At 36.9% G+C, this 144,179-nt stretch overlaps 1 protein-coding gene across 1 annotated transcript; it reads left to right on the plus strand.

Moving 5' to 3' along the window:
- Positions 1-37,573: 37,573 nt before the first annotated feature.
- LOC119787765 (BMP/retinoic acid-inducible neural-specific protein 3-like) lies at positions 37,574-103,469 on the plus strand. Its single transcript, XM_038291802.1, has 8 exons — positions 37,574-38,204; positions 38,408-38,715; positions 63,006-63,196; positions 66,666-66,850; positions 89,344-89,449; positions 89,827-90,063; positions 96,218-96,440; positions 101,617-103,469. The coding sequence occupies exons 2-8, from the start codon at positions 38,462-38,464 to the stop codon at positions 102,731-102,733; spliced, it is 2,313 nt and encodes a 770-aa protein (XP_038147730.1). The 5' UTR covers positions 37,574-38,204; positions 38,408-38,461; the 3' UTR covers positions 102,734-103,469.
- Positions 103,470-144,179: the final 40,710 nt, after the last annotated feature.

A 144,179-nucleotide genomic window follows, 5' to 3' on the forward strand; every position in this document is an offset into this window, starting at 1 on the left:
GAGCCACCTAGCAGGCTAACTTTGTAGTCTGCTCACACTCACACATGCCCCTCCTTTAGACAAACACAGCAGTCTTCTTTGTGATGAATGTGGAGTCTAAGTGCCACCACTTTTTTTAGCCTTCTAAATATTTCTGTTCTTGCACAAATACTTCCATGTGCTTGACACTGGCTTCTCTGTATTGCCTCTTCATTGGCAGTATTTGCACCGAGTCCATCCATCTCTTTTCCTAACTTGCTTGTTTTTTTGTTTTTGTTTTTTTTTTCTCTGTTTTGAAATTTAGGGTAGTTTGTTTGCTTTTTTTCCTTCTTATATGTCCTATGTGTCTCAGGAAAACCTCCAGAACTAATATATCCCCACTTATAGAAGGAATTCAGTTACCACCATACATATGCTACTTTAGACGACATATATTCATTTTGTGAATTACTTCAGAGTCTCACTACTATTTATATGCATTCTGTATGCTGATCTAGCGTCAGCAAAGTTAAAGTTTGCTGCGAAGAAAACGATGCTGCATTATTATAAGTGCTTTAAACTTGCATTTGAATTTAGGGAGCTCCAGTAGCTCTTGTCTCTAAGGAATAATGACTCATCTGCAAGAGAGGGCAAGTGCCTATCACTCATATTCATATCTCTACGGTTATGTAAAATGATATAACTAGAACACTGAAAGTTGTTTAACTACAATTTCAACCATTCCCTGTGTCCTCATATATATTTTCAGGTTCATTATTGATGGTTTACATCAAATATTTACATAGTGTGCTCATTATCATTATGTATTTTACAGTAATTTTGGCGTTTATTAATTTATTTAACCATTTCTTTCCTAGGTGGACTAATATTGCAGAATTAAATGTTAACCCTTGTTAACTATAACATTATATAGTTCTTAAGTTTTAACTTTTATGAACTAGTGTCAATCATCATCGCAATTTGTTAGCCATTACAAAGTTACATTATAACCTATGAGGGGCTGGACAAGCTTTTAATCATACTGATAGTCTCATGTACATACATGTTAACACTTATATCTGTATATTTTATCTCTCACCTGCATACATTCTGCATATATATATATATAGTATATATATATATATATATATATATATATATATATATATATGCTGTATATATAGTTGGCTTGGCTAACTGCATGCAGTGAGGCTAACGCTTTACTCTGCTGCCTTGACTCCCTGCCTCCTTTTTCAAATGTCAGGATCTCAACCAAAATGGAAAACAAAAGTTAGGACTGATTTAAAGCACTTTTTAGAAAACGCAAAGAAGAACAAACAATCTGGGATTGACATGGAAAATAATATAATATATTGTACTTTTTCTAGTATTTTTTAAATTTACATAGTTGTTCTTAAACACATTCTCATAAAATACATAGTTTTTATACATTTAAAAAATATAAAGCTGACTACCGTATTTTCACGACTATAAGGCGCACTTAAACGTCTTTTTTTCCCCTCAAAATGTGCGGTGCGCCCTATGGTGCGGTGCGCCCTATGTGTGTTGTAACTGCGACTTTTGAGACCACCTCATTGAGGAGATGATGAAAGAGTGGCTGAATGTAAGGAGACCAGGTGTTTTTTTCCACTCATCACCATCGCTGTTAATATGTAACTCCATTCGTGCCCATCTCACAGCTGATGTGAAAAACATGGGGAAACAAATTAACCCAGTGCTCGCTGTTCAACCGCTGGACATCGGTGTGAACCGGACCCAGCAGGTGCAGCAGAAGCAGCGAGTTTACATGCAAAGCCAATGGTTGACGCGCGTATAGGTGCAGCAAAAGGTCCTGCAGCGCGTTTTGAGCTGCAGGTGCAGCGCGTCGGGAGCGCGCCGCCAACGCGCTGCTGCTGCTCGAGATGGAAAATTTGAAGTTTTGCTGCTGGACGCGCCGCATCAACCAATCAGAGAAGCTGATCTGGGAGCTGACAGCGAGACAGACACAGCGCTCTGATGACATATGATATTAACGCAAATGAAACGGGCTGGGGAGATGATGAAAGGCAGGTGTATGTGAGGAGACCAGGTGCTTTTTTCCACGCATCACCATCGCTGCGTGCCCATCTCACAGCCGATGTGAAAAAAAAAGATGAATCAAATGAACGCTGTGCTCGCCGTTATCCCGGGGGTCTGACAAAGGAACTTCAACCGCTCGACATCGGTGTGAAAGCGGCCGTTCAAAGTAAGGCTGTGAGCGGCGTGGGAGCGATGGATGACAGACGGAGACCACAGTTTCAGGATAAGTGGAAGGCAGCGCCGGGCAAGTTACACCACCGTTTGCGAATGGATTGTTGATGCTTGGACTAACGTGTCTGCTGGCTCTGTTGTTCAAGCTTTCGCAAAAGCCGGCATTATTTCTGAGGAGCCGCGCTGCACGGAAAGTGACTCTGACAGCGAAGAATGGGAAATTGGCATGTCTGATTTAGCGCAGCTGTTTAATTCAGAAACAGAGGATGATGACTTTGATGGGTTTGATTAATACTTTGTAATAAATACATGAATAAAGCACAAACATACTCAGTTTTGCTCCCGCTCTATTTTTCTACCTGAAAACTTAATTCAACAGCAGCCTCTGGGCGCGTCTCCTCCTCTTCAGCGCGGTGGCTGGCAGGTGTTTTTTCATCTAAATAATCTAAATCTTGCAGCTATATTTGCTGTGATCAGTGGGAATAAAGTAGTTTTAATATGTTTTTAAGTGAGAAAGGCCACCTGAAAACTTAATTGCAGTCAGTTCATCCAGATTATCTATTTCTGTCGGAGGCGCTCAGACCCCCACATACCAGCGGTACACCGACAGTAAATCCCTTCAACAGCAGCCTCACACGGCGGCTGGCAGGTGTTTTTCATCTAAATAATTTACAGTGCAGGCACCAGGATACCGGCAATAAAAGCGAACATATTCCATCGGCAGGTTTCAGGATTTTAAGTTAATTTAGGAGTAATCACAGCGCTGTGTCATCTGCGATGTGTCTGTCTCATGGCCAGCACGCAGGTTTGATTAATTTGTAATAAATACATGAATAAAGCACAGTCATACTCAGTTTTGGGCCCGCTGTATTTTTAAAATACGCAGTAGAGCTATTTAAAGGTAGTAGAGGACATGTACCTGTATATAAAAAATGCGCCCTATAGTCCGGTGCGCCTTATGTGTGTGTTAAATACAGAAATGGGACACATAACTGAGACTGCGCCTTTTAGTATGGTGCGCCTTATGGTCGTGAAAATACGGTAATAGCTTCTCCATTTTTAAACTGGTAATTTTTTTTAGGTTTGTGACATCATACTGGAACATGCAAAACACTGATGTGCATTCACAAAGCCTCAGAAGGGCACAATTGATACAAAAAATAAACTTGTAAATGAAATCATGTTTGTTGATGCACACATATACACAATGCCAAATACAGGGTTCCATTTACTCTCTTTTTAATTTAGGTTCTGGGGAAAGAAGCAACTATTTTCAAGTCAAAAGCCTTAAGTCCAAATAAAGTGATGAGTTGGTGATGTGACATTTGAGGTTGTGTTGCAAGTTGTGTTGCTTTTTACATTTTGTCCAGTCGAGTGTAAAGACATCAAATTCATGACTTGACTCTGACTCAAGACTCTGCACCTCTCGTCCATTCCTCCACCATTTATTAAAAGAAAATTGTCTTTATAACCTGCACTCTAAAAGGATCCCAAGCCACAAAGATGCCCCAAAGGTATAACTTATGATATAAATGTTTTTGTTGTGCTTGCTGGATCACTAAAGCAACAGACCAAGGGTACTGTATTAGCCCAGTAAACTATTCCTACCCGCCATTTTTGCCTGCGAGTGGGTCTAGCCTCGTACAATGACCCAGGCCCAAGAACTGGCTGGCCAATCACAACACAGAGATGTGTTTTGAATTTTTGGATGCAAAGCGGGCAGGGTTTTGAGGGTGTGACGACAAAGCTGCACGACGACTTTGTTAGAAAATTAAACAGATAGATTTGCTGTTCGTAGTTATATACTGATAATGTCAACTTACCTCAGCTATATTCCGCAGAAGAGTGACAGATATCCTTGGCTTGTCTGTGTTGTGGCGGAGCTTCTTTAAGTCTCTCTGGGTTTTCGAGAATGTAGGCTCCCGAGCTCTCTGTTCAGCAGCTGTTTGTTCTGAAGGGAACCCTGCTTCAACCTAGTTTTCAATCCACCTCCAATAAATTGGCAAAATCTCTTTCCAGTCTATTCAACACCATTGTACAAGCTAGACAGACTCGATCAGATTTCCCCGGTGTAATCGAAACATTTACTCCAACTTTCTCTAATCTTTCTGCCACTGACAACGGTTGATTTAAACTTCGGAAAAGTGCTGTACAGTGTGTAATACACTGACATGTCTGTTTTGCATAAACGACAGCAATAGTCCAACTCCATGATCTCAACAAATTATCCACTGCTCACATCACATGCTGTTTGTTTACACTACCCCACCAGCTCTCTGTCGCGCTTACTACGTCACAATCAGTTGCACTCATTGGCCAGAGCGTTGGCCAATAGGCACAGACATGGTTTGAAAGACAACAGGTTTATCTCATCAACAATCTTCTCATGTCTCATTCATAAGGGCCAGACTAAATGACACATTTAATCTCACATTTAGTCTGGTTTATCAGGCTAGTACTATGTGACTAATCCAAGAATGCTGCCAAATCTTAGTCAGTTCCTTGCAGCAATCTCTCAGTTAAAATAGAAGCTTAATACAACAGCTATAATCCAACAATGATGGAAAGACAAGAGTGCTGGGTTGTCTCCTGTCTCTTTGGTGGTGGAAAAGAGCAATGCCAGGAGATTGGCTTAGAGTCAGGAATGCACTGAAGGGTGTCAGGAGAGTACAAAATTGAATTAAAGTGTAATTAGGGAAATCATTACCTGACACTTCTGCAGTTTAGGGATTTGGTTAATATACTGAACAATCCTTCGGTGAATGGACTGTGTCTTTTCAAAGATTTTTATGTCAAGGGTGAATGAGTGCCTGTAAGTGATGTAGTGGCATGAATTCATAATGCACTCTGCCATCTTGAACCAGAGTTTCAATCAATCCTGCTTTAAAAGTAAATAATCTAACCCTATCCCATTCATGCTTTTTCAAAAGCATTTAGAAATTGAAGATGAAACAATAAATATGTTTGAAAGCCTTTCCAAAAAAACATGAAAAATCATACCAAAATTATTTGTTTTTTCTGAAGTAGTACAAGTCAAGAACAATTATTTTCAGTATGCAAATAAATAGGTTGAGAATTTCCATTTTTGTATCACAGTGCATCAATCTATATTTAGAAAATGACATTTCATTTCCTTTTAAAAGGGTTTCTGTTCATTCACTATGAACTGAAAACCTAAATTTTAAGTATCAAATGAAAAATGGAATGCACAAGGTTGTTCAAAATTAGCTTTTACAAATTGCTTATGATTTATGCTTAGAAACATTATTCCAAACAGCAAGAATACAGTAGAAAGCAAAAAAAAAAAAAGGTACACTAATAGCTAACTAACCTAGTGGTGCCTTGAGGGAAGGAGAGAGAGAGAGTGAGAGAGAGAGAGCGATGCCACTGGCCCACAGATGCTGCAGGGGCAAGTACCTGTAAAGGTGGGCCAGTTGCGATATCCCTCATCGTATTTTGCATATAATACATGCATATTAATAATAAGATCACAGCAAAAATTGTCAAGCATAATTGTATAGAAATAAATAAATATTATCATTTTTTTTTTAAACACATAAAGACTCAGAGTCTTTGTTTAAAAGGCAGTGTAAAATATGTCTATGTAACAAATGAATTAGCCCTTAGATAAAACTTGCACATTTTACAGGCTTTGCATAAACATCTACTTTTGGATATAAATCAAGTAGCATCGTTACTGACATTGTTGCAAGTTATGTACTAATCTTTTTTAGGCTAAACAACACAGCTACACACAAGTTTCATGGCCGCAATTAGAAACAGTAGATCCCTTGGGGGGAGAGATTTATGAGCAGGTATGTTTGTGAGGTTGTGTGAATGTGATTCTAAAAGTGTTGCACTTAGTAAAGTAGTATAATATGTGTTACTGCAGTGTTGTCCAAGCAAATCTTCGTTTGTTGGTCTTTCTTAAATGATTAATTTATTCTTGCCACAGTTAAAAACAAAAGCAGGGGAACCTTGTAAAAAAAAAATCCAGAAGTAGCAGAAGGAAATGGAGTGTCAAAACAAAAGTATTCAGTAGTTATCCAAAAAAAATTAATTAAACGATTTAATTAAAATATATAAAACTTCATATAAAAATTCTGTGCATTCCTGCTTTTCAAGCTTACTTTCTAAAAGAAGATTTGCATATTTTCCACTATGCCAGACTCCTTAGCAGGACGAGCACAAAGGACGGCCTTACGTAAACATCATCAATCGGGAGGACCACTTATTTTAATAATCCGCCCCGAAAAAGTCAGGAGTGGCGGCCTACAGTAGTGGTTAGGGCATTGCACTTGGAATGCACAGGTTCTGAGTTCAAGCCCCACACCCACAGTCTGCCACTCTGGCTCCCTGAGCAAGACCCTTGACCCCACACTGCTCCCCTGGTACCGCACATTGACAGCCCACTGCTCCCCAAGAGAATGGGTCAAATACAGAGGTGAACTTCTTCAATGTGAGATTAATAAAGCTTTAAATAAATCATATTATTCAGTAAAGGTTTAATATGTTGGCTTTTCTTCAAACTCTGTAAAAATCTGTTGCTCAAATAAATACAGAGGATTATAACGATGAAGATGCTTTCAGAAATAACAAAATTTGTCAAATATAGCAACATCAGTCGAAGACACCTTTGGTTTAGACTTTTGGTAATGATCAAATCCAAACCATGTCCCTGTTAGTGCATTTTCTGTTTTGCATGTTAAAGGAAAAGTCCTTTCATATTCAGAATTCACCCGTGAGTACTATAATTATGAAATTATTATACTGTTCAACAAATGATACATCTTTTCTAAATTAAGAGTAATTTTTATTTTGTGCTTTACTGGAGACATCCATGTTTCTCAAAGAGCACTACTGCCACCCACCGGTTTGTGACGGCACTGTGTGGTATCTGCTGTTGAGTAAGTCCCCATGCTGTATCTGGTGTTTGTCCCAACACGCTATTAACCAAGTCATCTTGAAAACATTCTTCTTCAAAATGTTGGCTACATATTACTTGTTTTTTTTCTCTCACCAGAAGTTTAATGACAAATCCTCTTTCTTCAAGATGGAAATCCAATGACAAACCCGTTCATTGAGGATCATGAATCGGAAAGGTGAAATAACTACATTTATTTTTTTACTTTTACCCAATTTATTACAGCATCCAGCTGCTATGAACATGAGCATGTCAGTTTAGTTATTGCTCTCGTAAATTTCAATGGTGAAGTCCTCTTAATCCTCAACAAATAATTGCTGTTTATTGCAGATGTATCTAGTTGTTCCCATTGATATTGCTTGTAAAGCAAGGAAAACTGCCTTTGGCTTACCGCACAGTGAAGTCACTGCCTGAAGATGTCAGGAGTGAGGTGTTACTATCTTTGGGCATAAATAGCCAGTCTAGGACTCAGTAATTGTGACGAAAAATATTAGTTTTTTTTTTTTACTGATTAACGCTAAATTCATTAAATCAACGCAGAGTTCATAATGTCTGATAGTGGGCTTACAGTAAATCATTGATTATGAGCTCATGCCTCCGAAGAGGTGGACGGGAAGGCAACATTTGAAAGATGTTTGTGTCGGGGCAGTGCCTTGGCAATGGAGGAAGTTTTATGAGAAGATTTAAAAGTAATTTTTAGTCCAGTTCTATATGCCTCATGTTATAAGTGAGATAGAGTAGAGGAGGGATGAGTGGATGGAGATGGTCAAGATAGTGGAACATTAGGTCCAGTCTTGGTTGAGGTCTCTGAGAGGAGAGGTCCAAGGCCATTTGCTGGGGTAACGGAGGGGTCCTCTCTTTGTCCTGTGGGATTTGGTGTTGAGATGAACTAGTATAAGGTTAAGGGAATCTTTCTGGCTTCTTTATATTTGCTGGAACAGGCTGTACTGGGATAATCATTTGTTTACGGTATGTTTTGTTCAAAGGCAGAGCTCCTGTAGCATGATTCACAGAGACTAACAGATTAGATGTGAAAAGTTTTTTTTCTTTAGAAACCATCATTGTTGAAAAGATTAAGGGTTTTTATCAATAAAGGTCAGATTTAGTTGCACATACACATACAGTCTTTTAACCATTTATTATCACCATAGGTCTCAAAGACATCCCATCTCTGCTTTGAAGAGATGCAACTGGTCGACTGAGAGACACAATGTCAATAAGATCTTTAACTTCACAAGCAGATTAATGGAATCACTTCTTCAGCACTTCTGATTTACTCTTCTGAAAGTCAGTATTACCTTCAAAGTGTATGGTGATATTTTCCAAGGTCAGGGACTTTTTTGATTGCCAAAGTATTCTATGAAATACCATACACAATTTTATGCATACAAACAATTACTTGTTGTTGTTGTGTGTTGTTGCCGAAGTTCATAATCCATTACACTGCCGGCCGGCTGGCTATCAGAAGTTTTGGCCCAGTGGTTCTAAATATACATTTACAATTGGAATAGTGAACAAATCTACTAATATTATGAATTCATTTTTCTGGACAGTAATTTGGCTTGAATTGATTTTATTTGATTTTTATTTAAGTATTTAGTAGAGGTCTTGTCTGTGCTTTCACCTTTCTCTAAAAGCAGCTGGAAAAAAATATGCAAATCCAACATTGTAGACCCATAAGGTTTGGCATAATTTCAGTAGCTGTTGCTTGTGGCAGACTTTGGGGTGGATTAAGCAAAAGTTTTATTTTTATTTTCTCAGTTTGTTTAAGATATATTTATACAGATACCAGTTGTACTACTGTACTATTCTTTCGAATAATAATTTTTGTGTCCAGAGTCATAATATTTCCAACATCTAGACCTCTGACCATTCTTGATGAGCCAAAGCTAATAATTCCTTTGCAAATTATATTCCCCTGTTAAAGGACAGGTCTCTTTTGCTCCATCTACAACAACATACATTTAAAGAACAGTAAAAACACCTTCCGATCACACCATTCCATTTATTTCTTAAGTCTTTGTAATCTCATGTAATATTTTTTCCTCCATTGTCCCACTGTTGATGGCAGCTGATGAGGTCTTATAGTGCCAAGGCTTTCATTCCCTTGAGGTCAGGTCCCAAAACGGTATTTGGCCATGCCTCGCAGCTGGACTCAAAATAAGTCTGCCTTACAGGCAACCACACACACAAAGTGAACTATATTTAACCAGTTTAGTTTACAGCTGCATTAGTTCTAAACATGTGTCCATCTGCTCTCTTTATCCTACCATCCTTCATTCTGCTTGTGTGTGATTTCAAGCTCTTTTATATTTAGTTAAAAAACAAAAGTGTGCAGTTAAGGAAGGAACACTCCAAAATAAAGATCTATTATTGAAATAAATTTGCCTGTCCAATCAAAGGCAAATAGTTTAACAAAATTAAGACTGGGAATAAGAAACAATGGAGCAATATGCATTAAATATTTTGTTTTTCTCTTATTCTTTATTTCTTCTTGTCAATTATTTAATGTTTCTACTCGAAAACCATCACATTACCAAGTGGTCAACTCGTTAAGCACTTCATCATCAGGGCATCCCTGTGCCTTTAAGATTTAAGATTGTTTTTTTTTACTGTAGAAGGAGAATTTTAAATTCTATTCAGAATTTAGCCAATTAAGGAAGCAAAAACAGAAGAAATATGAACTCCATTTTAATAATAGTAAAGAATTACAATGGTCAAGCTTTAATGAAATGTAAATCCTTTATTGTCTCACAATGGGGAAATTTACTCTATGCATTTGCACCATCCCCTGGAAAAGAATCTAACCGCATACTTACATCCTTCTCAGAGCACAAGTGCACTGCTCTAACGACTAGGCCAACACCCTCTTTGTAAAAAGTAATATTTATATAGTGCTTTTTCAGGCCACGGGACTTCAAATTGGTTTACACTACAGTATATTCAGTTATTCACCTACTTGTGCATAAATTCACACGCTGATGGTGGCAAGCAACATTGTCCCCACAGTTCCCCTGGGGCAGACTGACAGAAGCAAGGCTTCGATTCAATCGGCACCTCTGGGCCCTCTGACCACCAACAACATGCAAGGCTAATGAAGTTTCTTGTCCAAGGACACAATGATAGCTGGGATCGAAGAAAATGCATGCAATTGATGGTATATCTGGCACTCTCCTTTAAGGAAGAGAAGATAAGTAAAGAGAACATAAAATAAAAGAAGTGAATAAAACCAAGCCAACGTAGTACAGAAATGAAAGGAACAAAACAGAACAGAAAATTCCAAGACCTCTACTTAGGTAGAGTGTGCATGTCATTATAGCATAATAAGCTGGTGCAGCCTCTGGGGTAAAACAATGGTGACCTCAACAAGGTTATTCATAATGTGGGCAAACAATGACCATAAAATTACTGCAAACATCTTGTGCAGCACAGTCCCACATTTGAAAAGTCCAATATTTATCTCATTATATCCCAATTTTTTTGTAGTGCACTTAATCTGAGAATCTCACACTACTTCTCATTTTATGACAAGTTTTCCCTACCATTTAAAAATGTTAAGGATAAATCAAGCATAAAAGAAAAACAAACAAAAAAAAAGCTATGCCCAAAATTGTGAGTTATAGGTCACTAACGTACATGTTTGTGACAAATTGACATCATAAAGATGTGACCTACAGTAAGAATTAAATTGCAGATACAGGTGATTACAGCTCTTGATAAGGAGACACACACATGCAATTTGTATCACTTGTTAAGAATAGGAACAAGAAATAATCAGGCTCATATCTGAAGCAGTTCAAGCCAAATTAAAAAAATCAGGGCTTACTATGATGACACTGGAAAGACTGAAGATCAGTGTCCTTGTTTTATAGTCATTCAGGGTGCAATGTGGATGATAACCTAATAAAAGAAATATGGTGTATTTATAGCATTATATTTGTCAAATTGTTTTTGACAAATATATATTTCATTAAAGTACATTATCACCAAATAAAGTTTAGCAAAAGCCAAATACATTGTAGCCAAGTGTAACCACTGATATCAGAATCAGAAATACTTTAATAATCCCAGAGGGAAATTACTTAATTTACTTACTGATATAGAGTGCTGCATAGTTTTGAAACTATCAGAACCAAAAAGGTGACCTAAAAAACCCCACAAAATCATGTTTTAGATGTATCATGGTAATCCTATTGAGAATCAATGAAGCCTTGGTCATTTATTCTTTTGATGATCAAAGCTTTAATCAAAAGGGTCAAATCACTTTTTTGTGTAAAAAAGTGCAGAATTTAGTATTGGTCACAATGTTTGGGTAGATCAGTATATTATTTAAATATACTATTTAAATATTTAAATTTAAATATACTATATATATTTATTTCTGCAGAAGTTGTATCCTTTTCTATAGACCTGTCTGACCTAATGATTTGAAATGATGAATGAATCATTTGTATTTTTTAAACAATACTTCATTTTTATTTGATTTTTAGCATTCTGTCCACAAAGATATTGTGATATCAAATATACACCGACCCTGAAGGATTCCAGAACGGAGCATTTTAAAATACATAAATTAATAAAGTAAATGACTATGGCAGCATTACAGTAGTACATTAAATATTGGTGCAATTGCTATATAATCATTGTTGTTCCTTACTATGGAGGAATATATTTTGAGGAATTAACTTTTTAGAAAAATCTATCTAGATCAGTATCACAGTGCCTTAGACACATTACATGAAGTAATTATTTTTTAAATGTATCTAACATTCGTATCCTATAAAAGCACTTATTATACTTTGGTTTCATATTCAAAGAAAACAGTGCTCATTCATAATTCAATGAGCACTGTTGTGCTCTTTTGCCAGACAATGCTGGTCTTTTGATATCTGTAGCGTGGAGAAATATTTTGAGGAACTCTTTATCTGTCGACAATATAATGTGGTCTTCAAGACCAAATTTAATCAAAATTTATTTTGAGGGGGCACGTGAGTGTGTGTGGAAATTATTACATTTTACTGTAGATCACTCTTTTAATTAAGAAACAATGCCACTAGTCTTGGCTGAAAAATTGTTTCCAGCATGCACATATGGTTATGACACAATGGGAAAATTACTATAATGCTGTAAGAGCACTTGTTTTTTGGTTAAAATGTAATAGAAAATCACTTAAGGATTCTCAAGGCCAAAACCATTTACCCTAAGCTATAGGGCAGCTTTCATACTTCAATCACTGCTTCAGTAAATGGGCAATCATCATACAATACCCACAGCATGCCGATGATCATTGCAGAGCTATTGTATTTCTGTTGGACACTGCAATCAGAACACTCTTGCTGAGGCCATTCAAAAGAGATAAAGCAGGACAGGCCGATAGATAATTTAGTAAATGAAGACATTGCTGGCAATGCAGTGTTGGTTGGGTAGGAAGTTCTTTCCTTTTTAAAAATTATCTTACTCATTAACACCTAGTTGAACTTGTATTTAGGGTCAAAGCTAACCAAGAAAATATACTGTACATACAGTATATATTTTTTCTCATTTCTTTATGTCACACCTCCAAATAAATGTTTTATATATTTTTTCCATTTTATTAGTCTTTGTTAATCATTTTACCCAACTTTTTCCCTTATATAAAATAAGATCATTATTTTTTCAGCACTTTGTTGCCACTCCATCTTTTCCTACTTCTGTTTGAAGATGTATAAATACATATGAACAAACCATAACTCTTTATGGCTTACAGTTAGTATATAATGCATAGTAATCTTATAACAATATTTTGATAACTGCGAAATATGGTTAGGCTATTGAAAATTACTATATATAAAGTATCACCTTAGCATTGACAAACTGATGCATGTCTGGAAGGAGAGGGTCTTAGGTCAAATAGGGCCATACTTTGACTGTGAATTGTTCTGTTCCATTTTTGGCTCTTTCAGGAATGTAAACAGAAAAGACAAAAAAAAAATAGTAAAGTGATAAAGTGACCAGTACCCAGTTTGATAAGTTAACATTAGGAATTGTAAAAGTGTAAATTGTCCGCTTTTAGTATTCTTATATTGCACTCATAAAGGCAAGGCAAGCTTATTAATACTGCCCTTTTCAGTGGAAAGACAATTTAAAGTGCTATATATCATAATATTCATAATATTGATCATAATATTCTTTTAGAAAGACTTGAATATTTTGTAGGAATTAAAGGAACAGCACTAGACTGGCTTTAATCTTATCTATCTGATCGATTTCAGTTTGTCCACGTTAATGACAAATCTTCCTCATGCTCAAGGATTACCTGTGGAGTACCACAGGTGATGCAGTTGTCACAGATAACTTCCTAGTTGCCAAGATCAATGAAGCCGCGAGTTTAGACTGGGAGAGACAGCAAGTTTTCAGGAAGATCAGTGAGGAACAAAGAATAAGAAAAATAAGAGAAGAACCACAATCACAACAGGAAGCAGAGATTGGTGCAGTGGATGGGAGTGAACACACTATCTCTGTATCTCCAAAGGTGAGGACACAATCTAGAATCAATCGCAGGAAATCAGAACTTCTTGACATCACAAATCAACTGAAAGTTTATATAGTGGAAATTATAGGAGTTATTCATGAGTCACAAAGATATTCTCCACAGAGCAATCTAAACTGAAAATGGGGCTGTAGGAACTGTCAAGAGTGCAATCAGGAAGGACAGTGTGCCCATTGTTTTAAATGTGGGCAGGGTGGTCACTCATCAAGAGGTTGTTAGGCCTAAATGAGACCCATGGTCCAAATTGAATAAGTAAATGTGTAAGCCAGTAGGGTAAAAGCACTCCCACCACCACTGCTTCCTAAATGTAACAAAGCATCCAGCAAAAAAAATATTATGAACTCATAACAGACAGCATCCATTATCTTAAAAACAAAGCAGCAGGAAAGTCGACAGTAGCAGTTACTGTAATGTCAATCTACTGTCACCAAGACAAATGCAAATACAAATATAAATAAACTGCTGAATCTAATCTGTAAGAAACACATGGCTTTTTTGCAGGTTTGATGGGTTACAGACAAGGGCAGTTTGGGAAACACGATCACAAGTCTACCATCTCCAGAAGTTTGTGATGACTCGGCCATTATAGGCTGTGTTTCTGAGGGGAACGAGCTGGAGTATCGATCAGTCATCATGAACTTTGTGGACTGGTGTGAGGAAAAACCACCTGTGTCTTAACACCAGTAAGACCAAGGAGATGGTGATCGACTTCAAGAGAAAATCCCCACCTCACTGTCCCCGTAAATATCCAGGGGCAGGACATAGAAACTGTGGAAGTTTCAAATACCTGGATGTTCACATCAATAATAAGCTTGTGCAATATCTAATGTGCAACTACAATTTACACGCTGTGCAGTAACCTGTTTTTTACATTTGATACCCAGTGCATTAGCTATATATATATATATATATATATATATATATATATATATATATATATATATATATATATATATATATATATATATATATATACTGTGTTCGGTATATATATATATACTGAACACTTTGAAAACACATCAGATCTCAATGGGGAAAAAATTCTGCTGGGTGATTTGTTAGGAACAAAAAGATGCCACATGATTTGATGGAAATAAAAATGTTTAACCTACAGAGGGCTGAATTCAAAGACACCCCAAAAATTAGAGTGAAAAAATTATGCGCCAGGCTAGTCCATTTTGGTGAAATTTCATTGCAGCAACTCTCGCCACATGAGGACAGGTATTGTTGTGCACCAGAAGGGAACCCAGGACCCAATGAACCAGCATTGGGTCTGACAATGGGTGCAAGGATTTCATTCTGATACCTAATGGCAGTCAGGGTGCCGTTGTCTAGCCTGTACAGGTCTGTGCGTCCCTCCATGGATATGCCTCGCCAGACCATCACTGAACCACCACCAAACCGGTCATGCTGAACGATGTTACAGGCAGCATAACGTTCTCCACGGCTCCTCCAGACCCTTTCACGTCTCTCACATGTACTCAGGGTGAACATGCTCTCATCTGTGAAAAGCACAGGGCGCCGGTGGCAGATTGCCAATTCCGGTGTTCTGTGGCAAATGCCAATCGAGCTCCACAGTGCCGAACAGTGAGCACAGGGCTCACTAGAGGACGTTGGGCCCTCAAGCCACCCTCGTGAAGTCTGTTTCTGATTGTTTGGTCAGAAAAATTCACAACAGTGGCCAGCTGGAGGTCATTTTGTAGGGCTCTGGAAATGCTCCTCCTTACACAAAGGAGCAGATACCAGTCCTGCTGATGGGTTGTAGACCTTCTATGGCCCTGTCCAGCTCTCCTGGAGTAACTGCCTGTCTCCAGGAATCTCCTCCATGCTCTTGAGATTGTGCTGGGAGACACAGCAAACCTTCTGGCAATGGCACATATTTATATGCCATCCTGGAGGAGTTTAACTGCCTGTGCAACCTCTGTAAGGTCCAGGTAGCGTCTCATGCTAACAGTAGTGACAGCGACCCTAGCCAAATGAAAAACTGGTGAAAAAGTCTGAAAAGATGAGGAGGGGAAAAAATATCAGTGGCCTCTACCTGTAAAACCATTCCTGTTTTGACGGTTGTCTAGTTTTTGTTGCTCTAGTGCACCTGTTTTTAAATTCATTAACACCAAAGCAGCTGAAACTGATTAAAAACCCCCTCTGCTACTTCCTGACCAAAGCAATATCCCAGAAGTTTAATTAATTTGATGCTATACTCTGATTACATAATTTTCCTTAATTTTTTTTTTTTTGAGTATTGTGAATACCCATCTATATAAATACCCATGTTAATACCCTATGCAAAAACCCTGTATAATATCCCTGCTAAATATATATGGGCCGCACTGAATATACTGTATATCCCCATGCACATTTTTCTCCTTTTGGCACCTTCTTTTCTTTTTGACTATTGAGCTGATGTAAGGAGTAAATTTCTCCACTATGAGATCAGTAAAGTCAATCAATCAATCAGGTCTGCCTAATAAGTGAACAGTAGTTGCAGCAGAATATTCCACATATGACAGCAACAGATTTTAGGCCTCAATACATTAGTGGGAAGGACAGTGACTCAAACCCCTATTCCATTCAGCGGAAGGATTGAAGTCAAGTTTGAGCTTGGTGCAGCTGATGAATCAATATTTGGGTTCAATATAATTGAGCACCTAGTAGACAGAGGCATAGACCCACCATGTGCAGTGACAGATGTGGTGAGTACTGCAGAAAAAAAAAAAAACTGAAGCTGTTTTTAAAAGTCATGAGGAATAGAGAGGATGGACTAAGTGAGGGCACAGCGATGGGGAGAGAGCTAATCAACCAACAAAATTGTTCAAAAATAACATTAGACAAGGTCTGCTCCCTGAACACCAAGATGCTTCCTGAACACCATTCCTCAACTGCGCTTACCAGAGGAGTGAAAATTTCAAGAGAATGTGACCCCGACAAGAGTTCTACCAATCACAAACTGTGCCTCCTGTTAGATTCTTTGACTCCCACAAATGAAACTGGGACAAACTAAACCAGGTAAAACTAAATATGATGCAGACACATGGGCAATGGATATCAGAGTGAGATATTTAACACCAAACACTTAAGAAGTCCTGCAACCAACAGAAAGTTTGACAGCTGAGCAGGGAGACGGAACAATAAAAGATGGTGATGCTGCATGGGATCCCCCAGTGCCCCTTGAACATGTTTTCCCATCCCGTTAATTACAAGTAAAGCAACTACTGAAAGAGATGAGCAATGTCTTTCCGCGGGATGAACAAGATGTATAAAGTATAAACTTGAAACTCCTCTCCTAAACTCAAAATCCATCTTAGTGACCCTACAGAACACCAGTACAACAGACTTACACATATCTACCAAATCCACTCCATAAAGCTGTCAAAGAATATTTAGATGACCGTTTGATCAGAGGATGAATACCTAAATCCAAACTCCCCTTATTCCAGCCCACTTGTATGTATAAGGAAAAAGGATGGTGGCCTCTGTCTTTGCTGTGATGACAGGGAATTAAACAGGAAGTCTATTACTGACCGTCATCCAATCCCACACATACAGGATATGCTCAACACCCTAAAAGGAAGTTCCTGGTTTTCAGTGCTTGAGCAAGGAAAAGCCTTTCACCAGGGCTTTCTAGAGGAGTCCAGCTGCCATCTGACAGCATTATTCACACTATGGGGAATTTTATGAATGGTTGAGGATCTCCTTCAGACTGTCATCCACTCGGATAGAGGGTTATATAATACATCCTGTAGACATCGCTCCCGTCCAAGCGTTAAAAGAGAGGAACCCACTGAAATCTGAAATGTTAGAAAATTATTGGGATTTATCTCCTATTATCAAAGCTACGTTCCATACTTTTTCAGGCATTGGTCCTGGAAAGCTGAGATTGTTTGGGGAGAACAAGTATAAAGTATATTGTTACACAAAGTAAACATGAAGACAACCCAGTATATGAGATAAAAACAGAAAATGGAAAGGACCAGACCTGTATCATGCACTGAAACCCTTGTGAACTCCTGCCAATGGAAGAATAGGATCTACCTTTACAAAGCAGAAGACAAAATGTTACCAAACAAGCACAAGAGCACAACTCAGATAATGGGAAAGACACACATCATTGGATTACACCAAAGGAGAGGAGACAAGAGGAGCAGTGAGGAGATTCAGAGGGGCCAGTAAACCTTGTAGAAGATGGAGAAGCAGATAATAGGGACTCAAGAGCTGAGGAGGAAAACTCCAACAAATCCACCACAAGGTAATGGATGCCCCTTGCGGACAAAATGGAGAGGATTTTCAGTCCCCTGAGTCTGCAGACAGTGACCTAGAAGATGCTGCTTCTTCTGTCCAGCTGAAAAAGTATATTTTAAGATTAATAAAACTAAAATTGTTGTTCACTTACAACAAGTTGGGATAGCCTTCACTGTCAAATTGAATATTTTAGTTTACTGTTGAGTGAACACAGGTTCACTATTTCTGTTAAGTTAAATGTTCACTTGTTTGTTAAAAACATCCATCCATCCATCCACTATCTGACATGCTTGTCCCGAGTGGGGTCGCGAGGGGTGCTGGTGCCTATCTCCAGCATTCAATGGGCGAGAGGCGAGGTACACCCTGGACAGGACGCCAGTCCATCGCAGGGCATTGTTAAAAACAGTTATTTATATTTTTTTTATGTCAGTAGTGAAAACTTGCTAAATGAGGTTTAAGCGCCAAAACAGTTAAGTTGTTGAAGTTATGGTAAGAAAACCACACATCATTATCATTTACAGTGTTAATCTAATGATGGAATTTTGTACTTTTGCAAATTGGATAAGATTATTGAACTTTGTCCCTCAGTGTTCATACTTTGGTTTGTTCATGGCAATAATAATATATACTGTAAGTTATTTGTTCCTTCATTAAGGTAGAAGAGGAGCAATTTATTCTGATGAAGCAAGGGATTCAATACAAATGCATGGTGGCACCTAACACTTCAAATATAATTTAACGCCACAACTTAGCTAAAAAAAACACATCCCACAGGACAGTGCTTTGAGTCATTAAGTAGAACAGTACTAACCTCTGTTGCAGTCTACCACAGGAAACCAATGTGCACTGAAGGAAGTTTGAAATATATCCGATTGCTATAAAAGATCATTCATCATCTAGCCCAAGTCACATTGTGGATTTTTATGTAAAATGTATACACTTGCTGACTGGACTGCTAGCTGATGCCGGTATTTTTCTGTATTTATTTATTCATATACTTTCATTTTTCATTCCCATATTCAAGCCAGCATCATAAATCTTTCTGTCCTCAGTCCCTTGAACTTGTTTCCATTACAATATTACTAAAATATGCAACATTATTTCAACAAGTTGTGTAAAACCTTTTTGTATATTATATTCAGAGATGTTGACAAAAGGGGAGAAAGTATTAGAATGAATTTATGTTTAGACTGCAGTACATTACAGGTGCTGGTCATAAAATTAGAATATCATGAAAAAGTTGATTGATTTCAGTAATTCCATTTAAAAAGTGAAACTTGTATATTATATTCATACATTACATACAAACTCATATATTTCAGATGTTTATTTTGTTTAATTTTGATGATTACAAATGACAACAAATGAAAATCTCAAATTCATCATATCAGAAAATTAGAATATTGTGAAAAGGTTCAAAATTGATGGCCCCTGGTGCCACACTCTAATCAGCTAATTAACTCAAACCACCTGCAAAAGCCTTTAAATGGTCTTTCAGTCTAGTTCTATAGGCTACACAATCATGGGGAAGACTGCTGACTTGACAGTTGTCCAAAAGACGACCATCGACACCTTGCACAAGGAGGGCAAGACACAAAAGGTCATCGCTAAAGAGGCTGGCTGTTCACAGAGCTCAGTGTCCAAGCACATTAATAGAGAGGCGAAGGGAAGGAAAAGATGTGGTCGAAAAAAGTGTACAAGCAAGAGAGATAACCGCACCCTGGAGAGGATTGTGAAACAAAACCCATTCAAAAATGTGGGGGAGATTCACAAAGAGTGGACTGCAGCTGGAGTGAGTGCTTCAAGAACCACCATGTTAGTTTGCGGCCACGGAGGAAGGAGGCTGGAGTCTGCAGTTGTCGAGCACTCGGTAGCTTTTATCTTTTCTTTTCAGTTTCATACATTACATTTCAGTTTTACAGCACCACATGTTTGTCAAAGCCAGAGGGAGACTCCCTTATCATCCCAACCACCTGGTTTTTTAAAGGCTGGGCTCCCATCCGAACTAATTAGAGGGGCGGAGTCATTTTCAGCTAGAAACAAACAAACATACTCTAAACTATACCTAAAAAGTGTCTATAAATTTACCATTAACTTAAACACAACCAAAACAAAACTAGAAACAAACAATCTGGAATCCAGTCAAAATAGAAATGCATTTCTCCCTCTCCAAAAATGGATTTTCCCAATGAGGCTGATTGGAAACACCAGGTCCTCGTCAGCGTTGCTCATGGGCGCGCTTCCACGGCAACACAGGACCAGGTGACCTCAAAGAGATGAGAAAGATGATTAAAACAAATCAAACCACCTCCCAAATAACCCAGAGTATACAAAGAACATGAAAAACAGCACCTCTTAGGGAGGGGGTAAATCCCTCACACTTCCCTTCCCTTCAGGAGACTCGCTGTGTCCACAGCGAGACAAAAAGTCTGCAACTTTGTTCTCTTTTCCTGGAATGTAACTTATCTTGAACCGGTAAGGTTGAAGAGACAGGAACCATCGTGTGATGCGACTGTTTGTGTCTTTCATGGCCTCCAACCATTTCAATGCACGATGGTCAGTCTCAAGGGTGAAATCTCGCCCCAGCAGGTAATATCTGAGAGAGTCGATCGTCCATTTGATAGCCAGACACTCCAGTTCCACCGCTGAATATCTGGTCTCTCGCGGAAACAACTTCCTACTAATGTAGGCGACTGGTTTCTTCTCCGCTCCTTCTCCCTGCAAAAGAACCCCACCAATTCCCCTGGCAGATGCATCAGTCTGTACTGTGAAGGGTAAAGAGAAGTTTGGGCTCTGGAGTACAGGTTCTTGACACAGTGCCTGCTTAAGATCCTGGAAGGCCCTCTCCTGTGCTTCTCCCCAAAACTGTCTTTGATGTCCCAGTGAGGTCAGAAAGAGGAGCTGCTCTAGCAGAAAAGTCCCTGATAAATCGACGATACCAACCGACCAGGCCCAAAAAGGACCTGACTTGTCTTCTGGTTGTTGGTCTCTCTGTCGCTTGGATTGCCTCCATCTTGTCTTTCACTGGCTTTATGACTCCTCCACCCAGGATGTGACCTAAATATTGGAGTTCCCTCTTGGCCAATGCACATTTCCTGGGATGAATAGTCAGGCCAGCCTGCTTGATGGCCTGTAGCACCCGACCCAGATGAATTAGGTGTTCTTGCCACGAGTTGCTGTAAATGACAATATCGTCAAGGTAAGCTGCAGTAAATGATTCCATACCTGACAGTACCTTATTCATCAGTCTTTGAAAAGTGGCGGGTGCTCCATGAAGTCCAAAAGGCATCTTTGTAAACTGCCATAATCCCTGCGGGGTCCTGAAGGCAGTGAGAGGCTTAGCAGCATCCGTTAGAGGGACCTGCCAATATCCCTTGCACAGATCTAAAGTACTTATATATTTAGCCTGGCCAACACATTCAATGAGGTCATCCAGCCTGGGTAATGGATAAGCATCAAAGTCTGATTGAGCATTTACCTTTCTAAAGTCAATGCAAAAACGGATACTCCCATCTTTCTTGATCACCAAAACCACCGGGTTGCTCCATTCGCTGGTGGATGGTTCAATCACGCCCAGCTTCAACATGACCTCAATTTCTTCCTTTAATACAGGAGACATCCTCTCTGGGATCCGATACATTCGTTGTCGAATGGGAACACCGGATTTCAGACGAATATCGTGTTCCACCAAGTTTGTTGAACCTGGATGTTCTTTGAAAAGATCTGAAGGAATAATGGCCTCCAACTCCTGTTGCTGGGTGAGAGAGAGATGAGAGAGATCAAGTGAAATAACAGAGTCTTTTACAGATGGCAGCTCACCCTCATCATCATCTTCCTCTTGCACTGCACGCACAAAACACTGCTGACTAAGGGGCGGAGCCCGGGATTTCCACTCCTTAAGCAGATTGATATGAAAGGTTTGCTTTGAATTCCTTCTCTCAGGCATCTCAATCTCATAGGTGGTAGCACTTAGCTTCTTCACAACAGTATATGGCCCCTGCCATTTTGCTAAAAGTTTATTGTCAGATGTTGGAAGTAGTAAAAGAACCTTCTGACCTGGTTTGAAGGATCTGCATCTGGCCGTTTTGTCATACCAGGTCTGTTGCTGCTGTTGAACCTTCTCCAGGTGCTTTCTGACGAGGTTGGTTGTCTCCTCCATCTTCTGTCTCATATTTAGAACGTAGTTGATGACATTGGTTGACTGATCCTTCTTGCCCACCCAGGACTCTTGAAGAACCTCCAGAGGGCCCCTCAGCTGCCTGCCATAAAGAAGTTCAAATGGCGAAAAGCCAGTGGAAGCTTGCGGAACTTCCCGATAAGCAAACAGAAGATAGGGTAGCCACCTATCCCAGTCTTTACCATTGACAGAGATAAACTTCTTCAACATACTCTTTAATGTCCGGTTGTACCTTTCTACCAACCCATCAGTCTGTGGGTGGTAGGGGGTGGTCCGAATACCCTTTATGCCCAATAATCTGTAGACCTGCTTAAGATTGTTTGACAAAAAGTTAGTACCCTGATCAGTAAGTACTTCTGATGGGATCCCCACCCTAGAGAACAACTGGAGTAAAGCATAGGCTATCTGTTTAGCTGTTATGTCCCTAAGGGGGAAAGCCTCTGGATAGCGAGTGCTATAATCGCACACCACCAGAATGAACCGATTTCCTGCTTGAGTCCGTTCCAGTGGTCCCACAACGTCCATACCTATTCTCCTGAAAGGAACATCAATAATAGGTAATGTCTGTAATGGGTACTTTGGGACATTCTTTCCCCCTGATAGCTGACACACTGTACATGATTGACAGTACTCTTTTACATGATTATAAAGACCTGGCCAATAAAACCTGGCATAAATCCTGTCATAGGTTTTTTTAAAACCCAGATGTCCAGCCCAGGGTACCCCATGACCCAAATTTAACACCTGTTCCCTTAGACTCTGTGGAACCACCAGTTTTTCACATCCTGTTTTTCCACCCTGAAGATAAAGCAACCCGTCTCTAAGGATATAATACCCCCCCACAGACTGTTTATCAATTTCTCCCGCAGTAATGGGGGTTGCTTGATCAAAAAGACCCTTCAGCGATTCATCAGACTGTTGTAATCTCTTGAAGTCAACTTGTGAACCCACAATGTCCCCATCAAGATCTGGCAATCCCAAAGATGTTTGTCTAACTGTGCCTGCCATTTTCTGAAGCCGCCTTTGTTGTTTGCTTTTCCTCACTTTAACCACCCTCTCAGAAGGAATATCAAAATTAAAGAAGGGCAGTTCTTGCAGGGAATTCAGTTTACCAGCAGTCTCAGTGTTCATCTGCTGGCCTGACTTCACAGTCTCTGGTAGAGGTTCTGAATCATCTCCCCCAGCTAATTGTTTAGCTTGTGCTTGTGATCGGGTTACAACATACACTGGCTTACAGGTCTGGATCAGATCTGGCAAGACTGGAATATCCTGACCCAAGATAACCTTATGGGGAAGACCTTCCACTACACCTACACTTAAGAGATAAGTTTGGTTTGCCACTTCTAGATAGATTGCAGCAGTAGGGTAAGTTTTATGATCACCATGCACACAGGAAATATCAAGACCTGGACCCTGTAGATAGCATTGATCTTTCAAAATAGAAGGGTGAACTAAGGTCTGTGCACTTCCTGTATCTAATAGAGCAATGGCCGACTTTCCATTTACTCTAACCTCCATAACTTGTTTTTTTCCCTGAAATTGGTCTTCTGCAGACAATGACCTTGGTACAGTGCAAAAATATGCTGATTTGGCTTTTCTCAATGGACATTCTGGTTTTATATGACCCTCTTGACCACAGAAATAGCAGACAACAGGTTTTATTTCCGATTTAGGCTTAGATGAAAACGTTTTCCCCCTTTGCTTCTCTACCCCTGCCATCTGACCTGGACCACCACCCAAACCAAACCCCACAGACTTACCCTGCATATAGCTGGACTTCTGTTGAGGGTTGTATCGGAAGGTTTTTGGTCCCCATCGTGCAGCTAGGAAGTTTTCAACAAGTTCTGCCGCTTCTTGTGCTGATGCTGGGCTCCTCTCTTTGACCCATACTCTGAGCTCCAGTGACAGAGAACTGTAGAACTGCTCCAGGATGAGGATCTCTCCAATCTCATCCTTTCTCCTGTTCTGTGGCTGTATCCACTTCAGGTAAAGATCTTTCAGACGATTGTAGAACTCTCGGGGGGTTTCATTCACACGGACATCTGGCTCTCTAAAACGTTGTCGGTACACTTCTTCATTAATTTCATACTTTGTCAAGATGGCTGCCTTTACTTCACCATAGTCACATGAATCCTCTGCAGCCATGGCCACATACGCTGCTCGGGCTCTGCCGGTGAGATGAGGTACCAACCTTACTGCCCAGTCCCTCTCAGGCCACTGGTATGCTGTTGCTAACCTTTCAAAGGTTGTCAGGTACTGTTCAATGTCCTCTCCTTCCTCAAACTTTGGAATATCAGATTGAGTCCAGGCTCTTTGTTTTGGCTCACCTCTAGATTTATGCCGAGAAGCCGGTTCTAAATCATCTTCCGAAGAGGGGCCTGAATGAAGACAAGCTTCCGTTTGATGCTTCTTCTCCAAGTCATCTCTCAGATTTTTAACTTCAGCCTGTATCTGATGCCATCTCCTTTCTTGCTTACACTCTTCTTTGTCCCATCTGTCAACAAAGTCACTCTGGAACTGAAGACACTTTTCCAGCATGGCAGAAATATTTTTCATGTCCACAGATGCTGCTTCATCACTGAACTGCGAAGTCTGCTGACCTGTAGCTCCATCCTGGTCTGCTTCCTCCACTGAATCCGATTCTGCAGCTTTGAGGCCTCTTGTCTGCGGCTTTGGACCCATAATCAACACCTATCTGAAATCAGCGTCGCATCCCACTTCTGACACCAAATGTTAGTTTGCGGCCACGGAGGAAGGAGGCTGGAGTCTGCAGTTGTCGAGCACTCGGTAGCTTTTATCTTTTCTTTTCAGTTTCATACATTACATTTCAGTTTTACAGCACCACATGTTTGTCAAAGCCAGAGGGAGACTCCCTTATCATCCCAACCACCTGGTTTTTTAAAGGCTGGGCTCCCATCCGAACTAATTAGAGGGGCGGAGTCATTTTCAGCTAGAAACAAACAAACATACTCTAAACTATACCTAAAAAGTGTCTATAAATTTACCATTAACTTAAACACAACCAAAACAAAACTAGAAACAAACAATCTGGAATCCAGTCAAAATAGAAATGCATTTCTCCCTCTCCAAAAATGGATTTTCCCAATGAGGCTGATTGGAAACACCAGGTCCTCGTCAGCGTTGCTCATGGGCGCGCTTCCACGGCAACACAGGACCAGGTGACCTCAAAGAGATGAGAAAGATGATTAAAACAAATCAAACCACCTCCCAAAACAATACATTCACCCAAATAACCCAGAGTATACAAAGAACATGAAAAACAGCACCTCTTAGGGAGGGGGTAAATCCCTCACACACCACACACAGACGTATGAAAGACATGGGTTTCTGCTGTCGCATTCCTTGTGTCAAGCCACTCTTGAACCACAGACAGCGTCAGAAGCGTCTTGCCTGGGCTAAAGAGAAACAGGACTGGACTGCTGGTGAGTGGTCCAAAGTCATGTTCTCTGATGAAAGTAAATTTTGCATTTCCTTTGGAAATCAAGGTCCCAGAGTCTGGAGGAAAAGAAGAGAGGCACTTCATCCACGTTGCTTGAAGTCCAGTGTAAAGTTTCCACAGTCAGTGATGGTTTGGGGTGCCATGTCATCTGCTGGTGTTGGTCCATTGTGTTTTCTGAGGTCCAGGGTCAACGCAGCCACATACCAGGAAGTTTTAGAGCACTTCATGCTTCCTGCAGCTGACCAACTTTTTGGAGATGCAGATTTCATTTTCCAACAGGACTTGGCACCTGCACACAGTGCCAAAGCTACCAGTACCTGGTTGAAGGACCATGGTATCCCTGTTCTTAATTGGCCAGCAAACTCTCCTGACCTTAACCCCATAGAAAATCTATGGGGTATTGTGAAGAAGAAGATGCAATACACCAGACCCAACAATTCAGAAGAGCTAAAAGCCACTATTAGAGCAACCTGGGCTATCATAACACCTGAGCAGTGCCACAGACTGATCGACTCCATGCCACGCCGCATTGCTGCAGTAATACAGGCCAAAGGAGGCCCAACTAAATACTGAGTGCTGTACATGCTCATACTTTTCATGTTCATACTTTTCAGTTGGCCAACATTTCTATAAATCCTTTGTTTTTATTGGTCTTCAGTAATATTCTAATTTTCTGATATGATGAATTTGAGATTTTCATTTGTTGTCATTTGTAATCATCAAAATTAAACAAAATAAACATCTGAAATATATGAGTTTGTATGTAATGTATGAATATAATATACAAGTTTCACTTTTTAAATGGAATTACTGAAATCAATCTACTTTTTCATGATATTCTAATTTTATGACCAGCACCTGTATACTCATCAGCAGAATTGTTGGTACCCCTTGTTTAATGAAAGAAAAACCCACAATGGTCACAAAAAGAACATGAATATGACAAAAGTAATAATTAATAAAAATCCTATTAAAATTAGAAGATGAAAATCAGACAATGGCATTCTTCAAAATAATGATTTTAAACTAGAAAAGCCCCCAGAGACTGCAGACCGCCAAGCAGCACATTTGTCTGAAGTTGTGACTTACTGCTCTAGCTAAAACTTGAATGTGATCTGGATCATTATGAAAATTTAAGGAGTTTCCTAAAAAATCTGTTTTTAAGTTTTCCGTTGATTCTTTAAACAAACTAACAACACTCCTTTTTCTTTTGTTTTTGTCTTCAGTATAATACCTCCAGACTTTTTTTAGTCCAAAGCTGGTGCTGTCAATAGTCAATGAAGCCGCCCTCTCGTTTAGGGGGAACTTCTTGTTTTGCCATATATCCCTATCTCACAATGTTAGGGAATCGTTTAATTCCTTTATCCAGATTCTGATCTGGATCATCACCGAAATGTAATGGATTTTTTATCATCCTGAGATGCATCTGGTAAAAATTTCATTAAAATCCTTCCATAAATTTTTAGTTACTTTGGAAACAGACAGACAAACCATCACCAATGAAATCATATCCTTTCTGGTGGGGTGAAACAAAACTGATACAACAGGAGCGGACAAAAATAATGGCATCTTAAACTTAATGTTTTGTTGTGCAAACAGCAGGTATTTTGGCCCACTCCTCATGAGCAAACTGCTGAAGGTAAAAGCTTGCCTTTTCCAAACATGTTTCACCTCCTTCCAAAGATGCTCTATAGGATTTAAGTAGGATTCCATACACCAACTGAAATTATTGGGTTAACAGTAAAAAAAAAAAACATCAGCTGACCCGCTAACAATCAGCATTTGCCTCCCTTCTCATTGGCAAAAAAAAAGCTGGGCCTGTTCACCTACTGGCAAGCAGTGATACCATAACACCGAGTTAGAGATAATAATGTCACCAGTGCAATAGAAATGAGGACACTAAACAAATGAGAGTAAATGGAAGGGAGCCAGGCCATACTAAGTGTGCTTTATTGTTTGGCTCTGTTATCCATTCGAATCCCTCTTTCCAGTCCTGCACCATATTTATCATGTGCAAGTTGTTTTGGCTTATTGGATCAGACGCAACTGGTGCAATGTTGTGATATATGTTTGTTTTGCTCAATGGTATCACGTAAATTAACGGGTCTATCCTGGTCAGATGTTCCAACTTTATGCAGGTCAGAGCCAGGTAGGTGATTTCTACCTGGATCACTTGAAAAGTCATTTGATGCAGGTCGACATGGATCGAAGCAGGACAGTGAGCCCTTAGGACTGCCTCTGTTAGTCGATTGTTAGCGGGTTTAAACAGCTCTTTTGTCCAGTTGGAAACGGGTTGGTGGTCACTTCAGAATGGACCAATGTTTTCCTCTTGGTCATTCTTCAGTGTTTTTAGCTGTGAGGTTCGGGTTATTGACCTGTTGCAAGACCCATGACATCTAACTGAGACCAAGTTTTCATACACTGGGCAGCCTATTTCTTTGTAGAGTCCCTTGGCAGCCTTGAGATTTACCCGTACCCTGCAGAGGTTAAAGACACTCTGTTCCAGATGGAGCATAGCAGCCCCAGAACATAATGGAGTCTCTATGTTTTATAGTAGGACAGTGATCTTTTCTTTCTACAGTATGTTTAAAAATAGAGCTAATGTGCCCTGGCAAATAGTTCAGTTTTTGTCTCTTCTATCCATAGGATGTTATCCAAGAAGATTTGTGGCTTCTCGACATGTAGTCGCAGAAATTCCAGTTTTTATAAGATTTGTTTTTATCAATAGTGTCCCGAGTTATTTCGAAATAAGTGCCCTTTGGCTCAAACAACCATATCAAGCTGCCTGGAGATCATCTTATAGCCTTTACTTTTAAAATACTTAACTATATTGTTTTCTTATTTCCTGATGTAGGTCAAGTGTAGTACACACTATGGGCCGGATTTATCAAGATCCAATTTTGCGTGCAGTAATTTGCGCTCGCAAACTGGAATTTTGCGCGAGGGGCTGAACCATGGTTTGCGGGTGATTTAACAAGAGTATTTGCGTAACTGGTGGCAGGTGCAAAACTGTTGGAGACGCCCTATTTAAATGATGGTTTTGCGCGTTTTGTGGTTTGCGGCAAAGTAGTTTGTAGTCTGTATAAACAAGTGCATTAGGAAATTTAAATCTTACAGTGACCCCCAACAAAAAAAAAAAAAAAAAAAAAAAAATAAGTAAATAAATATATATATATATATATATATATATATATATATATATATATATATATATATATATATATAAATTGGCAACCTTTATTCCCTAAGGTGGTATGTGCTGCAGTAAAAAAAACAAAAAAAAAACAGGTGTTTTGTATTGGCCTGTGACTGTGGATGAGATCCCCGCAGCATTTGGCACGTTGCTCCACAGGCGCAGGGGGAGAACCCCGACCCGGTCGGACAGCACTTCTTAAAAAACGAGATTGGGAGATCCCGGCTCTTGCTGCAACCGTACGCTGGAATGACCCAGATGCAAAAAAAGTGCAATGTTGCAAGAAGTTTTGTGATATCTGGTATTGCGTGGGTCCTCCTTGTGGCTGGCTCCAAATCCATTCTGAGTTCCCCCAACAGCTCCAAAATGGCAATGCTGGATAAACGATATGTTTTGATGATCGTTTCCTCGTTCATTGCAAAAATATTCACACGGAGTGAAAAAATGCGTTCTCTGCGTCTCCTTGCTTCATTTCGATGTCTCCTTCTTGCGACAATAACCGCTGCCATGTGTGCGCAATTACGCATACAGACCATTTGCATCTTCTTTTGAAACGTGTTAAATATAGAGTCAGATACCGTTAGCAAAATTGCGTTCAGGTTTGATAAATCACTTTGCGAGTGCTAAATTAATATATTTACATGTTCTCCTCCCACAAGACGCACTTTAGCGTGTAAACGCCCCATATTGCATATTCATTGCAGAAAAAGTACTAAATGGATAAGAGGCGCTATTTAGCACGTTTTAAAGACCAAATCCTTTTAGCACGCTGTTGATGGATGAGTTTGTACATTTTTTAGCGTGCGCAGTGAAATAGCTCACGTTTTAATACACGCAAACCTTTGATAGATCCGGCCCTTTGTCACCAACCAAAACAAAGACTTCGTATAGCCATATACTTAAAGGTCCACTGACTGATTTCAAGTTTCAAGAGACATGTGATGCCAATTAGGCGACACACCTTTGTTTAAAATGTCCCTTTGGTCACATTATTTTTAGTCTTTTCTAAGGTTACTACAATTTTTGCCAAGGCTTGTTTTATGAATTTATATTTTAAAATAACTCTGTTTAACCATGGTTGAAAAACAAATCTGACTTTGAATTGTTCATTTTTTATAGTTTTTTTTTTTTTATTCGTATTACTTTTGTCAGCTTTTAGTTATTTCTGTGATGATTGTGAGTTTTTTTCTTTTGCCAAACAAGGGGCACAAACAATTTGGCCCATGTGTGTAAAGGTTTCATGTACTGAAGTTTGCAATATTCTTGTTAGGAATATGTTTTCCCACTCAATAAAAACCCAGTATCTTTTACTATTTATTATGCAGCACAGTATATAGTTCAATCTTTGGCGCTAATGGTTTCCCAACTGAAGTGGCCACACTTGCAAATAACAATTTTGCTTGCACAAATGAGCTCAACTCCCTGATGAGGTGAAAAGTCTACCAGCCTTGACAGTGGTGAATGATTTCACACAGGCTCCATACGATATGATCTTCACACACTTACTAGCAGATGTAAACAGGCCCACTGTTGCTCCAGTCATAACAGAAAATATAAATGTCAGAACCATTCAATTTTCAGAACCATCAATAGGGAGATGCCAGGCATCAAGGGACTCTCTCAGGGCTGTTGTCAACTGATAAACATCAGATTTTGTATGCGGGTTCTAATGTAGAAAACTTAAAGTTTATCTACAAAAATTAAGATTAGAGCATGTTGCTGTTATATAAAGTATAGTAATAAGATATGACGTCTGTTGAATCCACTGCAAAAATAAGACCAGACAGGTTTTTTTTTTTTGTTTACTTAAGATTTGAGATGTAAGTTTGGACAAATTTTTTTTTCTTTGCCTAAGTGTATTTTTTATAGCAAATTGAAAAGGTAACAAAACCCCCTAAACTTGTTTTCATCTTAATTACTGATCTGACATCAGATAGTTAATAAGTAAATGCAGTCCACTTGTGAAAATGTTTCCCAGTATTTCAACATTTGAGTTGTCTATCTATCTATCTATCTATCTATCTATCTATCTATCTATCTATCTATCTATCTATCTATCTATCTATCTATCTATCTATCTATCTATCTATCTATCTATCTATCTATCTATCTATCTATCTATCTACATATGTATATGTGTGTGTAAGAATCTCAGTAAGGGTCGGGGTCGGTGCCGGTGCCTTCGCTACGATGCCGGTTCCTGGGCGGTGTTTCTTTCCTATGCCGGTTCTGTGATATCGGTTCGGGGGGGGGGAGCTGCGCGGCATGGTGGGGTGCGGGTCTTGGGTCCTGTTTTGGGCTCCGGTTTTTCCGCTCGCACTTCTCCTCTTGCCTATTTATTTTAATTGTAATTATTAATTTATTAATTTATTTACCTATTTATTTTATTTAAAATTTTTTTTTTTTTTTTTTTTTATTTTATTTTTTTTTTCTCTTCCTCTGTGAGGGGGAGCGGTTGCGGGCGGGTCGGTGTCTATTGTCCGCTGTCGCATTGTGGGGGCTCCTTTTTTTTTTTTTTTTTTTTTTTTTTTTTTTTAGGGAGGTTTGGCATGTCAGCCGGTCTGGGCGGGCTGGCTGCGCTGGCTGGGTATTCGGGTGGGTTTTCCCTCCTGGAGGCATGGCGGGGCTGCTCTGTTCCCGATCAGCGGGGGGCTGCGGGGCGGGTGGGGGCCTGGAGTGGCTATGGCCGGCGCGTGTTGGGGGGCCGGGGCGGCGGAGCTGCTCTGGCCGCGTGTCAGGGCCTGGTGCGGGCGGCGGGGGGGGGGCGGCGGACGTGGCTGAGCTGCTTTGGCTTCGTCCGGTGGGGGGGCGGCGTGGTTCGCTCCGCTCTGGCTTTGTGCTGCCCCTCGGGCTGCTGGGGGGGGTGGTTGCGCTGGCTGCGGTCTGCTCTTCTTGCGGTTTTGCGCCGGGCGGCTTTTCTGCTCTCGGGCTGATTCTGTGCGCGGTGTGTTTCGTTGCGCGCTGTTGGCATCGGTCTTGGTGGGGTGGGGCTGCGCTTTTGGCCGGGGGGGCGTTTTGGGGGGTCCCGCGGCGCTCGCGGCCGGTTCGCGGTGGATGCGCGTGGGCCCCGGCCGGGGGCGGGGCCGCCTGAGTGTTTTTCCTGGGTGGTGCGGTCGCGGTGGGTGTTGCGGCCGGTCGCCGGGGCTTGGTGCCGGGGGGCGGGGCGTGTTTCGGTGCTCTGTGGGGCTGGGGCGTTTCGGTCGGCGCCGTGGGGGGGCTGGTGTTCGGTGCCCGGCCCTACTTCGGGGTGGCCGGCTGCCGGCGGGGCCCGCTGACTCGTCCCCGCAGCTCCCCGGGGCGCCGGCATGGCGGTGGCTGGGGGGCTTCTTCATGGCTGTCTCTCCTCCTGCCTTGGTGGGGGTCTGATTTCCAGGGCTGGCCCCGCCTTGGTGCCTTCGCTTCTGGGGTCCCTTTGGGCGCCTGGGGCTTTGGGTCTCCCGGCGCTGGACTCAGTGCTCTGGGGGGTGTGCATCTCCGGCTCTCCACAACCACTATTGAGCATTTTTCTATGGTTAAAACTTTACATGCACAAGTTCACCCTCACAAACAACTACAGGTGCTAGGCTTCAGGTACTTAGAGATTCACTTCCAAACAGAAACGCCACATTCATATCTTCAGGTAACACAGAGTACATGTCAGACTTAATAATATTACTTTAGCGATAGTTTCAAGGTGTTTGCTTTATTGTATATCTCGTACCGTGTCTTTTGGTTGTGCTGTTCTTTTTTTTTTCATCTCATTACAGGTGATGAAGCAGACTGAAAATGTTTTGTCATTGTCTCCTTCCTATCTCCTCTTTCTTTCATCTTTTGTCCTTTTTTTTTCTTTTTCTTTTTCCTTCTTCTTCTTCTGTTTTTCTGCTCTACTTACATTGCAGTGTCCATATGAACTGTAAAACTCCCTGCATAATTATAATAAAGCAATTTATATACATGAAACAAGTGGAGCAGTATGGCAATTGCGATACCGCTACACTTGTGAAAGTAAAATCTGTTGGGCTCCTTTTGGCATCAAGACAATTATTCTTATTGCCACCTTGCCAGACAGGACACTGTAAAAAAAAAAAAAAAAAAAAAAAAAAGAATCAGTAAGAAAATTTTGTAGTATATATAAGTATATACTTGTACTGTATATATGCAGCGAGAAGGTTCCAGGTTTGATTTCTGCATGGAGTTTGCATGTTCTTCCTGTGCATGTGTGGGTTCTCTCCGGGTACTCAAACTTCTTCCTAAAGTCCAAAAACATGACTGTTAGGCAAATTGGCTTCTTTAAATTTTCTTTAGGTGTGAGTGTGTGAATGGTTGTTTGTCCTGTTTGTCTAGGTGTTACCCTATGATAGACTTGTGACCTGTCCAGGGTGTACCCCACCTTTCGCCCGTTGACAGCTGGAGATAGGCACCCCTCACGATCCCAGTTGGGATAAGTGTGAAGAAAAATTAATGGATGCATATATATATATATATATATATATATATATATATATATATATATATATATATATATATATATATATATATATATATATATATAAAAATATATATATATATACTTTGACCAGTCCTCGCGAGTTATTCTGTCAATGGCTACATTTAGAGATGTGTGCCTTTAGTCATGTGGGGAGAAAGAAAAAAACTTCTAAATTAAATTTCAATGTTAGTATTCAAGGCTGTAGCCCTAATTCAAAGCTGTGAAAAGTTTGTAAGAAGTTTAACCATTATTTGATTTTACAACTATTTGTTATCGTTCTAACTGATTTTCAAAAGTTCCAAACTAATTTAAACCTACAAAGTGTCAAGTTTGTACCTCATCAGTTTTATGTCTTTATATCCCATATTTCTTTAGAGTTGCTTGTTTAGAGTTGTGTTGCTTTTTAAAAATGATTCTTACCAATGACAATTTGTTAGAGAGTTTAGTTTAGTTCTAGGTTTCTTGATTATACAAGCCTGGCAATGCCTTGTGAAAGTTGTCACTAAATAATTGGTTATTTCAAGATACATTTTAAAAAAGGGACAAACTTCTTTGGACTTATTTGTTTTGAAATTACATTTTACATTTGAAAAAGTTATTTAGGTCTAAAAATACAGTTTTAGAAATGATGTAAATCATTTAACAAGCAAAAAAAAACAAAAAACAAAAACAAAACAAAAACAAATGGCATGCACTTTTTCACCAGCTATAAACCTGGTAAAGTCCTTCTACTATTATGCAACACAATCATTTGTTATCTGTGGATTTTAATTTCGCAAATTCTAATTACATAAGTGAAGAAGGATGTGATTCCTAATTTGCACATACTTTCATGATAGGCTCATTAAAGAACTAGTTTATTTAAGTAGCTAAATATTTATACATAAAAAATAGGGATACTACCAAATATTGATCAATTTACATATTTTGCCAATCAGTAAAATTTGTAAATAAAATTAATATATCTTACAGAGTAAAAAAAAAAACAACTTTCAGCAATTATTTTGTCTCAGTGCTTGCATTACAAGAAATAAGGTAAGTGAATTATAAAAATTACAAGATATGAAAACAAGGGTTTCCTGAATTGAGTAATGGGGAGTCTGAAAACATAAATAAGCAATAACTAATCTGTGAGTTTTTATTAAAGTTTATTCAGGCATTTCTCCTTTTATCATTGTTTTATATCTGCTTTTGACACTAATAAGATTATTTTCAGGTTACTGTAAGAGATTAATACTTCACAAAACACATTATTAAATGTAGTGCATGCTGTTGTCATCTGATCTGATGGAACAAATGTTAAACGGTCATTTTTTTGAGCATATTTTTATTTATTTGGGTTAAGTTTGCAGATTGGGAAAAAGCTAAAGCGGTTTTCTCCATTGTGCTTTTCTCACATAAAAAAATCAGGTGAAGCCCATAGTGCTGTGACAATGCATTGTTATAGCCTGACAGGTTCTCCAGCTAATTAAAACCTCTGACTCATTCTGTTCCCTGATCACTCCTTACAAATTCTCTTGAGTGGCTTCAGTAAGCACGCACAGGCTTAAGTGAATGTTTACCTCCCCTAATGACTATCTGTCTCAACACTGAGCAAATGGAAGTGCTTTGGTCCTTCGCATAACTCACTGGGGCTACAAAGACTCACAGTTGACTCCCCAGAAGAAAGTTTTTGGCTCAGCTTTATGACTACAAAGGCCCATTTACAGGTTGTCATGACTGTTGATAAGAGTAATAATTGCCGAACATCATTGCAATTTGCTAATGCACTAACACAAAGAAAGATGTCCTCACTTCTTCTCCGCTGGAAGATGTATATCACTGAAAAGGAGAAAAAAAACATACCAAAATGAATGTAGGAATATCAATAATTCCATGTGAGAATCTAAGATTAAAGTTTGTAAATTTATTTTTGTACGCCCCCATACACCTTTGAGTTAATGAGTTCTTAGAAAATCAATGGTTGTTGATAAACTTCCCTAATTTGCACTCTGATTATGTACCCATATTCCATTTTCGTCTCTTTTACATTTAGTTTTGCTTTCACAAAAAACAGAACAACACGTTTACATTTACAGTAAAACCTCATTTAGGGCATTTAGGGTTTGAAATATTTTACTCTACTTAATGTTTTTTCAAGGTGAAAGGATATAGGTACAGTATGGGTAACTTTTAAATGATTTACTTTCATCAAGCTGCACATTAATTATCAAATTCTCAACCCTAACCCTGACTTTTAGTAACACGGTAACATACTTCTAATTGTATGAGCGGCTTTATAAATATTTCAACATGTGTTTGATCATTTCTCTTTGTTGCTGAATTCAAAGTATTTACAGTAACAGTGCAAGGCCTTCTTCCCATAAGCCTCATTTACTAAATCTGCATCAGCAATTTTAATATTATGCAAGAAAAACCATGGATGGATGGATGAATGCTAAAACAAAAACAAACAGACATAAACTTTCTTATTTAAAGTTATGGTTACTCATCAAAAAACAGGTCCAGTGTTCCCTTCTATTTTTTTTTACTAATTCCTAACCTCGTAGTACATGTATGACCTCTGAGATAGAGACGTTTTGTCATAACAATACTGTATGTTGAATTCAGTTCAATTCTGTTTATTTCCATAGTGCCAATTCACAACACACATCATCTCAAGGAATTTTACAGAGACAATTCAATCAGTTCGCATAGTCAGGGTGGTTTTTATATAATTTAATTAATGTTTCTTTCACTCTAGTATTTACCTTGGGGTTTTTTTTTGTATGTTTTAATTGTGTGTATGCAGGTCTGTAAGGACTTAATTATGCTTCCTAGTGGAGTTCACAGATTTGCTGCTGCATCCTCCATCTCACAGACTTAAAAATAAAACTCCTCTCCAGTATTTTTAAATCCAAAGCCCTGCTGGAAAAGTTATGTTCAAACAGAGTTGATTCCGCCTTTGTGATATTTGGATACTAGGGCTTTAAAAGAGCACAGGACCATTCCTGATTGCAGTTCACAGCTCAGCTGCTATGACCTGCACATTTTGCACACCTTCCTAGAGCCTTAATGAGCAGTTTTCTGTGACATTGTCTTTGATCTCTCTCCCTCTTTGCACTTGGTTTATATCCACACAGGCCAGACAGACAGCCTTATGTTGCATCAATTGGCAATCAATTCTCCAGCCCTGCCCGTCTCTGCCTGAAAAAAGAAATAAGCGACGACACTTAGTACACACTCCGGTCTTCATATAAGAAATCACATTCTTTTCTTATGCACTGGCACTCTCAAACAGATGAATGATTTCAAAATTGTAAATAGAAGGGTTTACTTCCCATCTTCTCATATGGATTTTGGTCCTCAATAAGCCACTGCACACATTTCATTTAAAAATTTGAGACAAAATTGAAATTAGGCAAATAAATAATAGGTTTTTTGTTTGGAGACTAAAAAACTGATCAAGTGCAGGTGCAATGTAAAAACAGGGAGGAAAAAAATTCCCTTTATTCAGAAAGAACACGATATACCACAAACTGTCTGTTCCTATTAGGAAGTTGTCCTTCACAAGTCCTCATTGCTGCAAGGCAGGGTCAGAGGAAAAAGGCACCCAATCCCTGGACATGATGATGAAACCATGACAAATCAACTCATTCTTTCACTTCAGATTTTGCAAGTCTCTGCGCCATGGGATTTCAGCCTCTCTTTGAGAATAGGAGCTGGAGAATCTGGAGACTCAATAGTGTTCATTTTCTCTAATCCAATCCCTGTATAAAACCTCCCTTTGAACGTCTGCGGAGAAGCTGAAAGGCACCACATATTCTTCCCTCAGTTCGTCCGCTCTCTGATCCAAGCTCGGTGTCCGACGCACAGGCGCTCGAATAGAGCAGATCTAATTAAGTTTGCTGATGGTGAAAGTGATGATTACTGTGGAGCACACAGAGAGGAGGGAGGACCAGGGCAAAAAAAAAGATAACGAGTATGTAGGGTGGGGTGTGTGGGGGATGTACTGTGGTCATCCTTTCTGATTCTTCTCGTGAAATGAAGCTTATCGCCTTTATTAATGACGTTATAACTTCCGCCGGATTCATATATGAGATAACATAAGATTTTACAACCAGCACTTTATAGACTCCTCTTTTCACTGTTTAATAAATCATTTTTTTTTTACTACAATAACCAAATCTTTCCTTGTATCTACACCATTTTAAAATAGGTTTTCAATTCAGGGCTTGAAGTATAAAGTATGTGAAATGTTCAAATTTGCTTTTCTCATTTTCGTTTTAATCCAGGTAGACGCACATATATTTCCCTCCTGTATCCTGTTAGTATTAATACCGAGTGCAGGTGTTCTCCATCCTTTCTAAAACCAAGCGCCCACTCTCACTATCAACTGACCATCCAGTCTGCCACCTTTCACCATCCACTGAACGCCTCCTACTCTCACTTCCTCCGGTTGCGTCCTAGCCAACCGGGAGTATTCTAGCCGCTGGAATACATTAAATTGCATGTTGTAGGAGGGAGGAAGAGCGCGCCCTGAATGCCATTCACACATCCCACTAGCTGGGGAGCGCAGTCACCGTCAGGATCGTCAGCAGCTCTAAGTGCGCTCTGCGTGCGCCCTGAGCGCACTGGCAATATGAGTTAGAGGACGGCTGCTTGCCACACGTCGGTGGACTCTGCTTGGCGTTAAAATAAGTAGTTCACGCGGAAAAAGATGAGTGTCTACAGATGCGCTGCGACTCACTTGGAGAATACTTAGAGAAACCTTCCTGCTGAGCATCTTCGGAGTTCTCCGCTGGAAAAAAAACAACAAAAAAACCCCGCTTTTTCTTTAAGCAAGGGGTGATTTAATCATCTGTTCCGTTCACGTTGCACACTCCTTTTGCGCGCAGCCTCTCTAAAAACACCTCCGATGCCCTTCGTTGTAGTCGCTAAACCGACCAGAACTTTGCCGTCCTATGACTGGATTTTATGGATATTTTTTTCCGACCTGTCACGGACCCAAATACTTGCCCAATAAGGTAAGGGCACAATAATTAAAATATAAAAAGTGATTCTAGATGTGGATTATAGTTCCAGTTGAAATCGGTTATTTGCCAAGTATTTATTTTTGTAGCCTCTGTATCCTAAGCAAAATTCCAATTATACACCTAATTATTTACTACCTTTCTGCTACCTCTACTACTTGTAATCTCTTATTTCCGTCCTTTCATACTTCACACAGGACTTATTAGGATTGCAAGAAGAATGAAGAGTCACCGGGGCCGGGGGAAGCACCATGAGTGGCCCGTGCACCGCCACTAGATTGACGGCCCTCATGTTTTTATGGAAGTGGTTGACATTAAGCCTGCTCGTGAGCTGGGTGTCAGTGGGGGCCAGTGCCGCGGACTCCACCGGCGCTGGTTTCAGCGGCTCAAATGGACCCCTGGGCTGGCTGCTCTCCGAGAAGGGTCCCTTTCACAACTCACATGGGTTTGTTGATTTCACAGAGCGCTACCAGCAAGGATTCACCACCAAATACAAAATATACAGGTGAGAAGGCGAGTAATATGAACTATAATTATTTAAAAGAAAAAAATTAAACTGTGAAATCTAATTCTGAAGTCAGGAAGGAACAAATATATAAAGGGACTGCAGTTGCTTTGGCTCATTTTTGCAGCTTTGCCCTAGGAAGAAAAAAAAAGGTATGTTCAAAAAATCAGGCTAGAAATCACATAAGACTTTCCTTTTCACCACAAAGGATGCAGATTTAGTAGGTGGCAAACAGAGGGATGAGGGACTGAGAAGATTACCCCGTGGAGTTTTGCATACAAATGACAGCTCTGCGTGCATTCTGCACAGATCTAAGCTTCTTTTGGTGTGCTTATGCACCTCCTCTTTTTTAGTAGGTAGCAGATACATGGATGGAGTATGATACAAACTCTAAATGGTGCATATCAGTGGAAACTCAAAGTGGAGATACCACAGGAGGGCATGAGCAAAGCAGTGGGATGTTACAGATATCTGACTGAGCCTGTTGATGTGTGACAGTGGGTAGATCAAGTGGCTTTAGAAGTGTGTGGTGGTTATGTGTGAAGACACAGTGGGGTGTAGTTTGAAAGCTTTATTCCTTGTATTAGGGCATTTTTTGGTTTAGACCAGAGCAAGGGTAAGCACAAAACATAGCTTATTCAAGTGTTAACATAGAAGATATGAAATATTATACAGTTAACTATTTTGATTAAGTAAATTATGCTAAACAGTTTTCAAAAATAGTGCATTTTATACATAAAATATCAAATGTAGATTAATGTAATGGGCATAAAAAATAGATACTTTACAATCTTAGGCCTTGCCTAACCTCTGTTATTATTTTACTGTAAAGGATAGTTTATGGCTTATGGCTTTGTCTTTATGTATAATATTAAAACTACCCCCGAAACACCAGATGTCATTTAGACATTGGTTTTTAGGCTAAATGCGATCAGTCCGTCAACGTATTGATTTAGTCCAGAAATAATTGTTGAAATTGGGCTGTGTTTTTTCAGTCTGATTATGTCTGCCTTTAGTCCAAATATAGATGTTAAAAAGATGTTACAAACCTAGTTTTCAACGCTTGAAATGATCTGAAAATTACAGCTTTTAACTTTGACTTTTCAACCAAATATAGACCATGTTTGGACGTAACCCTTTTCAACCAAATTTGCTCATTGGGGGCTTTTTTTTCCTTGGTTGATGCTATTTGGTGATTAGCAGTTCAGATATTTGAAAAAAAATATTATTCTAATGAATAAATAATGGAAAACTAACAACACCCACTATTGTTGGTTTATAACCACATGAAATAACAGTATTATCCTTTGGTCCTTTTTTATATGTACGTTTCATATAATCAGGTCAGGGTTAAGGACTATGATTATCTTGAAATCTTTTCTTCTTGTAGGAATTTGAATTTCTACCGCTTTTGAAAAACCTCCACAACAGTTTCTCTTTTGCATGCTTTAGGTATTAGAAAAGAAATGGAAACCAGAGATCACGGTGCAGAGAAAACCTGAAAATTAGTATTGCACAGTAAAAAGCCTTGACTGTGTAAATGTTCTTATACTTCTGCTTGTTTAAATAATGTTATAACAATGGTTTTGTTTCCTTCATGTAAAGAAACAAAGACATAACAAGCATTTTTAACATCAACACTAAAACTCTGAGTGATTAAGTCCTTTTAGGCTGGTTGTTCAATAAATATCTGTTTCAGCGAGTGTGACCTACACATACTGCTTACGGCAAAAACCAAAAAATGTGTTGGCGTTTGCATATTTATTTTTGGGGGGGGAGGGGAGTGCTAAAACATTTAATTAAGAAATCACTATACCATTGCAATTATTTTTTCGTGTATGTGTGTCCGATCAATGGTAACAAATTCCTCTGACCACATGAAACTTCGCTCCCTGCAAAATGCTTGTCATTTAGAGTTAGCCCAAACCACATGATTGTTTTTTTATTATACTACAGTTTCAGTGTGTCATTTACCCACAACCAATTTTCATCAGTGGTTGCTGTGCTGGTTGATTGAGCGTTACTTACTTGGTATACTGAGAGTGTTTGTACTTGTGGCTGGAAATGCAAGGTAAGTCTTTTGATGATCTGTGATGAGGGTGTCGGCCACTGTACAGTAGGAGGACCACTGCCAACTGAACAGAGGTTTGACTGACACTGGCATTTAGCAGCTGACAGGGCAACAATGCCATGAAAAGAAAGGGAATGTTGCTCCGTTTGCTTCCCTACATCCATCATTTCCTCCCTTCTTCCGTCTCTGTGGGTGTCCTCTTTTAATTTTTTTGAATAACTTAATAGCTTGTTTACTTCTCACTACATTCTTATTTTAAACCTTTTTATAGACATGAAAGCTGACACATATTAACATATATTAGTTAAATTGATGCACAAGAGTAACTGATTTACATAACAGAATTTATTCTGGTTTGGAAAGCCAAGCTTAAAACCTTCCTAAATATGCTGTATTGCTTTTATTGATCTCCACCTTTAACACAATTATCTATCAGAAAACATTCAAGGACGTTGATAAATAAACGGAGAACATTTTCTTTATTATTGGTGTATTGAAGCAAAATACTCAAGATTTTAGGTAGAAAAGGCAATGTTGGAAAACTAATTTATTTTGCTCTGGGCCTGTACAGGACAGCAATTGCTAGTGCTGTTGCCTTACAGCAAGAAGGCCTTGGCTTAGAATTCCAACAAGGAGTAAAGCATAGGGTGAATTTTCTCCTGCCACTGTCCAATAGTCTGTATTTTAGGTTGACTGGCTGAGCTAAATTGCCATTGGGTGTGCATGCTTTTCCTGTGGGCCTCTGTGTTGTGCTGTGATAGTCTGTCTTGGGTGTACGCTGCATCCTGGCCAATGTGACAAATGGAGATGGACAAGAATCCTACTCTGATCCTGCAAGGTCTTAACTGGTTGTAGCAGGAAGACAAATGGTATTGATCTTCACTAATATTGTGCGTATACATTTTTCAAGCAAAGTTAATTTCATGGCTATACAGTTAAACTTCTGAATCTAAACCTGACTTTATTTAGAACTTCAGAGCATATGAAATATTCTGAATTGAGATGCATATTTTATCTGTTAGAACAGTACTGAGAACAGTACTGACACATACAAAGCATCAATCAGAAAAAAAAAAAAGATTTTTAACCCAGGTTAAAAGAAGGTTGATTAAATAAATAAATAAAAACAAGGCTGTCATTGGTGGACGCATTGTATATACTGTATATATATCCCATGCACCTTTTTATTCCTTAGTAACTGATGTAACGAGTACATTTCTCCACCGTGAAAATAAAGTCCTTCAATCAATTAACAGAAAATAAACAATAAATTCTAGCCTCTTCTCCATTATTTCCATGTCTTTTCGCATTTTCTCTCTCTGTTTTCCTCCACTCCTTTCTTCTCCCACCTTTCATCTTTCGCCAAATGATTTCAAACCAATTTTTCTCTGCCACTCATAAATATTCTCCAGAGCTGTGTTGGCCTTTAGAGTCAGGCGGCAGGGAAGTTGTAGTTGTACTCGAGTGTTATAGAGAGAACTAGAGGAGTGGGGAGAGTATATCCCCACCTGCTGATCAGTTATTTTATCAGAAGAGTCCCAAGAAAGTTATTATCGTATTAATAAAATTTTTCAAACAAATTCTAGATCTTCTAGGGCTTGTACTCAGGGGAGGAATGATGACATTTTGACTTTTACATTAACACTTGGTCGTTTTGCGGCATAGCATTAAGTGCAGATTTAAAAAGCTTGCAAATTTTTGGCTTTCAGTTGCAGCCTGCAATATAAAACAATACAAATCTAATTGGAGGATTGTTTTTTTTTTTTATTAATTATTCTTTTGAAGGTCTGATTAGGTTAAATATTGGTTCATGTAGATAGATAATTTAGTTTAATCATGGAAAAAAAAAGTGTAGACACACTTATCAGTCTTTCTTTCTCTGGGATTGCAAAAAAATCCACCTGAATGTCAAGGATAATAGGTTTAAAAAAAAAAAAAATTCTTCCATTCTTCTTTTTCTCTGAACTGCAAGTTACAATCCTCTACACTGCTTTGTCACTTTTATTTTCTATTAAAAGCCGCCGACAGGCTCTAGGTATTCTTGTCAAGCAGAAGCATGTTGCTACATTGTATAAAACAAATAAAAAACAATATCCCAACATTTAAAGCCGTTCTTGCAAATTTCTAATTGATCATATTTTCTGTATTGACAGACACATTAGGCTGAACTGGATACATTTTCTTGAACCTGAAGTTAATTGAACAGAAAACTAGGCGTTTAGCAAAAGAAAGATGTGTTTGATTTAATAATATAGAAGCTTATGAAATCATCTCCGCTCGTGGGAAGTTCTTGTCCTATAATATTTTGGGTGCACTGAAGCCATATCGGGACAAAGTAGCATATTAGTCATAATGTCAGCACCTCCTTTCTTCTTTTTCATGCGCCATAACTTTTACATCACGCCTCATCTCCTTTGTTTTCTCCTTTCGTCTTCCCTGTTAGCCCACTGGCGTTCACATTGACTTCATTTGATGTAAGGAGACGTCTCTTGTAATTATGGTCTGATTAGTGTTTCAATTATATACAGGCATGTTTGTGGAGAGGTTGGGCTGCCGAGGCATGATTTCAGAACACCTGTCATTTTGCGTTGCCTGGTGTACTTTATCTATCTTGTGTTTATTACTTTGTCATTGAATTGTGAATGCTTTCGATGAGAAAGCACATTTAAAACAGATTACAAATGACCAAACAGCTGCAATGAAAAAGCAATGAAGAGAACAGAGAGGAGAGAGGTATACTGGAGAGAAGCGATTAAGGAAGGCAATACCATAATGCACTGCAATGCAGCTTAAAAAAACATTTACAGTATAGATCCGCATGAATTCATATTTCATATTTAGGCTTGAAAGATAAAATATTAGTCTTAAATTATGTGTAATCAACATAACGCATGATACTTTGTACATTTACATGTTTAATTTTGCTGTGTTATATGAGATACTTATGCTGAAAGCTTTAACACAACTCTTAAAAGTACCTTATAAAGACTGGGGAGTGCATCACAAGACATTTTTGTACTTGGTGCAGCAACACTGTAAAGACCCTTTTGGCTGCTATCTCAGAGACTAGTCACAATAATGCTATAACAACTACTGTGTAGTAAACGGTCTTTATTTAACACAGTTGGCATTTTAAATGAAGTTAAAATACATCTCAAGGTAAACAGCTTTGCGTCTAATCTAAAAGACTGAACACGCTTACATTTGCCTGTGACAATAATGAATACGGAGACTTACTTAATGCATATCAAATAAATGTGTCAACATTGATTTTATGAATTAATTAGTTACATTAGACTAAAAGTTTCTAAAGCTGCATTTTCTCACTTCTGTCATTTGTCAAGCACACATAAAAGTGCTAAAACATGTAATCGAATTAATCATGATTAATTGATTGTTAAACTAATTGCCAACTAATTATGAATTGAATAATCATCAGCTGGAGTACCCTCTAGAATATTCTGTTTGCTAGTGCAACCCACAGAGGAGCAGGTAAGCTAAAACTGTGAAAAAATAAATAAATAATACATTAAGCTCTAAAGATAAAACAGCATTTTTTCTGTAAAATATGCTCTATATGCCAAACTCCACAATGAACATTTCTGAATATTTTAGTTATTTTACATGCACAGTATATTTAAAATGTGCAATAAATATTTATTTTTAATTGGTTCATACACTTGTTTATTGACAAATTTTAATTGAACAAGAGTATGTTTTTGAATTCATTGACTAATCAAAAACTTAAACATGCGATAGAAAAATTCCAAAAATAACTGATTGCTGCAGCCCTATTTATTTTATTTACCTTTTGTTTGTCAAAAACATACAAAGTAGTGCAAATTGTAAAGTGAAAAGAAAATGACACATTTAAATTTTTCTTTCTGTTCAGACAGAAATCTGGAAAAGGTTTGGGCACATTTGTATTTAATCTGTCAAAGTTTAGGCATTGTAGAACAGTTTTCAATCAGAGTACAGCTGACTGTCTTTTGGGGTGTGCCTCTACCAGCCTTCCAGCTATAATCTAGGAACCAATGTTAAATCAATAACAGCAAACTGCTAACATTGCTAATGTTACACCCACATGAACGCACATACACAAGTCAACTTCTAATGCAAGAAAAAAAAGGAAACATTTGTTTGAATGAGCTCTATTTAAATTTATTTTTTCTCCAAAATACAATTAAACATGTATTTAAGGACAATTTTAGAAGGACCGTATTTATAAAATACCAGGTTATTACTCTTTTAAGCAATGGTATGTCTTTCTCTAATGAGAGGATATTCCCTTTGATGTTTAATGTAATAATAGTTAGATTCCAATATATGGGCTGAGATTCTCCGAGATAATCCATCTTTGTCCCTAATCCAAAAACATCACTGTTTAATTTATTTATAATTCTAACTTATCATTTGGAATAAATATTATTTTGTGTCCTGTGTGCTTGTGCCTTAACTTGTAATAGACTGCCGATCATTCCAAGGTGTACACTCCTCTCTCCCAATGATGATGCCTATCTCTGCTGGAGATCGAAATCAGCTCTCCTATCTCCCTGCACGAAAAAAGCAGTTACAAACAATTGATTGATTCATGGATGTTTCACATGTGATAAAGCTTCATTTTGGAACAACAAACAGTGTGTCAAAATCCTATGATCCATTTAAATGCTACCCAGCATGACATATTCAATGGAGAGGCTGTCTAGTGCTACTAAAGCTAAAGTCGATGTGGCATTTGTTGTGCTTTCAGTCTGTTGCAACTGATTTGGTGCAGCTCCAGTTGACAAGAGGTTCAATAACACACTGTCAACTGACTTATTGTTATAAAGCAATTATTTAGAGTCCAGTTTCAAAATTGGCAGCAGTGAAAATGCCAGTGTCTCTGGATATTCCAGCTTCCTGTCAGACGAAAAGTATGTATGTTAAGGTAATTACACATTCTACACTGACAGTAAGGAGTCTGCATGACTGACTGTCTTGTCATCTAAGGTTAACTCCACCCATGTGGTATTTCTGCAAAAGACAATGGGATAAAAAAAAAGGACAACAAATTAAAGTATATAATCCTTCTGTCACATCAACACTTCATTGTGTGGAGCAATTTTTTTTTCTTCAAAATATCACCAAGTGACCCAGTAATGTAGTTCTTCCGTTTGACCTTTGTTCTTGAACTGTTGACTGAAATTCCAGCTCTTCTTCTGGCGAGATAAAATAGCCCGAGGCTTATAGGATTGAACAAACCAAATCAGATATACAGAAATGCATTAGGAATTGATGTTAAAATTATTGGTAGTATAACGAAATATTTATTTTCAAAAGATTGTAAAATAAACACACTTTAAATATGTATTTTAAAACACTTCATGTTGCATGCATATGGTATTCATGGGGTTTATAAAATAAGTAATCTTGCATGTCTAATGAAAAAATAAAATAAAACAGCATAGCTTTTTTTATATTCTTTATGTATGCATTGATCCCTGCCTGGCCTTTTTATTCCAATAACAATTGAAAAGTTGTTTTTTCATAATTTTCTTGTAGGTTTGAGCTGTCTTTAGGAAAAGCCAGACAAGATTGTTTTCTCTAGATCACCAGCAGCAATGGCAATGAGAGGGAATTCACTCCATGCAGAGCTTATGGTATCTGACAAGAGGGTGACAAGGGAGTTATCGGGGTCAGAGTTCTATGGAAGAAGCTTTTATGAAAGATAGATTCACTGTAAATGAACACTAGAATGAGATTCCAGAGTTACACAGGTCTGCGAGGGATGATGGTATCTATTTATTTCTATCATTTTTTTGTTTTATTGTTACCTTTTTCCATTTCCTAGATTTTTCCTTATTTAAAATCTGATAGAATTAGAGAAGATATGATCTGCACATTCAGAAATTATTAGGCCAGCAGTGCTGCATTTTGGAAATTATTTTCCAAAGCACATTCGCTGGGAGTCAGGCAGCCAAAAGGCAAATAAAGTAACACAAAAGAAAACCAAAAGTCCTTATGTGTTGTTCATGAAGTGAAGTTTTACAGTGGTTCCAGTGAAAGTGGCACCTAAGTGGCTCTACTGGGCTGTTGTGGCTGATCGCAGCAATGCTTGGCTTTCAGAGTGTGTCACCGCATGGGCCGGTCTGTAGTCAGTCTTAATTTCACAGGAGTAATCAGACATTGTAATTAGTATTATTAATTAGTGTAACCAAATTACAACTTTTGTCATGTAATTGAGCTTGATGAATTTAAATGTAGTATTTTCAGCTTCAAAGATTGCTGCACAAATGTGAAGATTTGCAAACCAGTTTGGTTCCACCCATTAAATATAGAAAAATGCATGTTCTATTAATAGTTTGAGTTGCTGTAAATAAGAAAAAAAAAAAGTGATTTTAAGTTTGAACCTGGAGAAATAGAGATATTTACTGAAAGGAAACAAAAAATGATGATAGTAAATAACATTTATAGGCCGAGTCATAGTATTTATTAGCGCTATGAACAAATGTAAAAATAAAATAAAATAGGCAATTGAATTTCTGATTTGGAATATAGCCTTGCAAATGATATATATATATTTGCATTTTCATATCCTCCACCCTTGAATATCCATATTTTGGTCTAAAGTATATGATCTGTATATTGATGAATGAAACATGCAAAAAATTACTTGCATGAATTGCAAATGCAAATTACTTTGCACCTTCTATGGAAATTTGCTTGGTGTATATGGACACATTTGCAGTTGTTTTAAGACATGCAAACCGGAAAAATAAGTGGGGAAAATTGGCTTATTGCTCCTTTGAGCAAAAAATCTGGATAATCTGAGCTTTATAGTTGAGGGTCAGGTTCAGGCAATCTCTTTACAAGAAAGTGACAAACTGCTTAAAAAAGGGATGCAACATTTTTATGTAAAAAAAAGAAAAATGGGTTTTTAATTAATTTGAATGAATGAATAGCTTTATTTATGACTATTTGAATCTATGATTACAGTTCACAATAGCAGATTTTAATTCAAGGATAAACTATTACCCTGCACATAACAGCAAACTGTTAAACAAAATGGTTTATTAAGTTATCAGTTTGCCTCTCTCTCAAATTCTGCCTCAGAATTTGCAGGTTACAATGTTTTAATCATGTATCATTCAAGAAGAAAGAGGTTCCTAACAGAATTGTTTTGTTTTTTGTTTGCTTGAAATAAACTTGTCAGAGCTTGAGGGTAAAACCCATCATTTCTGAAAGCAAACATCTCTTGCCTGTTGGTTATAGAAACAAACATGAAGTCTTGAAAAGAGGGATTCATGCATAAGTCTGTATGCATACTGTACATGTGCCATCATGAATATTATCTTTCAAGCATCTCATGTTTTATGAAAATGATCAGTCTGTTGTAAACAGCATTATGACAAATCACAGAATGAAAGAAACGGAGATAATCTTGCTGCTTTAAACGAGCACTTGTTTTGAAAAATCTGTGATATTAATGCAACCTACGAATTCAACATGACTATCCTAAATGGCTCACATAAAAAGAACATCTGTTTTTCTTCTTAGAAAAACTCAAAAGATAGTTTTTTAAGGTGTACTGGCAAAAACAAGCCAGTTGTATTTGTCGTTTGAAAATGTCAATCTGCAATAATTCATTAGTAAAGAGAAAAGTGAGGATCTTTTCTTTTCTTCAAAAAAAATATTTCTGAATGTACGCAGGGAAAACAAAGCATAACTTAAATGTATGAAACTGGTTTCCTGCTAAACACAAAAACTTATGGAAATGAAATTGAAGGACAAATGTGAGAATTTTGAATCAAGTAACTGCAGAGTACAAAAAAATGAATTCTTAGAACTAATATTTCATGTTTAAGTATTTCTAACTCACTGAAAGCAAGACTATTATTGGCTCAAATATAATTTGCCCATGAACAAATCTTTCATTTCATCCAAAAGAAAATATTTGAATATTAACTCCAATCTTTGGTTTGTGGCCTTTCAGTTTTTCAAGCACACCAACCATGAATTTTGTTCTCCTGACAAATGACCACTTCTATATATCATATAGTAGTGACGCAGTGGTAAAAAATAAAAAGTATGATCAAAATAATGCACTTCTAAAGCAGTCTCCTCTCCTTCCATCTTCCTCTACCTGTCACTGTCATGATTTGATCACATCGAGCTTGTACATTGTGTTATGTTTAAATTCCTGTATGAATCCACTGAGGGTGCTGTTCATGAATGGAGGTAGGATGGAGTGGGAGATGAAAAGATTTTGAGTTCTCTCTTACATTAATGCAAGTGCTGCTGCAGTCGGCTAGATGAAGAAAGAGCTGAGCCAAAGACAAAGCTCCTGATTTATTGGTCTGCTTTCATTCAATTGTTCACCTATGATTCTCAGATATGGACCAGCTGACCGCAATTCAATCTTTGAAAGGACTCGTTGAACATTTCAGCAATTATGTTATTGAGAGCTCTAACTCGGCAGGTATAGTGGTTGTCCTTCAGCTCAAATGCCAGCAATTTGTTCAACAAGTTAAAGAGCCTTTGGGAAAAGCAGTGAACCCAAACGTTGTTCCTGACATTCTAATTAGTGCCTAATTGCAGGGTAGAAGCTCTGACTGTGCAGACTTTAATGCATATTGTGCAGAATGTATATGAGTTAGTAGCTCAGTGGATAAGCGAATAATGTAGAACTTCTTTTAATACCGTTTTACTTCACCAAACTTTGTTTTATTGTATTATTGTATTTGAAGCAAAGAAACCTAAACCTTCCAGAGATAAAAACGTTTAATTTCCTGTCATTTGATCCCAACCTAGAAGCGACTGAACCCGTTTGTTCAGTCCTAGTGTTAAGGCCTGAACACACAGGTTGCATGCGACTTTTTAATCTCTGATCCGATTTTTTTCCATGTCACACCGACTGCGTATAGAACGGCTCCAACTGCGCAGAGTGGGCATATCTGTGCAGATTTTTTTTTTATTTTGTCTCTGTGTCACACAAATTAAAACAATTTCCCAAATTTGACTTGGACAGATTCTGAAAAGTTATAAAAAAAAAAATTGTAATCAGCATTATATAAAGCAAAGCCCCACTTAACGAGTCTGTTCAGCATCTCAAACCAGAAAAGATAAAGAATGTTAAAAGCCCTATATTAAACACACAATGAGATCTACGTCTAAAGAAAAGAAAAACGCAGCAATAAATGCTGTGGGACGGTTTATATGAGGAAGTGGAGGTGATTCTCAGAGAGATCTGTGAAGTTTATCGAAGTTTTTTCATTGTTCTTTTCATAAAAGAGAGAAATACCGTGCTTACCTGCTCTGTCTGCCTCTCGTCATTTTGTTTTTTCTTGTGAGGCTCAGAGAGGATCACTCTTTTACTATATCCGTTTTTTTCTCCTCCTAAAGTAATGTTTTTTTCAAGGAGATTGATAAACTGCGTTTTCTGTCCATGGTTGTTTTTGCGAGTGTGAAAGAGGATAATTACTTTATCAGTTTTCTGTCCTCCTGAAATCCCATTGAATATTCTTTTTTAATATTTCATTAATTCTTTTTGCCCAAGTCTGTCCCGCTTACTATATACACAATGTGCAACTCCAAAACTGACTCCTTCCCGGTGCGATTAACAGATTTCTTTTTATATTTTCAACCAAAGCCGATGTGTTTTACTTTGTAACTGCGTCTCTTTTATTGTCAGATCCATGAAATTTCTGCTGAATTTCTGTGTAGTCCGACTAAAATAGACCTCTGACTGAGATAGACCCGAGCCCCTTGCAGAAAATTGTGTTGGGTGTGATCATCCCCATTGACTTTCAATGAGCGCTGTAACTATCCGATCCATGCCGGAAGCACAATCCGTTCTATGCATGCGTTAATAGATATATCCGGGTGTCCATAAATAACGCAAATAATAATTATGGTACTAAAACTACTTATTTCTATCCTTTACTCACTAAAGAATACTAATACACATCTATAAAAAATGTTTTAAGACTTTTGTGAGACAATGTTTATGCTTTTTACATTTTATTCGTTTAACTGCTTATCTGACGTCATCATCAGACATGCTCAGAGCAGTCCTGGAAAATATGATTAAACCATGTTTATCTACATTATAGTTGTTTCTTTCTTTATATTATGCACTATATAGCATAACGTTAAAACGAAACGAAAACATAAAACTCAAAAGACTAGATTTATGTTTAAATCCAAAGCCGAAAAAGTTACCGACCGGAAGTAGCTTAGGGTCCTATTTCCGGTGCAGGTCGGGAAGATACGAGTGATAAAACAGAAAGAATTTTAAGGCATCTTTTTAGTCAGGAATTACATCATTAACCTTTAACACATTATTTTAGTATGCTTACTGTTTTTGGGGAGGGAAAACGTCATTTAGGTATTTTAAAAAAAATAAAATCGAGGACTACGTGGATGTATATCTGGATGCGCATGCACAAATGAGCTGATGCCGCATGCGCAGAACGAAACGTGCTTCTGGGACGGATTGGGTAGTGACAAGCGCAGCGACGATTTTCTGTCAGATCGGATGCAAAATTGTATTCAATGTGTTCTGGCCTTTATACTGAAGACGAAAACACACTAAAGGTTAGCCATGCCTCACTAGAATCCTCTATCTGTCGATTGCATAAGAAAGCAGAACGCAGAATAAATGCAGAAGGTGAGAGCAGGAAAGACAACAGAAGCTCCAGACACATGTTGTGCCTTATTTATAAACTTATGAAAGGATTTTAAGGATTTTTTTTTTTTTTTTTTACCAAAAGTGCACCTAATGCCAAGGAACAATCCTTTGTATTTGGTAGTGATCCAGATCATGTGGGAGCTTTAGCTATAGGTGTAAATCACAATATAGGGAACATTTTGCTGCTGGGTAGAGGTCTGCCCTCTCCGAGTGGTTTTCTAGTTCTTCAGTATATTTAGATTGTTGCATAACGTGTTGAAATTTGAAAGCTATTTGCTTTTGATCTCTTCTGGTCTGGCAATCAGGTGTTGCTGTCGGGATGGAATTACATTTTACTTTTCAAAGTAGGATTTGTTTTTTTCTCCTTTAGTTAATGAAATCATAGTTTTAAAATAGTTAAAGTTGTATTTACTCACATTTTATTTGTATGATATTCAAAAATATATTTTTATTATTTCGAAACATTAAAGTGTGCCAAAAAAACTATGAAGAGAGGAGATATTCGTAAAAAATGATATACTTTTCCCCAGCATCAATAAAATCCCCTCTGTCATCACCACAGTTATTTTCACTTAAATAAAAGAAATTTGCCATGTTGGACAGTGTTTACTGGAAGTTGATGGTTCAAAAGCTTTTGGGCCTTTGAGCATAACGTAAGGCTTTTATTCTCTGTTTGCATGTTTTGGTTTACCCTACGCATTCCAGTTTCTTTATGGTCAGCAAATATGTCTGCTTACTTAATTGGAATATATTGCTGTGCATGTGCAACATTGTTTGATTAATTTATTTTTGTCTTTTACAGTAATTTATGTCTGTATTGAGCCTGACTGATTAGCTCATTAGTGTTTGGATCACCACTTCTCAGTTGTCAAACGGAGAAAGGTAGTGGCTCCTCAATGCCAATCTACATACCTATAAAGTGCCCATGAATATTTTTGGGCAATTTAAATCTAATGGAATGGTATGCTATGGTATGATATATTAATATATTCTGAACCTATTAGGGGTGTAAATCACATCCATCATGGCGATTCGATTCAGTATCGATTTCCTGACCCAACGATTCGATTATTTTCGATACTTAAGAATACACCACGATTCGATTCGATTAATCGATTAATCGGTTAATTTTTTTTTAATTATTATTATTTTTTTTTTTTTTACACCTTACAGGCTAAACAAAGTTTCAAGTTTGAAATAAATCAATGAAAGCTGTAATATCGTTATGCATTTTCTTTAGAAACAACAGCAAATAACAGAAGTAGAAAAGTTGCATCAAAAAATACTGCAAAAATACTGCACAATATCAGTGTAATGAGTTCAATGCAATACCTCGGCTCCAAAGAAACTGTCCAACATATTTTTTTAGAATTTAATAAATATACTCAGGAAAGAGAGATGTTGTGTAGAGAGTTAGACAGGAATAAAAGTAAACTAGATATAAGGGAATTGTTTCAAAGGTCATCTGGGGATGTAGTTTTTGGTAGTATTTTTAATTTTCTAAGAAGAACGGGTATTTTAGGGAGAATATAATAGTTTGTCTGGTCCATACTCCATTCTGGAAAGTGGCGGTAATGCACCTATAAGTTGTTTGCCAACCGCCATTAAAAAAAAGAAGAAGAAGAAGGCTCCAGCGTGTTGACGTCACCGCCCCTTGAGAGACGCTCGCTGCTCCTCTCCCAGATTGTAGCTGACCGCAAACAGTGCACCAGACAGGAGGCCGGCTTGTTTTGTTTTTATGACCGAAATTGCGGAAAACAACTCGTGAAGTTTGACCCGCTAGAAGAGCGAGGTGCGCGAGAACGCTGGGAGCCTTTTTCCAGTTGAATCTCCGCTCTTTTTTCCCTCCGTCGTCGGACTAAACTCGCCCCCACTTCCTCACCGCCTCGGCCGTATCTAGACCCACAGCGTGTAGCTCAGACCACGCTTCAATATTGAGCATAATTTAAAAATGTCTGTGTGAAGCTTGCTGCAACAAACTGCTGTAAGAGTATAACCAGGAAACGCGGTAGAAGGGCAAAATAAGTTTAGCGGCACCGCAGGGAGGGAGGAGAGTTACGCCCAGGAGCAAATGGATAAAAATAGACCGGAGGGAAAAAAAAAAAACATTAATCGATTATCTTGCGGACGTGTCGATGCATCGGATCGTCGGCTTTTGGATCGATGCATCGATACAAAACGATTATTATTTACACCCCTAGAACCTATTACTGTAAAGTATCTATAGTGTGGTACTAAGCTTCTTTATAGGACCTCTCAGCAGGCTTTAACAATTTATCACAAATTAACGATCTGCAACTTGTTTGAAGTTGTTTTGATAAACTCCTAGTGGTAATCTGTAAAACATTCACAGCCAATGGCTCTTTCCTGCATCATTACACATTTAGCTTTCCTCAGTCATGATCTTGCATCCTTTTCCACTGTAGTTTGTCTCTGCGGTGGGTTGATGACTAAAAGAGGCAGACAGAGACATTATCCTTTTTTCTTCCATCTCAGCCTCTTTCTCATTTATTTCTCTCCTAAACTCTCTCTAGCCGAGAGACAATCATCAGTAGTTCATTTGAAAAGTTTGTAGCTGCTACCTTGAAAGTACCTTTCAGGAAATGAATGTTAGGATTTCCTTTTGATCTCAGTAAGAAGAAAAGCTCTTTGCATTTTTATTTTCCTAATGTTTTGCAAAGCGGGTTGTTTTTTTATGTTGTGATGAGTATCCAGCTATAAAATAGAACAAACTGTATTTATTTAGTTTAGCTTTTGTTCATTAGAAACCATTTTTGTACATAGTATCTATGAGTAATTCCCTGAATTACTTGGTCAGTAGTGTTCCAAGATTACTAAAGGTTTCACAGAGTTTTTCTTTTGACTGAATATTAGATTCTTACAATATGAGAAATTTATAGGTAAAGTTAATTATTTCTTAGCAATCCACAGGGCTAAGCCCGCTGACCAGTATTGTCAACAGATGTGGAAAGAAAAGTGCAACTTGCTTCCATGCTCTACGTCTACAGACAAGATTGTTTGCTGAGGCAGTTTATCTGGTGTATATTTTCAAAACTTTTTGAATTGTATTGAATTGCAATTCAAATAGTTTCGGAAATGTACAATTTGTAGGACTAATATTTTTTTCTAATGATTGATAAAGGTTAAGGACAGAGCTTAGGAAACATAAATTTAGCATGCAAAATTGGGTTCATTACTTGGATTTTATAAGCAAACTATAATTACACTCTAAGCTCTCCTTTGCATAAATACTGCATTTAAATTTGGGATGACAATGTGCTTTAAATTACTGTGTTACCCAAGTTCCAACCAGTAAGGGATTGCCCTTCTTACTCTCCAGAAAATCTATTTTACATCTTTCAAAGGGATGCTTCTATTGATTATCAAATCTCTAATTTAGTAGTAACAGTGTGTTATTCATTCTCACTGTGGAACAGTGGATCATATCTTTAAATAAACTTGGGTGCTTGCTGAAATACTCATGGGAATTTGATTCTGTATTTGGTTGTGGATCTGGCTATGGATTATAGAAATGTTTCTTGACATATTTGTGTAAGGTGGCGCAGAACTACAGGTTGCCAGGGATGCTTTAAAGGGCTATCAGTCCTTGTATGAACGAATCACAAATAATTAAGTTACTGCAATTACTGCAATTCTTCATAAGTGAGGGTGGAATTTAGTTGGAGATAGACAGTTGTGTTGAAGCTTCATCTGTACTAAGGTTGGTTCTGCTCTGATCTGTAGATCAGACAAATCTCAGTATAGACAAATCTCAAGCAAAAGCAAAGTAACTGCTCCATCTCCCACCCTCACCAGTATTGATTAGAAATGTGTTATGCCTGTAAAAACTTAGATCTGGAATAAAAGGAGTTTAGCTTCCTTATTTCTTTATTCCAGCGGAAACTCCAAGAACAAGGCTGCCATCGAACAAAAACAGTTGAGGTGCCTCTTGGATGAGACCCTGGATCATATGCTAATTGTAATAGTATGATAGTTACTGGTTTGTGGACACCTTGGGATCCCCTGTGTTGCATTGTGGGAAATCTGGGCATCCTACCTGGAACTGGTTAAAACACAATTATGGATAGCCAGAGAATGACGGACAGATGGCTGGATATTTTGATGGATATTTCTTTTATCCCTGAAATGGCTGTGAAAAAAAAGGTAAATCTTTTAAGTTTTTGCACAATTCCTCTGTTGCTTTCCATGATTTCCATCTTTCATAATAATGATTTTACATTCCAGTGTTTCATATCAAGATCATTGATGTAAACCTAATTGCTGAAAATTTACTGCACACCATCTGTGTGAAGCACTGAAGAAATGAGCAATGGAAGAAAGCCCTCTGATGATAATCAGCTCCCTGTTGGAGACAGTACATCAATTTGAATAGTCAAAACACCTGCAAAGATAAGTCAAGCTTTTTAGCTTTGCTTCTGCCTTTACTCTCAGTAACAGTTTAATATTTTTAAGTAAGGGAAAAAAGAGAATGTAATCTCATTTATGATTTTTAGCAATCAATGGGCACAGAACAATATACAACACTTTATATAGTCAATACAATTATTTAATTATCCTGCACAGTATAAAGATAAGAAATAGTTTTTATATATAAAGACACATACAAAAAAACTCCCTTGGGGTTGTTTTAAGAAATGCAAGCAAATATCTACTGTTGCCACATTCTGGACCTGCAGATACAGTATATTGTGAATTGATCCTTTATAAATACACTGGATTGAGTTCAAGCCAGTGCCCTATCATTGCTCATGTTTGAAATGAATACATACAAACATGCAGGTGATGTTTGAAACTTCTTTCTGGAATATTTTATGTTTTACAAAAAAGAAACAAAGATTATTATGATTTTTTTCCACTTACGTTTTTTTCAGCCTGTTCAGAAAAGTACGTTTGCTTCCTATACCCTCACAGCTTGCTTTTAAGAAACCTAAATTATGTTTAATTAGATCAATATTCGATGAAACTGGTGATCATTTGTTGATATAATATTTTGTGTAGACTAACAATTGTTGCCTATATTATAAATCTAATCAATAAATGAATGAATAAATGTAAATTTCAGACAAACCAGGTAAAAATCACAAATGTTACACATGCAAATATTACTTATAATTTTGACACATACACCTGCAAGAATCCCTTCTACATCTTCATTGTGCAATTATTACCCATGGCCCACACGACCAAAATCATTGCAAAATGATTTACAACGCCATCTATAGTGGCTAAGAGTACCCATTGATCTTCATCACCTCTTCTTTGATTTTATATCTTTTTATATCTCATGATTGAAAATTTATTTAAACCAATTCTGAGTTTCTTCCATACGTTTTACATGATTTATTGAAATGTGGATTATTTTCCTGTTTGTTCAAGCAACTCAGATTTTGAAATTTAGATTGTCCCTCTACTTATACACTCTCTCTCTTTGCTAAAAAGAAAAAATGTATGCTGTATGACTGCTGTTTATTTCTTGATTCACACCTTAATTGTGAGGTTTGAAATGCCGCCTAATCATATAATTTCAGCAAGGAGGAATGAAGAGTAGTCATTGTAAAAAGCCTTATGAATTATGCTGATGGGTCTTTCTGCTGCATGATAGCATCCATCCATCCATCCATCCATCCATCCATCCATCCATCCATCCATCCATCCATCCATCCATCCATCCATCCATCCATCCATCCATCATCCATCCATCCATCCATCCATCCATCCATCCATCCATCCATCCATCCATCCATCCATCCATCCATCCATCATCCATCCATCCATCCATCCATCCATCCATCCATCCATCCATCCATCCATCCATCCATCCATCCATCCATCCAGAAATTCAGTAAAATTTGGTAATGATCCAAATCATGTGCAAGTTTAATCTATATATGTAAATCACAGTATGGGGCAAAAGCTGCTGCTTGGTGGAGGTCTGCACTCTCTGAATGCTTTTCTAGTATGTTTCTGTGACTAGTTGAAATGAGCTGATTTATTTATTTTTTCAAAATGGAACCCATTGTTGTATTGCTTTAATATGAAAGCAAAGTGTTATTTCATCACTATGATAGTTGTCTAAACCAGTAATTATGTGTAATAACAAATGGGTCCACTCAAAACTTAAGAAACTGGTAGACTGGATTTGTATTATTTTTTTTTTTTTATCTCAGTCACTTATTTGATTTTCTTAGTCTTTTGAACACACTTTGGGTTAAGCTTTCATAGAACAAATGAACGAAAACACTCCCTTTTGTTCCCCTAGCAGATACTAAACTGAGCATAGCCTTCACAGTAGTGCTCAGATGCATGTTTTATCTGCATCAGTTGGGTATTCAGTGTGTTGATTCCCTGATTTGTTACATTGGGTACTGAGAAGAGCCCTAAGGCAGCTTGTGCTTAGTGATGGATCTGAGACAGCTGTGCTATGATGAACAGAAAGAAAGGTACAACTGCTCTTCTCTGATCAGAGCCCCTGTAAGTCTGGCATCTCTTCTATAACTCTTTTGTTATCTAGCTCTGCATTGGCTTTCTCAGAGGAGGGCTGTCAGTCACAAATCGAGGGTTGGGAGCTGACCACATTGACCTGGTTGTATGAGATGAATTTGCATGCGTATGTACTGTCAATCAGTATCTATCTGAAAGAAGCGAAAAATGAAATAAATATTTACTTTTCCTAAAATGCAGACCCTTTTTGACATTTGTGTTCATGCAGACAGTAAGGTGTACTGAAATGTACAAAAGTCTGTGGGTGTGTTCTATTGTGTGTACTTGTTTGTGTTACCTGCTTATGACCGTTTTTGGTATATTTAGTAACCGTCTGAGGACCAACAGGCCTTGATGGGACCAAAGGCTGATCCTAATGTGGTTGAGCCTCATTCTGAATGTGAGAGAGTCAGTTTGAAGGTATGATGTGTTAAGGTTAGGTTTAGGAACATACTGGTAGTGGATAGGTTTAGGGTAAATGTTAAGGTTAGGCATAAACGCAATAACTGAAATGTATGTAAGTCACTGTAAAATCCTATTATGGATAGAAATGCAAACTAGTGTGGGTGTTATTGTATGTGTGAGTGTGATGCTAAGCTGTGAAACCGTTCATAAATGTCCATCATAGTGAGCCAGTGTGCTGATCAGCTCAGCTTAGCACACTCAGCTCTGCATCTTTATCTTAGCACTGCTTCTCTCTTTAGCTGGCCCCAGTGGATGGACACAAACACTAATGGCTGCTCGTTAAAGAGAAACACCGACATGAAAAAGGCTTTAATGAGCTGTTTTCTGTTTGTAGTTTGCTTTGGGGGAGGCAATGCTATTGGTGGGGGATTGATTGGCAGCAGTCCCACACCCATGGGGGTTATCAAGTTCTGGGAAAGAGCCAATGTTTTCTGCTGCATTGCTGTTTGTATATGTCCGTATGTGTTCTGTTTTGTTTTATTTTTGTTTGGTTGTTTTTTGGGTGTTTTGGGGTTTTTCGGTGGAATTTGGAGAAGAAAGAGCCAAGTACAATTAAATGTTTCAATTTGTTTATTTGATGAAAATATTTTCAAGAGTATGCAGCTTACACACAAAAAACAGCTTGCTTTTATACATTCAGGGAATGCAGTTTGAGGACATGTAAAGGCTTTAGTCTAGAACAGATACTTTATGTTTTGAACCAATGAAAAGCAGGGGCCTTTATGATATCAACCAGAAATGGCAGGCTGAACCTAAACAAACATGGTTGCACAGAAGGACATACCTGCAGATTCAGTCTGTTTTCGCGGGACTAACCATCATTTTTATATCAAGCCTTTTAGCTTTTAGCTAGGAATATTTAATAGATTGTACATCTTGGTGTATCACATCTTTACGGCGGGTCCAGATGTATTCAGGTGATCCTCCCCCGGAAAATTTAGAAATTTAGTTACTGTAACTTTATTTCCTGCATTTTGAGGTGGAATGCATCTACCATTTTGTCTTTAATAAACATTGCTTTTCTCCTCATTATGGGGAGTATGTGTGCTTGACTAGAGGTAGACATGAAAACATTTTTAGGTACAATTTTATGTTTCATAGGTTAATCAAACAATCAGAAAGCGTAATGCTACATTCACACCACACTCGCTTTGAGCATTCAAAAAAGTGCCTACTGCTTAATTCTGATGCTTGCACACAGGTCAGAGATGCTCCTGAGGCGCATTAAGTAAAGTGTTTACAGATGCATCTATTGCTTGTGCTGCTTCTGTGTTCAATGGCAGAGTCTCTTTGCTATATTTGCTGTGATAAGTGACAAAAAAATGGGTTTAATATATTTTTATGCAAGAAAGTCCACCTCAAAACATCGTTTTTTTAGTCAGTTCATGAAAATTACAATTCTGCCTTAAAATATTATTTCTCTGTCAGAGCCGCTCCGACCCCCAAATGCACCGTCACTGGGAATAAGGAACCAGCTGCCTCAGGCCTGGTCGCTTCTTAGGTTTTTTTTTTTCCCTACTCTTCGTGGTGGCTGGAGATGGCATTTTTCAGGTATATGGCACAAACTGCAGGCACCAGAATAATAAAAGTGAACATATTTTAATGCAAGGTTTCGTCAGTTTAGGTTAATTTAGGCATTAATATACTGTTTCAGTGGCGTGATCATAAGCGCCCTGCATCATCAGTGCTGTGTCTGTCTCCCTGCCAGCTCCCATATGAGCTTCTCTGATTGGTTGATATGGCACGTCAAGCAACAGCACTCAATTTTTCCCACTTCATTAGCTGCTCCTTGTTAAATTAAGATTTGAGCGACATTTGCGGGGCAAAATTAGGGCATGCCAAAGCAGTAAATCCCCAAAACAAGGGCGTGCAATTTGTCTTTTTTTTTAGTAAAGGAAGTACAATTTACGCCTGTATGCATTGCTAGTTAAAAGCCTGGTGGACAGGAAAGATGTTTGCGCATTTCTTTCAACCAGATTTGACAAGAGTTTGATTTAACTGTTAACTTTGCAATTGTGAAACAAATCAAGAATGTGATGTGTCACAACTGCTACTGCTGCTGTGATTGGCCGACATGTGCCACTTGGTGATTTACACATTCAGCTTTATGAATTGTTCCAAATGTCCCTCCCTTTTGCAAATCCTTACCACAGGAGCCTTTCTATATGGATGTTGTGTAGAATTCAGATTGAACTACAGATAATAACCTGGTTTGTACCAGATTAGATATTTGGTAGGTTAAGATAAATGAATTAAAGAATTTTTGGGATATTTATAAGAAGTGGATTGAGGCTGGAGCCTGTATTTTTTTTTTTTTTTTTTTTTTTTTTTTTTTTTTTTTTTTACAGTGTCCTGTCTGGCAAGGTGGCAATAAGAATAATTGTCTTGATGCCAAAAGGAGCCCAACAGATTTTACTTTCACAAGTGTAGCGGTATCGCAATTGCCATACCGCTCCACTTGTTTCATGTATATAAATTGCTTTATTATAATTATGCAGGGAGTTTTACAGTTCATATGGACACTGCAATGTAAGTAGAGCAGAAAAACAGAAGAAGAAGAAGGAAAAAGAAAAAGAAAAAAACAGGACAAAAGATGAAAGAAAGAGGAGATAGGAAGGAGACAATGACAAAACATTTTCAGTCTGCTTCAACACCTGTAATGAGATGGAGAAAAAAAAAAAAAAAGAAAAAAGAACAGCACAACCAAAAAACATGGTACGAGATATACAATAAAGCAAACACCTTGAAACTATCACTAAAGTAATATTATTAAGTCTGACATGTACTCTGTGTTACCTGAAGATATGAGCCTGTATTTTAAAGACCTCTATGCATAAATAATTGCTGCACTTGGCCTACAAAACCCTTAACTGGGCTAAGAAGAAAGAAAAGAAGCATTTGCTCAGTGGCCCAAAGTAATATTTTTAGATGAAAGTAATGTTAGCATTTTATTTAGAAATGTAGACTCCAGATCCTGGAGGAAAAGTTAGAAGGCACAGAATCCATGTGGCTTTAAGTCCACATGTGATTCTTCCACATATAGTGAAGATACGGGGTTCCATTTGCTTCTGCTCTTTCACTTTGTTTATGAAGCCAGCAATTTACATTGCCATCTATTAGGAATTCTTTTATCTGACCATGATACCAAAGGTGGTTCAATGACCATTTTTGAAATATTTCTATGTACATGTCTGCTTAACATGTGAATTTCAGGTCCTGAAATATACATTTCGTTGCTCTCTATTTGTGACAGTGTAATGACAATAAAGTTAAATTCTATTCTGTTCTATTCTATTCTATCTATTCTATTCAATGAAACAAGTGAGAAAATATTAGGAGTTTTTCATATTTTAATTTCCAGATTGTACCAGAATTTTAGTTGTGTTTTGATTGTCAACAACAACAACATACAACGGACAATAAATCCCCAAATTATCCATACATTAGATGAAAGTGCCTCTAATGTAAAACTCTTTAGGTAGTCAGTTTGACTAAAAGATGCTTAAAAAAAGTCACTCCAGTTATGATTTTTTACATGCAACCTTTTAGATAAAAAGCAACATCAATTTTTGATTGACTTTTGAAAGATGCCTGTTTCATATCCTGTTAAAAAATCAATACAATGAAAACTATTTTAAGATGAATTTTTCATGGTTATAAACTAGTTTAGAGTTAAGTTGTGTGCGGGTCTACAACATGGTTTCTATTTCCATAAAATTCAACCTATGTACATTTTGCAAAGAGAGACCACTTAAAAAAAAATGTGATATGCTATTTGCACCTCTTTGATCAAAAAGCCAGGTCCTCTGCCCAGAATCAATTCAGAGGTCTTACATTTTTCTCCTTGAAGGCGGAAAGAAGTATGTTTGCTAGCAGCTGTATTTGAATAGTGCTAATCTACGCATCAAGCAACAGTATTCAGTCTGCACTCAGATGATAAAGACAGCTGGCATTCTCCAAGGCCAGGCTGAATATCAATAAACCACATATTAAGCCAACTCAATCCGAAAGAGGCACCAAAAAGCAGCAAGACATCCATGATTGCTGCCCTTTTTGGACACAGTGCCTCAAAAGCTGGCTCAAGATGAGAAAAAAAACTATAGAACGATCATTTAAAATTGGTTCAAACACAACACTTTTTCCACTATGGTGAAAACCAATTACTTTAGCTGCAGCTTGAAACTGCATGAGATTGCTCTTAAAATGGTATCACATAATATTCATTTAGAAGTCATCATATTTTAAGTCTGTCTTGGTGGGAATATGAACGCAGTTTTCGGTGTGATTAGCATTTACCTGCTCACTTCAAAAGGAAAACAATAACAATATTTTAAAAAATGAAGGGAAAATATTTTCTAGACTATAGCCTCGTTGTATTTTAGGAAAACTGTCTAAAAGCAGATTAGCTTTTTTGGCTAAGTTTTACCAAAAATCTGACCTATATTGTGTAAGTCAATATGAAACATCTGCTTTTTTTCTGTAATCTCTCTCATATGAGTCTCATTGCATCATTATATTTTAGCACCATTGTATTTCTTCTGTGTCTTTATCTCACATAGAGCATGTTTTTATGTGATATTTCAGGGAATTTGGCCGTTGGAAGGTGAACAGCTTGGCCCTAGAGAGACAAGAAAACAATGGCTTTTCATTGCCGCTGGACCCAGAGTTCCTCCAGACCATTCGGCATCTGGGCAGGAGGCCCACTCTCAGAGCCATCACTGACAACATCATAAGGAAATACGGAACTCACTTCCTGCTTTCTGCAACACTTGGAGGTACAGCAAATCACATGTAGTGTTTCTTTTTGGTGTTACTACCCTAAATGAATACAAACTGAAAAAATAAAAAGATAAAGGCCACATACTGTATGGGGATTTTAAAGGTCAAGGCTCAGAACATCTGTTGCATTTTACACATGGTGTTGTTTTTTTCAAAATATATACTGATCATTTTACAAATTTGATCATTTCTAAAATGAATAAGAAATCACACACAATAGCACAATGCAAAGTTGATGGAAATTGTCCAAAGAGTTAGTTAAAAAACAGAAATTAAAACCAAACAAATAGCATTGTCAACTTCCACCCAGCAGGGTAAAACCGACAATCTAGAATAGAATAGAAAATCCCTTTATTATTTCACAATGGAAGAAATTGTGGATTTATTTAGTGAATAATTTAGTTAATTACAAATAATCAGTGAATTTACAAATAATAATAATTTTGATTTTTTTTTTCTTTAGATAACCATGTCATTGACACCCTGAAACAGCTTTCATGATGACCAAAAATGAGACACTGACTCTACTGACTGTCTGAAATTATTTGTAGTTGTTTGGGCTCACATTCCCTTGTTTAGCATGCAAAAAATGTCTTTGAAGTTCCTGTTGACAAAAGAAATGCCACTGGATCCTTTCCAGAACAATAGATCTAAGTTACCCAGAAAGCAACGTGCGGCATAGCTTCTATGGCCATTGTGTGCACAATCTCCTCCCTTTTGCTCCTTTTCAGACTTCTTTCATCTTTTATATTTGTGTGGAACCTCTCAAATGATGAAAACCAGCAGTGTTAAAAAATAAAATCGCAGTGTTGCCCATTATCTGCTGGAAACTAACAGAGAAACATGACTTTTGCAGCATGTCAGACAGCTCAAGGCACTGCCACTATCCTGTTTTACTCATGCCCTATGGAGGTTTGTTAATATTTCAAGCGACTTGCCAAAAAACATGATGTGTATTCTAAAATGATGTTAACTCTATCTTCATTAAATATGTACAATGCTAAACCCAATACATAATACAGTAGTCCCATCCCTGTTTTAATGTCAGTTTTAAACTTCTTTGAAGTGCTTCTTTTTATGTGAATTAGGTTCATTTTGATCATCTGTGGGTAAATATTAGAGCTGAGGCTTTGTTGCATGAGTTTGATTTAAGGGTTAGGGTTTAAAAAATGTGACTTTAATAGCGCTGTGGTATGTTATCCCATGTTACTTGTGAAATATAATACAAATAAGTTAATATAACTGTATGTAATTGCAGTGATAATGATCTGTGAGCTGCATATGCTCCCCTTTATCTTTTAGCCATATACTGTAGGAGAGGGCAGTGTACTATGCTGTCCAGTTATGTGATTAAGCTGCAGAGGATAAAAGGAGTGTGAGCAAAATTAAACACTGTTTTTGAGGGGAAATTTCACATATAAATTTACTTTTTCAGTGAATTTTATAAGGTTTAGTTTATTGCCTTTTGGTGAATTATGCATCATTCATACAGGTGGGGAGTTGTTAAGACAAAATTTGCATTTGTACAATAATCAATTGACTGATATGAGATATAAGAGTGACACAGGGTGAGGACTTCTTCGTAGTGAATACAAAATTCCTGTGCTTTTAAATGTCGAAGTATCTAGCTTTTTTAAGCATAGTAGCATTTTTTCCTAGCACTGCATACAACATCTGCATTGTGTGGGTTAAATTGTTTATCTGTATTCTTAAATAAACAAAAAAATATATATTTATCCCAGCAGCGTCTTATTCAGGTATTATCATAACACTGTGTCTGTAATGGAAATAATTTTGGTTTTATATTCCATAATTTTTTTTAAAAAGTGTTTGAAGATTCTTATGCACAGTTAAGTATCTAGTGATCTTAATTTTTGAGATATTGAGCTATTTCCATTGACCCGGAGGGACAAATCAAACAAGCAGCTAAAGAAACCAAGCTGTTTTACTGAATTTGCAGGATTTAAAGAGAAGAAAATCTTAGATTCAGTCCCTTCTCGATATAACTTTCTCAGTAACTTGTGGAACTTTTGCATTTACCAGTCAGTATCTGTGAAAACTCCTTTATGGGGTTTGTTTGTGCATTTACTGTAATAGTACAACATCTGGTGTGTCAAAGCAGCCCAATAGCTTTGACAAAACAGCCCTTCCTGACACCCAGAGAATAAAATAGATCAAGTGTTACAAATCCAGCATTTTCATCCGTAACTGCCAGCCTAAAGTCTTCTTTTTCTCCTTCTGCTGCTTCATTTTTGGCAAAGTACCAACACTTGTAGATCAGTGGAACAGCATGAAGCTGTGAACTTCAGTGTACAGTTGTGTTTTTGCTTCACAAACAGGATAATCTAGTTCTCTGAAACAAAATTATAAAACAGCAGACTGAGCACAAAACTTAACACTGCCTACGAGAAACAAAAAGAAAGAACATAAACAGCAATACATAACATTTTCTCAAAGTTAGATTAACATACATACTTTAAGATACACAAAGGTACTTCAAAATTCTCATAGGCTTAAAAACTGATTTGCAATATCTTCTTGAAATAATCTACAAATCAGCCAGATATAAAATTTGAATTGTTTTTCCCTTAATTAACTCTGATTTATAGCAAGCAGGTTACATACAGGAAAGTCTTTTTTTCTATACTTAAAGCATGTTAAAAAAAAGTCCTGCAGTTTTTTCTCTACAAATCCATCGACCAACAGCGTGTTTTTTATACTGTGTTTGATATTATTTTACAAGTTGAGTTACACTAAACTAAATATTTACCACGTTTACTATCATTCATAACTAGGGAAAAAATATTGTAATTTTTTCCTTTGGTAGCATCTAAAACTTCTACGTCAGTCAAAGAAAAAAAAAACGCTAAATTTAACGTGGACCATAAAAATCTTTTATGATAGATGCATGTATAAAGGAATACATGCTATAAGAGGAAAACATAACAAACCCCGTCTCATGAGTAAAATCATATTTCCTAACTCTGCCCTAAAATACGTTCCAATCGCTTATTTCAAGTTAGAAGAGCTGTTTTTCTTTAAATGTGTTAACTTGCAACCAAACACTGATAATCCATTGTCTTCTGCAAAGGAAAACCGCCATAAAACCTAATCCCATTAGAACTGATTCCTTTTCATCGATCTTTCACTCCTTACACAATCTGTCAAGAAGCTGTCCTCTGAGAGCTTTTGCTCATTTTTATTGAAAGATATGTTCTATGAAGTATCTGGAGTTATGCTTTTTAGCACCACTTATCACATCAAGATTTAAGCTGAAATAAAATGAACAAATTTGGGTTTTCAGCCCCTATCTCACCCCGTTGTTTCTGTTTTTATGTGATGGTCACCTACATGGGGTCAGCTTAGCTCATCTAAATTAAAAATATTATGTGTTCATAGGAGTATGAATCATTAAGAAAGAAGCTACTGTATTGTATCTGTCCCTGTCTGTCTCTATACCTGCAGGGGAAGAGTCCTTAATGATCTTTGTGGACAAGCGGAAGTTGAGTCGGACATCTGAAGCGGGTGAATCCAATGGCACAGCTGTGACGCTGGAAGCTCTGCACCAGCTGGCTGCCTCCTACTTCATCGACAGAGAGAGCACCTTGCACAAGCTGCACCACATCCAGATTGCCTCTACTGCCATTAAGGTAAAAGCATTCTTCCCACCAGGCTTCTGATGAAGACAAAAACACTATTGTTGGATCTTATTTGAATAGTGATTAAAGCCCTTGCATTGAAACTTTTAAATGGATAACATTTGTTTTAATTGTATAAACTTTATAGTTGTATTCTAATCTATTTTATCTTAATACTTTATTCATTTGCTAAGCAGCAAGGGAAATCAAGGCTACCACGAGGGCATCTGACATCATATCAGTAACTGCACAATTAGCAGATAAGGCTGATTTTAACAAATGCATCCGAACAATTGAGCAGAATACAGTTTTTGTTGTCTTTTTTTTAAGTAAAATGTTTTTTAATTGAGTGGACAAATTTTTGTCCTCTTAATTAGCAAACAATTTTTTATAATATATTAACTAATTCAAGTATCTAATGCTGACTAAATGAAGTGGAATACTTGTGTGCATCTCTTGGGGAAGAATCCTAAACAAGTTAAATAAACCCCAAACTCAAACAGTAAATCTAGTATTCTACCTAGTTTAACACAACAATGGAAGGTAAACTTACACGAGCTCCAAATATCTAACACAACTTCTTAAACAGACTTGGTTAACTGCACTCAAAAGCTACAATGTATGCACAGACTAATAAACTAAAGTTACTTTCTTGCTGCATTTAATTAATGAGCCATTAAAAATGCATGCACTTTCAGACCTCCTAATGTTCTAGCTAGAAATGAGAGACACTACCTTTAATGGGGCAATCAATTAATTGCTGAATAAATTTGCCAAGAAAATTATGTACAGCTGCAAGTTTTGTTTTCTACATTTCATACATTTATCTTACAAAACGTAACATTAAAGCAAAGATAAATCAATTGCTGACATTTCTCAAGTATTGTGTTATATTTCTCATCACAATTGTTGATTTATAAAAATTTTTAAAACCTTTAATGCTCTACTGTACAATAGTAGTTATTAATAATATTAATAATATTAATAATAATAATAATATGATGGTGATCATGAATATAATAATTATTATGTTACAAAAGCAAAAGAATAGAATATTGACAGTATTAACAATTAAATTTGGATATACTATACATAACAGACATACATTTATTTATTTTTATTAGGTGCTAACCACAACCTTCAACCTTTAAGGAATTAAAAAAAAAACATAGTCTCTTGGATCCTCCCTAAAGCATACATGAAAAGGCTAATTTTGGCAACAATTGACTTGTTAAAATAAGATATAAAGTACAACCTAAGTACATATGAGGCTATAATTTGACGAACAAAATATGTTAAAAAAACTTATGTCATCTTATGAAGTGTATGCTTCTTGCTTGGTGTCAAACAGGAGGTAGAACATTTTTAAAGTTATTAGAAAGTTATTGAGAAGAAGTTGACCTAAAGTGAACTTTGGTAAGTCTGGGGACTTAGTACAGTTGAAAAGTGAGAAAGGAAATTAGATGTGCAGCACCCCAGACCTAGAAAACGCACAAGTTCCCTTTGGATTGCGGACACAGGGTACTGCATAAAAGTAGAAACTTCAGCTTAAACTGGGCTCACACATCCACGCACAACGACCTTCTCTAAGTAGGCAACAGTTTCCTCTTCAAACTCCCACTTTGCCTTTTTAATTGTCCAATGTATGTCTCTTAGATGGCCAAACAGTGTTGGTCAGACCACCCCTACTAAAGGAATGTTGAAATGGTTGAACATTGTCCTACCCAAATCTCATGACATGAGTACAAACTAAAATGTACAACGAACTAATAATTGTTTACGTAATGATTCTGAATCCATCTGCCTAGTATTTTAGGTGTAATATATTTTTGTAAAATTGAATCTTTCTGCCTTAAAGTATTCTCTGCCTACAGAAAGATATCCCAATGTTTAACAACTGAAAAGAAAACTCTTAAGTCATCAATCCCTATTTTTTATAATAAGTTCAACAGCCAGAAAGATATCTAAATTTATTAACATTTTGTTTATTTAAAAGTAACTGCATGGTCAATTTACATAGTAACTAGTAACTGCCTAGTAACGAACTTGTACCTTTGACTAGAGAATGGAATAAGTACCAAAATTACTTTTTGGGAAAAGTAGCTACTTTTTTTAATTTTTGTTTTGTTTTAAATATGCAATATAAGATCTTGTCAATCTTGTCATCTTTCTAATTCATATAAAAACACATCAGCTATGCAATCATTAAGCATGTATATTATATCACCCTCAGTTTTTTTCTGCAGAAATATTTGATGTTTTTTTGTATTTAGATGATTATATTAGCTTTGCTTTGCTAATTTTGTTGCAAACATTGCGTATTGTGAAATTCAAAAATATATGCATGCTCAACTAGCTTAAAATAGTTGAACCAGGAGGGGACATAAGGCAGAATATTTTTTTATTGCTCTTTCATGTGTATATTCATAAGCTCACATATGGGGCAGCATGCTCTGCATGTAAAGATATGCTTATGATCCAAATATCACTCTGCATCTTCTACTGCTTAATAACTTAGTGGTGTGTTCATTCATCACTGTGTCAGTTGTTATCAGAGCACATGAACTGAATAAGCTGAGTCTGTCGTTCTCACAAACATCTCTTGGTTTTCTGAGGAAATGTTTCTTTGTCACAGGACTATATTGTGCTGTCACCTGCTTGTGGCAAACAACAGATTAATGCCACAGAAAACAAATAATAATAGTAAACCTTTGCAGCATCAGTTGGAGGAACTATTTGCTCCCATTGCAGGTTTCTTTTCTATGCCTATCTACTATTGCTTTGACAGTTTTTAGACTGGATGTGCGTCCGCAGTATGCACTTACCTTACTGAATTAGCCATATTTATTGTTTTAAGACCCTTCCTGTAAATATGCAGTTAATGGGTTTGATTGGTAGTTAGTGCTATGGTTATGCATGGTGGAGGATTGTTAAGTTTGTAAGGGCTAATGTGCTAGGAACAAATATTTTAATCATATGAAAATACATGATATCAAATCAATATGTATGAGATCGTTCAGCAAACAAAGAATGTCTTATTCCTGTAGAATAGTATTTTAAATTCAATAGAAAAAAAACAATAAATAAATGAGTAAAACATTTTTTAGAAGATTTTTTTTTTTTTTTTTTAAGATTCCTTTAAAGATCCCTTTACCACAGGTAAATTACTTATGGAAGTTGCAGTAGAAATAAAAGCACAATTGCAGCTTATGGTCTAAGGTTTTTTTCCCCTTTGTGGAAGTTCATATATGGACCTAATTGTTTATGGCTAACAAATTAAGGTTGAAGGAACTAATTGTGTTCTGTTCTGTGTTTAAATTAGATGCATTTTAAGGACAATGGTTCATGACATCATACACTAAATAACATATCAGTCATGTTGTAACTCATTTGCATCATGTCCTTTTTACTTCTTTTTGTGATATACCGCATTATCTTCCAATCTGTTTGTAAACATTACAAAATTTATTATTGTCAAATTATCAATACAATTATACTCCATATTTTTCTCTCTTCAGGTCAAAATGAATATGAAATTTGTCAAAGTGTGAAAGGCGAAAAAATTTCTGCAATAGTAACAGGCTACAGCAAAAGTAATTTCTATTACAGTGCAAAATGAGATGTTTCCAAAAAATAAATAGATAAATAAATAAATATACATAATTTAGTTTAAAGAGAATTTGGAAGCTTTCTTTGTGAGGTTTCACGCCAAAATGTACCGCTGTTTATTTGTTCTAGTAGTTCAGGAAAAACTTGCTACTTCAAATAATCACTTTCCTGAAATTAAGAAGCATGATTATATAAAGCAAGCTAATAGTCACCTGCATCTTTTATTTTGGATACTGAACAACAGGTACATTTGTTTACTCATGCTAATATAATTTCATTCAATCAATGTTTGATATGATCCGAGTCAGTATCTGTGGCATTCATCTTAAAAATAATGGGGAATGTTATATTGTCACATCTTTACCCCATTGTCAACCAAAAATATTACAACCTAATACCTAATATTGTTTTTTTGTATTTGTAAACTTCTGCTATCACTGTTTAAAGACTGAGGTCAGGTAGACCAGGTTATATTTCACCTGATATGTGAGGATTCAAACTTCCGTGTGTTATTTTATAAGAAAATAGGAGTCTCTCAGAAAATTAAAAAGTAAACATATATGGAGCATATAACATATTAATTTTGAGTCCTATACTGTATGCTGGAATATAGCTGCTCTTAACATTATCAACATTATGAGGCTGCTGATTCTGCTAAACCCAGGTTATTTGAAAGCACACTGAGATGGCATCTCCGTCTCTCAGTGTAAGGAATAACACAAAGGGCAGTTCCTTATTAAAGCAAATTTAGCACCCACAAATCTGAGATTAATCTCCTCTAAACTGGTTTTAGGCTTAAGTAACCCTGGTGATCTGCCCATGTTGAAGGAGCTGCATTTGTGACACTAAAAACTTTAGCCTCTGCATGCTGTAGTAACCCATTTAGCTTGCTCTGTAGTAACCCATTCATGTTATTATATTTGATACTTTCACATTTCACTTAGACCTAAAATATAGGGGAAGTGGTGAAAATCATAATGCCAGAAAGCACATAAAGGGTATTTATAAACTTTTTTTTTCTTTCTTTTTTTAACCTTGTTTCCAAAATGTGTTTAGTACCAAAACCTTTTTCTATTTTTCTAAATTCTTTTATTAAAGTGCCAGCATAATTGTTTTATATATCCTGTAAATGTATTCTTTAAATGCATTAATGAGTAATATTCATTAATACAGACAATTTTGTTATTGTTTATAGACTTAATCAAATCCCAAAAAAATTCTAATAAAGAAAAATTAATCCACAGAAAGTAAGTATATTATGTCTTCAGTACGAATATAACACTGAAATATCTTGCCAATACGCATGCACCTCTGAATACAATTCAGTTTTCTATTATCCTTAGCCAGCATTTTCTATTACACATGATGGTCACATTGTTAGAACATAATGTTGTGAGTGGGTGGAAACATACATTAGGATCTCTTAGCTCTCTGTTTGCACGGTAGACATGTAACTATTCTCCTCTTTCAGTCTTTGCTATATTGAGCTTGAAAAACGAGATTGTCTGTCTTTTTACTAGCTGCAACCCATTTTTCATTGACCTATCCTTTGTGATGCTCCACTATAGAGTCCATCAGAGATAAAACTGTGGTTTCTCTAAAGTGACTTGGCAGGGGGATGGGGAGCCAATTTGGCTTCCACCCCTGAACCAGTGCTGCTAAAACCCCCTCTGATTGAGATGGATAGAGGGAAAAGCCCTTAGCAATACATTTATTTTACTGCATTTCAGGTGACTAGTATTAAATATTCACAGAATCAGCTGCAACTATTATTCCAAAAAAGGCTTGCTTATGTTTCCTAAATCAAGATAGATGCCAAAACAAAGCAGCCTTAGAGGAGAGTGTTACTCCCCTGGTTGTTGGAGATAACATTTTTAAATAGCGGGAAAGCCTGCCCTCAAAGCCTGCAGGACCAAGCACAGCAACAGAAAAAATAATCAAAGAAAAGAAAAGAATGAGATAGGAGGTTAAAAAATGGCACTGCTGTTACACAGTGGGATGAATCAGTTCTTCCATTTCAGTAATTTCCTTTGAGAGCCACCATCATTTGTCAAACACTGTGTGGTATGATTTAGGGTGTTATATGCAACTGAACAGACAATATGAGACATAGACATAAAAAGACTTTATCTAGAGGGCAGTTTTGGAAAAGTTTAAAGAAGCAGTGAGTTCACAGGAAAAAAAAAATGTTTTGAGAACGGTACCTTGTGCATAGAAAGATGAATTAAATGGAAAAGTTTAAGACAAAAAAATTTAAATCAAAGTTTTGGGAAAGGGAATCTCAGTTCTAATATGAAGTGTCACTCTTGAGTGTTTAGTCAGTCATGTGGTATCACACCTCATTTGCCTCAATCAAAGTAAGACTAAAAATATTTGAGGCACTGTGAGGGATCTTAAAATGGCCCCCCTTTTAAAAATAATGAATCCCCTGGTATTAGATATCATATTCAGGAATTCAAGTGTATTTTCAGTTTAAGTTTAAGTTCGTCCTGTCCTTTCCCTTTATTTCTGTTGCAGCAGAAAGAAGTAAAACATTGAAAGCAACAACAAAATAAATACTGTTAAATTTTGTCTCCATGGCACGTTCTCACTGTTACGTTCTGAAAAATTTAGTTTTTAGCTTTAACCCAGCTTAATTTCGCAGGATAATGAGTTCATCCTGCAGAGGTTGATGAATAAATAAACTTTCTGCTTTTATCATTGATTTTTGTTTTTAATCACAGGTTCAGCCTGTTGACTAGCATTTGGATATTCGAATAAACCAACATGATTGTGAACTGAAAACCCTGCTGGTTAGTGTTTTTTATCAGTTATATAACTGGATTTTATTACCATTCACCCTCCTGTTGAACTTTCATATTTGACCCTGTGTATAAGCTGTGGGATTATGACACCACATACAAAATTAAATTCCAATGTGTGCTGCCATTTCTTAAATATATTTATAAGACAACTGCCAACTTCCTTCTGCCTGCTGTTTTCCTTCTGTTACCATTTTCCTTGTTTTCTGCTTTTATGCTTTGCGTCTAGCATAAGCACGGCAACTAAGTAGGTTTACAGCTTCAAAATCCTAAAATAAAGAAAAGAACAACAAAAACGTATCATTAATGCAAATGTGGATTTACACACTTCCCAGTTCTGCCGTGATTAAACTAAGAACTATTCTTCAAGGTGCAGCAAATGAGGCAATTTTGAGATGAGGGATGATTACCATGGAATATTAATGCTGTCTTGTACATTATTTTCCTCCAGCAGGCAGAAAATGCAGCAATTTCAAATCCTTTGTTGCTTGAACAGAAACCACAACATGCTTCCTCTCTAACCATGTGTTCTGTATAGTGGGATTATTCATATGAGGATTTTGGCACTGGTGCTGAATCTTAGTTAATGCAATGTTATCTAACTGTTCTTATGATAATATCGAGGCCCTTAGATTATGAAATAATACGTGGCCATCTGAACCATCTTTGCACATTGTTAAACTACCATCCATTTAATGGGAATTTTGATAGAAACAGTCTGGTTTACTGAGATTTATACACATTATTATGAACTTGTGGGATAATTATTTTTTTAATCAAGTACATTTTACTAAATTTGTTAGACTTTTACTTTACTTTAATTTTAACTCAATTAAATTTAACATCTTAGATATACACTGCATTCTCTTATGCAGAAGTACTTCAACAAATAGCAGTAAACTAATCTATTTCAGTCAGCTAGCATTATTTTATTTTCTTGATGCATAACCAACACTTATGTTTGAACTTAGTAACTGTTTTTTTGGCATAAAACGAGAAACTGATCTCAGAACAGAATTTTTTTCTATGTGCACAAACCTTTTAATGAAAAAACTGCAAGACACCATCATATTTGCATCAGCATCAAACATTACAACACTTTAACTTTTGTATCAAATATTAGCTTAATTGAGATATGTAAAGGAAAGCTTGGTGTTTACACCTTTAAGCTTTCTCTCCCCTAATCTTTACTGTAAAGAAATCACTCAGAGCAAATATTTTAAATAACACTTCATAATAGGTATTAAATTACTATGACACTTGACAACAGTTTTTTGCAGAAATAGTAATCTTACTTAGACCAGAGAAATGGCTCGTTTTACAGATGGCAGCACTTACCACCAGGCTCACTTGTTCAACAAGTCAGCCCCGAATACTAGTTAAAGAAGCATTTTATACACACAGCCTGCCACATCATCACATCGTTACTTCATACACGTTGGTAAATGAGCATACATCCCTGGCTCCAGTCATATCAAAATATTACACAGTGTTTTTAGATCAAGGCCACAGTGGTACAATGAGAGATATTTTGCAATCAAGAATTATCCACTCTGTTTGTGCTCTCATTACATTCCCAAATCTTGTTCTAATAAGAGAAACTACTTGGAAAAACATGAGTCTTTGTCATAAAACTGTAAGATGGACCCAGTATTCTGACGAGTTGGACAGTGGGAAGTTTTAAAACATTTAATGACAGAAATTAAAACAAAACTGAACAAAAAATAAACACGGGCTGTTGTGGATAAAGCTTGGCATGCACGCAGCTACAGCTTATAATGTACAATGAAACCGAAGGGTTTCGTCGTACCACCAAGTAGCCAGGATTACGGCACTACAACTGACCTCCCCCACATTCAGAGCAAAAACCCTGAGGGCTATGCGGAGAAGTGCCAGAAACCGAGCTCCCCCCCTGCACACCGAGCCCAAACCCTGGGGGCCGAGTGGCGAAGAGCCGGGACATTACAAGAAGACAGGAGACAAACAACATGTTATTTAACTGACTAAGACAGAAACTGTGCAAAAATCAGCATAATTATAATGACTTATTAAGGTTGTTGGGAACAGTGATGATTATAAAGTCTTACAGCTGCTGGGAGGAAGGATCTATGATAAAGCTTTTTGGTGCATTTAGGGTGCATCACCCTGTCCCTAAAGGAGCTTTCCAGTTCGGCAACAGCTTGATGCATGGGGTGGGATACATTATCCAACAGAAATGTTAATTTAGTTAGGATCCTTTTGTTTCCCACCTCCTGTACTGAGTCCAGAGGGCATCCACTTACAGAGCTGGCCTTCCTGATCAACTTATCCAGCCACTTTCTCTCAGCTACAGATAAGCCACTGCTCCAATAGGCAGCTCCATAGAAGATGGCTGATGCCACAACAGAGTCATAGAAGGTTTTTAGGAGCGACCCCCACACCCCAAAGGGCGTCAGTCTCATCAGCAGAATGTGCCTTCTTTTAGAGTGCCTCAGTTTTGTGAGTCCAGTCCAGTTTGTTTTCCAGGTGAACAAAGACCAGGTACTTATAAGAGTCCACTACCTCAATGTCAATTTCCTGGATGTTCACCGGTGTCGGTAGGGTGGATCTGCTTCTGCAAAAGTAGACCACAATCTCCTTTGTTTTCCCTGCATCAATCAGAAGGTGGTTTTCTGTCACCAAACCAGAAAGTTCTGGGTCCACTGTCTGTACTCTGAGTCATCCCCACCTGTGATGATGCCAACTATGGCAGAATCATCAGAGAATTGTGGGCACTGCACAGAAAGAAAAAAGAATGAAAAACAGAGCTTTCCAGAAAAACCTGAGCTCCATTATGTTAGAAAGAGTATGATACAAAGTCAAAACAAACATGAAAATAATAAAAAAAATATTGATGAAACTAAACTCAGGAAAATAAAGGGTGCTGCTAAAACAGACGGCCTGCTCTTTGCTGACCGGAAGAAATATGTTTGTTCCCAAAATTCTTCCTGCATCTCGATCACTTCTTAAACTAATTGTTCAATTCAGAGTCTTGTATGGTCTCCTCTACAGTCTCTGTGGATCTCCATGTTGTCCAATGACGCTGAAACCACATGGTGATCCCCATGGTGTGCTCACATCACAGTCCAGCAATCCGTTCCTCCAGGATAGCCCGGAAAATATAGAAAAACATTTTAGATGTCAATATACAGAATTAGCACATATTAATTATCCATGCTGACTGCTCCTCTACAGAAGCTCAACTTGGTAGGTTGAAAGGGTTGGATTCATCACTGCACCAAAGCCTTAGCTTTCCATTAACACAAGAGCTAACTATTCTAAAAGGTGCTAGGCAAAAGAGATATCACACTTACATAATCAGACATATTTTTGATTATCTGATTTAATTTAGTAGGGTAAATATGGTACTTTATTTACAACTAATTCCAAGATCTCTTTGTCCCCTGGTCCAAGGGGATCTGCTATGAAATTCCAAAGAACAAAGGGAAACTGTTAGATTTTGCAACATTGCAATGTTGCCATTTGCTCTAAAACTGGAAATTATAGGGGTAGTGCACATAGTGGCTAAAAGCTATGGAGTCTTGCTTTAAGTTTTAAAAACAGCTGTGCACTGTTCAGTATTTTTAGTTTTTGAAGTGAGAATCACATCAAGGTTTGCAGTGCAGTGCTCCCTTACTGAGAAATAATCAAAAAAGTGAGGAAAGTGTCACACTGCAGCTCCATACGCATTCCACTTAATTTAATCAATGTTTCAGCCCTCAGGCCATCTTCATCTTGATTCAGAGCTTGATCAGTGTGATTAAACACAACCAGCAGAGGGAGGCCTGAGGGCTACATCAGAATAAAAGTGATGTTTAATACACTTTAGTGCTTGAAACTTTGCAGGCCTCTTCAAAAGGCAATATTTCCCTGGCAAGTTTGAAAGACGGTAGAGATGAGAGGATTTTAAGGGTTAATCTCTGTGGTAAAAAAAAAAAATAACAAAGCTTGCGTTTGAAAATAAATCAAGAGAAGTAGTTAAGAAAACTGTTACATATAAAAATTTTTTTCATAAATACACAAGTTGGGAGATGTACAGTAAAACATAAATTTAAAGAGCTTTTTTTTTAAGCAATGAATTCGCAAGAGAAGGGAAGCAACTCAGAACAAAATGTCTAATTACTAGAGCAAAGAATAACACTCTAGCTTTGGTTGGTAAAATACTTCTCAGAAACGTGTTTTAAAAATGTTATACTCATTACAATTGCATGTTTCAGGAATAAATCTAGCTTGTAAAAATGACTATATTGATATTCACAGTTCCTGATTGCAACTGTAATTATTGGATTATTGGAAAGCCAATAGGTTCAGCACAGGAGAAATTATCTGAAAGGTCATGTTCACAGTTTAATAGCACATTGACACAGACATGTGAGGTGCCTTCTGAAAGGATTCACAGCTGTACTCACTTTTTCCATGTTTTATTAGGGTTGCAGACTTCCGTTTATGTCATTTCGGTTTTAAACATAGGCAACATTATTATTAAATGAAAGATAGAGGATACATGGTTTTGAATATGTCATAATATATATGTTATATAATACTATTTGGAAACTGTGGTAGCATTGTGGGTCAGAAGTGTTTGCTTTTCTTACTAGCATAATATCTCAAGTTCAATTAGGTCATTGTTAAGAATATCATCCCTGGGAGTCATATTCAAATCATGCCATGGATTTGATTTAAATATGGACCATTGCTGGGACAGGAATTAGCTTTGATCTTAACCATTCCTTGGGAACTGTAGCTCTTGCTGTACTGTTTGAAAGTCGTCTTTTTGAGACAGACAGTCTCGATGCTGTCAAACTCTTGTAGGTGTTCTTCCAGAATTGCTTGTATATTAAGCTCTATTCATCTTTCTATATTACTTAGAGTAGCTTCATTGTGGAGCTCTGCCAGGTTAACATATTTTTTTTCTAGCTCCTTAGTAAAACCCTATGTCATTGAATATTGATTAATTCTAATTTAGGTTCCCTGATGGGATATTAGTCTTCATAATATTAGTGCTAAAGCAGTGAGACACAGATTGATTTGAAAATATGCTGGGAAGTTAAAATTGTAATTTCAAGAGTCATATTTAGATTGTAAACAGACATCAAACAGCAGACCCTGAGGACAAACTGACATACTTAACAAGTCACATCCATTTTATGAACATTACAACCACTTCCTTTAGGAATGTGCAATGAATACTAAATTAAATGCAGCGTTTCCAACAAAGTTAGTACAAGTATGTTGTGCTGCATTCTGGTAAATAAATGATTTTCTTACAATCTAATCCATGTCATTTGTTCTTCATTGGGAATGAAAAAATGTAATTTAATAACCAATAAATTTTTAAGGAAGTTACAGAGACCCAACCCATTTGATTAGCTGAAAAAAGCAACCTACTTAGAGCAGTTACTACTGTATGTAAAATTGTAAAAATTGTATTACATGTCTGTAATAACACTCTGTCTAAAATCCCTTAAGTCATCATCATCATCATCATCATCATCATCATCATCATCATCATCTTTATTTGTTTAGCGCTTTAAAGCAGCTACATGTGAAGAAAAAAAGTTCTGAACATAGCTAAAAATAATAATAATAAAACACAATAAATTGATAAAATACAGAATGGAATATAAAATAAGGCAATAATACAAATGTGTTTAAGCTAAATACACAAGGTCACAGAAAATAAGTCCTGCCAGTGTTAAAAAAACAGGGAGTAAAATTAGGTTTTGAGCAGTGTTTTAAACATTGTCAGTGAAGGAGACTCCCTAATGTGCAGTAGGAGGCTATTCCATAAAAGAGGAGCAGCTATAGAGAAGGCTCTCACCCCTCTGAGCTTCCTCTTAAATCTCTATAAAAAATTGAATAGTTTAACTTTACTTAGTTAAAATGTCTTATAAAATCCTTTTTAAGGTGCCTTTTGCTATGTGATTATCAATCGTTGATTAATTAATTAACAAAATAATTGTTAGTCACAGCCCTTATTTAGATAACCACAGCGATAATCCGTTTCAAATTTACAAATTTATTTGTATAGCACAATTCAGTACAAGGACAATGCAAAGTTCTTTACATGATTAAAATATAGGAAAATAAAACTGAATTGAATCAAGTAGGAAAAAAATAAAATAAAAATAATTAAAAAAATGCAGAAACAAAAAAGAACATAAAAATTTTTTTTCAGAGAAGTATTAAAAAAAATTCTAAATTAAACATTAAGGATTTCATTTATTTATTAATTTTAGGGATGTTTTCAAATGGAGAAGGCTGACTGTGCACAGATGCTCTGCTCCATTGGGTTCTTTTTTACAGACGGTCGTATTGCTTTGCTTAAAGGACCACTCATTACATTTGCATTTGGACGATTTCCTCTTTAAGTCTAACATCTGTCTGCAGTTGAATTTAAATTGATGGTCCCCATTGAGGCTGAATGGATATTAATATTTTTTCTAAAGTGCTAGATAATGAAAAAAAGAAAAAAGTAGAACTCTATATGAAACCGATTTTGTTGAAATGTAAGTAGAAAAATTATAGTGCCAAGAAAGACATATAATATAAAAAAAAAAATTAATGGTTCATTTAAATCAAAACTTATATACCACCTTGCATCTTACAGTATTTCTCTTATCCTTGGGCTGTCTGTAGTTTTAGCATTGACCTTGTAGCTCTTAGAAGAAGATGTGAAGTAAAAATTATCTTTTCTGCCTGCAGTGGAACAAGTCTCACCTTTCCTTCTAACTGGATGCGGCTGGATGCTTTTTGGCAATAGCTGAGCAAGAAGGCCTTGTTCCTTTTAATTGATGTTTGGAAAAATATTTTAAACAATTTACTAGTGACAATGACAAAGATAAATTTACCTGCAGGGTTGCAATTTATCTTAGCCATACAGTGCAACCTGGATGTATGGATTCTTAAGATCAAGTTGTTTGACCTAAAGTGATTGAGCTAAGTGAAAAATAATTATGGTAAAGAATAGCTGTTTTATTCAATGGGTTATTGTCAGTAAGTATCATATGGCTTCTCTGAAGCTTAATTTTTCTGTAGATTCACTGCTTAAGAGTTGGTCAGGTTAGATTTTTCTTTAAATATGGAGTAAAAAGAAAAAGATTTTTACACAACCTGTCTTAACTCAAGTGTGTTTTGCCATATCTTATATTTTAGAAGAAAAATAATATTTTGAGTGCTTAAGATATACTATTGAAAACTCTTTTTAAAATTAAACATTTATGTTTCGTTTCTTTTTTGAGTTTCAGTATATTTTGAAAAGGGACTTTAACAGAAAATAGTTCTTGATAAAATTTTGTTATTTGGGTTTTGCAGGCAATAGTTTTTAACAGTAAGAGAAAAAAATAGCTTTACCTACAGTTAAGCTAGAAGCTAAGTTATTTTAATCAGTCACTAATTCTCTTTTTTTGTGTATTTTCATAAAAGTCGCAGATCTGTTTTGTTTTTCATTTTCTGAACAGTTTAGATTATCTTACCTGGTTAAACACTCATTGGATGGATCTGGGTTAATCTCATTTACTGTCTAAAATGATGGTTTTCACTTTAGTCTCTTGAGTCCACTTTGTTGCTCTCAAAAAATGATGTAGCTGTGCTGTTAGACATTTGCTGACAGTAAGCCAGATTTTTTCAGTTCCTGTTTTGGATGCTGCAGATCTGCATTACGTGGTAAACAGATACTCTCCGTTTGAGCTTCAAGCCCAAGCCACACTTGTTGCATTCAAATTTTATTCTCTGATGTGATTGTTTTCCATGACACACTCATTACAGTGGATATAGAAAGGCTATTTCCACTCAAGGTGAGCAGATCATGATCTGTGCAGATTTTTTTCTTCATTTCTGTCTCTGTACTCCATCAACTGAAACAATGTCCCACATTTGACTGGTCAGACTGATTGGTGAAATAAAAAAGGCAGCCAGTGACCATGACCAGAAAGTGCAACGTTGACTTAAACCAGAACAAATATCAGTATCAGTAAATCAGAGTATTAATTATTATTATTAATATATAAACAAAATACAGCATTTTGGGGGGTTGTCATAAGATGTGCTTTCCTCTATTGGTCCCCATAGTTTTTTTAGAGACTCAAAGAGGATCACTATTTTACTTCATCTGTTTTTGCCCTTCTAAACTCCTATAATGAGTCACTTCGGTCAGTCAGTTTTGCAGCTGAGACTGCAGTTAAGCTTGCCACCATCAGTGTGTGAATGCATGTGTGAATGTGTGAATAACACTATAGTGTATAGTGTATAAAGCTATTTGGAGTCCTTTGATTTAAAAATGCACCATATAGGTGCACTTTACTCAAAGGTTAGATTATTTTGATACTACAAATTTAAAAACCTTTAGCCGATCCAAAACACTGCAGCCATTCTTCTGATATGCAAGAAAATTGATACTTCTCATATTATTGCTTTCCTGCATTAGCTTCCTGATAAATCTAGGATACATTTTAAATTTCCCCTCTCACATGTTAGACCCTAAATAACAATACTCTATCTTATATCTAAGATCTTATATATTTAACAAAGCACTTTGCTCCTGCAGGTTTAGGGCTCGTATAATTACTCATTTTAGAGTGGGAGGCAGATATTTAAGTTAACAGGCTCTGCTCCAGTGGAACTAGCTACCAGTTTAACAGGGTGTCTGACTTAGGTTAGGCTTAAAACCGTTTGATAAAGCTTAGAGTTGAAGTGGCTCATGTTTTCCTGAGGTATCCCTATGGAGTAGTTATGCTGCTAGATAATTAAGCTGCTGGACATTTTGGGACCACCTTTTCTTATTCTACTTCATTCTACCTTATTTGTTAGTTGAGCCCCTAACTTTACACTCTCTTTGCTTTTTCCTATCACTGTAGCTTTGTTTGGCATGATGTTGTGTCAACATCCTGGTGAGGGCAGCAGTTGGGCTGCTGCCATTAACAACTTCCATTATAATTGATAGATTTGGACCTGGTTTCTAGTGCTTAGTCCTGTTTCTATCCTACACATAGAGCTTGTACTCGTCAAGAAACCTTACCCAGGGCTAATCTGCACATCTTTCATTCCTAGACAGAGCTTGATCATTCACCTCATTAATATCCACCTCATTTCTGGGAAATGAGGTGGATATTAAGAGGTTAAAAGGAATTGTTGGTGACCAGCCACCACCAGGTGTGGTGCAGATGAAGGATTTTGTATGATGAAAACTTTGGATTGCCAATGGTGCATCGCCAAACTGGAAGGACTATGAACAGCAGCCTTTTGGGGAAAATCCACCTGCTGTAGTTGTGTCTCTAGGTGGTTCTCTGCTCTGTGACTTGTCAAAGGAGGAAGCATAAAGTTTGGCAGCAGTAGCTAAACAGATCGTCTGGCAAGATGAAAGTTCTATGAAAAAAAATCTAAAAGAGAGAAAAGATACATTTAAAAGTCACAGTTATAGCAAATAGTAATAGTCACTATGTCCCCCAGCACCCCAAGCCTATAGCAGCATAACTAAGCAAATTATTCATGAGCTATCTCTGTAGTTGTGCTGCTGCTAAATTATCAAAAGCCATTTAACTTTAATTAGGTTGACATCTTCAGATACATTTACACCTATATGTTTTCAATACATTTTGAGGCATTCATGCGTGTGTAATACTAACTGTACAGAATGAGCTACTGCCCACTTCCGATAAAACATTTTGCCGGAAATATTTTTCGTTACATTTTAACTAAATCACAGCATCATAATTTTAAGTCTTACAACTTAATCCAGAATAAGCAGTTTCTCATCAATTAACTTACTCTTAATATAAACGTTTCCAGCTTGAGTGGAATACTGGAGTCATTTATCTATTTCAATAGCTTCAAAATGTTGATTTTTTTTCCCCAGATAATCATTTCTTGTTGCTACAGCAGGGCGTAATTAAAAAATATGTATGCAAAGATAAAGGACAAAGAATGTCTGCAAATTCATGGGTGAATACGGAGAAGGAACAGATGTTACACAAAAACATTATCTAATCGTCTTCTTTGTTAGATTTGCTGTCACTTACTTCTTGTTTTCCAAAATGTTACATTAGCATTGGACACTCTTCAGAAATGCCACATCTGTTTCAAGGCTGCCATGATTCTTTTGTCTATTCTTCAGCCCTCTCTGTTGTTAAGGTTTATTGTCATTTTGGGCTCTGTAACAGATGAGCTGCAAAGCTCTTAGTACAAATCACAGGTGGTGTGAATTTCTGAAGCACTTACTTTATTGCTGCTTTATCACAAACACAAAGATGATTACACAGAGTGCCTCTCTGAAGACTGCTTGTCACAATGATCTGAGCATTCTTTGAACAGATAAGTGACTGCTTGTAACTGTTCAGTTTATCCACAAATTTCTACCACTACCACATCATTCATAAATACAAACTAAAAAAGCCAAAGCAATAGCATTATGTATACTTTTTAACTCCTACCTACTCCTACATATTTAAACCCCCTCTTAGCAAATTAACCTAACTACAGTAGGAATAGCAAGTAAACCAAAAGACACTCACCACTTCCAGAAAAAGCTCCTCACTCCTACGCATAAAAAAAAACATTCTAATTTTTACGGATTTTCCATGAATGTCAATTGTGAAGCTACAACATGCATTAAAGGCCTGAGGGCTAGGTCACAAAAATATTTCAAGGAAATCATATTAATATGAATGAGAAAAAAAAAAGTGTACAGGTGGTTTGTATATTTAAATGTATATTTAATGTATATTGCGGGCAGCCGGTATTCCATTTTTCCAAAAAATAAAAAAACAAAACTTGAATGATCAGAAATAAAAGTTAAATGTTTTTGCAATATGTGTTTTGTTGCAGAGGTTTATAGCTGTAGAAAAGATTGATTTTTTGTAGCGCTCTCTCTTGAACTTAACTGAGAACTGATAACTGTCGTTTAACAGTGTAAAAGCAATAGTCATAATAGTCCATACTTTTCTTAATTTTATAAAGAAATCTTTGTAAAATCATCTCAAGAAGTTCAAGAGAATTTTATAGAACAGAGCCAGTCTTCTTTTTCACCTCATTAAGCTTTTTAAGTCATTTGCTCTGATGCTGTTACCCCAGCAGATGATGGCAGAAGAGATCCCACTCTCCACAACAGACAAATCGAAGACAAGCATATTTTTTCTGCAAACACTCAAGGATCAAAGCTTCTTAACAAGCACAGTCTGCTCTGTCTCTTCTTGTAGACAGCTGCAAAGTGTCTCCAGCCACGTCTGTTGTCCAGGTGAACAGTGGGATAAATATACTCCTCCACCATCTTGACTTCTTGAGCAATGTTTATTACTGAGTCGTATCCTTTTACCTTCATTGTTTCTATGATATAATGATAGCTTAGAGATCTACCATCAGGATGCCATGTTTTTTTAAGTAAATGGTAAATTCTGACAGAGTTACCACTGGGCTTCAAAATGTGTCAAAGAAAAGGGAGTCAAGGTCCTGGTTTGCAAGGTTGGATAAGCTTATTAGCAGGGTCAGTTGTGCCCTAGGATGCCACAGGGAAAAGCTGCAGGTGGAGGTAAACAGAAGGACTGTGAAAAAAATAACATCATTGTTGAACAATGTCTCCCATCCCATGCACAATGCTGTTACAGAGCTGGACAGTTCATTCAGTGACAGGCTATTGCATAATTGATGCACAAACGAGCGCTTTTACAGATCCTTCCTTCCCCCTGCTGTTACTCTATAACCTTCACTGCTCCCTGCAATCCCATGCATGTTCACATATGTGCTACTGGTTGTTATACATCTGTTAACCTGTGCAATAAGAATTCATTTGTACTATTTAAATGAATATGTGTCTTAAAAGTATTACTGAACACTCCCCATGTTAAATACTGTTTGCACAGTATTTTGTACAAAAAAAATGTATTTTTACTGGTTTTTTGCACTTTTTTTTTACATCTGTTTTGTGACTTCTATTTTCCTATTTTTCTTTTTCTTTACCTGAACATGCCTTTTCTTACTTTCTTCTTTTCTTACTCATAAATTGACTTTTTCCCCATTGTTAGATATGTTACTCATTCTTCTACTGTAAAGTTTAACTTTAAAATAATTGGGTCCCATGCAAGAAGCTCTTGTACAAACAATTTTGTTCTTAAATTGTTCATACAAATAATCAAGTAGAAAATGTCTTGGTCTTTTTTTTTTCTCCTATTTCCAATCTTCTCTCAGGTACGAACAATTTATTAGTGCTTCAGATTTAATGTAGGAGTCTTGTAAGCTGTTATTCAAACCTAGATTTTTTTACTAAATACTAAGTCTGTTAGTTAGAAGCAGTTGTCCATTTTTTTTAGGCTGCATCATTATATATTATGCAGCTCTGGAATTATAAATTGCATTTTTATTTGCTTATGACAGAACTATCGGTCCTGACAACTGCAGCATGGATCTGGGTATTCAGTGGTTTAATTTGTCGTCATTTCATCAAAAGAAAGAACAGTGAGTGTGCTCTATGTGGGATCAAGCTACTATTGAAATACTATATCTGGAACAGAAAATGGATAGAAAGTTTAATAACAAATTTCAGCAACATGTTTCTGCTTCAAACTCTTCTAAAGTTAAGATGAATTCAGTTCACTTGATGGGGCTCCCTGGCTTTGTTATTACACAAAATGTAAAAGGTTTGGGTCTGTCTGAATTCTTTAAATTGGAGTTAAAAATTACACGGTTTTATGTTGATTGAGAGAGATGGAGGGCAATAAAGGGGTGATAGATGTGGTCTGGAGATGTACCGTAAACGTGTGTGTGTGTTAAAGGGAGATTTTGCTAAATGTTGTGTCCTGTAGGCTGACGGCAAACTCATATCAAGCATTTACATCATATATTTTTCCTCTTGCCTCCATCAGCATTTTTATTGACTGTCTGGCTTTTGCTAGACATGATTTTGACACCAATTGATAACATCATCATTTTCTTTTTACTTGAGTAAAAGTTCAACCACATCATTTACAGCTTGTGTGATTTATTTCTCACCACTAAGCTTTTACTGGTCATTTAATTCTGATGTTCACCTCTCAGTCAGCAAAACCTCAATCTCCAAACTGATAAAGTCTCTTCTTTGACTTCAATGCTGTTTCTATAATTGAGCACTGTCTGACAATCCGGATAGTAGGGATGGTAATTATGCAGATTTGCAATTCTCATGAATGGGCGACTAACGCAGCGGTGGACTGCTTTACGTTTCCAAAATGTAATTTCTCATTAATACTGATGTAGAGAAAAGTTTATGAATATCATGTGGCACATTCATAGTAGCACACGGTAGAAGAAAAACTGAGAAATTTAAGAAAAGAATAAGAAAATTTTTGGGATAATTTTTGGGATAATGCCCATTGTTTTTTTTCTTCTATTACCTTGTTTTTGCCATTGTTAAATCCATTATCCACACAGTGGGACAATAAAATAATTTCTTATCATTAAGGAAGGCCAAGTTCAAAATGTGATGTTTAAAGCCTCTCTTTCAGTTTCAATCTATATCAGCCTTTTATAACACTATGTTCCAACAAAAGTCAGATTTGAGAAAAGTAAGGTCACTGTCAACCGATTTCTTCCGATTATCTCTTCACTGTTCGCATGGACCGTGCAGCACACAGAGGTTCCCTCATTTACAGGTGAATCTACTAAAGCACTTTCCCACTTAATTTATAAAAACCATAAGGTCTTTAAGGTCACAAGACTATGTCAAGAAATCCTTTGAATTGTCAAATTTCGATTAGCAGCAATGCCTGTAAATATCAGTCCTTAACAGATATATATTTAAGTCTTTACTGAATCATTGGAGATTCAGACTTCCACCATTTCTTTTATCTGCATAACAAAAAATTATTTGAGATCCAGTCTAGACATTGGACATATAATAAAAGTGTAGGTGCCCTAGCTGCTCTGATGAAGATGCACTCCCTTAGATGATCAATGATCCAGATCCAGAATGTAACGACCTCACATAGTTTTTCTTCATCTGTTTCACCTAAACAGGTGAGTAATGTAGTAGTCGTCTGTACAGGGAAGCTGGAAATGCAAATACTGAGAACTAATTATTGTGCTTGCTTTTTACTTTCTGGACCTGGATTGTCCACCTCCCCTAAGCACGGCAGAAGAATATGAGCTTGATTTCATTCTATTTCACAAAAAACATATTTTACTTTCAGGCAATCATAGAACGTGTATAGGTAAAAAAAAAAATTACATTTCAAGCTCATCAGGTGATTAAGTATGGCAGTTAATATTTAAATGCGACTGTGAACACACAGTAACATAAAGTAACTCACTTTGTCCTGATATATGAATTATATGATACTGGGGAACATTGATTACACCAATACTTCAAACATTCATGCAATAGTACTTCATGTTCCAAAAATTATGCTTTAGTTCAGTTTTTTCTAAAGCCAACCGAAAAAAATATATAGAAGAAGATACAGATTATCACAAATAACTGGTGTAATTGCTCTAAAGTTCTTTCATTTAAAACGTTTATATTTATGTTAGACTGATGCGCTTTTTTAGCAACATATATACATAATTTAAACCAGTGCTGATTCAGATTTTTTTGCAGACTGGAGCATGGACACATCTATCATAAGAGAGAGGGAGAACATTTTATTTATTTTATTTAGAGTACAACCACATCAACCACTTAAGACTGGGCAAGAACAGATGCTTTATCCTTCATGCTTGCTTTCCTGCTCCCTTCTCTGCTCCCCTGCTTTTGTGCTATTTACTTTACCTTGTTGCTATTTAATTAACCTTGGTCATGATATTGGTACTGCTGTGAGACAGCACCTAAACATTTATTCAAGCTCCAATGGATAAAAAGTATTTATAACAACAAAAAAAAACTCTACTCAAACAAAAATTAGAGCCAGACTGTCACCAAAATTAAACTTACTTATTTTGATATATTTAAATATGTTCTTTTACAACATATTAACATTTTACAGTACACATAAATATGAGAATATTGTAGTTACTTTCCTATAATAATTTCTTCAGACTAGATGTCTTAAAATAAGTAGTTTTATAGTATTTTGTAGTGTATTAGGAGTCTCTAAGGGTGCAAAAAATAAATAAATTCAGTATTTCCAGGTGTAAATATCTTTATATTCTATTTGGGTCATATTTTTAAATGCACTTAGTTATCTCTAGTTCCTATTATGATTTTTTTTTCACAATAACATCAGAATATTTGCTGCAGACCTTCTCAATAAGGTCATGGACTTCCGACTTACTAATTTTGAGAATCTGCCATTTTAATTTCTCACAGTGAAACTTAAGGGTGCCAAAGGTACTTTTTGATAAGTCAAAATGTTCAGTTTATTATGCCATCTCTCAATTTCTGCCCTGTTAGACAACCATATTTTTCTATTAACCCCCCCAAAAATAGTGGAGCTGAACACTCTGTAATGTGAAGGGGGCAGGGTGTGAAGTTTCTTATTTGAATTTAAAGTGATGCATCAAATCTAGTTAACTGCAGATGAGCAGCTCCTCAAAAAAGTTAGAAGAGTGGTTTATTGAGTGAAAATTATGAGGAACTCATAAGTCTGACTGTGGCACCTTCTCAGACTGTGTCAGACAGATTGATCTTTTCATTTTTACTATTTTCCTCTTTTAAAATTTTTTATTCCTTTGTTTGTAGGGATCTAAGATATTTAAATGTAAAGTGTACTAATATCTATAGAATTTATTTGTCTTATTGTCTATTATAATTCTTATCACTGTTACCTCCAACACCATGGCTTAGAACCTTAGAGGCATTTCCAAACTGCCAGTGCCACATGCAGTTCCCAGATATAAAAAGGGATGGACCACATGGTTTTGAGCCTGTTTTCCAGAGCACTTATCAACTTTTATTGAATGTGCATTTTATGTATAAGCAAAATAGCAACCCATAATAAAAATCCCAGATGGCTTGTGATATTGTTTTTTCTTTAAAATGCAATTTTGTTGCTTAGAAACTGAATTTAGATTGTCTTCCATTCTTAATTCTTTCAGGGTTTTTTCCCCTTTGAATTGCCAAAAGTGAACTTCTTCCTTAGCATGAATTATTATCTGGCTCTACTTTTCTCCCTTTAGGTGACCGAAACAAGGACAGGCCCTCTTGGATGCAGTAACTATGACAACCTCGACTCTGTCAGCTCTGTTTTGGTTCAGAGCCCTGAAAACAAGATTCATTTGCAAGGTTGGCCATCCATAATTGAACTCCCCCCAATTTCTGATGGAATTGTCACAGTGTCTGTTCTCTGGCAAGTTTATAACTACAGTGTGAGGGTGTCAGAACAAATTTAGCTTCAATCACTCTGTTTTTCCCTGGTGCATGCTTGGAAAATTTGGAAGTAAATTTTGAGGAACTATAATCCAGAACAAAACTAGAACATTTGGAGTGAAAAAAAGAAATTGAGTCAGTCTATTTGTACACATCTTAGTCACACATTACAAGTCTCAACTGAAATATTTTAAAGAATAGTAATCTATACTTACACTGCAATGCTGAAAGACTTTGGTGCAGCTCTTATTTAATTCATTCAAATGTTTCTCTTGTTTATGTCTTTGCCTCAGGCCTCCAGGCCATACTGCCAGAGTATCTGAGAGCCAGGTTTGTGCAGGCCGCTCTAAGTTATATTGGCTGTAATGAAGAGGGACTGTTTGTGTGCCGGGACAACGACTGCTGGTGCCAGTGTGCTGTTGACTATCCAAAATGTAATTGTCCTGAGGAGGATCTAAGGGCAATGGAAAGCAGTTTACTTCAAATCAGAGATTCGTGGAACATGGCCAATCAAGACTTTGAAGCATCAGGTCAGTGTTATTCTCCAGTCACTTCCTGATTAGTGGTAGCCCTTTCTGTGAGGAAAAAATGCTGTAAAGTGATGTGGTGCCAACTGTAAGATTAGAGATGCACAGATCAGGACTTCGGGAGCCGATCGCCAAAATCATTATCGCCAGATCCCAATATTGCTGATCACAGCATCCAGTCCATAAATTCTTAAATACTGTTGTCTCATACTGTATACATTAGCACTATACTATTTATAGAAATTAAATGAAAAAGTATCATGAATTGACCGATGTTTTCGTGTAAGAAGCAGTGGAGACAAGCTTTTTTAGATCCAAATGCAAGACGGGGAAAATAATGTTTACAAGTCTTCTAATCAGCATGCTTTGGGCTATTTTTAGAACCCAGATCAATACCGTTAAGGACACTATCGGCCGATTGCAATCGGTTGCCGATCGTCCGTTTATCACTATTTTAGATCACTCTACCCATACAGTAATACAAGCCAGTGTAAACAAACACTTTACCTGATCAGTGAATGTTAAGGCAAATCTGACAAAACATATATATATATATTTTTTTTTTTTCAATTCAGTAAACTTATTTCAAACCAGCAATGGGCAAATCAATGTTAAAGCTCCGGTATTGCACAGACAGAGGAATAATAATAAGACAGAGATGCATGTTGATTGTAAATTAAATGGCCTTTTGCAGTTACAAAAGCCGGATAAGTGAATATAGTATGCAAATGAGATGGTAAAAATTTTACGCTTGTTTTAATCACATACGTTATCAGGCTATGTATGAATATTTTTTGCTCATGCCAGCACATTGCCTTGAAAACAGTATATAACCACATTTGTTAGTAATTTACAAAGCAAGCTTTTTCAAGTTAAGTACAAGAAATCAATGTAATCATGACAAAATTATTACAAACAACCAGCAGTTCCTATTTAGTACTTTTGTGTACTGTGTTCCCTCTAAATACTTAGGGAAAGCATTACTTAATAGCACATTTCCCAATGTTTATATTTAGCCATTAAATGTCTTTTTATACAAAATTCTAACTCCAGTGTTTGCTACTCCAATTTTAGTTTCATTAGAGCAAAGCTTCAAAAATTCAAAAGTTAAGGGTTTCTTGCAAAAGAACATTAGCAAGCTATACTAGATTTTTTTTATGCTTTTGTGGTAATGGCTTCTTTCTTATTATTTTCACAGTGAATAATGACTTTTCTAAATCCTCTTCATCCACTTTTTCGCTTTTTTTCTGCAGGTCTTTTCATATTTTATACCTAAACCGTGGGACACAGAACCAATCTTTCTTTAATATAATGATATTACCACTTTACATGGTATTTATACATGTGTATAATGTTTTGAACAAGGAGTGTATAAGAAAGACTGCCATTTTTGTAAAGGGCTGGACTCCTATGGTTTAGGTGAAGAAAAAGGTTTGTGGTTTTGCTGCCTTTGATTATGATAGTCTTGAGGCAAACGTTATAGTGTGGAGTCTCCTGCTCTGCGTCTGTCACAGTAAACACACACCAGTTCCAAACATTACAGGATTTTATTCCATTCTTGGAACAAAAAATATAAATTAATCGATTCAATGCATTTTGTGCCAAGGTATAATTTCCACATCTGAAATGAGGTTGGGCGATTGGACGAATCTATCGACCATTGGCAATAGACTTAGCCCTTCCACTGTAATTTTTAAGAACATTTTTTTTATTTTGGACATACAATATGAGGCGAGGCGCATGAAAAAAAAAGGAAAAAAACAAACAAAAAAAACTTATGCTGGTTTTAATGGTACACAAAATTCCTTCCAGATGGAGCTTTTTTCATTAGTGATTTATCTACTTACACTTCGTACAGAAAGAAAGAAGAGATCCAAACTAGAGACTAGCTGTTTTTTGTTGTTTATTTTTATTTATTTATTTATTTTTTTTATACAGTTGAACCAGAACCAGAGAGAGGGAGTTTTTTTGTGTGTGTTTACAGCCCACCCCACTGTTACCGATTAGATTTTCACACAAAAAATAAAAGATTTCACAAAAAAAAAAAAAAAACAATAAAGGAAAATTCTCTCCTTCAGTAAAGCTATGTACTTTCAATAAAAAAAAAAGAAATAAAAAATCTCTGCTCCAGTTTTCAGGCTCTTCAGATAAACAAATTATAATGTCTCATAACATATTTAGAACAACTTGAAAAGAGGAAACTATTACTGCTGAACACAACATATACATATTTGACAAGAAAACAAGCATGTTTACCTTATTGGGGTTGTAGCAGTATTTGCAGGTGGTCTTTGCCCATAAGGTCACCTGCGCGATTATATCATCCATCGCCATTTGTTGGACTGAGGAATATCAGTTGGAAAATTGTTTCATATCACCCAACCCTAACCTCAAATAAAAACAGATATATTGGACCCCAAAACAAAAAAGAAAATCCTCTAAACTTTTACTTAAACACACCAATCCAAATCCTGACCAGTCATACAACTGTTCTTGGAGATGGTTCAAGAAAGATACTGCACTTTAACATTGTACTGAGACAAGGCGATGAGAACCCTCAAGACAGGACTGTGCGAACAAAATGTCATCATTTTGTTATTATGTCAATGAGAGCGAGACAAAATTGTTGCTTCTCGTAAATAAGACGCCTTTAGAACATATTTAAAGGTGTGACTATTTAACTCAAACGTTAAGCTTACAAGTGTAAAAGTAATAGATAATTGCCATAAAATTATTTCCCTCTTTTTTCATGTCATACAGCTATTGAGAAAAATTATTTGACCCCCTTGTTTTTTTAGTATACTTTAACAACAACAACAACAACAAAAATAAGACAATACAGCTCTAATATTTTTATGCTTTTATGTAATTAAGAAGGAGATGACTACTGGAGTTAAACACTTTGACTTCTACTGCTGTTAAACATAAATAACAAGACTTCTGTCTAAACTTAGACCTGGCCCCTGTAGTCTTAGCTACAGATCTATAATATTGACCACATGCATTGAACACTTCCAGCACACTTTTTCAGTCAAGCTACCTGCAACACTATAAGAAAATTTCTATGTGAACAAATTAAAAAGAAAGAACTTTCTGTCAGTTCATCAATTTAACAATAATTTGCTAATAGCACTTTGGTGTGTTCAGTAGGTTGTTAACCATACTTACAGGTGCTGTTCCTGAATCTGCACAGTTGGGATCATGAGCAAGGAGAACAGTTTAGTTTGAACTGTGCTCCCCACCCCTAACCTTCTCCAATTGAGAACTCCCAAAATAATGGAAAGGAGGTCTAGGAGGACTACAGTCAGTTTCAGATTCAGGTTGAGGTGGCTCTACAAAGCTCTCCACCACGAGTAGGCTGGTTTGCAATTAACATGAGCTTTGTTCCTCTTTGTTCTCTTCCTCTGTTTTTACCCTTTAGGTTGTTTTTGATTGATTGATTGATTGATTGATTGATTGATTGATTGATTGATTGATTGATTGATTGATTGATTGATTGATTGATTGATTGATTGATTGATTGATTGACTTTATTGATCTCACAGTGAAGAAATTCACTTTACATCAGCTCAAATAGTCAAAGGATAAGAAGAAGGTGCCAAAGGAAGGAAAAGGTGCATGGGATATATACAGCATGTACACTATGAATATATGCAGTATATGCTGTATATGCAGTGACAGCCAAAAGTGGTATCACACCTTTTCCTTCGTTGGCCACCATGCTTCTCTGTTTACAAAACTTGCCATGCACACGTTTGAAGAAAACACTCCTTGCTCCTACTAGCTGATAGAAACTGAAGCTCAACAGAAACACCCCATTGAAAAAACCCTCATGACAAAGTTAGAAGCGTACACTAAAAATTCCTAGACTACTGCAAACATGTAATAATCAGTAATTTATTTAAATAGAATAAAGAAATAAAGATACAAAAAAATCTGGAAAAAAGTATTTGACTTGGACAAGGAAAAAAGACTTCTGTATATCTAATGTTTGTGTATAATTTGTGTATAATGTATTTGTGTGTATATGTGTATGTATGTATGTAGGTAGGTAGGTAGGTAGGTATGTATGTATATTTGGATGCATATATGTATATATATATATATACATGTCACATTTCATAGCAAAACACGTTTCTTATGAATGCATAGCAATTTTATTTTGTGAAATGCTTACAAAAGGCCTTTCCTCAAAACATAGTTCTGTAAAGGGCAGAACAAAAACCTATCAACGTAAAGAACAAATAATTATGAAATTCTATAGATCTAATACTCAGTTTCATGTAGCATTATTTGTTAATCCTACAGCAGTGCAACATGGTCTATGAAGCCTGAGATATCTATGGGATAACTGATTCAGTCTAAACAGGATAGGAAAGTAAGACATTTTTGAAACAAATCACCCTAATTCTAAACATCCATACAGCTATCTCATGGTGGCATATTTGCCTCTGTGTTTGTATTTTGCTAATCTGGTCAAGAAAACATAACATATATCAAATGATTTGACCTGATAGAGTGAATTATTTAAATAAAAGCCCCTCAGTAGCCCGAGGAGAATTTGTCGTGCCCTAGAAATGAACTACAGTTGCTGTAATCCTTTAGGAGCAAATGATGTAACCTCTAATATAATACTTCACGGCTCAGTTGTTGCCATGTTATCTGTTAGCCTTATTTTATGTTTCTTAATAAACATGACAAAAAAGAGCACATCAAATGATTTCAGATGAGCATTCCTAATTTAACTTAAAGTTTTGATCTGTCAAACTGTCTTGTGTTTCATTTCATTGTTTATTTTAGTGCATATATATATATATATTATATGTAACTCTCCATTTATTTGTCATTTTGAAACTTAGCCACATTCACGAGCACATCACATCTGAGTATCACCGTCATTTCCAGGTTTGCCTTGAGTTGCTTTCAGTGCACTTTGGTGGTTGAGACATTGCCACTGGTACATGTTCAATGAGTAGACTGGATCAGCACATTTATAAGCACCAAAAGCTGTTGATGTGTCAAAAATCAGCATCAACCCCCTGTGGATCTAGTTGCACATTTGATTATATCTAGTGAAGAACATATACCCTTACAAAGAAGACTTACAATCATATTTTTGATTATTAAATGAGTTTTCTACTGTCAGCTCATGGTAGATGTGATTTGCATTGATCTCTTACTGAGAGTAACATGGTTTATTGAAGACATGTTTTTTCAGCTAGTATGCCAACTTGCACTGAAGGACATAATTTATATTCCTCTTTCTTCTCCCAATCCCCGACAGCACAATACAAAAAATATTGTCTTATTATGCTCAACACATATCTAAATGCAACAAGATGTTTGTTTTAAAAGTGATCCAAGATGCCATAATTCTAAACTTTAGACACAGAGCCATATTTTCAGAGATTCCTAATAAGGAGTGCAGCAAAGTTTGAATCTGCCGGAAGAGCTGACCTTTTTTTTTTTCAAGCCAGTTGTGCCCCACCCCCTACTGAAGCACAGGAGCATAACTAGGGAAACACTAATTAATTCAGTCCATTTACCATTTATATGCACCCAAATACTGATTTATACATGGGCTATATTTCTTTACAACCTTGTTCAATCAATGTGTTAATTTCACAGCAAACAAAGCACACCTTCCACAATCATTGGGGACGCTATTGACACCTAATTGGTTTTCTAATCAGATGCTTCATCATCACAATAACCTGAAGTAATTAAAAATGGTACCACTGTTATTTTCTAATCAGTCTTGAACAAGTTTAATTTTCAGTACATCCAGTCATCATGATGACAATGGTGATGTTGTTATGGAATGCCTCGAAATCTACGTACTATACCTCTTTACGATGCATTCATAAAATTGTTGCTCTGAATTGCTGTCACATATTATCCTCTGATCTGCTTGTCCATCTTTCTTGTCTTCCAGACTAATTTGTACCCAGGGCATGAAAAAACTTCTTGACTGTTAATATTGATTTGACTTAACCCATCATCATTTGGATCTCATTGTACTTTAATAGAAATGTTCTCATTATCATTGATTGAACTAGCTAAATATGATGGAAACAATACTAAAAAGTAGACATCTTAGCCTGAGTGTGACAGGACAAGTTAATGTTTAACATTTTACATTCCTTTTACTTTCCAGAGGAGTTTCAAGCCTTTGTACGAAGGCTTCCCACATCCTACGCCCTGAACGTGTCTGCTATCCATTATTTCTGGAAGATGGAGCCATCCATTCTCCAACGCTACAAACAGCTGGAGATTAGCACACAGCAGCTTATAAACAAAGCTCGGCGCATCATCAACAAGATATTCACCCTCAGCAAGCGATGTCAAACTCAGCCCAAAATTATTATGCTGCGGGAAAGGTGAGGAACTGGGTCTTTTTATGATTAACTTTTTTTGAATAAAGATTGATGTATAGGTTGGTATATTTTTGGGAAAGCAGTTCTCCTTGTACTATCCTCATTCTGCAGTGCTTTGTTACAAGGAGGACTAGTCATCCTATAACTTGGACACACAATAAATGTATTCTTTGACATTAAGCTTAGCCCTGGTGAAATAAGTTACAGTGTCACATCCCATCTGATTCCTATCCATATAATCTTCACAACAATATAAACTATCCCTTTGTAAAATCAAAGTTTGCAATGATATATACAATTTTACTGAGCATAAAATATAAATGTATACATCAGTGAAAACATAGTATTAAGATAATCCATCTTCATATCATCCAACATTTGGTCCCAATCAGTATAAGCTCTTATTTTTATATTGCAGTAAAAAAAGAAAAAACTAAACAAATATATATATTTTTTTTTTTTTGCTCCATCATATATATGAGACCAATTTTCTCATCATTCAGACCATAAATGTTAGAAGTCTATACTTTTCTCCTTGTAGCTTTGGTTGAGTTTTAAATGTTTTGCTTAGACAGAGTTTTTCAGTCCATATTTATTTGGTTAAGTTTTAGCCTTAGGCATAAAAGTCTGAAATATAGAGCTGTTGCACACTTTGCAGTTTTATGAGGATAAATCACTCCTATTCTTTTCTATATTAGCTTTTTTGCTTCTTAGCATACACTCACAATTTTTTTTCCATTACTTCTCTGCAAAGCTGGCAGTGTTTTTTTTTGCTCTGTCATACATCTTGTTTCTTTACACATACATACATTTATTGTGGTGGTGGGACTTAACTTTTTCAAATTAGATCGTTTTTGGAAGTATGTGGAACATTTTACCTAGAAAAAAGGACTACTTACCCCTAAATCATTTTTGGGGGGCTGTTAAACAGCCGCTTCAGATGTTAAAATCTCATTAAATGGTCTTTATTAGGAATTATTAGTCCCATAGAATAGCTTCAGATAGTGCCTCCTACCTATCAGTAGGCTCAGTCGGTTGTTATTACTGAATTTATCCTAATCCTAACCCTAAAGTAATTACTTGTTTACATGCAGAATTAATTCATGTATTTTCATGTAATCTGAATATAATTTTAATAGTTCTTCATCTATTATAAAAGAAAAGTTGACTGGCATGTCGCTGATATGGAACAACCCCTCCCAAAAACATCTCATATCCTGTGAACTGAGTTGTTTTTTAACACCACATTAAATATGTGAGACTGAAAGATGTGAAATTCACTCGGAGTGAAGCTTTAAAAACTCTTTTTTTTTTTTAAGAAGTTAAGTAAGTGTAAACAAAGTAGATCAAAAGTATAAAGTAGGTATGCAGAAAGTGAAACTTAACGTTTTTAGATGTGGCCGAAACAGCTTTTATAAAAGATAAGCTGCATATTATAAGTCATAAGAAACATAGTAGAAGATGAAACTTGATCAGAACCTTACAACTCCGGGCCAAGCATGTCCATACTAAAACAGAAGGGAAGCACAAAGAACAGAAACACCTAAAAGATTCTCTTCAAACCTGTGGAAACCCAAACTGGGCATTTGTCAAATCAGCAATGAAATCCAAAAGACACGCAGCAGAATATGACGGTAAGAAGATTAAATGCAAAAACATTGCCATCCCATATGTTGCTGGAGTCTCTGAAAAACTCAAGAGGATTTTCTCCAAACACAAAATCCTAGTACATTTTGAACCAAACAAGACCCTTAAACAACATTTTTGTAGAACACACCTTCAGAAATCAAGGCTGCATCATCTGGGAAACGCTTTCCTTTCAAAAACAACTTCATGGCTGGGAAGAGACGAAAGTCAGAGGGTGCAAGGTCAGGAGAGTAAGGGGGATGATTTCATAGTCACACTCCAATGCTTCTGATCTGGCAACATGCAAGTTGTGGACCGGAGTGTTATCCTGCAGGAGGAGGATGCCTTTGCTGATCTCTATCCGCCTCTTGATTTTTATAGCTTTTCTTAATTTCATCAAAAGTGAAGCGTAATAGGCTCCTGTAATTGTGGTACCCTTTGCCAGGAAATCTGTCATCACTACTCCGTCCTGGTCCCAGAAGACTCTAAACATGACCTTGCCAGCGGAGGGCTGGACCCTAGCTTTCTTTGGAGGTGGTGAGTCAAAGGACTTCCACTGCATTGACTGGACTTTGGTCTCTGGACCATAGTGATGAACCCAAGTTCTATCCTGTGTAATCAGTCTTTTGAAAAACTGACTCATCTTCTTTGCACATCTCCTCGAGCACTCAACGCATTCTTGCTTCTGGAAAGCTGTGAGCCACTTGGGAATCCATCTGGCAGACACCTTATGCATATGCAAATGGTCATGAATGATAGTTTCCACAGACCCTGTACTAATCTTGACCTCTCTGTCTATTTGGTGAACAATAATCCCTTGATCTTCCAAAATGGCTGCCTCAACATGAAGGACAGATGCCTCATCAATGGCAGAAGAGGGATGACCAGGTCTGGGAGCTGTTTCCACAGACTTCCAGCCATGTTTGAATTCACAATGCCAGCGTTTTACAAGGTCATATGATGGGGCATCATCACCATAAATTTCTTTCATTTCAAAAGTCTCCTTTGGTGTGTGTCCTTTCAAATACAAAAACCGGATCACTGCGCGACACTCAACTGGCTCCATTTCATACCTGACTCAGTTCAAACACCTTTAAATCAGAAACCACAATTAGTTCAGACCTTTTTTTGCAACATAACCCATAGAGATGTAAATAATTACACATGCAAAATTTCATCTAGATCAGACAACTGGAAGTGGGTCAGGGGCATTACTTAAATGGGTGTCTTGTCTTGTCTACCAGGCATTATTTTAACAATTTCTCACATAGTTGTTGCAATCCTGCTTTTGTGTCGGAAGCTGCCGGTTTGGTATCCTCCTTACAGTAGGTTAAAAAGGAGGTTACTTCATCTTTTATCTTCCAATGGCTGAGTTGATGAGAGTAGCTCTACTGTGGGCAGCAACAGTTAGCATGAGCAATGACAATAAATGAAATAATTTTGTAATAATGAAAAATGAAAATATATCATAATTATCTCCATTATAATGTTAATATAAATAGAAAATAAATAAAAATTTATAAGACTGGTCTACATCATCTGACCAGTCTAGTGTAATAGTATGACATCAGTTTTGTGCCAGTCACTGGCATAACTTAAAAGCTTGAAGAAAAATTTTTTTTTACTGTTACTGTTACAATTAATGAAAAAAAGAGAGAAAACAAAAATACATGTTCTTTCTAGTCTAAAACCATCATTTAGGATCAATTTTGTGTCAATGGGTCAAAAGACACAAGTTTTTTTTTTTTTTTTTTTTTTTTCAAGAGCATTTGGTTTGAATATTTAGGGATGGCTCCCATGAGAACTCCCATATAAAGGAGAACGGAGTAGTAACACAGACTCTCTGAAACAGTGGCTGCTGGCCTTCTCCATAGGAGCTTCCTCTCTTCCCTCCATTTCCTCTTTCTCATGAACACTCCATCACAAAATGATTGCTGGGATTGCTCTGCTCTTCGTGTTTTTGTTTTCACGTAAGCGACAGTGTGCCACTGTCAATCACAGCCTTAACCATGCCCAGTCCTCAAACCCCACTGCATGTTCCGTGTTCCATTGTGCACTAGCGCTAAACGGTCTTTGAAATAATCTAATTGAAATGTTTCAATCTTAATGTGATTGTGATTTAATGCAATTTTTACAGTTTAATTTAAAATGTCTTTTTAAACAAATAAAAACACTAAATCAATCTGTTTCATAAAACTCATTAGATTTATTTAAAACACAGTTTGAATTAAATTTAATTGAAAATTCAGGAAAATAAAATAATTTTTTTAAAAGGAAATAAATTTGGCTTTACCTCATTAACAGTTACAGTTACACTTTCAAACGGTTCGGTCAGTGCTCCCTGTCAGCTGGTACTTTGCTTACTTGACGCTGAGGCACTGGTAGTTTGCATTCTAGCCATGCAACTATAATACATGGCTTTGTGATATTTCCTTTTAGTTTTGATAAAGGTTTGTTGTGTTACCTCATGAGGTAGCAAGAGAAGCAAGGCGTGTCCTGCAAAAACCTGATTTTGTGCAGCGTCTTCTTTTTTAAAATAATTCCATACAAGTGACATACTGCTCCTCTTTGGTACCAGACCTTCAGTTGTGTCAGTTTTTTTCCAGCCTAAGGTTGTTGTTCAACAGGTTACGCAGGTTACAAAATTAGGATATAAAGAGCTAACTCGAACTAAAATGCTTGGTATTTTCATATTTTCTTTGTTACTAAAAATACATTCCTATAATGCTATATCATCTGACCTTCTGTAGATCCATTTATTCCATATAACTAGTTCAACATCCTGGAACCCCTTTTTTATTATTATAATTTTTTGCATTATCATTGAATTTTTTTTTGCAAAGAACTTCATGGATATGTATAATTGATTTAGAGCATGCTCATCAATATGTAACTCTATCATATCTATATGAATAAAATGCAATGTATTCTACCTGATCTAAAACTGTTTTTCAATGTAAATATGACATCTATAGAAAACATGGATACCAGTTGACAAATGTTTGCATTTGTTGCTTTTGTCAGTAAGGTGTTTGACAGAAGACAGTGTGCTGTATCCTATCTGAGTTTTGTACATTTCCAGTTACATGTAACCTGTTGTTATCTTGTTGGTTTGATGAGTTTCTTATAAGCCCATGTGGGCTTGGCACCTGCCGAAATTGGTGCGTAACACTTTAATAGTGATAAATCCGGCCAAAGTAAATGTCAGTATTCCTATATTATCATAGACAACATAAATGCATTGTATATTTTACAGGATGGGAATCTCTTTTTTTTATAATAACATAATGCCTTGAAAGATTAGAAATATTACTCTGATGGGATAAACATATATGTGAAACTGGTTTCACATTGTTAATATGAGAAATTCTGTTATTTTTTTCAAATACTTCATTTTCATTACAGAAAAACAACAAATTAATTGGTTAAGAACAACTACTCAGCACAAGAAAGCGAGGACATTTTCTCTTAATTTTGTTTCTGATCAAAATACTTAGCTAGGATACATAATTTTCTACTCTAAACCTTACCTACTATTCTTGCTCTGTTGCAGGCCCTTTGGGTATTGGGTCAACTACATCCTGTCCATCATGTACTGCAGTGAAAACAACCACCTTGGTTCCTACATGGAGGAGACACGGAGCTGTTCCTGCCCTTATGAACATCCCCCCTGCCAGAGTGTTATTCCATGCACTGTAGGGGAAGGTTCCTCCTGTGCGTCCTGCTCTTATGAAAATCGCTCCCGCTGTGCCACATGCAATCAGGGCTATATGCTGAGCCAGGGTGTGTGCCGCAACGAAGTGCCAGACTCCACTGACCATTACATTGGCTTTGAAACTGACCTAGAGGACACAGAGCTGCGCTACCTGCTACAGAAAAGAGACAACAGAATCAGCATTCATGGGATCTTTGTCAGCAATGATGTCAGGCTTAATAACTGGTTTGACCCATCATGGAGAAAGAGGATGCTGCTGACTCTAAAAAGTAATAAATACAAATCAAATCATGTCCACATGCTCCTGGGGATGTCTCTGCAGATTTGCCTTACCAAGAACACCACACTTGACCCCACACTCTCTGTGTACATCAATCCATTTGGGGGAAGTCACTCAGAGAGCTGGATCATGCCCATTGACCAGAGCAACTACCCAGACTGGGAAAGGACAAAATTAGACCTTCCCCATGACTGTTATAATTGGACTTTGACTTTAGGCAATAAATGGAAAACATTTTTTGAGACTGTCCACTTCTATCTACGGAGCCGCATCAGGGGCCCCTCCGGCACTGGAAATGGAAGTGTATATTTTGAACCAATAGAATACCTTGAACCGGACCAAAACCTGGGCTACATGAAGATCAACAACATCCAGATGTATGGCTACAGCATGCACTTTGACCCAGAAGCAATCCAGGACTTAATTTTACAGTTAGACTACCCATATACTCAGGGATCACAAGATTCAGCCTTGCTACAGCTGCTAGAGATCCGGGATCGAGTCAACAGGCTTTCACCACCTGGATCTCAGCCTCTGGATCTCTTTTCTTGTCTGCTGAGGCACAGACTCAAACTATCAACTACAGATGTTGCCAGAATCCAGGCAGCATTGCAGACTTTCAGTGCCAAGCAGCCAAACTCAATTGAATATGAAACAACCAAATTATGTAGCTAGTAATCTGGCTGGTGTCCAGGTGCACAGATGGAGCAGTTATCACACAGGCCTAATACTTGTGAGGAGCAATTCTAAAACAGTGCAATGGACATTTTTGGGGACCTTGGTATTGTCGTTAAACTCAGCTTCTAGGCATGAGTTTCTCACGTCAATTTTTTCCTATAAATTTGTATAACACATGATAACTGAACAGGTTTTCAGCCTACATGCCTCATTCATTATTTTTTCTATTCATGGAATCAAATTTTACAATTCATAATACAAATTTAAAGCCCTGCTGTAACTCATATTTTACCGATGTTTTGACATTTATAGATTTCAGAAATATGAATCACTCGCAAACATTACAGAACCATTATGCTAAGAAAATAATCCAAGCAGTGTAGTGTTTTTAACAATCTTAACACCAATGTAGTTTGATTTTGTATCTTGTGTGGTTTTGTTTTATTCCATCATTCCATGTTAGGGCATGTTAGACATTTTTGTTTCAACTGTATTTTATTTTTTCCCTTTCATACACGGCATGATACCTTTTTTTTTAGTCTACGCATTTTTGAAAGTAAATGAGAGAGATATGCTGTATCACGCAGGTTTCTTAAAATTACAATATAAACCGTTTCAGAAGGTGTTACCTGTGCTTTTATTTTTATAATGCTGTTGTTTGTGAAGCAAATGATAAAATAACATTGTGTATAAAATGTACAGTACAATTTGTTAATACACCTAATAAGATATATTTGTGTGTGTGGTTTGTAAAGGAAATCTAAGTACTTCCTCAAGCTTTCTTCCCTTTATTCTTTCTAGAGAAGAGTTCTCTGAGAACAAGCACTTTAAATAACACTTTCCAATGCATATATATTAAAGTCGTAGGAAAGTGGCTGTTCCAACGGTGCAGTTCCAAATTTTCCCAAGTGGTGCCAGACTTTACACAATTGAATAAAGTGAATGTGATTGGTCGATTATGAAGGGGGCGGGATTGTGTGGCGGAAGGTTTGCAAGCAAGTTTGGTTGAGGCCGGTTTGTCGGAAGCATCTTGCTAACCAGTTAGCAACTTAGTGCCAGTAGGTTCCCAATGGGAAATTACATTGGGACCAAGTAGCACTTAGCAAATACACTGTAAAGGATTGCCATGGACAGTGAAAAGTTGCAAGAGGAGGAGAGATCTGTGTCAGAGGTCTCCTCCGCCATACATTTTTTATTTAGAGGAGGAAATCGGGGAAGTCGTTATGGAAGAGGACGCCAGGGTGGCAGAGGCTTTGTTTGGTCTAGAAGGTTTACAGCCGTACATGTGTGAGCCCCTACCTCGCTATGCTGCCAGTTCTGTTAGCTCTACGCCTGCCGAAGACACAGGAGTCCATCCCCGTGAACACTGGGACGGAACTCAATGGTAAAGTAGATTGATTGTTATTTCAACTGTTGCGTATATTAGCTGCGACATACGAATCAAGATTCTAAGACTGAAAAAATTGGATTGACAGATGACCGTTGATATATGATTGGCTGAATTTAGGTGTACAAGCTGATATATAAATAACTGGCCTGCATAAGATAACAAAAAAGAAAATAAACAGATTTTAAGACAGGATTTTTTTTCAATAAAAAATTTCGAACTTTAAGCCAGAATTATTAAAAATAAATATGACTTCCATATGACTTTAAGTTACTATAAAACATGATGGCAGATTAAAACTGTTAAACCTGCCATCTTAAACAATTCTCCAATCTTAAGGCTGATTTATACTTCGAAACTAGGTTGTCTGCATATGTCTTGCTGTGAATGCTGAGACGTCCCCGACCCCTTCGCAGACACTCTGTTGTACCTCTCCCTAATTGTAGGTGACCTCAGATGGTGCCGCAGACAGGAGGCCTCTGATTGTTCAAATCTACATCTGCTCTACACTATGCGTCTCCTGTTTGGTACATTACCGGCTTGATTTGTTTGTATGAATCAGCCCAGAACCAGAAAAGTTAAAGAATCTTTTTATACATCTCCAAGACCACACCCTGCCACATCATTATGTGATACACATGTTTCTAAATATGGAAATATCACTGGTTCCAGCTATATCAAGATGATAAAAATTGGTTATAGATCATGGTCAATCCAAATGCACACTGACAGAGTTTTCTATCCACTCTGTCTGTAGGCCCCTATTTCATTTCCAAATCTTTGTTACATACTGTATTTAATAAAGATGATTAATACTTATCTTGACAAAAAAAAAAAATGTCATTAAATAAAATGCCTGGAAAAAATATTTAGCTCTACCACATAACAGGCAGGTATGTTTAGATAAATTATTGAAAAATATTCTAAAAACTGCATCTATTTTTTTATGTATTAAAAAACTGATTTATGCTTACCGTTGGCTATCATTTGAATTTGAGCAATTCTGGTTCTGATCACGATTCTGTGTTTCGATTCCTATATATACTCTTTTCCACTTATTTTAAGAAGAATATTTTTAAATAGCTGACTAACTGGAGTTCTTTGTGGAATACATAGTCTGAGCTTCCAAATGAAATTGAATTCCTTAAACGCCTAACTTTGTGTAAATATTACAGGTTCTTATTTTTAATTCAGTTTGTTTAAATAGCACCAGTTTACAACATGCTATCTCAAGGCACTTCACAAAGACAATTCAACCTGATCATACAGTCAGATTGGTTGTAAATATTCTATCTAAGGAAAATGTGCTGATTGCATCACCTCATTGACTCGAAAGCAATTCCTCACACTAAGAATGCATGTAGTGACAGTGGAGAGGAAAGCTCCCTTTTAACAGGCTCAGTGTGAGTAGCCATCTGCTGAGGATGACTGGGGTTCAAGGGGATAGAAGCAGACATTAAAAAAGAAGCAGAGATATGAAAGGTAACTGTTTACTAGCTCCACAGGTGGTCCCTTCCTGGAAGGCAGAGCCAGGCAGAGGAACTCCAAACCAGTTCCCATGTCAGAGGACAAAAGAGAGTACATACAGTTCGACATAGTAAGAGAAATAGGACTACACTGCATGTCAGGTTGAGTGGAGTTTGAGGAGGATCCAAATGCAGAGAGTGATGCTGAAGTGGTTTCTTGCAGATTTAATATCCAAAAAAGGGTAACAGAAGCAAAACTTCACAAACATAAATCAACAAAATCCTAAGAATACTGAGATGCCAAAAAGCTTACATAAAGGGTATATAAATAGCGACGAGGAACCAGCAATCTGTGACTGTGCAGGTGGTGTATAAATGGGAGACAGACTAGACTAATCAGTAGATTGGGAGCAGTTGTGAACAGTGGAATCTAGAAGGGAGCTAGGGGGAAAGGAGACTGACACAAGAGGGCAACAGAGGGCAAAAACATTATGAGAATAACACAAAATGGAAATAAAGCCAATCAAAACTCAAAGATAAAACCTAAAAAGAACCAAAAGCATGACACTGCAAAACAGACAAATGTATTGATGGCAGCAGCACAGCTGATATTTCTCTCTGGGATGTAGTCATAGCCAAACAGGAACTAAGCAGATGAAGCTACTATAATGAGGAAAAGCAGAGAGAGCATTAATATACAAGCTGAACTAGCAAATACTGCATTATGGGACAATAGAAATAGGATGAAGCCAGCATTATGAAAAGTCGTCCCTTTGTCCTCCAGCAGTCTAAGTCCATTACAGCATAACTATAGAAATAAGGATAAGTGGAGGGGCTCAAACTAAAGGCTTTATCAAAGAGGAAAGTTTGAGCCTAGCTTTAAAAGTACACAGGGTGTCTACCTTACAGGCTAAAACTGGTAGTTGGTTCCACAGGAGAAGAAACTGAAAACTAAAAGATCTGCCTCCCATTTTACTTCTTTAAATTATATTAACCACAAGTAAACTTGCAGGTTGAGGACAAAGTGCTCCTTATATACTGTAAGGTGGAGCTTGACAATTTAAGGCCAAGATCAAAATGAGGAGAAGCTAAGATAAGAAAAATATGATCTCTCTCTCTCTAATTGCTGAATTTTGAATCAGTTGAAAGCTTTTAACTACAGATTGTGGACTTCCTGATAATAAAGAATTGAAATAGTCCACCCTTTAAGTAACAAATGCTTGAAGTACTTACTCAACATCACCCCTGGACAAGATATTTATATTATTTGTAATATTCCGGAGATTAAATAAGGACATTCAAGAAATACGATTTCACATCTGATTTTAATAAAAAGTCCTGATCAAAAATAACAACTTGATTTCTTTTTTATGTTTTTTTTTACTTATCTGAAATCAATTTAATCACATCCAAATGTTTTGTCTGTATCAAGGACATTTGCCTAATGAATAATCATATCTGCTTAAACTCGATTGATTCCTCAATATGACATGTCCTCAGAAAGTAAACAGCTCTGTGATCCTTTCAAGATGTTTACAGAAAATAACATATCTTTTATGTTATAAGATTGTCTCGTGACTGTGCCTTTCTGAACCCAAAATTCCACCCTTCTTAGTCCATCACAGCTCCTCGTTTGTTTGTCTATTTATATGTTTCTCAGTGGATCGAATGAACACATAATAAAGTTCCAGCTAAAACTATTGTGATTTGATCAGATTTAATGAGATTTTAACTCAAGAACTATATTAAGGAAACTGGTCTTTGGAACTAAATGAAGCAAGGTGGAGATATCCTAACATCAATTTGATTTTACTTATACAGAACCAATTCACTTAATGTCATCTCAAAACACTTTACAAAGTTAATGCAATCAAACCATCCTGACAAATTGATCTAAAAGTTTTGTCTCTAAGGAAACCAAGCAGATTGCATAGAGTTTGGAAAAGCAGGATTCATTCCTTCTCAAAGAGCATAAGGCCACAGTTGCTTATAAAAAAAATTAGAAATTGTAAAATTGTTCCTTGAAAATTGTTCCTTGAGAATATATTGGAATATATATTTTTTGAGCAATAGAGCAATACAGCAGTCTACGATTTACCTTAATATTATCATCCTTGATTTATAACAAAACAAGGGTAAATTAATTGTGCTGCGCTTAGAGTTTATGTTAGTGGGAGCCTTTTGTGGAAAATGTAGCAAAGATTTAAGGACAGCTTTATGTCATCCAATTAGATATGTAACTATTAGAATCAAATGGTTACTGTACAGTTTTGTGATTTTGTCCAGTTACAGATATAGAAGAGGAACACAATAGGAATTCCATATCAGTGAAATGAATAAATAAGTCATATCACTTTATGAGAGTTCAAACATTATTCACTTAAGGTTTCAAGGTGTATATAGATGTATATAGGCCACTAACAATCCCATTACTGCTCCTTCACCAAATGAAGGAGATTACCTCTGAAGGAAATAATTTCATAGCAATAATGTACAGGTAGGCCTAGATACACTGCCTTCTCTACCTTCTAGTAGGCTTCATATGGCTAATAATATGAAGCTTATCATTTATAAGAACTTTTACTTTCTATTTACCTCCTTTATACTATACAGCCTACATGTAATGATCTCAGAATGTAGGACCCAAAATTTGAGACGAGACAGACAATGTGAACGTTCAAAACAGAATGTGGAACTGTGTCTCTGCAGCAGCTGCGGGGCTGTGGGCACCGCCCTTCACAAGCACTCTCGTTAGGACACGGTTAGGAAAACACCAAGACAAGAGAAAAAAACCCATTGGCCTCCAAGAATGAGCACAAGAACCATGGAAATCAGCCATGATCTCCAACTAAAAACTAAAAATACAAACTTAATCAAGCAAACTAAAAAACAATGATCTGGCCCAGATAGCTGGGCTGAGTCGAATATAAAGCAGCAGGACAGGTGGATAAGAATGAATGATAGTTAGTAACAGGGTAGGGTTAGGCAGGTGAGTTAAGTGAGCAATTAGATCAGCTATCAGGGCACCAATCATGACACCACCTTCTTTAAAATAAAGTTAACCCCAAGTGCAATCCACGTTTCAGTCACAAAGATTTAGTGTGGTTTTTAAAAACAACTCAGTTGACAGGATACAAGATTTTTTTGAGAGGGGTTGTTCGATATGAGTGACATGCCGACCACCTTTTTTCTCACATTAGTTGAAGAACTACTAAAATTATATACAGATTACACATAAATACATGAATTAATTCTGGGGGGAAAAAAAAGAATTATCTTTGTGTTAGAATTAGGATTCTGTGATAACACCCTACTGGTAGGTAGGAGGCACAACCCAAAGTTATTCTATTGGACTCATAACCGCTAATTATGGAAATCTAATGGTATGATAACATGCGACGCGGCTGTTCCAAAATGAAGTGTGCATTTGCCTGTTAATGTGCGCTCCAGAGGTGAGTGTTTTTCTTGTAATTGACAGATTTTACTTTGTATTTCCCCCAAAGCGGATGTGTTTTGTTTGTTTTTTTTGTTGCTTTTTTTGACATCATCCTTCTTCCTGTCATGGACCTTCTATTGAATTGCTGAGCAATGGGAACCAACAGTATCATGGACAAATACTGCATTATGGGACAATAGAGATAGGATGAAGCCAGCAGCATGAAAAGTGGTCCCTTTGTCCTCCAGCAGTCAAAGTCCATTACAGCATAACTATAGAAATAAGGACAAGTGGAGGGGCTCAAACTAAAGGCTTTATCAAAGAGGAAAGTAGAGCCTAGTTTTAAAAGTAGACAGGGTGTCTGCCTTACAGGCTAAAACTGGTAGTTGGTTCCACAGGAGAAGAAACTGAAAACTAAAAGATCTGGCTCCCATTTTACTTCTTTAAATTATATTAACCACAAGTAAACTTGCAGGTTGAGGACAAAGTGCTCCTTATATAAGGTGGAGCTTTACAATTTAGGGCCAAGCTCAAAATGAAGAGAAGCTAAGATAAGAAAAATATGATCTCTCTCTCTCTAATTGCTGAATTTTGAATCAGTTGAAAGCTTTTAACTACAGATTGTGGACTTCCTGATGTTTATTTTACTTTGTATTTCCCCCAAAGCGGATGTGTTTTGTTTGTTTTTTTTTTTGCTTTTTTTGACATCATCCTTCTTTCTGTCAGACCCATGGACCTTCTATTGAATTGCTGAGCAATGGGAACCAACAGTATCATGGACAAAATATTAATGATCAAAGGAAGATTAGAAAAAAAAAAAACTCCACGCAACTATTAGCAATGGGTGTTAGCAAAGCACTCAGTGACTGCTGAGGTCTGGTAGATGTGGAGTGGGAGCCAGATTAAGCAAAAGACTGATAGATTGTACCACATATAAAAGCAGTTCACATCATATATTTAAGGTGCATATCAGAAATGCAGGAGAGAAATACACAATAACTAGGTGGCTGGTATAGTGTATAGAAATATCTATGCAGAAAAAAAAACAGAGACATCTTGGGTCAAAATGCGAGTCACTTCTAATTCTTATAAAGGATAATAGAAAGAAAATCCTGTTGAATTTCAAGAAATAAGATGACAAAATGGTATTGGGGAGCCATTTTGATCATTAATTAGCAGCAGATGACAGCAGTTGTGATTGATGTTACCCTCCTAACTGATGGAAACATCAATAAAAAAAGAACAGTATAAAATGGAGACATACCAGGCTCTCAGGGAACAACTGGACAGAGCCTGGAAGGTGAAGGCAACTTCAGTGACCAGTAAAACCCCAAGGCTAAAGAAGTGACTCCAACCTTGAAAACCATCAAATATTTTAATCCAGAAGAGCACAGCACTAGGAACAGCTAAGATTATGTGAAAACCCCTTAAGCTCCCAGGCCTCAGTGGACAGAAACAACAAGTTCACTCGAAAGGATATCAAGGACAACATGTTACCCTTTTTGGACTGTGCTTTGCTTATTAAGGACAATAGGATTCTTAACACCATGATCTACCGGAAACCTACACATACAGACCAATACCAATACATTGTATTTCCATATGTGTCAGGAATGTCTGAGGGTATATTCTGAGGATATTCTTGAAGCACAACATACCGGTGAATCTCAAACCCAATAACACACTCAGACAAAAACTGGTTAATCCTAAAGACAGAACACAGAGTTCTTAGCTGAGTGGCATTGTTTATGTGATCCAGTGCAGGGAGGACCGTACAGCCTCCTATATTGAAGAAACCAAAAACCAACTACACAAACTCACAGCAAATTCAGCTATGCACTTGTACCTCAAGAAAAAAGGACACAGCTTTGAAGACCAAAATGCTCAGATTTTGAACAGATAGATGGTTTGAATGAGGGATGAAGGAAGCCATCTTTATGAAAAGATAATAACAATCACCAAACAGAGGGAGAGGATTTGGGTTTGAGCTTCCAAGCATTTACAATTACGTCATGGATCTCATTCCATGCCTTTTTTTTTTTTTTTTTGCTTGTTTTTTATTTTGTAGCTGCCCTGGCTCAGGAGCAACAGCATCAAATGCAGAAGTGTACACAAAATCAAAGAACATGAATAAAGAAAATAAAGTGAAATGAATTGAATAACCCTGACTAAATTAGAAGTTCTGCTAGGGACTGGCGCTAAAGCCAAAATGAAACAGAATCTCCCTGCAGCACGAAAAGTGTCTGGACTGAACCTGCATCTGAATTAAAGTCTGTTCCACACCACACCTCAACTTGCTGCCCCACATAATCTATTTATGTGCAAATATTGATCGGGAATACCTGTGTAGGAGAAGAGAGACAGGAAAGATTATCGTAAGACACGGTAAAACCCAGAGTACAAGCACAAAGGGAAATTCAAGATTGTGAGAGTCCTGTGACCTATGTCCCAGATTCAACATATGCTAAAATGATTTAGAACAAATGCTCATTTTTAAGGATGTAATACTTCAGCTGGTTTAAACTTTTTGAAAAGGAAGGTTAACAGAGCAGTCACCATGTTTATTTGTCTGTAGTAACTCTGCTCTACCTACATACGTAGAGCATCTATTGCATCTTTGATCTCACAATAGAGAAACTAATTCTCTGCATTTAACCCATCCCCTTTGGGGAGCAGTGGGCTGCCAGTGTGCAGTGCTAGGGGAGCTGTGTGGAGTTAAGGGTATTGGTCAGAAACACAGAATGCTTGCTGTGGGGATCGAACCGGGTACTTGTAACCTTCTCAGAGCCCAATCGCACTGCTCTAACTACTAAGCAAACGCTCACTGGAGATAAGGTGTATCTACCCCTTATTAAAAAGTTCCTGACAAGATCCTGACCAAATACAGTTAAGTTAACATTTTAGGTAAATGGTTAGATGTGCATGAACACTGAAGAAGTTATGATAAAAACACCTTTAGTCGCTACCCTACCAAACCTAAAAAATGTAGGCCCATGGCTATAGACAGACAGGAGCAAGGAATGCAGCAGGGTAGCCCCTGCATTTTGTTTTGGCCCTACACAAACTCAACCTGCTCCAAAATTATATTTAAAAAAAATAAAATTAAAAAAAGAGATAAAAATTAATGATTTTTGAATCTGGTCAACAAGTTACTTTATATGTCTTTCTCTGTCTCTATATACTGTATAGTTCATGAAGAAAACCCATGATGCAGAATTTAAACAACAAAGATATTGTTCAGACCAGTAGAGTTAGTTTTCCTCAGTAACAAAAGATTTCTGAGTTTCAGATCTCTAAGCTTTAGGGCTTTTTTTTTTTGATAAATTGATGCTTTGGGGCATAGGGGAAGGAGAGACAATCAAAGCCTTTTATTTCAGTTTTCTTTTCTGTGGTTTGTTGTCTGTTGTAATTTTAAGAGGTTTATATCTTCAAGCCTTGATCTAAATAAATTCTTTATTTTGTCCTTGAGGTGCTTTGAGCAACAATTATTGATTTCTTACACAAACATTTGATGGAACCTGTCTTAGGTTTCACCATTTCATAGGAAAAAAGAAACCGATTTGGAAATTAATGTTCAATTAACTTTGTCCAGAGAATACTAAGTCATACATTCAAATTGTTCCATCTTAAACTTTTTTTTTTTTTTTGAAAGCAATGGGAATGCCTTATAATTGATAAAGTGGAGCATCAAACTAAAATTGCCACAATAATTATAAATAACTTTGCAGCACTTTTTTTAGCAGGTGTCATAATTAACATTACTACAACCTCTAACAGTATTGACATTTAATTAAGAAAATTAATTGTTTGAAATTACTGTTCATACATATATTAAAATGCTGTAATAGTACCAGTCTAGAAATGGATGATGTAGTGAAGTGCTGTTACTCTTCTTCCTTTCAAAGAATACTCTGTGTTTCAAGGAAAATTAACTAATTTGCCAGTTCATTCAGATTGTGTCTTTTCTGTTCTCATATCTGAGTTAATCCACTGAAACATAATAACACTGCTATCAGACTGTAGCAGCAGGGGGTATCCCCCTTCCATCATCTAATGGAATACAGCATATGCCCCACCATGCACCACAACATCTGATATTGTGCTGTTGTCATTATTTTTTGACATGCTAATTTAAATAGAATTAGTGAAGCATTTTAACAATCAAAAGTAACATCTGGATGGAGTGTTTTGATGTGTTTGAAAAACCAGATAAACAAACTCTTTATTAGTCCAATTAAAGGGTTTATCAAAGGCTAATTTTCTATATAGTGCAGACTGAAATGAAAGCAAGAAGAACATCAGAATGCACAGAATAAAATCTTCGGCCATGCGTTTAAGGGCAAAATTAATCGCTCCACCAGCCACTTTAGATTTTTATGTGTTTTCATTCAACTAAAAAGTTTGCTTTTGCTAACAATTGTGACATTTTTATCCAAGTATCAATTATTTAATCACTAGAAAACTCTTTAATGGAGTAAAACTTTCTGATCTCTAATTACCTCTAAGTCAAAGGAAGAGAGAAATCAATGGTGAGACTAAAATTATAGTTCTTTCAAAATGGCAATTTGTATCTTTTAATTGTAAAAAAGCAAAGATGAACTAAATCAATTGTTTTATATATCAATAATCATTTATTATGTGCTATTGACATGATACTTGTTTCTGTACAGATTTAAAATGATATATTAAGTGTCTTAACATTACAGTGGAGAGTCATAAAGCTCAACGGCCTACCATTTTCTAGTTGGATTGTGGTATCATTTATTTTTTTCTTTTTCCACTCTTGGGAATACATCTTTGATTGTTGGATTGTATGTGTGGTCACCAAAGGCATTCCCTTCGTAACACAGTTTATGTGTTGTGTAGGGGATCAAGTTGTTTTAAGTCAAAGGGTGCAAGTCTGCCCTATGCCTAGGGCATAGGGCTTTTAATCCTGAGATTGGGAATTCGATCCCCCACTCCCCCAGACTGCCACTCTGGGTCCCTGAGCAAGACCCTCAACCCCACACTGCTCCACAGGCGCCGCACAATGGCAGCCCACTGCTCCCCAAGGGGATGGGTTAAATGCAGAGATACATATCTCCAATGTCAGATCAATAATGTTCAATTTATTTATTTACTAATTTTAAGGCACAAGTCTGACTCAATCCTAAGTCACACGACTCAAGTTTACAGCTCTTTTTTTTTGGTATTTTTAGTATTTAGTAAAATCTTAACATATGATCCATGTTTATTGTTAATGCTGTCTATCTTGATGATAAAACAGTGATTTTTGTTACTTGACCTGCAAAAAAAAAAAAAAATCCTTAAAGCTTGCACTCCTATTAAAAGTTTATTTTAGTGTTGCGAGTGATTGCAACAAAAGCTTAACTAAGCCCTTCTCTGTTAAAATGTTTTGTCACCCTTTCCACCAGGTCAAGCAACTAATTGAACTAAAAACCAAGCTCCTTAACAAAGCAGTAGATTTGATAGGATAACAGTTTTTTGTTAAAAATATATTACCGGTACACGTAATATATGCCCTTAGTGACAAATGCATGAAATGTTTAAACCAGCTTCTGTTTAGAAGTATTTTCTTCTCCATTCGGGCTCTTGCATTTGCTATCCATTGTTCTGTTGTATCATCCTACCTAAGTTCAAATTGGAGAACAGTTAAAATTGCTTTTTATGACATGTACTTCATAGGTCAGCACACTGCAGTAAATCTAAATTACTCAAAGTGACCTCTGAAATTGTAGTTCTTACTTCAGACAACCGAAAGCCTTTTTTTAATGTTGAAAAAAGTGGCATTAAAACATAAAGTTAAAGGGTAAAAGGAAAACTGTACCATTTGCACAGAATGTGCTGGGTGAAGGTGACAAAATAATTATCTCAAAGCCACATCCACAGAGAAAACAATCCTTAGAAAGTAAAAGTAAGTGGTGAGACATGACATCCCAGCCTGGCAGAGTCTGCTTCTGATTTGAGAGAAATTCTGTTCAAAAAGTATGATTTATTCAGTTCAGATCACATTAACTTTCAGAGACATTAGTTTTTGAGGTTATTAACATTCATGTGACATACCTACAATGAACTTGAGATGAATATTTTGAGCATAAATGTTTAGAGTTCTAAATTAGTTTTATGTACATTAAGCTTCCTTGCCAGAGGGCGTAAGTGAATCTAATTCAGCAGCAATAAAACTAAATTAATGGACTACAGGCATGGGAGCACATAAAGAGCTAATTCTATCTGAAAGTAGCATTAACACAAAGAATATATAATTGTAAATGAAGCCTGTAAAAGACTATGATTTGGCCAGTCAAATGAAAATGTTTTTCTAAGTCTGCTCTACCAACTTGCACAAGTCTTTGGATATCTAAAAGGAGCAAAAGAAAAAAAAAAGTACTTTATTAATGTAAAATTCAGTCTCTGTATGTGATGATCTTTGCATAGTGTACAGGGACATATTTGCAAAGTATGGGCACCTCCAAAGATGGTAGAGAATGACCAAGCCAAGATCCTGTGGGACTTCCAGATACAGACGGACCGAATGGTAATGGCAAACCAACCAGACATTGCGGTGTTGGACAAAAAGCAGGGGAAAGCCATTGTTGTTGACATAGCAATACCAAATGACTGCAACATCAGGAAAAGGGAACATGGGAAACTAGAGAAATACCAGGGGCTCAGAGAAGAGCTGGAGAAAACCTGGAAGGTCAAGGCATCAGTGGTACCCCTGGTCATTGAGGCACTTAGGGCAGTGAACCCCAAACTTGAAGAGTGGTTAGAGCAGATACCTGGAAATCCATCAGACATCTCAGTCCAGAAAAGCGCAGTTCTAGGAACGGCAACGATACTGCATAGAACCCTCAAGCTCCCAGGCCTCTGGTAGAGAACCCGAGCTTCGAGGATAAAAAGGGAGATTTAAGAATCACAATACTTCCATTGATGTAGACACTGAATATAAACTCTGATTGGTAGTGTCTGCTACAACATACTGTAGCACACACTTCCCTATATATGTTATAGGCAAGGCAAGTTTTGTTTGCATTGCACAGTTCATTTAAAAGACAATTAGTGCTTTACATGAATTAAATAATAAAATATAAGGGAAATAATTAGCATAAAAGCAAGTAGAGATATAGAAGTAGAGAAATATGAGTAAAAATAGTAAAACAGTTTAACCACAACCTTAAACTAATTTACGGTCTTCTGGGAGTTTGCTCCAGATAAGTGGAGCATAAGACCTAAATGCTGCTTCTCCATGTTTGGTTCTAGTTCTGGGTTGACAGAGCAGGCTGGAACAAGAACACCTGAGTGGAACTACTAAATCTGTGTGAGATTCAAGTTAATATTCTGCCCTGGAATCTGAATATATGTACATCTTTTTTTCTTTGAGAACCTGTCGTTTTAGTGGTTTCTGCATGGCTCTGCTGTAGAATGTCAAGGAGGATCAGTGGGAAAATTACACACCTCCAAGGCAAAGGCTGTGAATACTTTGTTGAATGTTATCTCTCTGGTTTCTATTTTTAATTTAACTGCAACTACTGCAACACATCTCTATTTTGTCCTTATGGGATGTGTTGTGAAGAATTTTCAGGGTATATATTAATTTAATAACATTTGAACTTAAGCCATACAATTATTTATGGTGAAAGAAAGTATGCCACTTCGAATACTTAAAGGATAGACTGTATATTTACTGTGGGTTTTGGAGCTCTGTTAGGTGCAGCAAATAAATCTTCTAAATAAAACTCAAAGTGTCTTTATCTGATTCCCTACTTTATTCAAAGTGTATAGAGAATAGAAAATATATTCGAAATTTAAAGGAACAAAACCAGTGACCAAAATTGCACTAACCTTTCGTTAAAAAAATAATTTATGTCACTTTTTATTTCTGATTAATACTCTACATCTCTTGAATATCAGAGTTTTTTGCTCAACCTACTTACACATGCAAAGAAAAAATTGACTCTTCCTGTCCACGTCTACTCCAATTGCCAATGATAGCAAGAGTGCAGTGGTTTCCTTTGGGGCCTCGAAAGGCTGATTTGAAAAATCACCTAGACATGCTTGGAGGTTGCCCACCTCAATTTTTTATGCAGTAGCTCATTTGTGTGTCTTTCTCAGAAATGACATTCTGGCCCAACCAGAGGCCTGGTTACAGAAGACTGCCAATTCTAAGGGCCTCCTGCTACAGCTGCCTGCTGCTGCCCCGTGGATGGTTCCACAGCTTCACTCCGAGCAGAGTGGTTATCTGAGGTGATGCCCTGTTAAAATGTTACTTCAGATTATAGAAATGCTCAAAAGAATTTAAGTTAATCCATTTACTTAGTTGAAAAAGTAGCAATAGTAAAATGTCAACAGATCATGACAGATGTTTTTTTTTTTTTTTTTCATAAAAAAATGTTTTTTTAATGTTGAAAATAAATAACTTTTTAGCTTTGGACTAAGAACATTGCCTGTTTGCTTCCTAAGAATATATTGATCTTGTTTCTGCATTTAATTTCTTTTGATTATGATATCACACAATAAATGACCAACTTTAAATTGATGAGAAAAAAAAAATGTGCTTGAGGTTGAAAGTAAATGATAATCTGATTATTATGCTGCTGGACTACTTGGCAACAACAGATTGATACAGGTAACCTTTCCCTGCAAAATAATAAAATATTTTCCCAATCTCAGAAAGCTCCATCTAACTGATTAGGCTTGGCCTCAGACTCAGACTCTGACTGGGATGAGTTTTGGCCCTGGAATTTTTCCATCTCCCACTTATGGACCCCCCCCCCCAAAAAATAAAAAATAAAATGATTGTATTTTAACCGATCTATCTTCAAGCATCACACGAAAACCATCACAAAGACTTCTATAATGCAGTTTTACTGGCTTTGGTTATTAACATGGACGCGACAGTGACTTCTACTGTACTGTGTAACGTCCACACTCACCACATCCGCAGGGTCGCCAGATGTCACTGACTTTCTAGCCCGAAAATGTTCACAAACCGCCTGGATATACAAAATCTCGCCCAATGTGAACCAGAGTCGGTTGATCCTTTAGGCCTTAAATCTAGAAAAAAATTTTTTACCCATAGATGGCCATCCTAAACTGCCAGATTGGGAAACATGCCAACCTAGCAACGATGCACGCAAGACGGGAAACCTTAGCCTTTAGATGCAAAACCCCATCATGCACCGCAACATATTTTTGCAGAATATCACACAAAAAATTCGCAAAATATAAGAGGAACACCGTAGTTTGGTTTAAAGAAAGAATTTTAGTTTTATTATAATTTAGTTTGTTGCAATGATTTTACAGTTTGAAGAAATAGAAAATTACACCATATGCCAACTATCACAGGGATTTGCATGAAGGAAGGGCTATATATACTGCATGCTTCATTTAGGTAGTTAATATTGTATTACTTCTTGAGCTCCTTGAGTTATTTACTGTCACAGGTAGGTGCTTTGGCAGGAGATTAAGTGTTCGGGGCCTGTACGATTTAAGGAGGGCTGGCCCTCGCACATTAGAATTAGAACTGGCCCACCGGGCGAATGCCCAATATCACAGATTACCAGTTCGAGCCTGCCTCTACTTATAAGTTTGCTATCAATCATTGCACAATCTATTTACAATAAAATACCAGAACTCAAGTTCTTGGTTATTCTTGCTTTTGTGTGGTAGGCTGCATTATTACTGGCACACTGCTGCCTTTCATTGATTGACTTTACATGATACACTAAGCAAATCAAGTCTAAAATGACTTCCTGTATGAAAATCATAGTTATTAGGAGCTTTGTACATAGTTTGCTAGTATATTGTTGGACTAAGTAAGGTTTTACACTTAACAAAAATTTAAACGCAACACTTTTGGTTTTGTACCCATTTTTTATGAGATAAACTCAAAGATCTAAAACTTTTTTCCACGCACACTATATAAGCATTTCCCTCAAATATTGTCCACAAACTAGTCTAAGGTGATGCAACTCTCTCTTTAATACAAGAATCATGAAAGAATTGGGAGAAAGTAAGCTAAAGGCACTAAATAAATCAAAACAAAAATTCAAAACACAGCAATGCATTTAAGCATATGATACTTCAAATGGAGTAAATGATCAAAATGCACTTCAAATGCTGTAAATCCACTATAGTGGCATTCTGGCCTTTTAATGCCTTAAAAATACATTTTCACTAGTTTGTTGTTGTTTCAGCTTAGGTTTTGTTCTTTTTTGATGGTTGTCAAATTATTAAAATAATTTAATTAATATACTGCGCATATGATGATATGATGAGGATTAGCAACATGCATTTCACAATATTTAGCCCTTAGAACTTGGGATCAATAAAAATTCATATTAACGTTCAATTTAATTGAACCCCTATAAAACTCTGGACCCTCATTTGTCCCCCACTCTTAATTCTCTGGTCCACCCACTGTGAGCAAATACTGATCTTCTGGCAGCTGCAAAACTCGAACTGATCCAATAGATTGCCAGATTAAAAAAATAAAATAAAATGAAGCCACAGAAAATTTGAGGGTCTCTAGCAAATGACTATGCATAAAGTTGAATACCTCAGTGCATTTTGCGTGTCAGCATCCATTGCACTGCTTTGTCAATTTATGTGACCTAAGCCTTGGCTAAGTTGCTGTCTTTACCAAAGGTTTCCCCTTTATGTCTCACAATACCACTGAATATGGGGAAATTAGGAGGGAGGAAATTCCACAGCTAGACTTGTTGCTAAGTTGGGATCACATCACAATACTAGGCTTGAATTCACAAAGCTCTTGATAGTGATTTATTTTTTCACATATGTTTGCATAAACAGTCTGCATCTCTAGGTGCTTCATGTCATCAATTGGAAGCTATGAAAGTGATAGGAATACCTGATTTCAATTATTTGGAAGGATGAGAATACTTTTAGCAATACTGTATATTCTAGCTACAGTGTTTCTTTTTCTTTAATTGTACCTCAATTTCTTCTGGAGATAAATATCAGAAATCCTTATTTAGCTTAAAAATATTAAAATAAATTAAATAAATAAATTTTTGGTTTAATGGCCCAGCCCAATGTTGCCAAAGGAAAAAGTAACTTAAAACCTTTTTTCCTGGTTGTGTGGTTTTGCTATATCCATGAAAATTCAATTTTCTATCTTCCATTATCTATTTTTTTCTTAACTATGTTGATAAATCTACTGCATTACATTTTTCAGCCATAATTTTCTAATATTTTAGCCTATATACACTAAATTCTTGCTGCTTCTAAATGCTGTTATTTGCCCATATTTCTGTTGACTGCTCATGACTTGTAAAGAGTCTGTCAACATCTCCAAACAATACAAATGCCTGTTGTTTGTCATCCAAGCACAGACCTTTCCTCGAGGGTATTTTGCCATTTATGACAGGATTTATTCTCTCCAACTCTAGCTCTTTTTCCCCTGAACTTTCTATTTCTTTAATATATGCCCTGACTTGCGGGCACTTTCTCATTATTCCTATCTTGATATCTGCCACAGTTAATGAGTGGAGGGACTGGAGGTGCAGGTTTTGAGCATTTGGATTAATGTGGGTGCTGCAGCAGGGAAGTTTGGGAATAATGCGTGCTCTCACAGTTCATTACAGTAGATATATGACATTTTAAGGCTGTGAGACGCCAGGCTAATGATGCTCCCTGGTAAACACTGGAGACTGCCAACCACTGCACCTGAGAATGTTCCTCTAATAGCAGGGATGTCAGTACATTGACAGGTCCACTTCTTCTTCAATGACTGCACTTGTGCTATTTCTTCTTATTTGTGGTTCTAAACCTTGCTTAAAAATTAACTTTACCTTATATGATTTGAAACTGTTATCATAAGATTTCACTGTTAAGATTTTAGCCTCACAGTATAAAGAATGATAAGGGGTAATAAGACATTATTTTCCAGGATATTTCTTAATTATTTACTACTTGAAAGCATTTATTTTTGTGTGTACAAACTTTAAGCATTCTGATTTATCATGAATGAAAAATGTTATTGACTTTTCTGGAAGTTTACATTTAAGATCACCACACAAGTCCCCTAATCACAACGATAAAAAAAAGATTAAAGTTTTCTTTCAAATTAAACTAATTTATAATTTGCTTTTTATTTGTTATTATGCTATGCTTTAAAAATAGTCTATGAAATGATACCCGTAGATCTTGTTATTTTGGTATTTTACTTTGTGAATAAATTATAGATACAAGGAATTATATTGAGCTACTAATGGTAGCAGTGTAGGTCATTTTAAAGCTTTATAAAAGCCTTAGAAAACTCTGTATTGTCAGAATTTGTTCCTACATCCAATTATGTGTATAAAGGAACCTGATGTGTTTTTCATCAAAAAATAAAAGGCTAAATAAAAGTGTAAATAAACAAAATTTGTTTTTTTTCTTCCAGAAAAAGTCAATAACATCTATAAGTGCACATCTGCAGGACACACACACTGTCATTCTCTACTGACTCATTCAAAAGTACAGAAAAAAACAATATTCTGTAACGGATGAGATCAGAATGTACTTAGAAATTATGGGTATAGAAATGGTAAAAAGTTTGGGGCCTCCGTTGACTACCTCATATCCAAAGAAATGGCGGTTTGTAGGAGACAGATGTGATTTACAGTTGAGGCAATGTTGCTCTGGTTAGTGTTAAAAGTTGGTGTGAGTTGAGTTTTCAACCCAATTCAGTTTATTTATATAGCACTAATTAACAACACACGTCATCTCAAGCACTTTACAGAGACAATACTGTCAGATTGGTCAAAAAAAAAAAAACAGTTGAATGCATCCAGCCATTGACTTGCAAGACATGCTGCTCCTGGATCAGCCTGTGGCAAAAAACCTTTGCTTGCAATATGTCCTTGACTTTTCAGCGAACACAGTCACATGAAAGTCCACCTTGCATATCCACAATTTTGAACGTTACGCTTGAGGTGGTTCTGAGCCACGACAGACCATCTGATTCACTCCCTGCCTGTGTACAGGCTTGTCTTACCTGGATAAGATGTTGGAGCTATTTATCAGGGTTTTATAGGGAAAAAAAAACTCCTAAGCCTAACCTGTAGTGGCGATCAGTCAAGAAGCTGGTAATTCAGTAACACTTGGAGGCCAGCAATGTGAAATGGGGGGAGTTTATGGTGGTTATGGAGGATATCTTCATCCATGTTGTAAAATTTCAAAGGGAATTCCAAAAAACAGGATCTTGGTGAACATCCCTCTATGGTCAAGGTAATTCATGATGAAGTGCAGTCCCATGTTGACTGCATCATCTTCTGTTCTGTTGACCTGACAGCTGACTGTCCAGCAGGTGGTCTGTGATGTCCGTTAGATGCTTTAAAGGAGCAATCTTTTGTAAATTCTTGCTGCTATGTTGTAAAACAGACCATCTGAAGTAATAATTCTGAAAAAATAAGCATTCCAGGCTTTTCTTTCATGATGCATCACTTTTAATCATTGTTCTTTGTGATAAATTGCAGTTATTCTTCCCTTTTTAAAAAAAAAAAACATAGGCCTACCCAATAAAATCAATCATACAAAAAGACATATTGCTAATGGAATAGTGAATATTTTTTTGTATTAATTAATTACACTTTATAGAAATATTTAATGTGCCAGCTTATACTTATAACCCAAACTAATTGGATGGATTTAAAGATATGTACAGTTGGTTTACAGAGTCAAGAGAAAGACCGAAGATGGGTGTGTTATTGATTATAGTGTCTGGTCTGGTTTAGGATGCAGCAGCCAATTCTCTGTACCAGTCCACTCCTGGGTATTTGGGAATTAATTAACTTTGTTTGGACCGGGTTGATCCGTGCAGTGAGATTTGGTATATGCTATGATATGTGTATTGTTTTCTCAACATTTTATGGGCCCAGTTAAAAAAGAATGGTCTGGAATCGGATTAGTTTTTTTCTAAAGATGAGAGGTGCAAACTGAAAGATGAGCTTTCATTAAAAAGCAGAACACCAAAAGGCAGTGCAGGGCTGCAGAATAGTAAGAGAGACAAATCAGAATGAATAGAATTGAAAAAGGCTTTGTGTGAGGTGGGGACTACAGTGTCCACAAACATTTATTCAAAAAAAAGATATTTTTTAAAATCAACTTTTTTGTATGAGAGCTGCAGCCCCATGCAGGGGCTTATGCATCTGAGCTTTCAAGCTGTTTTTATTTTTTGGCTGGATTAGATCTCTTTTTAAACCACACTTTAATTTTTACTTTGTTATATAATTAATGCCTCTTGAGGATGATTTAAAATTTTACAGAATTTAGCTTAAATCAGAAAGATAGGATTAATAGTTTACAGCATACAGTGTTGAGCCCAGTTGTAGGAACACATTGCATAAAAAAAGGCTGAGACAAGTAAAAACATTTCAAATTGATTCCCATATCTGCGTATGTGTACACCTGGTGGGTGGGTGCAATTTTATAGTTTGTCATGATGTGACTCACCAATGATATCACAACCTCGACTTGATATGAAGGATGCGCCCCCCCTTATTTGCCTGGCCACTGAGAAGAGTAACTTTATTACTTATCACTAATTTAGACTATAGTATCTATTCACATTGCTCTGTTTCTTAACATTCTCTCCGTTTAACTTTGTGATTGGGTAAGCAAAATGATCACTTTTATCCTGAAAAAAATATTCTTCAACTAATTTCGAGATTAAACATACATTGAAATTTAAACCTTATAGCATTGTTGTATGGGTAGGAAAAGCTATATAATTTATTGAGAAGTATTCAAAAAGCTCCAATCTTACACTTTAATTTGGCCTAGGTCTGTTTTCTCCACGTTTTTTTAAGAATAATGGTAGACCTATAATAACAGGAGAGATGAGAAAACAAAAAAGGCTAACAGAACAGACAAAACGAGAGAAGAAAAGTTGACTGAATAGACAAAGAGTAAATCTAAGTGGAGAAAACTAGGAGGGCTGTTAGCAGAGTAAGCTAAATAGGCAGAAAGAGTAGAAGAGTGTGGGGAAAATAGGAGGGAAGAAGATAAACAAGATTGAATAAATGAACCCACCCTATAATACTGCTACTACTACAAGTAGTACCACTTTTTTTGTTTATATTCTCAGGAAATGCTACCACCAATAAGGAGAAACCAATCCCTCTGTTTCACTTGACTTTTATTGCTTTAATAGGACTAAAAATATGTAAAAATGAAACCATGACTGGAGGCCTTACTTTATTATCTCATATTAAGATACTCTAAATTGACTTATCAGTGGCTGACACGGCCATATCAACTTGGCTTTCAGTACCTCTCACTTCTTACAATTATCTAATTTAAATAATTTCACTAATACAGATTTACCCTAAACATTACTGGTTTAGTTAAATTTAATATGAGACATGAGGGGAAAAGGATATGTCTTCCAACAGTGATCTGAATTTCAACTATATCTAAATCATCAGATAAATTTGATAAAAGTTAGTACATTAGAAATCTGATACATACAGTACAATTTGCAGCATGGTGCTGAGATATAATTTCCCTGATGTAACAGGAACAACTCCCCTCTAAAGTCATACCCCTGCAAAGGAGTTTATAAAAGGAAATTATTCCATTCAGCTTTCTTTCGCCAGTGTCCTATGGCCATAAAAGGCGTAGACTAAGCACTTCTAAGCTGAAAGCTACGATAAGTAGTAATCAAATCCCCCGGAGAGGTCTGTGCTTGCAGGACTGAGTAAGACTTTCATTTTTTCCTAGGTTTTAGAAGGAGCTGGTCGTAGTGGCTCTTATTTCCTACAATTCAGGAGCTGATCGTATTGACCATCTTTTCCCATAATTCAGAAGGAGCTGATCGTAGTTGCTAACCTTTCTTAAAATTCAGAAGGAGCTGATCATAGGGACCGTCCTTTCCTACATTTAGAAGGAGCAACTACAATGACCACCCTTTTCAACGATTCAGGAGGAGCTGATCGTGGTGACTATCTTTTACTGCAATTCAAAACAAGTTGAATGCAGTGCTTCGTGTACCCGCCTGCTGCAGCAGAGGAGAGCTATCCAGCTGTGGACGACCTAAATCTAACTACTGAAGGAACACCAAGAGCAGCTGCCACTACCAGCTAACCTCATACCTAAAGGGAGACGTCCTGGGCCACTGTGAGTAATAAAATTACCACCTGCAAAGTTGCCTGTTATTATTGCGTTGGATTAATCCAAATCTCTTTTAGAGCTGCTGTTGGACGAACGAATTTGGCCCAAAGACGGAGTTCGAGCCAACCAAACCAGGCAAGAAAGTCCCACATCCTTTATGAAAAGCAATACAGCAGTTCAACATAAAAATGGTGATAACGTGGTTTTGTTAAAAGCTGTCATGCATAATCATACCACGGTGAAGTTGGTTATGCTGCGTTCACACCGGGGGCAGCAAAAGCAGCAAAATCGCGTCTGCTGCTTCATTTTTGCTGCTTGTACCAGTGAATTCTGACGCGCGTCTGAAGCAGCTTTGCTGCTCTTGCTGCGCGGTCCAAAAGTGTGTCTGACGCGCGTTGGGCGGAGCTTCACTATCCTTTCTCTGCCTTGCAGCTATATTTGCTGTGATCAGTGGGAATAAAGTAGTTTTAATATGTTTTTAAGTGAGAAAATACACCTGAAAACTTCATCAGTGGAGTCAGTTCATCCAGATTACAATCCTGCCTCCCAATGTTATTTCTGTCGGAGCCGCTCAGACCCCCACATACCGGCGGTGCGCCGACAGAAGGAATCCATTCATCAGCAGCCTCTGGCTGGGTCGCCTCCTCGCGGTTTACCGCGGTGGCTGGTAGGTGTTTTTCATCTAAATAATCCGATCTGCAGGCACCAGAATAATAAAAGCGAACATATTCTGCCGGCAGATGTATATATTTTAAGTTAATTATGCGTTAATAAACTGTTTAAGAGGAGTAATCAGAACGGTCTGTGTCATCAGCGCTGTGTCTCTCTCCCAGCCAGCTCCCAGATCAGCTTCTCTGATTGGTTGACGCGGCGCGTCGAGCAGCAAAAATTCAATTTTTCCATCTCGAGCAGCAGCGCGTTTGCGGCGCGTCACGCGCGTCAGATGCCAAAACGCGCCCGACGCTCTGCTTCAGCTGCTCAAACGCGCTGCGCTTGCTGCTCGAAACGCGCCGCGGGACTTTTTGCTGCGCCTTGACGCGCGTCAACCATTGACTTTGCATGTAAACTCGCTGCTTCTGTCGCGCCAGCTGCCCCCGGTGTGAACGCAGCATTAGAAGCCCAACACTGGACAACCAAGCCCCGCGCGAAAGCGGGATCCAGCCTGGGGCTGAGCCTCCCGCAGCAGCTGAGAGAGGCTGGCCGAAAACAGAGTCCCTCAGTCAAACCCTGAGCTAGATCCCGCTGACCCAGCGGAACCCGAACATCCAACCCCCAAGCAATTCGGTAGATTTGTGTATTACAAGAAATAGCGATTTTGCAATATTCATGTTTTAACACAACAGTAGGTGATTCAGTTGTATTTATGTCTAACTAAGATATACCAATATATATATATATATATTTTTTTTTTTTAAATGTGTAGTTAATTGTAAAAATATACTGGGAAGCCTCTCCATTCTGAAGTCAGCTCCCAGTCTCAATTGGTCTGAAGGGATCCTTTTAAGGGTTGGAGGGCACTTCCCCCTAGCTCTTATAACTATTGGGACACACTAACCTTACACATGAACGTGCAAAACTGAGTGCTAGGGACCAAACCAAGTGACTGTGAGAGAAATGGGACTGGGCCTAAGAATCCTGGTAAGTGAGCAAATTACATGTATCATTAATCAGTTCATAATGATTAATTAGTTTACCCTTGCTTTGAATGACCTATTAATTAACTACAACTTCCAGTTATATTTATTAAAAACATTCATACTTTGCTCTGTTAATTGTGATTTTTTTTTTTTGTTTTGTAATGTGATAGCAATTTACTATTTTCATAAATTCTATTCTCGTTTTTTCATTTGAGGGATTTAATGGTCAAGCTAACCAGGGAGATCATGATTATAGCACATGGCAAAAAATATGATTCCACCTCTTCCTTGTTGTGAGGTTGTGGGAGAAGAAGTTGAATCTTCCTGAACTTATATGAAGCTTAAGTAAAATTTCAATCTGGTATAATCTTATCAGCTTCACCTGAATTACCTGCGATGTTCATTGATCAACTCCAGCCAATCAACTTGGAGTCACACCTCCTCCAAAGCCAGTCATGCTTCAATATTCCCTTTTGTTTAGCTCCTAGCCCAGCCACTGTCACCACCACACTACTGCACTTTTACCCACCTCCACCCCATCTCCTCAGATAATTCTGTCCCTTTCACCCTTTGGCTTATTCCATACATCCAGTATCCAGGCCCCACAGGTAAGACAACACTAATCCTTTTCTAGGTTACTCGTCCAAGCAAATGTTGATTGACAACATCATAGCATTCTGTCCAGAGCGTCAAATCACATATTTCATTTATGTCTTTATCTGCTTCTATCATCTTGAACCCCAGTTAGCCTCAGCAGATGGAAGCTTACACTGAGCCTGCTTCTGCTGGAGGTTTCTTCCAGTTAAAAGGGTGTTTTCCTGTCCACTTTCATTACTACTATGCTTAGTGTGAATGATTGCAAAGTCAATGAGTCCTACCATTCAGCTGGTTTGCCTTAGATAGAAAGATTTGAAGAATCTTATTGGTACGTATCTAAATACCGGTACATTGAATAATACTTATATAATTGCAGCTTGTCTCTTCGTGGGTCTTTCCAGATTGAAATTACATAATCTATGGAACTCAATGTTTATGACACGTTTATGTTTTACAGATAAATATATATATACAGATAAAGAAGAATCGTATATATATATATATATATATATATATATATATATATATATATATATATATTATATATATATTGTACTAGGTCAGGAGATGTTTCTTAAACTGGGTCATTCAAGCTTTTTATCAAAAGAAAATTAGCTAAATTAGCTAAACAACAAATCTAGATAAATAACCCATTAAATTCTCAGGGAAGGCCCATTGTTCTTCTTTCACAAAGCTGTGAGAAACCATGTTACATACACACTCCTGAAACACAAAGATGATAAAATTCAGATATTTTGCTTTATGTTTTTTGCTAAATATTGAAGGTTGTCCAGACCACTATATCAAATATGCTTGTATTATGTTAGAAAAAATGAGACCATTTTGTTATCTGATACTTTCGGGTCTTAGAAATTAATTTTCACCTTCTTTGACTAATTCAGTTATTTTAATTTATTTTGGTAACATTGGAATATTTAAGACGTGTTGCCTGAAATTATCTCCTCAAATATTTAATCTGAGTTAAGTTTTTTGTAAGCTTTGGATGACTTTGATGAGGTGTATCAGTGAAGATTTATGTATCTTAAATTCAGCTCAGTTATTTATCTTTTTTTTTTTTTTGCTTTTCATTGACAAGCTTTAACTACATGGAATTTAATAAGAGGAAAGAAAATAAGTCCAAGATTTACCTCTGTAAGTGCAGTCCCTAAACAACCTAGCCTCAGGGGTAACTCCCCTCTTTAATATTATAATCTCACCCCCAGATATTTTTTTAAATGCCATCAAAGCGTTTAGCTCCAAGAGGTATTTAGGATGTTGCAGCTTGCTTAGCTTAGCAATACTGAAGAATGGACAGGGAGTAGCTGTAAGTTGGTAGTGGGGGTTATGGTACCTGTAACTCCCATACCTGTAACAAAGGGATGTACCGGAGTGCACTGTTTTAACAATAGGGAAAATTTTAATTGCCACAATATAATCACTTTACTTTGGAAGCAATAAGACAGTTTTGAGACAGTAAGTGCAGATTTCTCAATAAAGATGTTACATAAATTTTAAGGTATAAATTTGACTGAATTGACGATTTAAAATATAAATACTCTTGCAAATATATATGAGAATGGGACTAGCACATAGGACAGCCTTACATAAACATATCACAAAAATTATTGAAAATTAGGAGGACCACTGACTTAAATGATCCAGCCAAAAATAAAAGATTGTCCTCTATACCTTTAACATTTAGCATTTACTTACAAATGATAAACATCCCACCCCCACACTACTCAACAGACAAAGACACAGAATTAAGGAATTCAACTTAACATGTTGCATATCAGTATCACTTTCCTACAGTAACCACAGACTGGTAAGAAACGTCATCATCTGTAGTATACTGCACGCACGGAACTGCATGTGTTTTCTCAAAAAAGGTTTACACATCCCCTTCTCATACACAGTTTCATTGTGTGGGCTTCCATCAAGCCTGTTATTATGAGAAACACCAAAGCACCTGTAACAGTCAACCACCTCCACTCCCTGTCAAGTTAATAATGTTGATGGCCTTGAGAAGAGATCGAAACATGGCTCCAAAACATGAAAAAGATCAACTATCTGTGAAATTGGCTGTTATGGTTTGTGCTTGTTGTTTTTCAGTACTAACATGGTACTACATGACAGACATTAAAATGATCACTCAAAAACATGTTACAGTTTTTTCACAGCATCACTGTGAAAAATAAAAAAGATACTGAAGTGACACGTTACACATTGGGACTGCAGTTTTGAAAGTTAATAACGCAAAAGAAACAATTTATAAAGTGGAGGCAACATTTTAAGAGTGCTGTTTGCTTAACAGCAGGAACTCAGTTGTCCAAAACAGTAAATCTAAGCTCACCACATACTGTAAGTGCAGAGTAGAGCACACAGAGAGAGAGCACCTTTATGGGATGAACATCATTATATTGCTGTCCTTGCATAACTAAAAGTTAGTTATTGTGGTTTTAAATGAAGAATAACATAACCAATAGCTGTATATTGATTTTTCTAGTCTCCAGGTGCAGTTTTATATTGTTAAAACATTATACAGTACAGGGGTTCGATCCATCATCGTTAATATTGCCGGAAGTGTCCTGCTCTGAAGACACACCCCTCCGGCAGTGGTCTTAAAAACCTCAGCTTCCCATATTAGCGTCCTATTTTGCCGGTGTCACAGTGCCACTCAAAGGCTAAGCAATGCGCTTCTAGCTGAAGGCTACTCTACGTAACAACCAAATCCCTCCGAAGAAGTCTGTGCTCACTGGACCGAGTCAGACTGCCCTTTTCCTGCGATTCAGACGGAGCTGAACACAGTGTTTTCATTCTTCCTGCGATTATAAACCAAGTGAATGCAGTGTGTCCTGAATCCTGCTGCAGCAGAGACATAGCAGAGCTAACCCAGCTCTGCTAGCCGCCGAACAACAGGGGCCCCTATCGCTGTTCGCCGAAAGAGCCGTTAGAAGCCGCCGGACCATGACTGCCTGTGAGATGAAGGGACGGAGCACCGTTACAGAAGTGCTGCTGGAGGCTGTGTACTAGCCACCGTAGCTAAATGGGAGACATCCCGCATACCGTCAGTTATAAATTAAGCCCCTTGCAAATCACTTCTTATTGTTGCATTGGATTGATCCAAATTTCTTTGGACAAATGATCATTTCTATGTATTTTTGAGCTATTTTTTTGTTGTTGTTTGTTTTGGAATAAATCTGTTTTTATCATTAACATATTTGTAAATCCCTGTTATTGGATGGAATTGAACAACACAATTGTACATTATTATCAAATAATAACTGGGCTGTAAATAACTGGATATTTATTGGAGATAAATGATGGCACAGCTGTTCTCCTCATCACCTCCAACATGGAGGTCCATAGATACTAAAATCTATATTAAAGTCTTTCTGTGATTTTCATGTTCTACATGTATAGACATAAGGTAAATGCAGGTATTGGATCATTGTACCATCATTTAAAACCATAGTGTAGGTTAACTGACCTTGCAAAATTAAAAATTAAGAGAAACCAACTGAATGAAAGCAGAATATTTAGATTAGTAAAAGCAAACAGCAAAAAGACTAAGATTGGAAGTTCAGGTGATAGGAAAACCACTTTGTCAGATTAAGCTGCCAATCAGCCTTGGATAATTATAAGATACATCACTTGTAGCTCAATCAGCCTTTACTGAAACTTAATCGTTTTATGGTTTATTAATTGTTTCTTGCATAGATCTTTATGTGTGAGAACACTATCGTTATTTCCACTTAAATAACACTGCACTTGGCTTAGATTGTTTAAATCTGCATAATCAATTGTACAGAAACTATACATAAGATCACCCTTTCTAAAACAAAGGCTTCTCTGTTTTCATACTATAAGATATGAATTTTGATGTAGACATTGATATTGGCGCATGAACATGAAATAATCAATGAGGGATTTGGTAAAATTCTATGATCACTTCGGAGGCAAGACAACTTTTTTTCATTTCAGGCAAAGTTTGTGCAAATGAAGGTGGTATTTCACCTTTATCGAGTCCTCTGCCATCAATATAACAGTAACATGGACTCAGCAAAAAAAAAGAAAAAAAGAGGCCTTCAGGTGGAAAACCTAACTGCTCTTTTGGGAATAAAATATGCCATTTGAAGGCAGAAAGTATTTATCAAGCCTTAAATTGATAATGTCAACAGCTGTCCTTAGAATAGCTTTCAGCAAAATTCAGCTTTTGTAGCTAAACTGTGCTTATTTCATAGGGAGACAAAAATCATTACTTGAGCAAGAGACAAATTATCTTTAGATTTGAAATGGACCATTTCTTTGAATAACAGTTTTCCTAATGAGTTATCCCCCACCACCCCACCTCCTGCCTCCCTGCTCTTACACTCGCTTGTCTTGCTATTAGTGCCCAGGGAGTTCACTGCAAGCTGCCCGAATGCCAAGCTGCCTGAGTGATTAACTAAGGCTTGGGGCTGACAGGGAAAGGTACAACTGATAGAAGCAAAGGAGGTGGGGTGTTGGTGGTGGGATGGAGGTGGTATAATGTGGGACTCTGTTTTGCTAGGCAGCAAGGACAGAAGATAATAGTGGAAGAGTAAGAGAGGTAGTAGGGAGGAGGGGAATCTTGGGAGCATAGTACTGATAAATAATGGGCAGAGTAAATGCATGTGGAGAAGACAAGAATGACTAGTGCAGGGAATCCGAGGAGAATTAAAGATGGAAAAATAACAATACAAGCATAAGTGATGAAACCATAGCCTATTTTATTCCTTTTGGGAAGGGGTGTGGATTGTAATAGAAATAAAGGGAATGATGCAAGAGCAAGGTAAAGGATAATAGAGCATCATCCATGTGAGAAATGCGATAAGCAAGGGAGGCTTGGAGAAAGAAAAAAAAAACAGTGCAGAGGACTGCAAGTGGGAGTCCCACAGGGCATAGTGGTTAAGTCTATGTAGTGATAGAGGCTCAAGCAAAACTAATGATGTGGTCCAATTGAGAATGGGCCATTTGAGACCAGTTTGTATCTAATGGATGGTGCAGTTGGCTGTGCAGGTGTTTCAGACAGCCTTTGGAAAAGTTCTCCCTAAAGCCCTGGAACGTACAAAATATCTGGGTGTATAAGGTCTCCCTCTATCATGCAATGATAGGCAGTGCTTTGTTTTCTACTTACCAGCCATAAATGCTGTGAATCAAAGTGACAGTTATGTGCCGAGGTTCATGAGGAGCTGGTGGGAGGGCACGGTTCTACAGATTACTCTTCTGCAGTTGTATTGAGCTCAGCATGTAAACTGGCTCATTAGCACATTGTAGCCATTTATGACAACAGACAAGAAAAAGATCAGCTTTTTCCTCTTGCTGCTGGCCCCGATACGCTGGTTGTGTTTCAATGTGGCTCCCTCTGGGATACCAGTTGACTTTTTAAAATTAAAAGTTTGCTGTTAAAAAACTTTAAGATAGAATTTCTGACAGATTGATTCTAATTTTGCTATGTGTCATGATTTTAGGGGAAGGTAAAAGATGATAATTTATTTTTAACTTAGATTGCAACAGTATTTACCGTATCTCTGGTATGTATGAGCAGTCACGATTTTAGTTTGCTGTATGGCTGAGTTTTCCACTTAAATCTCTTTACACAAATAAGCCAACGGAAAAGCCCTTGGTCAAGAAAAGGATTAAAATGACTGCCAGCACATTTCCTAAATCATTATGCATTAGCTGAGAATAGAAGGCATATCACAAAAATGTTTTTTTTTTCTGTCTAAAAAGCCTCGAGAAATCCAACAATTTTGGTGGTAATAACTATTGAAAAATTCCGAGGGAACAGATAAGATTCGGGATTAGAGTAGCATTGCACATTAATTTTCTTTCCCATATAAAATCATGGTGTCTTTTTCCCTCTTAGAAAATGCTTGTCTTTGTGTTTTGTTACCTTATTAGTCTTCCCATTCTGCCTCTGCTGTTGATATTTTCCATATATGACAATGTGACAGGCAGTGGAAAATCACTGGGTACCTTCAGGTGAAAATGTGTCACAGAGGACTGATGAGGAACTAGACTGAAATAATAAATCTGCTAATAAAACGTATACTGCCATTTCTTTATATTACTTCAATAACTGTGGGTATTGCAATCTATAATATTATTGTGTGGGTGAATATTCAGCAAAAGGGGGGAAACTGCAGTATATATTAATGTTTTAGTTAATCCAAAAAGAAAAGTCACATTTTTGACTATTAAGGTGGACTTTACAAAGCTTGTTTGCTCAGAAGCCAGGAGCCTAACTGGTGCGTCTGCTTAGGCTCACTTACCACTCACACATACATCCTTACATTTTCTATTTTGGTTTTAAAAAAAATTACCATTCTCCTTTTTTTCCCCTTACCTAAAAGAAAGAGAAATGTCATGGAGATGTAAAACTGCAGAGGAAGCGAGTGTGAAAACTGTACAAAGGATGATTCACAGACTTCAATCAAAATATGCTATTTTTAACTTTTATCTTTTGATTCCCTGCAGTAACATTAAACTGGGTTATAAAACATTATTTGCTGTGTACATCAAGAAGAAAATGCATTGATTAAAGAGCAAACCTTAGTGAAAAAGTTCTGGAAAACTAAGTTCTTGTATAGGGGTTTTCATTAGGGCTATTTATTGCATTTTCCCCAACAACTAAACAGAGCTACCGCTGAAAAATGCACAATCCATAGGCATTATCATGACTATGGCTGCACTGAAAAAAGACCGACATAAATGCCTTTGCACAGTACAGCCAATTATTTTCCTTTCCAAGAGAGTGCTGCTGTGCTGACTCAAATACTGACATACTCAGCGACAGTGTTTGAAGATATTTTTTGTTACATCACCTTCCCTCTCTAAGAGAAAAAAATATATTTCTTCATCAAGGATGAGTCTTGCAAATCGAAATATTTTAATTATGCTATACACATTTTTTAATACCTTGAAGAACACACTTTAAATTTCCAATCTCTCCCCCCACCTCTGTTGTCATGTAAGTCACATGGTAAATAGAAGAAAGAACCTCCAGAGTTCTGAGATAAGATCTGAAAAGAGAAGGTCACATGAGTTCATATAACATTAATTAAGCCTTACATTGCTATTTATAAAATAAGCACCCACTTCAACCTTTAACATGTTTCATAAAAAAAGATTGGGTAACGGCAAGCAGGTGTTTGTCACCACAGTGCTTTTCTCCTGCTCACTTACATTTCAAAGACCTGCTAAATCTGCTTAATTAGGAAGGAAAAAGATGCCAGATTTTTTAAAAGCTGTGATAACATGCTGGCTCTTCCTGTGTTTTAACTCTTTTTATAGTTGATGAGGACTAATAAAAAATCTGAAACATTGAAGCTCCAAACTCATCTATCCTTTAAACTTATACTGCAACTTACTAACAAGTTAATGGGAAACCTTATTCATTGAAAGTACATCTTAGCTTCAGAATGCATGTCTTTTGAAAGATATTTTACATTTTGATTTGTATGTTACTGGTAGTAAAAAAAAAAAAAAAAAGAAATAGGTTTTAGAAAACATAATTGTTTTCTAAAACCTGAAAGTAACATAATTGATGGCATAAGCAAAAAAATATTATTTCTACTGAAGGTAAACTATAATTAGAAAAAAAACTGCATGCTGCTGGTTTGAGTTCATCTACCTATTCTATTACAACGCACATTATGATTCTCTAGCTACAGTAGCTGCTTTTGTCTGACTAAATGCTGAATGACGAGTGTGTGTGTGGTGTTGGGGATTCAACCTACTTCAAAAAACTAAAATAAAAAACACGTTATTTAGGATGAGTCCCTGACAAGAGGTCTGTCAATAAGTATTAACACCCTTAAAACTGTCTTTTATAGCATTATGTAATGTATATTATTGGTATAGTCAATCATCACAAAGTGGTACATAACTTTGATCTGGAAGGAAAATCCAAATTCGATCATGTAGTTTGTATATATATATATATATATATATATATATATATATATATATATATATATATATATATATATATTAAGCTTTGAGATGTGTGGTACAAATGTTTTACCTTCATTCAGATTGATCAAGGTCAGATTTTAGGGGGTCAAAAGTAGCAGCCTAAAGTATCTCCACAGCCGAATCTTTAAAATCTCTGTTTTGTTTATTGGATGCTTCTTGATCAATTACATTCTCTGGCAAAAAATGCTTTTCGAAAGAATTGTATTTAATCTGAAATATAATCATGAACTCTATTTACTAATTAGCTGACTCTGAAAGGCACCTTTTTTCTATTACACAGTCAAATTAAAGTCCTTTCGTACTGTTTTTTTTTTTATTATTTATTTTACTGGTGTTTTATCCTTTATTCCCCATTAGTGCATCTTCAGTGGCATACTATCCTTTTTTTTAATTTACATTATACAGGAATGTGGCCAAGGAAGGTGATGAATTCATTCATCAACTGCATCAGGGCACTGGACACTTAATGGACAGCTCAACAGACTGCATTTACCCCGAGCCACTCAACATCCCTGGGGTTGTACATGAAACTGTCGGTTGCTAACTGTTACTTCACATGACCATACAGTCTATGATTCAGTCAGGGCTGCCCTCCTGCAGGCCGCACAGCCACAAACGGTTCTATGATCTGGCATATATATGCGAGTCTGGCCCTTTATCGCTCATAATGTAATAGTGATCCAAAAGATCATCTCACAATTTGCTCTCCGATTTTTATTTTTTTATTTAGCTTCATATAACAATTTTACAAGAAACACGCATATGCCAGGGGTGTATGAGGACATTATGCAGCGCAAAAATAAATACAGGACAGTAACAGTCAAAAAGAGGAAAAATAAAAACAAATAATAAGATACTAAATTTGTTATGTACTGTTAAAGAAAAATGATTATTTTTAGACTTTATTACAGTTAATCTTATAGCATGTGTAAACACTCTCACTTGAACATATTTCTTAATTTTGAACAAGGCTGTGTTAATGATTTAAAACTACTAATGGGTAAGTATTCAAAGCACAGGAGGCCTTAAAATGAGTATCTCCTGGGGGGTGAATAACAGTTGAGCCTCAGGGGAGAGGTCTCCTTGGTTTACAGAAGGTCAAAAGTCTTCCAGAATAAACAACCAGGGATGGTGAGGCCCCCGCATTCCACAAGCTGTCTGTGGGAGCTTATCTTGTGTTTTATGACCCTGGGAATGCTAGATGCCAGGACAAGCTTTCCGCCTTTTCTTGTTAAAACAAAGAAGCAAATGACCCCAGATGTTTGCAGTAAATAAGGGGAAGCCCTAGCAGTGTCAGAGATGGCCTTTGGTTGGAGGACCGAGGGCCAGCCCCTTTTTGAATGGATTAGATACAAGAGGATAAAGCTTTCTAAATAGAAGAAAAAGATCAGATTTTGCTCTTGCAAACTCTCCAAAGATGTCTTGTACGTCTTTGCTTTCTTTCCTCCTATGTCAGGTAATGGAATGTATGTCTCTGTTGTTCTGCAGTTTCTGGTGTAGGTTTGTGCATTGTCTTATTTCTAAGTTTATGCATTGTCTTATATTGGATTAAACTCTGTAATTCTGTGATGTCAACACGCAATGTTGGTTTTATTACCAAACGCAGCTCGCCGAGTGGACCTGGGAAAGGGAAGAATCAGAAGCCAACCTTTTTCCAAAGTTAACTATGTTAGAATATTTTCTTCCTTTACAATTGGGGGCTCGTGCCGGTTCTGGAATCTCGGCGCGCGGCTGTTTGGTCCTGATTGATCCGTTTCGGCCCGACGCTTCGGTGTGGTAAGACAGTATTTGATTATTTTTCAGTTGTCTGAAGCGCCGTGTGGTCGGACCGGGGCTGATTTGCTGTGTGCGGCCTCACAGAATTCAGAAGCTGCAGAGGTAGATAGGATCCCTCCTAAATGAGTCGGTTGTTTAAGGATTTGAATAAATACACATTACAGGGAACTGTGGCTAGTTCAAACAGAGCCTTTACGTTAACTCTGACTTAAGCTGGGTTTTTTAAAAGAAGGTTTTATTGATTGATTAATTAATTAATTGATTAATTAATAAAGATTAATTTATTCTTTTTACCCTGAGGAGCAATGCCTGGGCCTCTAGAAAAAGTATTTTGGAAATTTGTGTATTGGTTAGTTTTGGCTTGTATCAGCCGGAGATTTCGACTCATCTCAAGTGGACTTATAATTATTTGGGTTAATTGGATCGAGTTGTATCACTCATGGAAAAGGACTAATAGCAGGTTAATTGGACCGAGTTGTATCACTCGTGGGAAATAAAGGACTAATAGCAGGTTGGATCACCTTTCTTTGGCACCCTTAAGCGGGTTGCTTATAGTATAAAGGACTAAAATAAATTATTTGATTTAATACGGGTTCAATCGCTCTCCCCAGCTGAAAAAGAAAAAACCTTTTGTCACTGGGCGGATTGAGTGATCGAATAAACTAAATTGAGGCTTATTTTCGCCTCGAGCTTGACCCAGCTCTGAAGTGTAGGACTGAGAAGTTGAAATGAGAATAAAAGGGATTTGTAAAATTGAAATTGGACAATTAAAAGATGCGTCATACATTCTTTTAGCCGGCACCTGACGTTTTCTTTTCTTTTTTTCTGTCTTTTCTTGACTGAACTACAACGTTGTCTGTGTTTCTGTGTTTTGTAAGTTTCTTTGTGTTTGTGTGCATGCTTGGCTGCGGGTTGATCTATTGCTGTGTCTGTCTCCCCCGTTATACTGTAGCCTATGTCCCACCACGCGCTGCTGTCTATTCGTCTGTCTGTGTCTGAATTGTGCTGAGATTGTGCGGAAGTGATTTGTGTTTCAAGATTGTGTTCTGAAATATTGTTAAATATTTTTGCTGGATGTTGTATTACTAACTTTCTGTTAAAATGTGCTTCTGTGGGACAGAGGTGTCTCCGTTTTGGATGCAAGTTTTGTTTCACAGCGGGGGGACTGATTGACCCCCCTTATTTGCATTTTGGGAGTGCTTCAGTTCTGTGCTATTTCCAGCTCACGCTTTCAGGATTCTTGGATTTTGATGTGAATTGCTTTAGGACTGTGTGTTGTGTTGAAATGAAAAGTACAAAATAACAGATTTACAGATGTTTTTACTTTCTCAGTAAGTGAAATGTGTGGCATCAGTTCCAGGCTGGAGCACTGGAATGATCCAATTGTTTTTTTATGATATTGTAACATTGACAATCACTTCAATTTCTAGGTTTCCTGACACAGGAGGGAACACCCTCATTGATTGGAACAAGAGAACAAAAATGAGAACATATGGATGTTTTTCTGCGTAACAGTGTTTTCTACACTGTTAATGTGGGACATGTTGAAACACTAATGAATGACTTTGTTTCTTGTAGGACGATCTTCGTGTGCAGCCCATTTCGCATATTACATGACCACATGAACGTTTTTTGGGTTTTCCTACAGGGGGTCTAGGTAGCCGTTTAATAACAGTGGGCTATCATGAAATACGGTTGTGTGTATAATTTGGAGTTTTTAAAAAGGTTCACTCAAAACTGGACAATATTAGAACTATTGGATAATAATGTCTTTTTATTATTTTTTTCAACCATGGTGTTATAATATTTGTGTTTAAGACTTTTACAGGATGAATTTTGGTTTGAAATCTGGGGTAACATCCTGCATCTTTCTTACAATGTGTTGATGAGTCTGCTTGAGTGTGAATGAGAGTGAATGTGTAGGCAGATGGCCTTTGATGGGTTTTAGGATGCTCTATGTAAATATGACCTCAGTTTAGTGTGTAGCTGTGTGATATTTTTCTTATTTTAAACTATTTAGGTACACTGAAGGTTTTGTTTCATAAATATGTTTTGATTACTGCTTTAAGGGACAATTTTAAGGTAATGACGATTTCATATTGTGCTGTCACGATCTGGTTAAAGCTGAATAATCTGCTTGTGCAGTGAAATTAATATGAAACGAGAATTCAGCCTTGGCTTAAAGCAGATAGATGTAGTTATTAGGAAATTGTGTTATCCACTTTGACTAACAACACTAACAAACTAACCTAAATTCAAACTAAATAAACTTGGTTTATATTTCATATGGGTGACTGATTGGACATGTTGAAATTTTAGCATAATGGAGGTAAGTTCTTCCATTTTTTGTTTTTCCACCTCTAAATTGTTTTTTCTTTTGGAAATAAGAAAACACAGGGGGATGTTATAAAGATAAGACATTACAGATGGAACTTTGAAATTTACATAATCTCAGTCTAGTTTGAATACTAGATGGAAGATTTGGAGAAATGGTGGAACATCTTATGATATTTTGGTTTTTCAGCTAATTATTATATAACAGTGACATAGATTCCAAATTGTTTTCAAAATGATAATTTTATTATATCAACAGGGGGAGAAGGAGAAGTAGACTCTAATTCCTGGTAAATTTTTGGATATGGTTAATGGGTTCTCCCCATATGAGCTCCAGACAGGACGGATGTTTCCAGGACCTGTTACCCACATTCCAGGATGGAAAGGTAAGCTTGCACATTTATCTCAAAGATTTTTTCAATGAGTTACAGGTCCTGGCAGCAGAATTTACAAAATACCAGACGACACAGGAACGTCCAGGCTCGGGATCAGTTCGGGAATCGACTGGGTGCGCCTGATGGTCATCAAAAGAAAGTGGTCTGAACCTCGCTTCGCCAGACCATACCGAGTCGTGGAGAGGACATCTCAGGCTGTCCGTCTACAAGGGAAAAGGAGACATGTGGTTCCATTGGAGTCAGCTGAGGAGCCACAACGCACGCTGCAGGGCATACAGGAGAATCTACAGTCTCAACCTGCGGTCGAGGAGTGTCTGAGGGCCATCACAGCGCGGAGGAGGATCTGCATTTCCGGGCAGAAGTCTGCCAAAACCACTTCATTTTCCTGAATTACAAGGCTTAAAAGGCCCAGACAGGCACAATAATCCTGTTCCGGTGTCCTTCCATTGAGAAAAGGAGATTGCACCCTCTCCTTAAACTCACTGTTAAATTGGCATAATACTCCAATTTTCAGTGAGCAACGGACACTCAGGTGAAAACCTGAGGTTTACAACCGAGGAGGAACACGTGAAGGATCCAGCTACAAGATCATCATTACCTATCTTCTCTTTATTGCGTGTTCTCGTTTTTGCGAACTCTTCAAGAACATTCGTTTCTTTTTGCGCGTATTTTTGGATCGTTTCCTGACGAAGAATTCATATTCATTTTTGAAAGACTATCGAAGGAGCATAGAGACGAACTCTAACTTCTTATTGTTGAATTGTGAAAAAAAAAAAAAAAAAAAGGTCTTTTGTAATTTTTATGTGTTTGTGATTTATTTTCTTCTTTTATGTTGTTATTGTTTTGTATTGACAAATTGTAATTTTTGTGGCGAGTATTGTCTTTTAAGTCTGCTGAGCATTTTTTAGTAATTTCGAGATATCTTACTCTGGTTTTCTAATTTTATACTTGGGCTGATATTTCTATTGTGTGTTTTCTTCTATTGACATAACTGAGTTTTATGATTTTTCATGTTTGATAAGTGAAATGTATTTTTAGTTTAGTTTTTACTGGTTAAAATTTTGTGGTTCATCAGGTGAGTATTAAATTGTTGGACAGCGCAAGATACATTTGATAAGTTTAGATTATGGAGTTCAGCTTTAGACACATGACCTGGCAGTGGACCTAGGAGGTGCTGTTTAAAAAGGGGACTGTTATAAAATTGGGCTAATGTTTTAGTTTTTTAGTATACTAAATAGTTTTTTGGTTCCTCTATTAGAGGGCTTAATCATTTTATTTGTGAGGTCTGTATGTCTCAGACCTCAAAACGGGGACTGTTAAAGAAAAATGATTATTTTTAGACTTTATTACAGTTAATCTTATGGCATGTGTAAACACTCTCACTTGAACATATTTCTTAATTTTGAACAAGGCTGTGTTAATGATTTAAAACTACTAATGGGTAAGTATTCAAAGCACAGGAGGCCTTAAAATTAGTATCTCCTGGGGGGTGAATAACAGTTGAGCCTCAGGGGAGAGGTCTCCTTGGTTTACAGAAGGTCAAAAGTCTTCCAGAATAAACAACCAGGGATGGTGAGGCCCCCGCATTCCACAAGCTGTCTGTGGGAGCTTATCTTGTGTTTTATGACCCTGGGAATGCTAGATGCCAGGACAAGCTTTCCGCCTTTTTTTGTTAAAACAAAGAAGCAAATGACCCCAGATGTTTGCAGTAAATAAGGGGAAGCCCTAGCAGTGTCAGAGATGGCCTTTGGTTGGAGGACCGAGGGCCAGCCCCTTTTTGAATGGATTAGATACAAGAGGATAAAGCTTTCTAAATAGAAGAAAAAGATCAGATTTTGCTCTTGCAAACTCTCCAAAGATGTCTTGTACGTCTTTGCTTTCTTTCCTCCTATGTCAGGTAATGGAATGTATGTCTCTGTTGTTCTGCAGTTTCTGGTGTAGGTTTGTGCATTGTCTTATTTCTAAGTTTATGCATTGTCTTATATTGGATTAAACTCTGTAATTCTGTGATGTCAACACGCAATGTTGGTTTTATTACCAAACGCAGCTCGCCGAGTGGACCTGGGGAAGGGAAGAATCAGAAGCCAACCTTTTTCCAAAGTTAACTATGTTAGAATATTTTCTTCCTTTACAGTACATATTTTGTTTTAACTGCTTTTCGGTTTTCAAGTTCCTTTATTATGATTTTGCTTTGTTAAAGTTATTGTTGCACTCTGAATTGAATCAGTTCTTCAATCGAAGGTCACGTCATTGTTTCCCAAACAGCTGATTGTCTGCTGAATGGAACCTTTTCTAGGATTTGGGTCAATTGTAAAAACTAGCCGAGAACTAGATCAGAGTAGGTTAAAATGGTGACTAGGTTTGCTAAGAATTAATCCAGCATTATCTTACCAGAAGTCAGGGTGAAACAAGTTGTCTTGCTAATTCAATATTCCTGCTTCGTGGTACAGGCCTCTGCAAAGTCCAAATAGTCTGGCTTGATTAAGCTTCAAAAAGGTTTCAGAAAAACTGTGACAAAAAAGATGTGACGATGATTTATTCTGAGCAGCTGGGCCGCTACAACCTCATATGAATCCAAATCAATGTTTGATAGTGATTCAGTGTTTTTCTCAGTGTTTGTTTTCTTAATTTATTTTTTTTTATCAGCCTTCATTTAAACCACTAAAAGGTGTTATTTAAAAAAATTATTTAACTTCAGTAAATGATTTTAAATGATCCTCGTAAACCTGATGCAGTCCACCTGCGCAAAAGTAAGCTCGCATTCCCGAGAAATGTGAATCTGCATAATCATCGCACCAGTAATGCCAAATAAGGCTATAAGTTCCCACGCTTGTTCATTCACATAAATAGGATTGAAGACAGAGAAAACAGACTTTACTAGTATTGAGATTGATGTGCTGACGGAGAGCTGAGCAGCAGAATTAAAGGACCAGCAAAACACAAGCAATGGGAAATAAATCATATGATTACATTACATGGTTTGCACTGTTACGGAAGTAAAAGAATAGATAAAAGAAAAATTATATGATCTGGAAACAGTGAATGAAATCTGCTGAATGAGGCAAAAGATGCATCTTTTGCTGTCAGTACTTAATATGAGTTCACCAGCAACCTATGCAAAACATAATTTTTCTAAATCTAATTTTCCTCACAATTGCTATACATACATTCATTCATCCCTTTATCCGCTCTCTACAGCTTTCCTATGATATAAACGATAAAACATGTTAATACTGAAGCTTAAAGTCAAGGAACTGCAATGGAGTCCAATAAGTGCAAGTCTTACCATTAGAGGGGTTTGAGCAGCAAGTAGCTAAACTCTCTATCCATTTTCTGTTCCAGATGTTAGATTGGAGGAAATATGTATTTGACCTCTTGCTGATTTTGCAGGTTTGCCCACTTATAAAGAATTCAACAATCTACAATTTTAATCATATGTACATTCTAACAGTGAGAGACAGAATCCCAAAGAAAATTCCAGAAATTCACATCATATTAATTTTTATAAAAATTGATAACCATCTCATAAGGGAAAACAAAATCATTTTAATTTTCCTTCTATCTACAAGATCTGTGTGGTTTTGGTGTACAGTATTTTGTGACATTGAGTCTTTGAAAAGCAGTTTATAAACAACTTTACTTTTTAGATAAATCTTTTCTCTAAAGAAAAGATTTTTCTTGGCTGACAACCTTTTTCGCTTCTTTAATCATTTCAGTGCCTAATCTTTTTTTGTCTTGTTATTACAATCTCTTGGTCATTTTGCCTGATCACACAAATTCCTATTGCACTGATCTCCTGTGAGGTAATCAATCTTACCTCTGCAGAGGTGACTGGTTGAACAGCAATGAAAAAGAACTCAGGATCAGCACAGATTATTTTATGAGAAGGCATTGTCCACCCACCTTTTATTTAATGACCTAAGGGTAATGCCTTATCCCAATTTTAAATACTTCATCAACATTATTGCCCATGGTATTATAAAGATAGTGGAGGAGATAACAGGGAGTGATAGACCAGCTAATAACAAGATTTCTGAATTTGCAAGCAACTCATTTTTAATAATTGTTTAAATTATTTATTTTGTTAAAAGGTCAAAAGAGTGATTAGACTCAATGCAACAATGCCATCTTCTTTTCAATAGTTAAGAAGATGTGCTGTTGTTGAAAGTATCAAGGAACCAATAAATAGTAGGATTGAAACTAACTTTGTTCGAGACATTAGATAATTTTCCTTTTTTCATCTTAATTAAAACAATATCTTTATTAATGATGTTCACTTTGTCTTCCTATGTCTGGTA

The sequence above is a fragment of the Cyprinodon tularosa genome, unplaced genomic scaffold (genome assembly GCF_016077235.1).
Source record: "Cyprinodon tularosa strain WSP-4 unplaced genomic scaffold, ASM1607723v1 ctg30, whole genome shotgun sequence".
NCBI classification, from domain to species: Eukaryota; Metazoa; Chordata; class Actinopteri; order Cyprinodontiformes; family Cyprinodontidae; genus Cyprinodon; species Cyprinodon tularosa.

Bases quoted from the DNA above. Each gene is read 5' to 3' on its own strand.
- LOC119787765 (XM_038291802.1), top strand. From the start codon at position 38,462: ATGAGTGGCCCGTGCACCGCCACTAGATTGACGGCCCTCATGTTTTTA. The intron at 66,851-89,343 runs GTAAAAGCATTC...TTCTCCCTTTAG, and splicing joins TTGCCTCTACTGCCATTAAG to GTGACCGAAACAAGGACAGG. The intron at 96,441-101,616 runs GTGAGGAACTGG...GCTCTGTTGCAG, and splicing joins ATTATTATGCTGCGGGAAAG to GCCCTTTGGGTATTGGGTCA.